Source organism: Dioscorea cayenensis, chromosome 3 (assembly GCF_009730915.1).
Source record: "Dioscorea cayenensis subsp. rotundata cultivar TDr96_F1 chromosome 3, TDr96_F1_v2_PseudoChromosome.rev07_lg8_w22 25.fasta, whole genome shotgun sequence".
Classification (NCBI taxonomy): domain Eukaryota; kingdom Viridiplantae; phylum Streptophyta; class Magnoliopsida; order Dioscoreales; family Dioscoreaceae; genus Dioscorea; species Dioscorea cayenensis.
The window spans coordinates 5,125,647-5,261,572 of record NC_052473.1 but is presented as its reverse complement, the minus strand read 5'-3'; the positions used below and the strand labels follow the sequence as shown (position 1 = coordinate 5,261,572).

Below are 135,926 nucleotides of genomic sequence, written 5' to 3'. Positions count from 1 at the left end.
CAACTTCCACAGCCTGTGTTACAGGCCAACCTCCGCTGGCTATCACTTGGAAGCAACTCTTGGCGTGATAACAAGTCCCATTTACAGTAACTCTATCAGCACAATACTGACTCACTTTCAATTTAGAAGACCATGTGTTAATAAAATTTTCAAATTAATAGTGTGTTTTACCCTTTCAATTGCTGATAAACTGTCTCTGCACATCCCAAGCACTTCTCTCCTTGTACCAGAAAACGAACTTGATGCTTTATGCAGCTATATTCTATATATATAGGCAGAAATGAAAATCAAATTGATGTTCATGTTGAATCAAATATGACTAACTATATATAATTCATTTCAAATCTTAAAAGTACCTCATTTTCAATATGCCTCTAAGGTTTAACTACTTTCACTGTGCCTGAAACAGTACACACATCAATGTAAATTATCTTTTATATTTCATGTATTAAAGATATTTGAATGTGGATTAAGGAAATGAATTATAAAATTTACCTTCAAAACTCCTGTAGCCAGACTACCAGGTTTTCTTGAATAGCCAGTCGACCGCGAGCCCTGTAGTAACCCCTTCAAAGAGTTGTAGTTTCCAAGCTGCATCAAAAATCAAACATAGAATTATTGACAGATCTATATCAATCAGAAACTCACATCACATAATACTACAGATACATAGATAAGAAAGCCAATAAATAAATAACACTCACAGGCACATACATATATGCAAAGTGAAATTAAAAGAGAACTGGGCAGTACTTCATTCCCCTTATCACCCTGCAAGCCATCATCTCGATCTATTGAGCACCTATGACAGCAACCTGTGTTGAAGGGAAGTCAGGCCTGATATTATCATCAATTTTTCCCTTTAGTAAGTGAGTTCCAATTTTGAAAGCCACCCTCTCTCAAGAATGAGATCAAGGCGGAAATTCTTGGTTGTTGTTCCCAACCCAGAGTATGTGAATATGTTGCACACGCCAAAGATACAACTCAAAGAAGGGGCCTTTGACGGTCACCAGATAATTGGTACCAGCCTTTTGAGCAGTGGATTCATTCATCCTTTTCGGGATCGTGCTCGACTGACCCACATATTCCACTCTGCATTGTTGTTGCACGTCTGTTTGTGAAAGGTGTAGCACCGGTTCAGTGGTCTGCTGATGACTGATCCCATGTAAATTCTGAGAGTTAGATGGGTACCAATGGATTAGGTTAAGATATATGTCACACATTACAATGCAATACAAAATTAATGATCTGTGGAATGGTAGATGAAAAGCTTACATGAGTTATAATGGAGAGCTGGATCTACAACTAAATTTCGAAAGAGAATTTGCAATCCAGCTGAGAAATTTGAAAATTAACTTAAGGCATATACAGTTAGGCGAGATGCGCATACGGCTCCAAATAGTTTCTTTGAGATCTGCACAGGAAATAGTACTTTGTTACCAAAAACTGTGGTGGATTGGACAAAATATCATTTTGCAAGTTATATGAACTTTGAAAGGCAAAGCCATTCACTTGAATTGGAGATTTGATCTAACATACAAACAAAAGCACAAAACATTAGGACCCACTGCTTTAATACTACAAGGTAGAATAAAAATTTAACTACATGAGGAAATGATTTCACAGGGCCACGTGATTTTGATCTAGAGCCACTTTCCTAAAACCCAGCACTTGGTTAGCGGCATAAAGAAACAGATTCTATTTGGGGAAACCTTCTAAAATTTTCATCCATAAGTTGACAGCAGACAAAGGAAAGGGCTACTAGGCACACAAAGAAATATACACAGATGACTTCTTGAAATCTATAGATTCTCATCCAATTTCACAAGCTCATCAGCAGTATTAAGAAGCCATGTGTTTCAAACAAGAAAATCGTTTAGACATGTAAAAGACTCAAACATACATTCAAAATCTTTGTATTTAAAGCCAGGAAGCTTGAAAAGTGAAGAGATTTACACAATTTCTATTTGACTGAATTGTTTTGGGGCATACTACTCTGCACAGCTCACAACATCCATATTTGTCTAACAGATACCTGCCAACAAGCATGTCAGTTTAGAAGTTAAAAAGAAAGCAGGGCTAATAGTATCTGTTACAATTGAAGGGCGGAAGAATGCACACATAGTTTTGGAACGACTGGACCAGATAATCTTGGCCTTCTTCATCTACTTTCTTCAAGAGAGCGACAAAGTATTATTGTGCACTATCTGTCTACACGGCATCAGATTGGACCCAAGTTAATCCTATTATTTTTGGATGAAACTCTGCAGAAAAGCACTAGATAAAATGACCTACCATGCAGTGTCGAAAGGGAGTAGAAAACATATTTCAGAAACTAACCTTTGAGGAGTAAGCTCGGAGATGTTCAGGAGTATCAGCGTTGAGGATGCTAGGGCTGATAAAACTGGTGTGATCTCCTCAGGATTGTGACGCAGTCTCTACTTTCAGATGCACAATACTAGGAAAAAGCAAGCACCATCAGAAGACATTCAAAAATGAGGGATGTCATAAATATTTCCCAACATGCTGGAAAGTTCCAAAGAAATCAACCATCTATTCGGGATTCCAAGTCATGACTTGAATTTTCATATTAATAAAGTTATGCCGTGCAACTTAGTGGCACCAAAGATTAGTATTATACAAAAGCTAACCGAGTATATGTGCAGGTGTTTGCGTCAGTAGCCAAGGATCGCTGAGTTTGCGTTGGCTTTTGCTCAAACATCACAAGCAGTAGTGGTGATTGTTTTCTCTTGAAATCATCAAGATAAATCCTCACTTTCCAACACATCATTAGTTTGCATGATTATGCATAATGGCTATACAGTTCAACAGAAGATATGATCCTCAAAATGAGTTTCAAGACAATCCACGCCACAAACACTGCTATGCTGTTTTGCAATAGGGAAATGCGTTGGCAAAATCATTGCAAGGAGATATTTCACCACGATGCTCGATGACATTGGCCATCTTCCTGACCTCCTCTGGCCCAACATCTGGGCGGGAAGTGTAAACAAAATAGATGAGGGTCCAATTTCCCTAAGATCAGACTCAAGCTTAGCACGATTATCCGTATCAAAAGCTTAAATGGACCACCAATAACCGCTCTATTCAAACTACTATTTTGAGAGAGAAAGTGCTTTTGATCCTTGTGATATAACTTTACGCATCAATAAAAGGTCAAAAGGTAGGGAGGAGAAGAAATAAAAAGAACACTAGTAAAGATTGGTCTACGTAACTTCTCTCTAATTTCTCTGACTGCCATGCCTCTCATTACCAAAAGAGGCATATATGGTTTGTGAGCCATTATAATCCATAAGGATTATCCACGAAAACTTAATGGAGAGGAAATCGATATAACTGTATAAAAATATATAACCATTTCGACCAACAATATCCAAGCAGAAATGAATCAATACTGCTAAAACTTGAAATCTAGATTAATAAATTTGTTTGTGAAATATACAGAATATCCAACTTCACCATGAGTTGGCTTCACCATGAGTTGTATAACTACAAGTTAGGCTAACCATGAAAATTGAGCAAAAAATTAAATTGAAGAAGTAGAAGAACACAGAAATGCTCACCTTGGAAAAGGGAAATTTTTCATAGCCTTCTGCCCATATTTTCTCCATCTATAACCATCTTCTAGATGATCTATATCACTCTTAGACACTTTTATAAGGATAGAAATTACCATTCATTAAGATGTGTTAACAAAAGGATTGATCCAACCTGTATTCCCGCCAAGTGTTGGAGAAGATGAAGTCAAAACCTGTATCAAAAAGGGTACTTACCCGGTTCTGCAGGTTGATAGGTAAGCCTAGATAGAGAGGAAGACAAGCAGAGACAAAGAACAAGAGATTTCTCTGATTAACGCTGACCAACCAGCGGCCACTACCATCCATTCATATATATATTAAAACAAAAGTAACACCACTAACTTGAGCAACCTTGCTCTCATCGCCATGACAATAACTCACACACGAAGCAAACTACTGGCACACACACACACACCCATAGATATGGTCTCCACTCACATTAAAAATACTATTGTAAAATATCACTGGAAGGATATTTGAAAAGTCAAAAGGTGCTAACTCTTCCATGGAACCCGAATCAAAGCAACCATGCTTCACCTCCACTTCTATCCTTCTCGAATGCAGCTAACGACGGCCCCGCCTCACCCTCATCATCAATCAACATCAACACATGATTGAGAAGATCTCATCCCAAGCAATCTCTCTCGAACATAACAAACTTCTCAGAGCAATTAGCGGTTTGGTGAAGATGTCGCGATCCGATGATTAGTGCCGAATGATGTAGAGAAATTCTCCTTCTGATACTAATCCTCGAATGAAGTGAAACCTCACGTCTATGTGCAGTCGCCGTCCATGGTGTGCGTGATTCTTAGCCACAAGCAATGGCGGAGAGATTATCAACCCATAGTTTAGTAGATTCCGAGCATGGTTTCCCATCATCCCGTCAACACTCTTCTCAACCAAACAACTTGACAAAATGTCGCTGCTGTGGATGCAATGTACTTTTGCTTGCTTGGGCTCGGGAGAAACGCTGACAACATCCCTTCGCCGGATCCCAGGAGATGACACACTGAACCCAACTTGAAGAACATACCGGCTTGTGCTCTCCGACTCGACTTTAGATCCTCCCAGCCACCGCATGAGAATGCCTCTAGTTCACCATCATCTCACGTGGATACCACAGACCCAAATTCCTGGTTCCGCGCAAGATACCCTCAGCAACTCTCTTTGCGACGATGGGCAACCGAATTTTTGCTTCAGTTGATTCATAAATCTTGACAGGAAGTCGAGTCGAAAGACAATGCTCGGGTCCGGTAGAGTAACATAGAGTAACTTCCCCAATCAAACTTAAACACCGGTGCGAGAACTTATCACACTCGCCACCCCTCTTCTAGCTTCTCATTCTATCGATAATGGTGTACTCACGCAGGTTTGCACGGCATTTTCATGTTCATGTGAACTAACAAGTCATCAACATACACTGAGAAAACTGAAGACACCTTCGAGTGTTCCTCGCTTCACTTCTAAACCCGTAAAAATAGCTCATTAAGCCCAAGTCGGTACATATCTTGAATGTATTCATCATGTTTCATGCTTGAATTGAGCTAGCGGGAGAGCGATGAAGAACTTGTATAAATAATATCATCTACATAAAGACTAATCGGTAATAAATCACCATTCATTCCCTTCATTCCACATATAAGGTGTGTTCATTCTCACTCTTACAAAAGCCCAGCTCCTTGAAAATGCCTATCAATTCCGAATACCGGGCTCTTGGTACCATATAGAGCCTTCTTCAATCTATAAACCTAGATGTTCTTCACCTTCTCTCTCATAAACCTCGGAGTTGAGAAACATACACTTCCTCCTGTTTCTCATTCAAGAAGGCCCGATTTCACATCAAAAGTGAAACACTTCCCACCGCTTTGCATGTCAAGTGCAAGGATTAGTCTAACTGCTTCAATCCCGAGCCACTCTGGTGGAGAATACCTCATCATAATCAATCCCTTGAGTTTTGCAGTACCCCTTGGCCCACAATTCTGCTTTTATGCTTACCGACCTCTCCCTTTTCATTAAACTTAGTCTTAAAAATCCACTTACAGACCAACTGGACTCTTCTCGTGAGGCTACTCACACAACTCCCATGTGTTGTTGCTTGTTATTGAATCCATCTCTGAACTCATAGCTTCTTGCCATTCTTACTCTTCATTGCTTCCCACAGATTCGAGTTGGATCGCGACATGCATAGCAAATGTGCAAGTATTGCTTATACATCATGAGCAATTTAGTCTTTCCGGGAGGAGTTCCATCGAGCTCGTGCTACACGAGGACCTGTGGAGCATCAGTAAATCTCACACCATGCTTGGACGCATGCAGTCTCCACTCCCTCCACTTGATGTCCACAGACAGGGATTGAGAGGTTCGAGTATGATTTGTAAACCTCCGCTCATGCATCTTCGGACTCTAATGCCGCATATTAGACTTGGGAACACTCCAACTCCATCGAGACTCTTCATGAAACACAACATCTCTATCGATGATGATCTTGCTCGTCAAGGGATTGTACATCCTATATGCCCTTGGATTCGGGAGGCATACCAATGAAAATACACTCTTCTGATCTCTCTCATCAAGCTTATGCAACTTATGAGAGGGAATTAAAAACAAAAGGCAATGCAAACTCGAATATTTTTAAAATGACTCACCATAGGTTTTTAACTCCATGCATAGCCTCGAACGGTGTCTTTGTTTGCAAAGCTGTGTAAGTGATCTATTTATCAAATGACACTGCTGTTGGAGCGACTTCACCTCAGAACCTTGTTGGAAGATTCCCAGTCTTAAGCAAGGCACGAGCCATTTCTACCACAGTCCGATTCTTGCGCTCCACTACACCATTCTGTTGAGGCGTGTAAGGAGCCGTGTATCTCCTTAATGCCAATGACTACTCGCAGTAGTTCTGGAATTCAGTTGAGGAGAATTCACCACCACGATCACTCCTCACCACCCTGAGTTTTCTTCCCAATTGCCTCTCCACCAAGGCATGAAAATTCTGGAACACCTTGAAAGCTTCTGACTTGTTCTTCAGGAAATACACCCAGCGACCACCGCTATAATCATCTACAAGCAAATAAAAATATTTGTTAGCACCCAAGGAGTCTACACTCATAGGACCGCACAAGTCCATGTGCACCGCTGCAACACTAAATTTGATCTTCGAGACTCCGCATGGAAAGCTTGCTCTCACTTGCTTTGTATAAGCGACTACTTCTCACATTGTCGGGATTGCTAGCAATCCAGGTAGCCCTGATCACCATTTTCTTGTGTGCCATGAACTCGTAGACCTTTAAAGTTGGGATGCCCAAGCCTCAAATGCCATAATTCACTTTCGAGGTTTTGCCCAGAGACCATTACATTCACCCTTCCAATGCTTCGCTATATCCAGAGGATACATATTGTTCCTTGTTTTCCTCGCGACGATTATCATAATTTTTGATTCCGTTCATCTCTTATGATGCCACATGTCCTCCTTGAATGCAACTGAGTAACCTCTTGATGTTAAGCGACCAACACTCAGAGAGATTGTGCAAGATCGGTATATATTGAACCTTCACGCAATACCTTTCGCCCCTCCATCTTGAGTGTGAAAACCCACGGTCTGCCCATACCATGAACTATCATTTCTTTATCATCTCCGACTTCACACTCTCCTCGTTGATTCATCCAAAGACAGAGAAAATTCTCTTATTCCCCGACTATATGATTAGAAGCACTGTCCATCGATTAGCCGTGGGCGCTCCCATCATCTTCTACGGAGAACTGCTAGCCATAAACAAACAACATGAGTGTCTTGCTCCTCAAGAACCACATTCGTCACTCTTCTCTTAGCGCTCCTCTTAACCAGCGAGTTAGCCTTCACATGTCCGAACTTTTCATGGTGATAGCATCGTACATGCTCCCTGCTTTCATAACCTCTTCCTCTCGCCTCCTCTCTCACTTCTTCCTCTACCACGAAGCGGTACCCACCTCGACCTCTCTTCCTTCACCCAAAGAGTTACCTGAGCTAGAGCTTGCTCCTCTGTGATGCTTGTGAGCTAGTGCCTTCTCCCTTCACATGTAAAGCCTTCTCTCCCTGCTTTACAAGACCCCGATTCACCCGAATCTCATGTGCCTGAAGAGATCCACACAACTCATCCAAAGGGAGAGTTGTAATATCCTCGATTCCTCGATAGCAACTGGCTACAAAATCGAACTCGGATGCAAAACTCCTCGAAAGCACCTTAGCCACAACATCTTCTTCCATCGAGCTTATCCCCAAGCCCCGAACTTGGTTCACAATGGACAAAACTCTCGAGCGATGAGTCTTGTATGGTTTCATTCTCATCCATCCCGAAGAACCTCAAAGCTTTGTTCGAGATTGCTTCCTCACTCAAGCCACCTTTGTGATTCCCTCGGTAATGCTTCGGATCATAACCCAGGCTGCAGTGTCTGTCTCCGCCTGCGATTCGATCCAGAATCGGTTCATCCATGACTTGTTGGATGATACTCAACGCCCTTAGCATCCCGTTTTCTATTTTTCCTTCTCATGGCTTCGTCCCTGGTCTCGACTAACCCGCTTCTCAGCGAGTTCCCACAAATCACATGAGAGCGAACACCGTCTTCATGCAGTAGACTCCATCTACCGTAGTCTCGGCCTCAAGATCAACACTCGAGGGTTGTGAGAGCACCAGCGAATCCCGTCGCCATGGCCTCGACTTCAGGCTCGATACGGATTGTTGGAGAAGATGAAGTAAACTCAGTATCAAAAGGGTACTTACCCCGGGTTCTCGGGTTGATAGTAAGCCTCAGATAGAGAGGGAAGATGCGAGAGACAAAAAGAACAAGAGATTTCTTTTTGATTAACGCTGACCAACCAGACTTCCACTACCATCCATTCATATATATATTAAAAACAAAAAGTAACACCACTAACTTGAGCAACCTTGCTCTCATTGGCCAACGAATAACTCACACACAAGCAAACCTCTTGGCCAACACACACACCCATAGATATGGTCTCCACTCACATTAAAAATACTATTGTAAAAATCTTTGGGAAGAGATACGAAAAAGTCAAAAGGTTACTGACTTCTTCATGGAACCCGAATCCAGAGCAACCATGCTTCACCTCCACTCTTCTATCCTTCTCGAATCACGACTAGCACACGGCCCGCTCTCACCCCATCATCAATCAACATCAACAAGAAGTTGGGGCCTCATCTAACCCAAGAACCACAAGAAGAAAGGATTGCAAATGTAATTCTTACCAATATTTAAGCTAAATACCAATTTCACATCTCATAAGAATATAAAAGAAAAGAAGAGTGAATAAAAAAAGTTTCAAATGCAAACGAAAACTTTGGTTTTTGCCAAAATACATTGTCTGACCTTAAGTTATCAGAACAAAATTCATAAAAGTACCATCGGACTTCTCATGTTAAGGCTTTAATCATGAGCAAACTTAATCATAACAACAAGAACCTAACCAAGTTTTTTGATATGCGATAATATTGTCTCCTGAGGGTAGCCTGCAAAATCCAATGATAGTTATAGTTAACTAAATCAAATAGATAAGCATTTAAATTAAGCCTCCAAACGGAGAACACAAGATTTGAGAATTGCTAGTCATTACAAGAACAAACAGTAAATGAATAAATAATATTTAAAAATAAAAGAAGTACCAAAATCAGATAATCCCTACACCAACATACAATAACAACAATCAAAACTTAAAAATATAGCAAACCCTCAAAAAAATAACAAGGATCGATCAAGAGCTCACCGAATTGAAAGTAGGAGCAAATCCCTCTTTTGTGGATCCAAAACTGAATTCATATGATGGATTATTTAAAAAAAGAACTAAATTCCCTCTTCTGTGGATCCAAAACTGAATTCATATGATGGATTATTAACAAAATGAACTAAATTCACACAAAATAGAGTATAATTTTATTCTAAGTAAAAACAGTGAACTAGTATAATTTTATACTTCAAATAGAAAAATAGAGGATCAAGGACTTACTTAACTTACTACCACATCTATCCTATATTATTTCATCTGAATTTTGGTCTGCAATGAGCCATGTGACTATCCTTGTGATGAACGTCTTCCATTAATTGGTGACCCTAGATTTTCCTATTGCAAAGAATTTTCAATATCAAATATGAAGAAAAAAATGTAACCATTAACACTAACCTAATCAACACAATTTTACCAAACAATAACTCTAAAAATAGAAATTTAAACAAAACCTGATTAAGTGCTATGTTTTGATTTTGGCTTGCCAATTGTTGGGTAAGAATTACTATTTATTGTTGAAATCGTTGCTTGCGTTTTCCTTGCACTTGTTGCCTTAAGAGTTGCGCACAGTTTCCTTGAGCTCATTGAATTCAGCTTGTGTGCCCCCACTAGCTTTCATTTTTCCTACTCGAACTAGAAGATGATCCATACACTTGAGTTAGGAGAACTCCAAGTCCTATACCTCGGACATACCTTGGGTGTTCTTTCCCAAAAACACTAGTAAATGCTTCATTTTCAGATGAGCCTTGACTATGAATAATTAGATCTTCCTGTAAATTAAAGTAATAGAGTTTTTCATATAAACACATGTCATACAAGCATGAAACACAACATATGTATCAATATTAACTTACATGATTATGCCTCGCTTCTTCATTTACAAAAGACCCATCGATGTTATATGACTAAGTTGAAATAATTCAACTCTGGTAATAGATCAACCAAGTTGCTTTTCCTACCAAGAATTAAAGTTGTTTAATATATAAGTCATATTGTGACATGATTAATAAACATAAGTAAAACTACTCAAAAGATGAAAGTAATAACCATCTCATTTTCCAGTCGGGCAATGGACTTTGATCCTAATGTGCGAGGCATTGTTTGTTGGGTGCGATTTATAGTATTTTGTTATGCTTTTGCCAACAAAATGCAATTTAAACATTAAAAGGAAAACAATAATACAACTATCAATTTGTTTTTTTTATGGATATCACCTTCGTGTCAGATCGAGCTCTATAATCCACAAAACCAACCCGTTGCTACAAAGGAATCTCTAGCGGTCTCCTTGCTATGTTGGCTTCACAAGGACCATCGGGATCACATTTCATCAAGTTATATAAGTTATATCGATTGTCCCACCATTTTTTCTCTAAGATTTGCAAAATATATCTCTTATGTCCATCATCATTGACCTCCAATTTTGTCTTCAAATAAATAAGTACATTAGTACATACCTGAAAATGTACCAAAAAATATAACCCATAACATGCCAATTATAAATACAACTAGATACCTTTATAATATTGTTACCACATGATCTTTATAGCACTCTGAAACTTTTGCCACTTATCATATCCGATAGGAAAATTCTGACAATTGCTTGCAATGTGGCCTAGAAATTGAGCAAGCATACCCTCCGATAATTCAATTGGCTGATTTCAGGAATTCCATTCCACAACAACTTTCTCTCCCGGTGGAAGAGAGTATACATCAATTGCTCATGTTTGTTTTTACACTTCAGTTCCCCATTTCCATCTACCATTACATAGAATGATACCACATCTTATATGTTATTATTGTTCATAGCATGAAACCACCTATAACTTTGATACCATTCAGTTAAGTAAATATCAAATAAACTATATATATACATGTATATAGATTAATTACCTCTAATTTAGCACACCCCATGTTCTTGTATTCCTTTTACAACCCCTAACAAGTGGAGGTTCATCGCTTTCAACTACTAACTAACGCACAGGACCCTAATCTTCAACTTGTGCGTTAATATGTGGTGTTGGCATAGATGTACCTGGGTTTACCGAATGATCTGGATCCTCTATTGAATTTACAGAATGACTTGTCATGATGTGTCTTTTTGTCCTCGGCATACTGCAAACAACTCACATAAGCAATTAATTAGTTTGAGAACATGTAAGAGGAAAATAAAATTTAAGAATAAGTACAAATAGAAGCTAATAATTACCAATTAGTATCAAATAATTATTTAACTATTGTTTTCAGCTTCAAAATGTTCACCAATATTTGAGGATTGCAAATTATGAGGATCATCTACATCATCTCGACTCAAAGATAAATGTATATCTTCATCTAGAAATAAACTATCCAGATTTTGTGGTGGATAAGGTTCAATATTGGCCGTGGTATATAAATCATCCTTGCCCATATCGTACACGTCCCTAGGTTTCAGATGTATTGGTATGCACCACCCGTCTTCCTTTTGATCATCAACATAAAATACCATAAGTGTCTCTAGAAGCTTTAATGTATGCCTCATCATCTTCAATAAGCCCAGTATGTATAGATCTTGCAAAATTGATTGAGGTAAAACCCTAATTTATCAGTTTTTAAACCCCTACAGTGAGTTGTGTTGGTCCCACTAACATTTGAACAAAGTCACTGTAAACAATCCATTGTAATTAATCTCAATGATGTCAACTAACTTTCCATAAAACGACACACCTCTATACTGTATGTTAACATCGCTACTGCTAGAATAACTCCTTGTTCCAAATGTGTCAAAAACTCCACTATTCTATGTGTTTAATCCTCTATCACATTCCAAAGTATGAAACTTGTACCCATTGACATTGAATGTCGTGTACCTTTTTACTTGGTTAATTGGTCCTTGTGCAAGAGCTATAAGCAAACTCTTATCGGAATTTGGGAGCACCTCACAATCTCGGTTGATCTAAAGACAGACGAAAATAATTTAGACTTATATGTCAATTAAAATTCAATGTATATGTAGAGATAATACTTACTCGATTTGTGAACCAATGATTAAACTCTCTATGAACCATCTTATCTACCTCAATAGAATTTCTACTTTGGCTCTGTAATTATCTTGTTGTGACAGTCCTGAATTGTCTATCATGTTCAAAGTAGTATTTTAAGAACAATGTCCACTTCAATAGTGCATAAATACACAAGTAATAATACTTACTGAACATAAGAATCAATTGTCAGGCAATTTATTAGCACATGCCGATGAGCTTATAGTTGGTTAATGGATGATAACATAAACCACATAAAGCCACCGACTGGTTTCCCAACATATGGAAATAATTCTGCAATTCGAGCATTTGGGTGCTGGGGCATGACAAATTCATCATGAACTCACATGGGTCTATTCCAATTGTCTTAATATTATTTGGATATCACGAGCAAAATGTAATAACTTCTTGTGCAATATAACACTCTGCAATAGATCCCTCTAAACTTGCTTTGTTGTGCACATATGATTTTAGTAGTCCCAAGTACCTAAAACATCATATGAATCATAGTTATATAACATAGATTTGTTGTTAGTATTAATTAGAAATAAAGTTATTAACACTTAGATACCTTTCTATCGGATATATCCAACTATAATAGACTAGACCTCCAAGTTTTGCTTCATCAACCAAATGAACAATCAGGTGTATCATCAATGTGAAAAATGAGGAGGGGAGGAGAGGGGAAGCATTTCCATGTGGCATAATGTTAGTACAATTTGGTTTTTTAGATTATCCAACTCCATAACATTCAATATTTTGCCACATATTTGTCAAAAAAGTGAACATAACTCAAGTGATATCACGGATACTTTATCATCAACCCCTGCACACATGACGAGTGGAAGGAACTGTTGTAATAGTATTTACTATCATGACATTTTAATGTCCCACCTATTTTAAGATTATTAGCATCGATACACCAAGAAATATTGTTTGCATAACCATCTGGCACATAGATATTCTTTAGAGTATTTAAAAATAGCTTCTTCTCTTGCTTACTGATTGTGTAGACTGTTGGAGCAAGCTTTCCATTATCATATGGCCACAAGTTAGGTTTACAACTAATATCTTTTAGATCCTTACGAGCATTGAGATGATCTTTTGAGCGAGAACTATCATTTCAACAATGTGAAAAGAACATTATCGCACACATTCTTCTCTATATGCATCATATCTAAATTGTGACGCAATAAATTTTGTTTCCAATATGGGAGCTCAAAGAAAATGCTTCTCTTCTCCATTGTTGTCACTCATCAGTAGAAGTACTTGCACCACGTCTTCTTTTCCCCTTGACTAGACTATCCATGGGCTGTGATATCAATGTCCTTAACTTGCTCAAAAATTTCTTCACCTGATAATAATTTAGGAGGAGTTCGTAACTCTTGCTCTCCATTGAATATGATCTTGTTCAATCTAAACTTATGACGACCATCAAGAAAGCATTGATGGCCCATGAAACACCATTTCCTACTATGAGGCAAGCGACAAAGATTAGGGCATATTTGCAATGTATACAAGCACGTCCAGTATAGACATTCCACCCAGATAAATTTTCAAACCAGGGTAGTCACTAATTGTCCACATCAAAACAACATGCATCTTGAAAATTTCATGTGCATAGAATCATATGTATCAGCGCCATCATACCACAACTCTTTCAACTCCCTTATTAGAGGTTGTAAGTAGACATCTATATCATTCCTAGCATACGTCTACCAAGAGTTATTGATGAAATGATAAAAGATGTATTGTATGGGATGAGAACAATCGACCAAATGCTATAACTTTGACTCATATTTCCATGGGGATTAAATCCATCCGTAGCTACTGCAAGACACACATTCCAAGGGTCAACTATGAAACCAACTATTTGTTGAATCAAATCTTTTCCATGCTTCAAAGTTTCTTGGATGTGTTAATAGGCCATCGTTCTTTCCATCCAAGTGGTGCCATCTCATATTCTTTGATGTTTTTATAGACAAGAACAACCATTGTAAATGTGATCTCAATGGAAAATATCTGACCACTTTTGCAAGAGTCTTTCTTCTAACTCTATTATCTGAGCCACCTTTCCTTTCCTTCCACCTAGAAATATTACAAATTTTGCAATTTTGTCTCTCTTCATCTTTCTTTATTACCCCAATAAAGCATGCGATTATTTAGGCATGCATGTATTTTATCATAGTTCAATCCAAGCTTTGTGATGGTTTTCTTTCGCATCATAAAAAGAGCTTGGAATTTTTATATGTGGAAATGCATCACGTAGCAACTCCAATATCATTGTCATTGCCTTATCGCTCATTCCACATAGACACTTGATGTGGTACAATTTCAATATGAATAATAGTTTTGAATAATTTGCACACCCTTCATAAAGAGGTTGTTGACCATCATTTGATAACTCATAAAAATCATCTGTTGCATTCCTAGTTTGGTTCACATTTGGTATGTCTTCATCTATTTGTCTGACCCTTTCATTTAATGTTTGAAAGCCTTCATCTGAAATAGGTTCATGTACTCCAAAAGCATCATTTACAATATCCCTAATTGGGTCTCCATCAACAACATTTCTTTGTGAATCAACTGTGATGTTGCTTGGAACATTAGTTGTTTCTTGTGGATTGGGACTCTCCGTGAAAGTACCAAATTGTATACCCTTTTGGAAATTGCTTGAAAATTAGATGATCATATACTTGGCACGTTTTTGATGCTTTCTAAATCCACACATAGGACATGGACATAGTATCGATATCATTAACTGAACCATGTTGGAAAGCAAATTGAATAAACTTCTTAACACCTTGGTCATACACGAGTGAGTTTTGAGGCATTGTAATCCATGATTTGTCCATACCTAGGAAAACCAAGATTTATTCAATTCTAGTTGGTTTCTAATCCTTGTATTATAAATTTTTTTATTTTTTCATAATGCCATATATCTTTTCTTATTTTTTTCATCAAGAGTAGATCATTTCAAAAGAGGAAAATACAAAATTTTGGGCATCAAGATAAATAAAGTTAGAAGTGATTGTGAAAACGGTTACTCTAGCTTGGAGGAAATGCTTAAGTATTAGATGTAGCAACAAAAATATACTGAAAAAATTAACAAAAAATTCTATGCAAAATCAAATCATAAGAAGAAAAGTTTAGCATATAGTAAATATTTCATTAATGCTCTTACGAAAAAAGCATCAAAAACCACTAATTAACTAATTCCTTGTTCATAATTTGTTTCCATGTTAATCTCAATTAATTAATTCCAATAATTAATAATTAACAATTAGGGGAAGTAAATTAGTAAATACCTGTCTATGCATTATTTAGGAAACAAGAAGTAAAATATATGAAATGTAATTGTTTTCTTCTATTTGGCAATTAAATCAAGCAAGTGAATACATACACATATACATATATACATATATACATATATATATATATATATATATATATATATATATGTATATATTATAAAGTGCTCTTCTTGAAAATCCAAGTAATTATGCTATAATTTTCGAAAACATTAAGAGGATGGCGAGAAGAAATATTCTTGAATGAGAAAAGAAATTAATTTTAATTGTGATGCACATTAAGAACTCAATAACTAAGAACACTTTAGTAATTTAATGGAAATAACTTGCCCAATGGAAAAGAGAACTCATTTAACAAATATTACTTTTAGAGGGATGAACTCTAAGAAGATGTCCAAAGAGTAGTATACCTGCATTCAAAGCGGACGGATAACCTTCCTGGATTGTTCTTCTTCGAGCTCTGACGAACCACAAGTTGTGAGCTATAGCGGCCAAATGCTTTAACTTTCTCGGATTGAAGACCACTCAGATTCAAACAGGATCCACCTAAAAATATCCAGGAAAACAAACACTATCAAAATTAGAACTATGTTTATCAGCAGTAGTATAAGGCTCAAGCTTGCCCATTTTTAGCTAAGACACTACATAGCATTTTTTTTTACTTTAATATTTTTATATTTAACAGCACTATGAAGTTTAAAAAAAAAATGAATAGCTAATATCATAACAAAAGCACATGAACACTAAGATATCCATAAAACTAAGATACAGAACAAGTCAATAGAAATGACCTTTGGGGTTTGTATTTAGCCATGAAATGAATAAACAATTGAAATGCACATAGAAATCATCACAGTTTTACTTTCACTCACTAGAATGAAAAAGAAAAACAATACACACAGCCGACTTGCCATTGTAGAAAATGGTATGCATATAAACCCCAAAAAACTTGGTTAGATAGATTACTAAGAACAAAGATCTCGCTGGTAAATAAGGAAAAGGAACATCTCTAACAATACCAACAAACCAAATACAAAGCAACTTTTCAAAATATACCATTTCTTTTGTGAGAATAGAGTAAATGGCAATATAATCACTAAACTGCTGGATTCATAACTTCATATTAGATACTTTATATATGCATTACTAAGATTTGGGGACTATAAACTCAAGTTAACGAGAGAAAAAACAACAAGAATCTTAGTGCAAACAATACACTTTCCAGCCTTTGGAAACAACATCCTTCAATCCAAATATATATCTTTCTCAAGTATATCATCATCAGTATTATGTAACAACTATGAAATACAATAAAAAAAATACCTTCGATAACTCGCTTTCAATTCACCCTCCCAATCCAATGAACCCTCGAATTCCAATGATTACAAATACCCTACAAGCACATTAAATTAACAGATTATCAAGAGGGAAAACATTCAAAAATTTTCTCAAAACTACCAACTAGAGGTACAAAATCTAATTTTACAGTAATGTTGTTTTCCAACGTTACAATGCCAGATGGCATTTTCTCACAATAAACAACAATCTAATAAGTGCTTGTATATAAGTAATATGAAGTATTCTTTACTTACATTGAGCATCACTTTTATTATATTTTATCGCTTATTCGTGTGTATTTGTGTTCTTTTGTGCATGTAGAGTTGTGGAGACAAAGTTGAATGAAAGAAAGCAAAAGTAGATCGTGGATGTAATTGTTGATAAAGTTCTTAGGTTGAAAAAAAGTGAAGACACAAGTTGTGCTCAAAGACATGTGGGTGTGTGCCAACCTCTATTGTGCTCAAGAGAATACACAAAGTGGAGGGGCACAAAGGCAATCACACTCATATGTTCCGACTTGTGCAAACATTAGCAAGAGCTTCATCATTGTGGTTTTCATTGAAGATACGATGCCATCTACTGCATGGATATATGCCCATTCATGTGGCCTCGATGAAAAGAGTGGATTCCGGAGCATTTTAGCAAAGCACTGTAGCAGTTTAATGTAGTAAAATTATAGTAGTAGTTACTGTTTTCAGCGCGCAAGAATTGAAGACTTAGAAATTTCACACTTGCGTGTGGAATTTCCACATGCCCGTGTAGATGCCCGATTCCAACCCTTATAAATACGACGTTTTGAGAGTTATTGAAGGATCTTTTCCCCATCTTTTGTCCATCTTTGGAGGCGCTCGTGGCTAGGGTTTGGAGAGGCTTTGCCAAGGTTTTTGGAGCGGTTCTATGGCCTTCGACATTGCGTTCCTTTGGAGGAGAGTTATTCGAGGAGCTTTTATCGGCACCGATTCGGTGAGGTATGCCCTAGGCTTTGATAAGGGAACCTTTGAAGAAGACGAAGCGGCTCCACAAGACCATCGATACAGACTACAAGGAGGTTTTATCTATGGATTACATGTTTTTCACTATTGAATTTCATTGTTGATTGTGTATTGCTCCATGGAGATCTAAATCCCTAGTGGGTGCTTGGACTTGTAAACCCTATGATGATTTTGTTTCATTGACCTTTATTATACTTCTTTAATTGATGTTTTAATTGAGTTCCATCCTTGAATGTTTGTTGTATTGATTTTCCTTTAGAGTGACACTAGGGTTGAGAATCCATCTTGGTAATCCTTGTGGATGAGTGACACTCTATTAGGATTAGACAAAGCAAGGTTGGAGAAGGTCGAGAATGTTAGTTGAGAGGTAGCTGAACGTCCCCTTTCCCTTCCGATGTGGTTTATCCTACCTCCATGTTCCAAGAGTTCTTTGCGGTCATGATAGAGTGAAGTGCTAAGAGACAAACTCCACTGGGGCTTAGTTGTGCAAGCAACAGAGCGAAGTGTTGAAGTAATCCCTAGTGATGGGGACTTAATCGTAACTAGGGATCTTTCTCCTGGACCAAAAGATTAGATATATTTTAGGGAATAGGGTTTACCACTTGGAGTTCCTAAAGTTTCTTGTAACCCCACACAGTGTGAGGCGTCGAGAGTATCTCTTTCCGCCTGGGCATAGTGTAGGGTTAGTCACGGTTGACCTTAGGTTTGGGACCGTGTGTCTTTGGATATCCACGACTCATTAAGCATCAGTTAGGAGGCATATTGATTTGTTTTGCACTTGAAATAATAGTCTTAGGGTGAACAATGTCCAGGTGCCCCCATCTCTTTATCGATTACCTCTCCTTATCCTTATTGCGCTTCTTTTCTTTTCTTTTCTTTTATTTGCATTGATATTGTTCAAACAAATCCTCAATTGTTTTCACTATAGTTAAATAACAATTCTTGTGTTTTCGAGTACTATTCCTTGTGGATACGACTACCCACTCACCGAGGTACTTTATTAGTTTGACAACCCATGCACTTTATGGTACACACACGCAAGGGGTGTGTCACAAAGTTTTTAAAAAAATTTGTGGAAGAATATATTGCTTAATCTAAATATAATTATTAAAATTATTAGAAAAACTCACAAGGCTTATGCGACCTCAATAAATTAATAACATGTATGCATAACAGACATATAAACATCCACCATGATAGTATAGCTTTCAGTCCAAATTTGTTAACATAGTAAGCATGCATCGGTCAAAGGTAACTCATGACAACAACTCTGTTTTGTGGAAACAAAAGTTCCATGGTTTGAAAACAAGGAAGCATGACCAAGTGTATGGATTTTCAAATAGTATATCATGGTTTCTGTTATAAAGCAAGTGAGATGGGCTCCTAGACCATGTGGATTCAAACCAACATCATGTGCTAGACGAGATGGAGGCTTAGTCAAAAAGCAAGGTCAACACTCAATCAACAAATGAGAGTGAAGGAAAAAAGATGACAGGGTGACGAGGGAAAAGAAAGAAATGGTTTAGCTTGCGTCTCAAGGGGTTTGTTACACATGAGAAAATGAGTTCAAATCTACAACCTCGAATCAAATCACTACTGAGATGAACCCTCGCCTCTAAAATAAGAAAGATTCAAAACCCTTAATCTCAATTCCAGAAAATTTAGAAAAATTAGTAAGCCATTCATGGAAATCGAGAAGATATAGAAGCAACCAATATAATTAGGGGATAAGAATTTAGGAAATCTCACCGTAGAGAAGAGGAAGAAGGGTAGGTTCTCCGGCAAGGCACCATGATCAAGCCTCGTAACGCCATTGCCCAGATGGCTTGCTCTCAGCTTGGGAGTGATCAAAGAGACAATCTGGCCGGGATGGAATGGAGAGGGATTGGGATTGCTAGGGTTTTCATTGAGAGATTCGAGCAGGGTGGTCAAGATTCGAGCAAGGTGGTCAAGAAGAAGCCTCAGGGGAATTAGTTGCTAGGACTCTCTCTCTCTCTGTCTCTCTCTCTCTCGATCTATATGAAGGGCTGGGTCTTGTATTTCCTGGGTGTTAATCACATCAACCACCGCAAAATTCAATTACCATTTAAACCGACAAGGAAACAGCCGTGGATTCATTGCCCTTGGCAGCGGTTCCTCCTGTCAACCACCGCAAAATTCACTTACCATTGGAAACCGCCACAAAAACGGCCCTGGATTCATTGCAGTTGGCGGCGATTTATCCCTTAAACCGCTGCCAAGGTCAATTACCATTCAAACCACCATGGAAACGGCCGTGGGTCCATTGGATATGGCGGCGGTTTATAGATAAACCACCGCCAAATTCAATGAATTGCCGGCTACCATTGAAAGCGCAACAAAAACCATTTGGAAGTGGAGTATGGATGGAGGTTTAGGTTAAACTGCCATGAAATGAGTGCCGCAAATTGCATGATTTCTTGTAGTGGTTTTAGCCTTGTGTTAGAGGAGAGAATTGAAATATTGCAATAATTGACAAAATATTGAACTAAAAAACCAAAACTTGCATTTTCCATTTAGAACAAATTAAATGAAAAATTACTACAAAATTAATTTCTAATCAAATAAAAAATAATTATGAATCCCTCTCCACACATTGCTTCCTTCTCTACGCATACCTTTCAATCTTCTTCTCCTTTGTATCTAAAAGAAAAAAATAGAAAACCAAGAAACTCATATCTTGAATTAAAATTCAAGCAAAGATATTTAAATGAAAATAAAAAATAAAATTGGTATTTAAACTTTTGTTCTCTCCAATCTAATGCATACTAACAAAAGTAAAACAAACAAAATCAATTGTTGAATCAAAATTTAACGGGAAAAATAAAACAAATAAACCAAAAAAAAAATGAAAGAAAATGGTACCTTTTTGTACCTCTTATGAAATAAATTTTACATTGTGAGTAAACAAAAACACACACACACACACACACACACACACAAATTGGTTCTTTGCAGATGAACTAGGCTGTGATACTTTGCCCTGGAGAACCTCGACATGTTGGAGCTTCAATTGAGAAGTTGATTCTAGCTCCAATGTGTTGATCGAGGAATAACGAAACCTCCTAAAGTCCATTGAACCTAGACATGTTCAAAGCTCTAACCAAAAGCAAACAAGGGTTTCCGATAGATGCCTCTTAGGGAGTAGTGCTTGATGTGGACTTTGTACATCTATGCTTGCTTGAGGTGGGAGAGATGCTTGGATGGTTATCATATAATATAACAGTATAATGTATGATTACACATATGCCTATATAATAAGGCAATGATCTTTAAAAGGATGTGGAGCCCGTAACAAAGGAAGTTAAAGCAAAACCCAATTGAAAAGTTGTTTGTGCCTCCCTTCATAATATTTAATAAAAATTATCATATCAATAGTGACAGTGACAATAACAAAGGCCTATATATTTTTCTAGTGAGAGTGACAAATTAGGGAGAAAGTAATTGCTTGCTAGGTTGTGAGGCCACTATATTAAGAATTTTCACGTGTCAACGATAGATATATAGGGATAGAGAGTAAGTAATTTGAATGATCATACAGAACACCCTTTGTTAAGAATGCACCACATGTCAATTATTGAGACCATCAAGGGATGAAACTAACATTATGTGTAGATATTAAAGCCACATGTGGTTCACAGTGATCTAGTTTATTAGTATTTTCAATGTTGGAACAAAGTCATTGCCATTAATGCATTACCCTTTGCTTAAATTAGATTGTTCAATTATAACATTTTGAACTCTCCTAATATCTATACCTTTCAATGTATCTAATCATAATTAGTCATAATGAGTTAGGTTGGAGCGAAACCTCCACATTTCACATGGGAGTTAATCATACTGCCATTCACCTATTACCGTGTGGTTTAGATTTTTATTAAGTTGTTAACGATGATTATTAACAACCATATGATCTAGAAATATTACATCCTTCTCCATAATCTTTCTGTGATTAATCTCAATTTTTATTATTAATAAAATATTACAATAATTTTAGTCTTCTATGCATTTGAAGCATAATGTTCTTCTTAAAAAATGTTCTTTTGAATATATTTGCAATGAATAATTTTATTCTAATTCAGATTAACTATGTTTGAAAAGATCATGATTAGTTTCAAGGATTAAAAAGTGACCTACAAATGATGATAGAAAATCTAAATGTAAAGCATTAAAGAAAGGAAGAAAGTGACAACATATTCAATAAAACAATAAATAAATATATAAATTTTAAAAAAATAAATGCCAAACAACAAATCTAACACTAAAAGAGTTAAGAAATTTAGTGACAACTTTTTTGTGTCACTCTATTATTTTGCCACAATTTTAGGTTTTATGTGTCAAAAAAGGTAACAGATACTATTGTTTAAATTAATTATGATAAATTATGTTTTTGTCGCTATTATAGTGATAATTGTGACAATTTAGTATATGTCACAATTAAATTATCACTATCAAAATATTAATAGTGGCAAAATTTTCTTTTGTGTCTAGTATTCGTTACTAAAAGTATATAAGATTTGGTGTCAAAAATTTCTTAATGAGAATGATGTGTAATTATGATAAGAAATATTGTTGTCACTATAACCTTTCATTTATTATGACTAAAGTGTTGTCCGTCACTCAACATATATTTTTTGTTACAACAATTTTGTTACAAAAAATTCAACCATTTAGTACCTACTAATTATTGCCACAAAAATTAAATTTCTTAACCATGTTATTGGGGTTTTTATGCTAAATAAGTTAATTGACACAATAGTTTTCGATTTGTTGTGACATCGAATTATTTTGTTACTATTATAATTTCAATCGTGACAATTTAGTATACATCACAGTTATACATCTTATCTTTTGTGTCGATAATTTTGGATACAAAAACATTCAAACACGTAGTATCTAGTGAATATCGTCATAAAAATATAAATTAACATATATAATCTTTTATAAATTAGTATATATAGTTGTAAAATTATATTCTTAATAAAATATTAAAAAATCTATTTTTTCTACTCAATCTCAAGGGTTATGTATAGATTTTTTTAAAAACATTATTAGATGTTTTAAGTAATTATAGATAAAATAAAATTTTAAAAGAATTTAAAATTAAAATTTAACATAATTTTATCGATCAAAATTATTATTTATAAATACTACAAAATAACCTATTAGATACAAAATTTTTTTGTTCTATTAAAGCCAAAAATATTAACCTATTAAAACATCTAAAAGCAACTATGCCCAAATACTAAATCACCATCATTGCATTGGTGTATCTACAACAGCAAGAAGAATATTCCATATATATATATATATATGTATATTTATCAATCATTTACCAAATAAACAACTATTTTCATAGGAAAAATATCAAAAAAATAACTAAAAATAAATATTTAAAAAAGTATAAATATAGTCCTGGCTTTCTCTAATATAGTTTTAGTAAACCAAATAGATTATGCTTGTACAACAAGAGTTACGATATTACGATTTTTTCTGTAATTATCAATCATTTTAACTATCAATTATTTGATCACAAATATGATTTTTTTGTTATAAAAAAATTAATTAACAATAAGTTAATTATGATGATTTTTTTGTCACTAAAACTATTATAATTGTGACGATTTAGGATCTCTAACAATTACGTTGTCACTATTAATATACTAATAGTGTCGTAATACTTTTTGTCATTGTCAGACAAAAGTGTTCTTCACCACTGTTTATTTTATTTTTTTTGTGATCATAGTTTTTGTTACAAAAAATTCAACTATTTAATGTCTACTAAATGTTGTCACAAAAAAACCCTCTAAAAACCAATAAGCAAAGTATGTTAAACATATTTTAGTGTTCAAATTCGATATGTGTGTGTATATATATAAACATTTTTTTAAAAGAAAAAACTATTCAAATTTTAAAAATATTTGTAAATATATGAGATAAAAATCGATCTAAAAAATATTCTCCAAATTCATTGTTTTGCAAGTTTCCATTGTTTACCCAATCATCAAAATTTATATTTTACGGTCTAGAAAACAAGCTTTTAATTTAGATCATACCTAGGATTTATAGTATTAGAGAACAATTTCAAAAAATTAAAATTAAAATTAAATAGATATTTACCAAATCTCACAAAACAAAATCTAGATAATATAATTTTTTTAAAAAAATATAATTTAAAAATATATATATCTTCAGTGAACCTAACATACGAAAAGAATAAATGAAGATGGTGAATCCTTAAGTAATTATGTGCCTATGGAGATTAATGGCAACTGCTGGTTAATTTTTTTTATAAATCACTCAAGTTTGGTCAAATTTCATTTTGCTCACCGATGTTTGATTTGTTTCTAAATTCTCACTCAAGTTTTTAATCCTTTCACTGGCGGGTCAACCGACTGATTAATGTTTTAATCAGCTGACGTGGAGGCTTGATTAACATTTTAATCTCTCAAGTGGCTGAACAAGTGGCATTATGTTGCCACATCATCAAGTCCCTGTCTAGCAACCAAAGTGAACAAGAACTAATAATAAAGCTACTTTATTCCTCTAATTAAGAACACCACATCATCCTCTACACCATCATCACATTCACCCTCACCTTTGTCTTCCTCTCCGACCATGGCTGGTGCTGATGATAGCGTCAACCCCACCCTCTTCCTCCCATTGGCCCCCTTCCCCTCCCAATCATAGGCCACCTTTTAATGAACTTCTTACTTAGCCAAGAAGTTAATCACCTTTTATGTGACCTCTATCATCATGGTTCTGAAGAGATCTACTTGAGAGAAAGCCTGAATAGTATGACTTTGAATGTGATGGCGATGATGTTAATAGGGAAGAGGTATGGAGGGGATGATGAAGAAAGGGTGAGGCTCAGGAGGGTGACTGAGGAGGTGTTCTTGTTTGGCTGGCTCATCAACCATGGAGGACTTCTTGCCCTTTCCAAGATTGGTAGGGGTTGTGAGTGGGTTGAAGAGAAGGATGATGAGGTTGGAGAAGGAGATGGATGCGTTGTTTCAGAGTTTAGTGGATGAACGGAGCCGGCGATGGAGTAATTGTGGGAGTGAGGAGGAGAAGAAGAAGCCGGTGATTGATGTGTTGTTGGAGAAGAAGAGGGCAATGATGTGGCAACATAATGTGACGTGTGCGCTGAGTAGGATCTCATGGCCTCCACGTCAGCTGATTAAAACATTAATCAGTCGGGTGACCCTCTAGTGAATGGATTAAAAAATTGAATGAGCATTTAGAAACAAATCAAACATCAGTGAGCAAAATGAAATTTGGCCAAACTTGACTGATTTATAAAGAAAATTAACTGGCAACTGCTCTTGATGTAGAGATACATGTTATTGATGGTCACAATATTTAGTTATTTTCCTTTTCTTAAATTCATTTGTTTATTTTAAGCAATGGATCAGAGATAATTGCTATTTTTATTTATCTTTTTTAAACTTCAAAGTTAGTTTATTGATTTTTTTACAATAATGGTTATATGTTAGTGTTTTCTTTTTCGATATTTTTAATCTTAGGTTCATAGTGGGAATATGTTGTTTGGATTTTAATTATATGATTTTCGTTTTTTTTTAATGATTTTTTATCTATTAAAAACAACAAAGAACCAAATGCAACATGGAACTTATCTCAATTGAGAAGAAACAATGGTATGAAAGTTGTAATTAAATAAGAATTTATTAATTTTTAAAATTATTTCATTAGGTTCTTATTTTTTTTATTTATTAATATGCAGAATAAGCATCGAGAAGATGGAATAACATTTAAGTCCCAACAAAGGAGTCAAATTCTAGCGAGTTGAGGGCTAAAAAGCCAGATTTAAATGCACAACAAAGTACTTTCATCTCCAAATTTAGTATAATTTTATAATTTTTTTTTCAAAAGGCAATTTTATAATTGTATTTCAAATATTAAAATTTCTAATTTTATATATTCGAAATTTGAATTGTGTGTTATTTGGTGATATTTATTTATTTTCATATAATATTAAATACTTTTATATGCTTGTGTGACAATATTTTTGTTAATAAAAGTTTATTCTTTGTGACAAAGTATCTAAAATATAACTTTATATTTATCATAAATAATTTATTGTATTAGTATTAAACTTAGCGTAACATATAATTTTTTTTTAGTGACAACATTTTTGTTAAATTAATAAATTTATTTGTGATAATAATAAACACATGATAATATCTCAAAATAACATTAGTGGCAAAGTAGTGATCGCCAATAACAATATTACTATTGACAAAAACGTTTTCATCACTATTTTTAATCATTTTAGTGTTAACAATGTTATGATGAAAAAATGGACTATTATAACACTTATTCGTCACTATTGTGTATTTTTTTTTATGTCAACAATATTGTCATACTAAAATGGATTATTGTGATAGCTTGTTTGTCACTATTTAACATTTTTCTTATGTCAACAACATTGACACAATTGAACAAATTATTGTGAGCACTTTATTCGTCACAATTAAGAAATTTTTGTGTCAATAAAATTGACATAAATAAAGAAGGTTTATTGTAGCCACATCGCCTTGTCACAAATAGTAAATTTGTTAGTGTGGTTTTTGTGACGGGAGATGACGATTTTTAAAATTTGTTACTATTACTAATTATGACTAAAATTATTGCTTTTAGTAATAACTTTTACTATCACTAAAAATACAATTTGTTGTAGTCTAAATAGATCAATTTGATTTATGCAATTGAATAAAGTATTTTTTATCATACAAAGATCAGTTTTTTTTTCTTGTATAATCTTATGATTAAATATTTATCTTTTATCAATGCATATTTATAGAAATATTTGGTTTTTGTATAAATTAGAGCATGAGCTCAACAAATAGTCAACCCATAGTATTTTATTGTTGAAAAATTTCCTTCTGAAAATCCTCTTATTTATTATTTTTGGATAAAAATTAACTTTCCTATTTTTATCCACATTTCTTTTTTAGAATTGATGCATTCTCCGCAAGTGTACGAGATCGTAATAAGTAATAATGTAGTACCCCGCAAGGGGTAGAGTTGTTGAACCACAGGGACTGGACTCATAGTACAAGTTGATCTTCTAATCTCTAGTCAAACTAGATCAAAGACTAACTAAACAAAGAAAGAAGAAAGAGAGATGAAGAAAACAAGTAGACTACGGGTTAAAAATTTTAGCAACAAGGAGAGCAATGCCCAGGATAATCCCCATGTGCTTTAGTGTATTGACTTGTTTCTAATATCTATCAATTACATTCTAAGGTTCTTGCAGGTGCTCAACAGCAATGTTGCATCTACAACTCTCAAATACGTCAAGTTTTGCAAATGAAACTTCGGGTTTTATACACGTCAAGTTTTGTAATTACACAAGGCAATCATAACTACAATAATTAACACACATCAAGTTTTACAGATACAACTATGGAAATCAAGCACGTCAAGTTATACGACACGTGAATTAACAAAGCAAGTAAATCAAAGTATACTAAGCAACATGGTTCAACATCTTGGGGTCATTGTGAAACGGTTAGCCCCTCATGAATTCATACAATTAAGAGAAAGTAACTAGTACAATATGGAGAGAAATCATGACTCCCCCTTTTCACAAGATTGTCTCAATATTGTCTTGAAAGCTTCATGAATGAGCCAACTCCACTTCTCAAGTGCATCCAACTCAACCTTGATCTCCTTAGAAGGTGTGGTAAAGACTGCTCATGGCCTCCGTCATTTATCAGAAAAGTAGAGATGAAAACCATGGCCAAGCTCCCTTTTTTAAAAACCTAGATCTGGGAGATAAAAAGAACTTTTTGGGCTCAACACAGTCTAAGCAGCGCGTGCTTAAGCCGTGCTTTTCTTGGGACTTTGAGGAGAATCGGCTAAGTGTCACCCAGAGAAGTTCACGAGGAGAGCACGGTCGTGCTCTGCTAAAACATGCCCATGAAAGGAGCACGCAGACAATGCTTCTCTTGAAGGAAATCGAGGCTTCAATTCGGTGATAATCACGGGGAGGGAACACGCCCGTGCTTTGCCCGTGTTCTCCTTAGAGCACACCCATGCTGGTCTTGCCACTCAGGCTTCTTGGCGATAGCAATAATGACGGCCAAAGCAACACAACCGTGCTCGGCCGTGCTTGGCTTGAACACTTAGAAATTTGTATTCTTTGGTCAATTTTTCCTCTGATTTCACTCCTACTTGCTCTAAACCCTAAAATTCTGCACAATGAACATGATATACCCAGAATAGCATCATATATATAAATAATATTAAAAGACTAGCAAAAGTATAAATTGGAGGTATATAAAACATGATATGAAATGCACTCATCAAGAATATGAATTCATTTTACTTCTACTTTTCCATATATAAGGGTTTCCACCTCATCTTATACCCTGGTCATAGAATCAAGGTGTAATTTCCTAAATAGTCCCTCTACTTTTTCAAATTTACCCTTTTAGTCTCTTTACTTTGAACTAAAACCTTTCGGTCCGGCTACAATTTTAAATTGACCATGTCAGCCCCCCTAAATCTTAAACCATCAAAATGGAGACTGACATGGTTCATTTAAACATAGTAGAGAAACTAAAATGTTATAATTTAAAATGAGGGACTAAACAGGGTAAGTTTGAAAAGTAAAGGGACTATTTAGATAATTATACTTAGAATCAATGTGCGATAATTTAGAATATTTATCATCAACATATTTATTTAAATTTTTTTTATCACTTCTCTATATTTTAATTAAATAAATCAATTATTATTCATATTTATTAAAAAACTGCTAGAAAAATTAAGATGCAAACAATAAATTTAAAAAACACATACACTTGAATATTTTATTTCCTTCTTATAAAATAATGTATAAATAATGTATGGTACACAATTGTTCACAATTATTATTAATACAAATGGAAATACACAATATATAAATATATTTGGTCTTTGATTAACTAGTTCTCTTGGAGGCAAGAGTTCCAAACCAGTGTGAGCAAGGTATTGAAATCCCTATCAAGGGCTAAATATCTCTCAACGGATGTTTTTATTAAGACAAATTATTGAAAATCAAAACCACCTAAATAACCAAGTCTCTACAACTTGGACCAATCTACATTGGTAACACACAATATTTTATTCATCTTAATTACGCCAATAGCATTCTTGCAAAAAGGTAAATATAAATATGAAAGCAATTAAGGGTAGACCTCAATCACACAGTGAACACCTAAATCACAGATTATCTGATAACTTGGGAAGCCTGCTTGAAGAAATATTGATTTCCATTCATTTTCATCTCTCTCTTTTCCTGTGGTAAATGTCATCATATGTATGTCAAGAAGATATTGAGTCTTTGTCGTCTCATCTGAATCAACATCATGTTCTACAACTGCTTCAATGATAATCACCTTTCCTCCATTTGGGATTGCCTCTTTGCATTTCTTTAATATTTTTACACATTCTTCATCACTCCAATCATGCAATATCCACTGAAAGTTTAAAAAAAATTATTTAACAAAAACCTATGCAAATTATCAAAGGGAAAAAAAAAGTATCGTAGATTATTTTTTAACCAATAAAATGGTTTTCATATTAAATAAAGTAGTTCGCAAAAATAATTTGGAAATTTTGACAAATAATTCATGATTATTATTATAAAACAAAAAAAAAACTAAAAAACAAATAAATCCCTCAACTAAGGAAGGACAACCAAATTTGTAAATGAGAGAAACAAATAAAATAATTTAAAATTTTAACCATAATTTCAAGCCAGTTTGGCAAAAATGGAAAAAACAATAATTTCAAGCAAGTTTAATATTTGTAAAGATGTTTTAAACAAATAAAATGACATCATGATATGGATTATTAAACAATAAATTCAATCATTCAATAATTTTCACAAAACTTATATATGTGATCAATGGATTTTACATATAAATATTAATTATTCAATAATTTCTGTTTGAACTAATTTAGGCCCAAAAAAGTTTTAATTTATATGGATCTATGACGATGGAACACATCTAATTAGTGTACTTTTTATAAGACAAAATTTTATGGATCTATGACAATGAAATACATCTAATTAGTATATTTTTTATATGACAAAATTTAGTGCAACCGAAGCAAACAAGCAAATAAATTTAGATGAAAGAGAAGAGTAATAATTGTAGAAGTTTAAATTTCTTTAGAATATAAATAACTATTTTACGAGAAAAGCAAACTTGAATTTCGAGCCTTTAATGAAATAGAAGAGTAATAATAGTAAAAAGTTTTTTTTTCAAATATAAATAAACTATTTTAAGATAAAGCAAACTCAAATTGTTAATCTTTGATGAAAGAAAAAAGTAATAATGGTCAAAGAGTGTGTTTTTTTAAATATAAACAAACTTTTCTCAAAACTCTTTGGTGAAAGTGAGTAATACTCTTAAAATATAAATAAACTGTATATTTTGAGAGACAAGAAACTCTAGTTCTCTGCCTTTAATTGAAGAGAACAATAATAATGGTAAAAAAAAATTTTTTTTTTAACATATAAATAAATCTTCCTCATGAAAGCATATAAATAAACTATTTTAAGAGAAAACAACTCAAATTCTTGATCTTAAAAAAATAATAATAAAGGGCAATAATGGTAAAAAAGATTCCTTTAAAAGATAAATAAACTATTTTGACAAATAGCAAACTCAGAATTCTTGATCTTTTACCCAAAGTAAAAGTAATAATGGCAAAAGGATAATAAACTTCAACCTTGTTCGATGAATGAAGTATAAAACTCAAAATTGACCGAAAACAGTAATTAAAAAAAAAAATCCATACCTTCAGTAGGACAGCATCTGCAGCAGGAACATGCACAAACATATCACCCTTCACAAACTCTACCAATCCATTCTCCGGCTGCATATCCACCACATGAGCCAGATCAAGAACCGAACACTTCACCGACTGGAAAGCCTCAGCGATCATTAAGGCAGCACCGCCGGTGCCACCACCGACGTCCACCAGTGACCGGAGCTTTCCAAAGAGGACATCACCCCACTCCTTCACCACTTCACCCATAAACAATTTGCTATCAGAAGCCATGGCCTCATTGAACAAAGCATTGAACTCAGACCTCTCACTTGCAAACTCAAACACACTCTTCCCATAAGCCACATGAAATGGTGTCTTATTCTCATCATCACCACCATCACTAGCACGCTTAATCCATGGGCTCATGGCTTGGCCAGCCATCTCAGCTTCCAAGCCTGAGATGAAAACAACGAGAGGTGCTAAAGAGTTGGTGCTTCCCTTGATGAGCAGTTCAGAGGAGGTGGTCAAGCCATACACCTCTTCTTCATTACTACCATCCAATTCTTTTCTTGTAAGTGAAAAGAAGAAGCCAGAGTTAACAAGAGTGCGTATGATGCGTTGGAGAAATGGAGCTCGTGATGTGGGGATGTGTAAGGCTTGGACAAGCTCGGAGAGTGTCATGGGGTTGCCGTGGTTGTGGATGGCATCAGGCACGCCAACCTCAACAGCGCATTTGAGAGATAAAGAGTCCAAGTAACGAAGGATGTGGTTCCATATGTGTGTTCTTGCTTCAATGAAGTTGGTTGAACTTCTCTTCCTCTTCTCCTCCTCCATATTCTTTAGTTTGTTGTTGTTTTCAGTGGTGGTGGTGGTGTGTTTCATATGTGCTTCTTTATATGGATGGGAAGGCTTGAACTATTAAATTTTTTTTTTCTACTGATCTATCTATTTATCTATGATTTATAATCTATTGAATATTTCAGTTCCCAGTGCTTGTAATTGAATTTTAAGTGCGAGTTGATATATTAGAATTATATATGTTTTGGAATACTTGGTGTTAAAGTATTGTTCCTTACTTCTCTCTAGTCATAAAAAAAAAATCCGGCATTATAGAGGCCATCAAGAACTCTTCCTCACTTCTATCTACGTCATAAAACATCCGGCATTAAAGAGGCCATCAAGAACTCTTCCTCACTTCTCTCTATCATAAAAAAACCGGCATTAAGAGCTCTTTCTCACTTCTCTCTGTGTCAAAAAATCAGGCATTAAAAACGCCATCAAGAACTCCTCTCTCTCTCTCTGAATTAATTTGATTCTACTAATTTTGATTCATGACCATCCATTGGTTGATGGATGAGTCTTTAATTAATGTTTGTTTTGAGGTCAACAGTGTTTATTTGTTATTTGTGTCAACTTTGTTGATTAATCAATCCTTGAATATATGTTTATTTGATGATCTAAACAATTGATTAAGTATTCTTCCTCATTTCTCCCAACGTCATAAAAAAAACCTGGCGCTAAACAGGCCATCAAGAACTTCTCTCTCTCTCTCTCTCTCTCTCTCTCTCTCTCTCTCTCTCTCTCTCGGAATAATTTGATTCTACTCACTTTGATTCATGATCATCCATTGGTTGATGGATGAATCTTCGATATTTTTTGTTTTTTTTTCTGTTTTTTTATTATTATAAATGTGGATAAGTCCATGTCATAGATGGCCATGTGAGAAATACAATCCCAAGCTCTACACTCTCTGAATCAATTTGATTATATTCACTTTGATTTATGATCAGCCATATATTGGTTGTTGGATGATTTTTTATTTTTTATTTTTTTGGTGATAAATGTCAATAAGTCAATGTCATAATGGCCACATGTGAGAAGTACTACAATCGCAAGCTCTACAACATCTGTATTTTTATTTTGTACCAGTTAAGATTCAAACACATCTTTTTAAAAAAATACCAACATCTTACCTAGAAGACCCACCACCAATTAACCAAAAAAAGTCATCATAATCTTTGATTTTTCTCTCATTTCTTTTTTTAATATTTATTTTGAGGTCACTAATGTTTATCTGTTGATTGTTTCAACTTGGTTGATAAATCAACCCTTGAGTTTATACTTATTTGATGATCTCAACAATTGACTTAAAGTTAACGAAATTTAATTCAACAAATTGGTTTTTTTTTTTTTTAACTAATACGTTAGAATCTTAGACTATACCAATGGAATGCAAAACCATGGCAAAAGTGAGTGTTTATGGAATAGTTATGAAAATTGCATCTAAGTTGGCTAAAACTTCATTTGATTAATACCAATTAAATTAAATATTAAAAATTAATAATTATTTTCATTAATATATATATATAATTTAGTTTTCTAGTGCGAATTTCAAAACAGTCTAACCAAGACGATGCTTAAGTGATCGATTTTTTTCACCTTAATAAAAAACTATGAGCAGTTGATATGAACAATTTTTAAAAGATTTAAGTTTTTTATTGTTTAGCACAAAGTTTTTTTACAATAACCTTATGTGCTATTTTCAACTGATGTAATATATATACTTTTTCATTTTATATTTAAAAAAAATTGATACACTCGTCCAAAAGCGATGTCATTGAAATAAGATAATGTATTTTTAATAACTCATATAGACAAAAAAGAAAGTTATTTATTGGGTTTGTTGAAATCAATTATATATAATAGCAGTAATGAATTCGGCGGAAGAAGGGGAGGAATTATTAGTCTTATATATTAAAAAATGATATAAACAACAAAAGGGTATTTATCAGGTTTGGTTAAATGAATTAACAAAATAACGCTTATGAATCTGGTCCTGAAAGGAACTTTGGGGTATATGGCCTCTATAATGCCGGATTTTTTTTTATGACTAGAGAGAAGTAAGGAACAATACTTTAACACCAAGTATTCCAAAACATATATAATTCTAATATATCAACTCGCACTTAAAATTCAATTACAAGCACTGGGAACTGAAGTATTCAATAGATTATAAATCATAGATAAATAGATAGATCAGTAGAAGAAAAAAATTTAAAAGTTTAAGCCTTCCAATCCATATACAGAAGCACATATGAAACACACCACCACCACTACCACTAAAAACAACAACAAACTAAAGAATATGGAGGAGGAGGAGAAGAGAAAGAGAAGTTCAACCAACTTCATTGAAGCAAGAACACACATATGGAACCACATCCTTCGTTACTTGGACTCTTTATCTCTCAAATGCGCTGTTGAGGTTGGCGTGCCTGACGCCATCCACAACCATGGCAATCCCATGACACTCTCCAAGCTTGTCTAAGCCTTACACATCCCCACATCATGAGCTCCATTTCTCCAACGCATCATACGCACTCTTGTTAACTCTGGCTTCTTCTTTTCACTTAAAAGAAAAGAATTGGATGGTTGTAATGAAGAAGAGGTGTATGGCTTGACCACCTCCTCTGAACTGCTCATCAAGAGAAGCACCAACTCTTTAGCACCTCTCGTTGTTTTCAGCTCAGGCTTGGAAGCTGAGATGGCTGGCCAAGCCATGAGCCCATGGATTAAGTGTGCTAGTGATGGTGGTGATGATGAGAATAAGACACCATTTCATGTGGCTTATGGGAAGAGTGTGTTTGAGTTTGCAAGCGAGAGGCCTGAGTTCTGTTGAGGATCGCGATGCTGGCAAGCCTCCGTCTGTGTCCCCTGCTGGAGAGAAAGATGCAGATAAAGAGATGAGTATATCGCCTGCGAAGAAGACGAGAAGAACATGCAAAATATGGTTCCCAGTCAACTCAAGTCAAGAGAATGAATAAAGCTGAAAGTTTGCTCATACAACCAATGAGCTATCAGACTCTATACTATTAGTAGTCAAAAGTAATCCCAAACATTATAACACTACTAGCAACCTGATTGGCTAACTTAAGCCTTTAAGTTACATTTGATTGGCTAACATAATTCATTAAGTTAAACTTGATTGGCCAGCATCCTTAACACAGATACTATATAATATTAGTCAAAAGTTTTCAGAAGAAAAGTCTTCACGCTTCTCTTGAGCAACCATGCTCAGCTATCCCTTCACCCCATGCTGGGCATCCTCCATCCATGCTGCTATCATGCTCCGCTCCACAGATTCACCATGCTTCCCATGACTTGGATGACGAACACACTGCACCAGGCTTCAATCATGGCACCACCGTAGCACCAACACCCTCCCTTGATTGAAGCTCTCTGATTCCCAGTTGAGCTCGTATCCTTCTGTGCTTCTCCGAGGGTAGCGGTTTAGTTAGAATATCAGCCAACTGATCCCCTGTATTGCAATGCCGAAGTGTAATTGACCCATCAGAAACAAGACTGCGAATGAAGTGGAACCTAACGTCTATATGTTTGGTTCGCCCATGATACACTGGATTTCTCGCAACAGCTATAGTTGACTAGTTATTACACCACAGCATAGAGGACCCTTCAATCATTCTCCGACAATCTCCTAGTATCCTTCTCAGCCAAACCAATTGACATGTTGTTGAGGTAGCAGCTATGTACTCGGCCTCAGTTGAAGAAAGAGCCACAACGTCCTGCTTCTTTGATGACCAGGTAATTGAACATGTTCCAATCCTGCACAATACTCTTGAGGTGCTCTTCCTGTCACAAAGAGAACCTCCCCAATCGCTATCTGTGAACCCCTCAAGAGTTCCGTTGCTTTCACTGGAGTAGAGTAAACCAAGTGTCATAGTCCCTGCAAGGTACTTCAAGACTCTCTTCACAGCATTGAGATGTTCTACACTTGGCCTGCTCATGAACCTCGATAAGAAGTTAACAACATAACATATATCTAGTCTAGAATAAACAATGTAGAGTAATTTGCCAATGAGACTTCTGTACAGTGTTCCATCTGCTAATTCCTCCTAGTCTCCTTCTGAGAATTTTTCATTTACTCCAATCGGGGTCTCAACATGCTTGCAATGTTTCATATTCATTTGTGATAGGTGTTCTTCAATGTATCTCTTCTATAAGATAAGAATTCCTTCCCTTGATTGAAATATCTCCAATCCTTGGAAGAGTTTATCCTCACCTAGATCAGACATGTCAAATGTACCCATCATCTCCCTTTTGAATTGCTTGATCAGATCTTGTGATGCACTAGTATACACCATATCATCCACGTAGAGATTGATCAAAATATAATTTCCTTCTCCATCCCCCTTCTTATAGAGTGTATGCTCAGTATCATTCTTCATGTAACCATGCTGCTTAAAATGAGTGTTGATTTTATTATACCATGCTCTCGGCACTTGCTTAAGCCCGTAGAGAGCCTTCCTCAGATGATACACTTTGTGCTCATCACCACTAATTTCATATCCTTCAGGTTGAGACACATAGACTTCCGCTGAGATCTCCCCATTGAGAAAAGCTAATCATACATCAAAGTGATACACCGGTTAGTAAGTCTAAGCAGCAATAGCTAACATAATCCTTACAGTTTAAATCCGAGCCACAGGTGCGAAGACCTCATCGTAGTCCAGGCCATGCTGTTGGACATAACCCTTTGCTACCAGCCTCGCCTTGTGCTTCTGGATCTCTCTACCCGCACCAAGTTTGGTCTTGTATACCCATTTAAGTCCCACGGCCTTCTTCCCTGATGGTAACTTAGTCAATTCCCAAGTATCATTGCTTTGAATTGCAGCTACCTCGGCAATCATAGCCTCTTTCCACTCCTTATGTTTTATGGCATCTTGATACACCTATGGATCATTCACAAGAAGAGCAAAGGAGCAAGTATTATATACTTCTGCTAATGACCTTGTTCTTCTTAGTGGTGACTCATCACTTGATTCCTCTGATTAGTTCGAGCCACTCCCAGCATTGCTACTATTTGAAGAGTCTCCATTCCTGTTAATTATCTCATCTGTTGCATTGTTCTTGTTCATTTCTTCATCTACACCAAGTTCACTCATTGTGACTACTGATTTGCCTCTGTCTTCATTCCACTTCCATCTTGAATTTTCATGAAAGATCACATCCCTACTCACAATCACCTTGGAGTTCAATGAATCATACAACCTATAGGCCTTAGAATCTAAGCAGTACCCCATCAACACACACTTCAGTGATTTCTCATCTAGCTTCCTAAGCTTCTGTGAGGGAATTAATGTATACACAATGCTTCCAAATACCCTGAGGTGACTCACATCAGGCTTAACTCCATGCCACATTTCGAATGGAGTCCTTCCCTCTAAAGCTTGTGTAGGAGACCTGTTGATCAAGTAGACTGAGGTTACTGTTGCCTCGGCCCAGAATTCAGTTGGTAATTCACCATCTTTGAGCAAACATCGAGCCATCTCTACAATGGTCATGTTCTTACATTCCACAACACCATTTTGTTGTGGTGTATAGGGTGCTGAGAGTTCCCTCCTGATTCCAGCTTCTTCACAATATATAGTGAATGCATAAGAAGTAAACTCTCCCCCACGATCACTCCTGAGTGTTTTTAATTTCTTCTCGGTCTCCCTCTCAACTATAACATGAAATTTCTTAAAACAATCAAAGGCCTCACATTTGTTTCTTAAGAAATAAACCCAACACTTCCTACTGTAGTCATCAATAAGAAGAAAGAAGTAATTCATACCTCCCAGCGATGGCACGCTCATTGGATCACAGATGTCCATATGCACTAATTCTAGACAGCATCGGGCTCTTCTGGGCTTTGCTGTTGGAAAGGAGCTCCTTGCATGCTTGCACATCGCACACTCCTCACACTGAGTCACATTGTATAGTTTTGGTAGCCTAATAACACTTGCAACACGTACAAGTGTCGCAAGACTCCTGTAATTCAGATGATCGAGCTTTCGATGCCATAACTCCGAAGCTGCATGCTTGCTCACGGCCAAATTCAGCCTCTCCACTCCTGTGAGATCAATAGGGAACATATTATTACTCATTCTCGGTACCTCAACCACCATTTCTCCTGTGTTATCATCGCTAATAACGCACTTATTCTTTTGAAAGATCACTGAGTATCGCCTGGTGAGAAGCTGTCCAACGCTGAGCAAATTATGGGCTAGACCGGAGACCAATTGCACTCCCTGGAGTTGTTTAACTTCTCTACCCTTCATGCTAATTGCAACCGTGCCCATTCCAAGCACCTTCATCTCCTTATCATCACCAAGATGCACCGTGATCTTTTGAGATTCATCCAAGCTTGTGAACATGCTTCTCTTGCCCGTCATGTGATTCGAACACCCCGAATCCACTAACCACACCGAGTTTGAGAATGGGACTTCATCAGTACTGGCTTTGAACACATTCATGACCTCCTTCTCCTCAGCGACCAAAGATTCTCCCTTTTCCGTGGATTTGATTCTCTCCCGACACTCAGCCTTCACATGTCCATACTTTTTATAGTGAAAACATTGGATATGAGCCTTGGAATTGGAAGTACTCCCTTGTCCTCTATACCCTCTGCCTCTTCCTCGACCTCGAGCTGAGCTCCATCCACTCAAAGTGCTTGAGCTTCCCTTCTCCTTGGACTGAGGTAATGAGCTATCACTCTTCACATATAATACCTTCTCACTGACTTTTCCTAATGATCTATTAATCCTGAACTCATGAGCTTGGAGTGACCCACAGAGCTCGTCAAGGGTGAGTGTCGACAGATCTCTATACTCCTCCATCGCGATGGCCACAAAGTCAAACTTCGGCGCCAGACTTCGCAAGACCTTGGACACTACCTCTACCTCCGAGAGCTTGTGCCCGAGACCTCTCACTTGGTTCACTATCGCGATGACTGGTGCCCAATAGCTCTGAACACTTTCACAGTCCTCCATCTACAAGGTCTCGAAGCTTTGCCGAAGAGCTTGCTTCCTCACAGACACCATCATTGAGGAACCTTGGGATTGCTTCTTAATTAACTCCCACGCATTGTGAGCCATCTCTGCCTCTGCTATCCTGTCAAGGACCAGCCCTACTACCGCCTGTTGAATGAGACACCTTGCTTTTGCATCCCTCTTCTTACTCTCCTTCTGCTTCACTTCATCCTCTCCTTCTGCTATTCTATTCTCAACCAAATCCCAAAGTTCCTGAGACTGAAAAAAAGTTTTCATTCTCAAGCTCTATCTCCCATATTCCTCACCCTTGAAGACTGGGACGTAGTGCTGCGTGAGACTCACGGGGGCTTCGCTCGTCATGACCACCCTGAAGCTCTCATACCACCTTATTGAGGGTCGCGATGGCAGCAAGCCTCCGTATGTGTCCCTTGCTGGAGAGAAAGATGCAGATAAAGAGATGAGTATATTGCCTGCAAAGAAGACGAGAAGAACAAGCAAAATATACAATGAATAAAACTGAAAGTTTGCTCATACAACCAATGAGTTATCAGACTCTATACTATTTGTAGTCGAAAGTAATCCCAAACATTATAACACTACTAACAACCTGATTGGCTAACTTAAGCCTTTAAGTTACATCTGATTGGCTAACATAATTCATTAAGTTAAACTTGATTGGCCAGCATCCTTAACACATATACTATATAATATTAGTCAAAAGTTTTTCAGACGAAAAGTCTTCACTCTTCTCCTGAGCAACCATGCTCAGCTATCCCTTCACCCCATGCTGCGCATCCTCCATCCATGCTGCTATCATGCTCCGCTCCACAGATTCACCATGCTTCCCATGACTTGGATGACGAACGCACTGCACTAGGCTTCAATCACGACACCACCGTAGCACCAATAAGTTCAATGCTTTGTTCAATGAGGCCATGGCTTCTGATAGCAAATTGTTTATGGGAGAAGTGGTGAAGGAGTGGGGTGATGTCCTCCTTGGAAAGCTCCGATCACTGGTGGACGTCGATGGTGGTACCGGTGGTGCTGCCTTAATGATCACTGAGGCTTTCCAATCGGTGAAGTGTTCGATTCTTGATCTGGCTCATGTGGTGGATATGCAGCCGGAGAATGGATTGGTAGAGTTTGTGAAGGGTGATATGTTTGTGCATGTTCCTCGCTGCAGATCGTTTGTCCCTCATCGAAGGTATGGATTTTTAATTACTGTTTTCGGTCAATTTTGAGTTTTATACTTCATTCATCGAACAAGGTTGAAGTTTATTATCCTTTTGCCATTATTACTTTTACTTTAGGTAAAAGATCAAGAATTCTGAGTTTGCTATTTGTCAAAATAGTTTATTTATCTTTTAAAGGAATTTTTTTACCATTATTGCCCTTTATTATTTTCTTTTAAGATCAAGAATTTGAGTTGTTTTCTCTTAAAATAGTTTATTTATATGCTTTCATGAGGAAGATTTATTTATATGTTTTAAAAAAAAACTTTTTTACCATTATTATTGTTCTCTTCAATTAAAGGCAGAGAACTAGAGTTTGCTGTCTCTCAAAATATATAGTTTATTTATATTTTAAGAGTATTACTCACTTTCACCAAAGAGTTTTGAGAAAAGTTTGTTTATATTTAAAAAAACACACTCTTTGACCATTATTACTTTTCTCTTTCATCAAAGATTAACAATTTGAGTTTGCTTTATCTTAAAATAGTTTATTTATATTTGAAAAAAAAAACTTTTTACTATTATTACTCTTCTATTTCATTAAAGGCTCGAAATTCAAGTTTGCTTTTATCGTAAAATAGTTTATATTCTAAAGAATTTTAAACTTCTACTATTATTACTCTTCTCTTTCATCTAAATTTATTTGCTTGTTTGCTTCGGTTGCACTAAATTTTGTCATATAAAAAATATACTAATTAGATGTATTTCATTGTCATAGATCCATTAAATTTTGTCTTATAAAAAGTACACTAATTAGATGCATTCCATAGTCATAGATCCATATAAATTAAAACTTTTTTGGGCCTAAATTAGTTCAAACTGAAATTATTGAATAATTAATATTTATATGTAAAATCCATCGATCCCATATATAATTTATGTGAAAATTATTGAATGATTGAATTTATTGTTTAATAATCCATATCATGATGTAATTTTATTTGTTTAAAAAATCTTTACAAATATTAAACTTGCTTGAAATTATTGTTTTTTTCATTTTTGCCAAACTGGCTTGAAATTATGGTTAAAATTTTAAATTATTTTATTTGTTTCTCTCATTTACAAATTTGGTTGTCCTTCATTAGTTAAGGGATTTATTTGTTTTTTAGATTTATTTTTGTTTTATAATAATAATTATGAATTATTTGTCAAAATTTCCAAATTATTTTTTGCGAACAACTTTATTTAATATGAAAACCATTTTATTGGTTAAAAAAATCTACAATACTTTTTTTTCTTTGATAATTTGTATAGGTTTTTGTTAAATAATTTTTTTTTAACTTTCAGTGGATATTACATGATTGGAGTGATGATGAATGCATAAAAATATTAAAGAAATGCAAAGAGGCAATCCCAAATAGAGGAAAGGTGATTATCATTGAAGCAGTCGTAGAACATGATGTTGATTCAAATGAGACGACAAAGACTCAATATCTTCTTGACATACATATGATGACATTTACCACAGGAAAAGAGAGAAATGAAAATGAATGGAAATCAATATTTCTTCAAGCAGGCTTCCCAAGTTATCAGATAATCTGTGATTTAGGTGTTCATTGTGTGATTGAGGTCTACCCTTAATTGCTTTCATATTTATATTTACCTTTTTGCAAGAATGTTATTAGCGTAAGATGAATAAAATATTGTGTGTTACCAATGTAGATTGGTCCAAGTTGTAGAGACTTGGTTATTTAAGTGGTTTTGATTTTCAATAATTTGTCTTAATAAAAACATCCATTGAGAGATATTTAGCTCTTGATAGGGATTTCAATACCTTGCTCACACTGGTTTGGAACTCTTGCCTCCAAGAGAACTAGTTAATCAAAGACCAAATATATTTATATATTGTGTATTTACATTTGTAAGAATAATAATTGTGAACAATTGTGTACCATACATTATTTATACATTATCTTATAAGAAGGAAAGAAAATATTCAAGTGTATGTGTTTTTTAAACCTATTGTTTGCATCTTAATTTCTCTAGCAGTTTTTTTAATAAATATGAATAATAATTGATTTATTTAATTAAAATATAGAGAAGTGATAAAAAAAAACTTAAATAAATATGTTGGTGATAAATATTCTAAATTATCGCATATTGATTCTAAGTATAATTCTCTAAATAATCCCATTATTTTTCAAACTTACCCTTTTAGTCCCTCATTTTAGTCTCTCTATTATGTTTAAATGAACCATGCCAGTCCCATTTTTGATGGTTTAAGATTTAGGCGGGCTGACATGGTCATGTTAAAATTGTAGTGGGACCGAAAGGTTTTAGTTCAAAGTAAAGAGACTGAAAGGGTATGTTTGAAAAAGTAGAGGGACTATTTAGGAAATTAAACCTTGATTCTATGACCAGGGTATAAGATGAGGTGGAAACCCTTATATATGGAAAAGTAGAAGTAAAATGAATTCATATTCTTGATGAGTGCATTTCATATCATGGTTTATATACCTCCAATTTATACTTTTGCTACTCTTTCAATACTATTTATATATATATATATATATATATATATATATATATATGATGCTATTCTGGGTATATTGTGTTCATTGTGCAAAATTTTAGGGTTTAGAGCAAGTAGGAGTGAAATCGGAGGAAAAATTGACCAAAGAATACAAATTTCTAAGTGTTCAAGCCAAGCACGTCCCAAGCACGGTTTTAGCATGCTCCTTTCATGGGCATGTTTTAGCATAGCACGACCGTGCTCTCCTCGTGTACTTCTCTGGGTGACACTTAGCAGATTCTCCGAAAAGTCCCAAGAAAAGCACGGCTTAAGTACGTGCGTGCTTAGACTGTGTTGATCCCGAAAAGTTCTTTTTATCTCCCAAATCTAGGTTTTAAAAAGGGAGCTTGGCCATGGTTTTCATCTCTACTTTTCTGGTAAATGACGGAGGCCATGAGCAGTCTTTACCACACCTTCTAAGGAGATCAAGGTTGAGTTGGATGCACTTGAGAAGTGGAGTTGGCTCATTCATGAAGCTTTCAAGACAATATTGAGACAATCTTGTGAAGAGGGGGAGTCATGATTTCTCTCCATATTGTACTAGTTACTTTCTCTTAATTGTATGAATTCATGAGGGGCTAACTGTTTCACGGTGCCCCAGGATGTTGAACCATGTTGCTTAGTATACTTTGATTTACTTGCTTTGTTAATTCATGTGTCGTATAACTTGGCATGCTTGATTTCCGTAATTGTATCTGTAAAACTTGATGTGTGTTAATTATCATAGTTGTGATTGCCTTGTGTAATTACAAAACTTGACGTGTATAAAAACCGAAGTTTCATTTGCAAAACTTGACGTATTTGAGAGCTGCAGATGTGACAATGCTGTTGAGCACCCGCAAGAACCTTAGAATGTAATTGATAGATATTAGAAACAAGTCAATACACTAAAGCACATGGGGATTATCCTGGGCGATGCTCTCTCTGTTGCTAAAATTTTAACCCTAGTCTACATGTTTTCTTCATCTCTCTTTCTTCTTTTTTTGTTTAGTTAGTCTTTGATCTACCCCTTCTTTGTTTGACTAGAGATTAGAAGATCAACTTGTACTATGAGTCCAGTCCCTGTGGTTCGACAACTCTACCCCTTGCGGGGTACCACATTATTACTTATTACGATCCGTACACTTATGGAGAGTGCATCAATTCTAAAAAAAATGTGGATAAAAATAGGAAAATTAATTTTTATCCAAAAATAATAAATAAGAGGATTTTCAGAAGGAAATTTTTCAACAATAAAATACTATGTGTTGACTATTTGTGGAGCTCATGCTATAATTTATACAAAAGCCAAATATTTTTGTAAATATGCATTGATAAAAAATAAATATTTAAACATAAGATTATACAAGAAAAAAAATACTAATCTTTGTATGATAAAAAATATTTTATTCAATTGCATAAATCAAATTGATCTATTCATACTACAACAAATTGTACTTTTAGTGATAGTAAAAGTTATTACTAAAGCAATAATTTTAGTCATAATTAGTAATAGTAACAAATTTTAGAAATCATCATCTCCCGTCACAAAAACCACACTAACAAATTTACTATTTGTGACAAGGTGATGTGGCTACAATAACCTTCTTTTTTTATGTCAATTTTATTGACACAAAAATTTCTTATTTGTGACGAATAAAGTGCTCACAATAATTTGTTCAATTGTGTCAATGTTGTTAACACAAGAAAAATGTTAAATAGTGACGAACAAGCTATCATAATAATCCATTTTATTATGACAATATTGTTGACATAAAAAAAATACACAATAGTGATGAATAAGTGTTATAATAGTCCATTTTTTCATCATAACATTGTTAATACTAAAATGATTAAAAATAGTGACGAAAACGTTTTTATCAATAGTAATATTGTTATTGGTGATCACTACTTTGCAACTGATGTTATTTTGAGATATTATCATGTGTTTATTATTATCACAAATAAATTTATTAATTTAACAAAAATGTTGTCACTAAAATAATAATTATATGTTACGCTAATTTTATTACTAATATAATAAATTATTTATGATAAATATAAAGTTATATTTTAGATACTTTCGTCACAAAGAATAAACTTTTAGTAACAAAAATATTGTCATACAAGCATATAAAAGTATTTAATATTATATGAAAATAAATAAATATCACCAAATAACACACAATTCAAATTTTGAATATATAAAATTGGAAATTTTAATATCTGAAATACAATTATAAAATTGTCTTTTGAAAAAAGAAAAAAATTATTAAATTATCCTAAATTTGCAGATGAAGTACTTTGTTGTGCATTTAAATCTTTTTTTTTTGGCTTGTTAGCCTCAACTTTTGCTAGAACTTGACTCCTTTGTTGGGACTTAAATGTTATTCAATCTTCTTGATGCTTATTCAGCATATTTAGAATAAAAAAATAAGAACCTAATGAAATAATTTTAAATTTTGAAAAATTTTTATTTAATTACAACTTTCATACCATTATTTCTTCTCAATTGAGATAAGTTCCATGTTGCATTTGGGTCTTTGTTGTTTTTAATAGATAAAAAATCATCAAAAAAAAAAATCATATAATTAAAATCTAAATGACATATTCCCACTATGAACCTAAGATTAAAAATATCAAAAAAGAAAACACTAACAAACAACCATTATTGTAAAAAAATTCAATAAACTAACTTTGAAGTTTAAAAAAGATAATTCAAAATAACAATTATCTCTTATCCATTGCTTAAATTAAGCAAAAGAATTTAAGAAAAGGAAAATAACCAAATATTGTGACCATCAATAACATGTATCTCTACATTAAGAGCTAGTTGAGTCACTTTAATCCTCCGAATCAAATAAAGCCGAGCAGTTGTCATTGATCTCCATAGGCACATAATTACTTGAGGATTTACCATCTTCATTTATTCTTTTCATATGTTAGGTTCACTGAAGATATATATCTTTTTAAATTATTATTTTTTTTAAAAAATTATATTATCTAGATTTTGTTTTGTGAGATTTGGTAAATCTCTATTTAATTTTCATTTTAATTTTTTGAAATTGTTCTCTAATACTATAAATCCTAGGTATGATCTAAATTAAAAGCTTGTTTTCTAGACCGTAAAATATAAATTTTGATGATTGGGTAAACAATGGAAACTTGCAAAACAATGAATTTGGAGAATATTTTTTAGATCGATTTTTATCTCATATATTTACAAATATTTTTAAAATTTGAATAGTTTTTCCTTCTAAAAAAATGTGACATTAAATATGTTAAACATACTTTGCTTATTAGTTTTTAGAGGGTTTTTTTGTGACAACATTTAGTAGACATTAAATAGTTGAATTTTTTGTAACAAAAACTATGATCACAAAAAAAATAAAATAAAAAGTGGTGAAGAACACTTTTGTCTGACAATTACAAAAAGTATTAAGATACTATTAGTATATTAATAGCGACAACGTAATTGTTAGAGATCCTAAATCGTCACAATTACAATAGTTTTAGTGACAAAAAAATAATCATAATTAACTTATTGTTAGTTAATTTTTTTTATAACAAAAAAAATCATATTTGTGACAAAATATCTGATAATTAAAATGATTGATAATTACCGAAAAAATCGTAATATCGTAACTCTTGTTGTACAAGCATAATCTATTTGGTTTACTAAAACTATATTGGAGAAAGCCAGGCCTATATTTGTACTTTTTTTAATATTTATTTTTAGTTATTTTGATATTTTTTCTATGAAAATAGTTGTTTATTTGGTAAATGATTGATGAATATACATATATATATGGAATATTCTTCTTGCTGTTGTAGATACACCAATGCGATGATGGTGATTTAGTATTTGGGCATAGTTGCTTTAAGATGTTTTAATAGGTTAATATTTTGGCTTAATAGAACATAGTTTTTTTGTATCTAATAGGTTATTTTGAAGTATTTATAAATAATAATTTTGTTTGATAAAATTATGTTAAATTTTAATTTTAAATTCTTTTAAAATTTTATTTTACCTATAATTACTTAAAACATCTAATAATTTTTTAAAAAAATTTATACATAACCCTTGAGATTGAGTAGGAAAAATAGACTTTTTAATATTTTATTAAGAATATAATTTTACAACTATATATACTAATTTATAAAAGACTATATATGTTAATTTATATTTTTATGACAACATTCACTAGATACTACGTGTTTGAATGTTTTTGTATCCAAAATTATCGACACAAAAGATAAGATGTATAACTGTGATGTATACTAAATTATCACAATTGAAATTATAATAGTGACAAAATAATTCGATGTCACAACAAATCAAAACTATTGTGTAAATTAACTTATTTAGCATAAAAACCCCAATAACATGGTTAAGTGATAAGTGCTTGTGCGGTATGAATGCGAAGCGTTCATTCCTTATGTTGAGCATTACTTTTCTCGGGTTTTTACACTAATATGTGTTTTTGTTACTTTTTATGCGCTTAGGGTTGTGAGGGCTAGTATGAAGGAAAAGAAGCCAATGTGGATCACAATGCACCGATTTTGGAGGAAATCTTGCTAAGGTTCAAAGCGAAAAACATAGGTCGGATGTGAGATGCTAGAGTGTGCCAACCTCCTCGTATTCGAGTTTGGCACATCCATTTGGAGGGGCACAAAAGGCGGTCACACTCGAGCATTTCGATTTATGCACATAGAACAAGAGCTCCACCAACTTGCCTATCATTGAAGAAGCAAGTGATCCACGATGTGAACGTGTGCCCGCTTATGCGTTACTCAATGAAAGTATGGATTCGGGAAGCTATTCGGTGGATACCCTGAGCGTAGCATCTGTAGCAACACGGTAACAAGTACTATAGCAGACCTGCTCACCGGTCGAGAAAAGCAGGGAGTTCGAGAGAATCCACGCAGGGCGTGTGGAAATTATCCACGCCCGTGTGGAAATTCCGATCGGGCGTGAAGCATCCACACCCGTGTAGTCGCCCGATTCCGACCTCTATTTAAAGCCGAATTAGCCCCGATTTTAGTATTCTTTTCTCCATCTTTTCCCCAACTTGAGAGAGGGCTTCGGCGAGGGTTTTGAGGGGTATTGCCCAAGGTTTTGGAGAGGTTCTATGGCTCTGACATCGTCATTCCTTAGGAAGAAGGTTGGTAGGGGAGCTTCCGTCGAGGCGTATCCTATACCAGACGAGGGAATCCTTGGATGACGAGTAGAGGACTTTCCACAAGATCATCGACATGACTATCGAGGGGGTTTCTTTATGGATTTATTGCTTTTACATTCTATTTCTTTGATTGTACTTAGCTCCATGGAGAGCTAAACCTCTAGTGGGTACTTGGGTATTTGTGAACCCTAGGATGTATTCGTTTAATTGAATCTCTTTATTATGCTTTCAATTAATTGATGTTTATTGTGAGTTCCAACCTTGAATGCTTGATTGTATGAACATTTCCCCTAGAGTGACACTAGGGTTGAGAGCTCTCGTTGGTAACCTTGTGAGTGAGTGACACACCACGAGCGTTAGACAAAGCTAGGTTGGAGAGGGTTGAGAGGGTGAGTTGAGAGGTACAGGAGCGTCCCCTTTCCCCTCCGACGTGATAGATTTTACCTCCATTCCTCGAGTTCTTTGCGGCCATAATAGAGTGAATGGTCTAAGGGATGAACTTCCGCTGGGGCTTAGTTGCGCGTGCAACGGAGTGAAGCGTTGAGGTGATCTTAGTATATAGGGCTTAATCGTGGTTAGGGACCTTCCACCTGGACCAAAGGGTTAGGTCTATAATTAGGAAGAGATTTATCACTTGGAATCCCTAGAGCTCATTGCAACTCTATGCGAGTGCGAGGTTAAGAGGTTATCTAATCTCTCCTCCGGGACATGTATAGAGTTAGGCATAGTTGACCTTAGATTTGGGACTATGTAATTAAGGATTTCCACGACTCAACATTGCATTGATTAGGAAGCATAATAGAGGGTTCTTGCACTTGAAACAATTATCCTAGGCGGAGCATTATCCGGGTACCCCATCTTTATCGATTGCCTTACCCCTTATTTACTTTTGCTCTCTTACTTGTTGTTTTTATTGTTGAGAATTGAATCATTGTCACACTTATCATCATTGATCTTTCACATAGCTAAGAATCGAATTAAGTATTTTTATTCCCTATTCCCTGTGGATTCGATACCCGCTCATCTGGGATTATTACTTCGACAAACCCGTGCACTTGCGGGATATACGCAAGGGGATCTTGTCATTAAGAAATTTAATTTTTGTGGCAATAATTAGTAGGTACTAAATGGTTGAATTTTTTGTGACAAAATTGTTGTAACAAAAAATATATGTTGAGTGACAGAGAACACTTTAGTCATAATAAATGAAAGGTTATAGTGATAACAATATTTTTTATCATAATTACACATCATTCTCATTAAGAAATTTTTGACACCAAATCTTATATACTTTTAGTAACGAATATTGGACACAAAAGAAAATTTTGCCACTATTAATATTTTGATAGTGATAATTTAATTGTGGCATACACTAAACTGTCACAATTATCACTATAATAGCGACAAAAACATAATTTATCATAATTAATTTAAACAATAGTGTCTGTTACCTTTTTTGACACATAAAACCTAATATTTGTGGCAAAATAATAGAGTGACACAAAAAAATTGTCACTAAAAATCTTAACTCTTTTAGTGTTAAATTTGTTGTTTGGCATTTATTTTTTTAAAATTTATATATTTATTTATTGTTTTATTGAATATGTTGTCACTTTCTTCCTTTCTTTAATGCTTTACATTTAGATTTTCTATCATCATTTGTAGGTCACTTTTTAATCCTTGAAACTAATCATGATCTTTTCAAACATAGTTAATCTGAATTAGAATAAAATTATTCATTGCAAATATATTCAAAAGAACATTTTTTAAGAAGAACATTATGCTTCAAATGCATAGAAGACTAAAATTATTGTAATATTTTATTAATACTAAAAATTGAGATTAATCACAGAAAGATTATGGAGAAGTATGTAATATTTCTAGATCATATGGTTGTGAATAATCATCGTTAACAACTTAATAAAAATCTAAACCACACGGTAATAGGTGAATGGCAGTATGATTAACTCCCATGTGAAATGTGGAGGTTTCGCTCCAACCTAACTCATTATGACTAATTATGATTAGATACATTGAAAGGTATAGATATTGGGAGAGTTCAAAATTTTATAATTGAACAATCTAATTTAAGCAAAGGGTAATGCATTAAAGGCAATGACTTTGTTCCAACATTGAAAATACTAATAAACTAGATCACTGTGAACCACATGTGGCTTTAGTATCTACACATAATGTTAGTTTCATCCCTTGATGGTCTCAATAATTGACATGTGGTACATTCTTAACAAAGGGTGTTCCGTATGATCATTCTAATTACTTACTCTCTATCACTATATATCTATCATTGACACGTGAAAATTCTTAATATAGTGGTCTCACAACCTAGCAAACAATTACTTTCTCCCTAATTTGTCACTCTCACTAGAAAAATATATAGGCCTTTGTTACTGTCACTGTCACTATTGTTATGATAATTTTTATTAAATATTATGAAGGGAGGCACAAACAACTTTTCAATTGGGGTATGCTTTGACTTCCTTTGTTACGGGCTCCACATCCTTTTAAAGATCATTGCCTTATTATATAGGCATATGTGTAATCATACATTATACTGTTATATTATATGATAACCATCCAAGCATCTCTCCCACCTCAAGCAAGGATAGATGTACAAAGTCAACATCAAGCACTACTCCCTAAGAGGCATCTATCGAAAACCCCTGTTTGCTTCTGGTTAGAGCTTTGAACATGTCTAGGTTCAATGGACTTTAGGAGGTTTCGTTATTCCTCGATCAACACATTGGAGCTAGAATCAACTTCTCAATTGAAGCGCCAACATGTCGAAGGTTTTCCATGGCAAAGTATCACAGCGTAGTTCATCTGCAAAGAACCAATTTGTGTGTGTGTGTGTGTGTGTTTTTTTTTTTTTTTATTTTTTTGTTTACTCACAATGGCAAATTTATTTCATAAGAGGTATAGAAAGGTACCATTTTCTTTTTTTTTTTTTGGTTTATTTTTTTTATTTTTCCCATTAAATTTTGATTAAACAATTGATTTTGTTTGTTTTACTTTTGTTAGTATGGATTAGATTGGAGAGAATAAAAGTTTAAATACCAATTTTCTTTTTTTATTTTCATTTAAATATCTTTGCTTGAATTTTAATTCAAGATATGAGTTTCTTGGTTTTCTATTTTTTCTTTTAGATACAGAGGAAAAGAAGATTGAAAGGTATGCGTAGAGAAGGAAGCAATGTGTGGAGAGGGATTCATAATTATTTTTTATTTGATTAGAAATTAATTTTGTAGTAATTTTTCATTTAATTTGTTCTAAATGGAAAATGCAAGTTTTGGTTTTTTAGTTCAATATTTTGTCAATTATTGCAATATTTCAATTCTCTCCTCTAATGCAAGGCTAAAACCACTACAAGAAATCATGCAATTTCCCAACGGTTTTCGTTGCGCTTTCAATGGTAGCCGGCAATTCATTGAATTTGGCGGCAGTTTATCTATAAACTGGCATGAAATCCAATGGATCCACGGCCGTTCCCATGGTGGTTTGAATGGTAATTGAACTTGGCGGCGGTTTAAGGGATAAATTACCGCCAAATGCAATGAATCCAGGCCGTTTTTGTGGCGGTTTCCAATGGTAAGTGAATTTGGTGGTGGTTTATAGGAGGAACCGCCACCAAAAGCAATGAATCCACGGCCGTTTCCTTGTCGGTTTACATGGTAATAGAATTTTGCTGGGGTTTGATGTGATTAACACCCAGGAAATACAAGACCCAGCCCTTTCTTAGAGATCGAGAGAGAGAACCCTAGCAACTAATTCCCCTTAGGCTTCTTCTTGACCACCTTGCTCGAATCTTGACCACCCTGCTCAAATCTCCCGATGAAAACCCTAGCAATCCCAATCCCTCTCCATTTCATCCCAGCCAAATTATCTCTTTGATCACTCCCAAGCTGAGAGCAAACCATCGGGCAATGGCGTTAGGAGGCTTGATCATGGTGCCTTGCCGGAGAACCTACCCTTCTTCCTCTTCTCTATGGTGAGATTTCCTAAATTTGAGATCTAGATATATGGGAAAAATAAAGTTTCAAGTTTTAAAGCCAATCTTTTATCTGTGTTTATCTGATTAACTTGACTTTTCAAAGAAAAGAAAATCAAATAGGGAAAATTGTGTTCAGTGATTATGATTTTCTTATCTTAATTTTGCCCCAAGATCCATACAAATTCATAACTTGTCCATAGATCTATACAGTATTATGACCTGCTTTTTCAGATTGTGTTTTGGCCCAAGCCCCGGCAACTCCATGTTCAACCAATTCATTCAAAACACTAACTTATCTCATTTGAAAGCTGCTCTATTGTTATTTATTTATTTATTTATTTGTTATTATTTCTTATGTTCCTGTCTAATCACTTCTCTTGGGTTGTGGTTGTCACAGGCAAAGAAGCTGAATTGTAATTAGCCTTTCCCTGTCACAAAATAATTTTACTTCTTTCAGAGTGTTGATGAATGGAATTTCATTCTGATATCATTTGATCAATATAATGTCTACATACCCTGATCCAATGGAACCTATAGACTCCAACCACAGTCTTCTAAGTGACAGATGTTCTGGTATATGATATTTCTTCAGTTCAGCTTTGCTTATCATTTTATGAATGTAGCCTTGCATTGAGTAGTTGCTTGACATCAATTTCTATCAGTCATGGGAATGTTCATGTGAATATTATTGTTATTATCACTTTGACTTTTCTTTTACATCGTATAATTGCTGGCTAGTTGAAATTCTACGTGATTTCTTTATCCACCTAAAATTAGTTATGCTGCAATATAACTGCTATTGTCTGAGCTTCTTGAAATTGAACATCGACTTTAATAAAGCAAATACCATTGTCGTAATTGTTAGCCTCCAATGCAGAATTAGGGAGTCGTTATGTGGTTGAATTTGGGGTCTATATACCTCATTGATTTATAGACCTCCAACAATCTGACTGTTAAGTTTCATTGATTTAATTTTAACTATGCATCCGCAATTGAAAGGAGTAACAACATGTATTCACTAAACACAAGAACAGGCAACATGGTGACATGTAGATATGGAACCACTCTTCCAAATGATTCAAGCTGTGCTTCACCTTGCACTTGGGCCACTGTTGATCCTTCGTCATTTTTGATCCATGGTCCAACTTATTTGCAAAACAATCAGAAGGTTTTGTCAATACATATACATATCAATTTAGTAATTCCATTCATATTGTCTTCACTAATTTAACTTGTGCAACAGGTGAAAGCGACGAGTACATTGATGAAACTTGTAGGTGCTGATTGGTTATCATCTAATAAGCGGGAAGATGATCTTGGTGGTCAACCGGGGAGCATAGTTCAGGTACATGTATATTTCCTTTTAAGAAAATAAACTCCTTCAACTACATCATTGCCAAAAGAAATTCACTCAATTTGTGTGTTTTAGGAGTATGCTGCACCAGGTGGTAGAGATTTTTTTTTCATTGTTAACATACAGGTTATTTCCTCTCATCTTCTTAATATCAAATCATTTTAAACAATAGAATCAAATGAAGTCATTGAACTTCTTGATTGAATATTAGGTCCCCGTTTTGACGACATACAATCTTGCCTTTTATTATACGATGGATACCCCATTGGAAATCATTCCTTTACTTAAAAGATTTGTCCAAGGCGACGATGCATATAGGAATTCAAGGTTCAAGCTCATCCCATATATATTGAAAGTAAGCACATTATCATATTCTTATTACTGTTAGCTAGTAGAAATCCTTTGACATTATGTATCAATGATTCGGTGTGCTTGCAGGCCATGTGTTTTCTTGGGAAACACATGGTGTTTCCTTTTGATGAAATTTTTAAAGAATTCTATCTACTTTTTGAGAATGTATGCAAGCCATGTGTTTTCTTGGGAAATTCTTCATTTGCTATACATAGAGTTTTTCAGTATGTTTAGCTTCAAACAATTTAATTGTGTTTTTAGCCATTCAAAAGTTCATAAATCACATGATGGATATGTTTGTATAAAGAAACACATGATTACTTTTTATTAGCGTTTCACTTGAGAATATGCTATAATTAATTTCTGTCAGTCATGTGTAACTACTTTTGGGTGCAGTTCTTGCAGCTCTGACTTGCCTTGTGGCAAGGATATTGTCTCACTTGAAAGTAAAAGCCATGCATACAGGATTGGTCAGTCATATTTTAACATTTCTTGCATTCGTTCTTCCACTTGAATCAGATCTACTATTATGCTGCAAAATAACTTAAGATAGTTTCGTTGTATCCTAGTGTGTAAACTTGTTCTCCATGCTTCAATTTTATTTAATTGGAGGCTGCTTTTTTCGGATATCATGCTCAAAGTGTTGTTTATCATTCAACAACTTTTGCAAGAAAACAATCATGCATCCAAGAGAGACATTTACTACATTAATGTTTCTAGCCATTAAGCTCATTATGAACAATATTATATTTGTATTCTCTACATTGCCTAGTATTTTCAGACAATCCATCAGCCATAGTGTTTTTATTGTTAGTCAGAAGATGTTGAAGAAGTTGATTAAAGGAATGTGTATGTATTGTTAATTCAATAAAATATTTTTTGTTTAGCAATTCAAAAAAAAAAAATTTTGATTGGTGTAATTCAAGAAAATTTAAATAAAATTAATTTCATATAAATTATTTTTTTATAGAATAAACAATAGCGTGCCAAAAGCCGTGACAAAAGTTTTTTGCTAAAAACTTTGGCAAATATTGTGAAAAAATATAATATATAAAATCGTGCCAAAAAACCGCACCAAATGCTGAACCAATAAAACTGCGCCAAAACCATGCCAAATATTGAACCAAAGTCTGTGCCATATATTAGTGGTAATATTTGGCACAATAGTACAAAAATGGTGCTAAAAACAGTGACAAAATTTGGCACGGTATAAAAAGACGGTGCCAAAATTTATTTGTCACCATTCTATAGGCATAGTTAATTTTTGGTGCCAAATACGGTGCCAAAATCAATTTGGCACGGTTTTTAAACTCATTTCCGTGCTAATACTACCGTGCCGATTTGGGATTTTTCTTGTAGTGGTAATTCAATAGTAATTACCTGTAGTTGTGATTGAGAGGTCTTGAGTTCGAGTCTCTCATATTACAATTCACATGTTTGGTCCTTTGTAGAAGTTCTGTGTGAGAAATATCTCTCAAATTTTCCTTCAGGATTACATAAGAGGGTTATCCCTAAAAAGTCAATCAAGCCACTGTAACTGCTAAATTTTTGTACTCATTTATTTTTCACCTAGTAGCTTGTAGATTACATCAGGGAAAAAAAATCTGTCTGGAAAGGAAGAGGAGGGGGTGGTGGGTGGGGTGTTGAATATATAAGAATAATTAGTCTTATATATTAAAAATTCCGGCCCGGAAAAAGTGGGGAACGAAGGGGGAAGGAATCATTAGGTTTATATATTAATTTATTTATAAGGTTGGTTAAATGAATTGAATAAAATAGCGGTAATGAATATGGGCCGGAAAAGGAATAGAGGGGTGGGTTTGAATATTTATATATATAAGAATTATTAGTCATATATATATATATATATATATATTAAAAATTCCAGGCCTGAAAACGGTGTGTTTGGGGGTACATAGACGTGGCCATTTTGAACTGACACTGTGAAACCGAACCGGAACCGAACTGTAAAAAATTGAACCGTAAAAAACCCAACCGGAGCGAGTAAAACTGTAACTGTCCAAAAACCGAAAAGTTCGGTTTTGGTTTCAAAATTTGAAAACCATGGAAACGACAATGCAACCGGAGGTGCAACTGAAGGTTCTAGTTAAATCAAAATATCATATATATATATATATATATTATATAAATAATGTCATGAATGATTAGGTTTTTATTTTGTTAATATCATTAATTAGTAATTAATTAAGTAATTACATGTTTAAATATATTTTAAATAAATAATTAAAGTTATTAACCAAATTGATTATTGATTAGGCCTGATTCTGAACACTTGATTAGCCGATTAGGTCTTACTCGTGACATTATTGAGCTATGCCAAACTTTGTTACACATGCAAGAAGATAAGGTATAATTAATTGATTATGCCACAAATTATTAGTAACAAATTAAATATGGATTTATTAAAACAATTTAATTAATGAGGAGTACTTAACAGAGCTTTAATAGAGATCAATAACAACTTTTAATACTAATTGAATTGCTTGTTTACATTATCTTTGAAATTTCAATTCTTTGAGCGAAAAAAATATTCAATTCTTTAGTAGATTTCCATATTATTTTTCTAATTTAATATATATGAGTGAGCAAATTTAATTGTATACTATATATTTATTTTTTTATAAAATGAATAGATCATAAATTTATTAGAAAGTAAAAAACAGAGACTAAACTTTATATATCTCCCATTTTGAAACTTTAATAATTAACTTAGTTCATATTGAATTATATTTATTTTATATAAATGAAAATATAATAAGTAAAATAATCTCATGTAAAAAACATTTGAATCATTAAAAAAAATATATAAATAAATAAAATAAAATAAACATAAATATATATATATATATATATATATCAATTTGCCTAAATTTGTTGATCATTTAAAGATACATTTATATATATATATTCCAATATATAGATAAAACTTCCAAGATTTTCAATTTGTATAGTGTAAACTGTGCAACTTACATTGGTATACTAGAAACCAAAAAGAAAAAAAAACAAAAATAAAAACAATTCTTATTAATACTATTGTATGTTTATTGTAAAATATTGTTTTGAATTATTAATACTTTTTTTTAATTAAATATTGTATTATATTAATTTTTGTATTTTTGTGTTCATTTAATTTGAATTATTGAATTATTTAGTTTAGCAAAAAAAAAAACCCGAATCATATTAATTGTCAGACCAGAACCGTTGAACCGAATTTCTAGAACCGGAACTGAACCCCCAAGAACCTTGCCTAGGCAGTTCAATTCCAGTTCAAAGTTTCCTTAAACTGGAACCGGTGGTTCAGGAACTAAAACCGGCGATTCCTGAACCATGGCCATGTCTAGGGGTACATATAAGAATTATTAATCTTGTATATATATTAAAAATTCCGGTTTGCTCATGTTGAAGGAGTCTTTGAATAGTTTACAATATATATATATATATATATATATATATAAGGGTAAAAGGAAGCTCATTAATTTAATTCTAAAATAAATTGGTTTATATAGTATTATTTCAACCCTCTGGTTATACATTTCTTAAAATATTTAATGCATTTTTGAAAAAAACTTCTTATTTTGAATAAAAAAGTGTTAGTATCTACTTTCAACTTATAATATCCTAAGAAAAATTAATTTATATCAGTTTTTTAATGAAATAAGAAAAAAAAATTATGCATGATCTATTAATATATAGCTTTTAATTTTGGTACTAGTTTATATTAGTAATCAATTTTATGTTTTGTAATAAATGAAAAAAATTAAGTATAATACCCGAATTAGTCCCTCTACTTTTCTCTCTCTTCCCTTTTGGTCCCTCTACTTAGAAATGAGCCCAAGTAGTCCCTCTACTCTTGAAAATTGTTCAATTTAGTATCTTATACTCTAAAATAAGGTAACTATTGGCTGTATTTTCAAGAGTAGAGGGACTAGATGGGGAGAGATTAAGGGTAAAGAGACAAATTTGATCATTTTCAAGAGTAGAGGGATTAGTGGGGCGCATTTCTGAGTAGAGGGACCAAAAAGAAAGAAAGAGAAAAGTAGAGGGATCAATTCGGGTATTATACTAAAAAAATTATTCAAAAATGTTTTTAGATATTTTTAAGTTATAATCTAATTCTATGACTTTTCAATCATTATCTAATTTTTATTTATTTAGTTTTTTTTACTAACCCATGTCGGAATAAAATTTTATATATATAAATATATATTGCTTTACTTTTATATTCATCAGCTTTTTGAAAATAAAAATTCAGTTGTTTGGTACTCTCTGATAGCAGTTGTGCGCAAATGGAGGAACTTGTTTGCTACAAGATCTACCAAATTATAAGAGCTTCCATGTGTTTTTTTTTTGGGAATAATTAAGAGCCTCCATGTTGGTGAGGCCACCAGTGCATTAAAAATAAAAATACAAATAAATAGAATAAAAAGATTTTTTTTAAAAAAAGCACTAATACAGAAAAAATGTGTGTCCCATTAAAACAAATAGCTGTGCATCTTCTGCACATTTAAACCTTGCATAGATGTTGTAAATATTTTTGATGGTTCCGGTGGGTTAGTGTGGTAAGATAAGTTACTTAAGAACTCACTTGAATATTAGACAGGCACACACACACAATCATGCAAGAGAAAGAAGACAAGCAAATTGGTAACCCAGTTCGGCACAACCTTGCCTACATCTGGGGGGGCCAGGCCTCGGAGAAACAATCCACTTAAAGAGGTTTAAGAACAAAGAGTACACCACTCTCTCACTCTCTCAAGACAAAGAATATCCTCTCTAGATTGCCCGATGCCCACTCTCCTCAATCCTCACTCAGAGGGTCTTCTCACTTCGTGGCTCATCCTAAATCTTCAAGCAAGATATCTTATATAGAGGCATCAACGTCCAAATAAACCTTCCTCTTTTAGAATTCTCCGCGGCTTCCTAACTTGGACACATTCCAAAGTTAGATGTTGCAACACCCATTTGCAACATGGTCCACCTTATTGAACATGACTGAGTTCTAGCTAGTTGCACCCGAATTTGTGACCTTCAACATTCCCGATTCCTTCAATCCGCCTCGTATGGTTGACTCGACCCGAGTTCCTCCTGCCTACAGCTGCTTCCTTCCTCACATCATTTCAGTAGGTCCCCTCTCCCGAGAGACACGTCTACCAAGGCACACGCAACCATCTGACCAAACACGGCCACCGAAGATCTCCCGATCTTTTTTCCAAACTTGGTCCAAGTTTGGTCTTCCCAAATGATCTTCGTTTGACTCAAGGAAATATTGGTACTAAACTTGATCTTATCTTTATCCAAGTTTAGCCTTAAATATCTTCAAGCATGATCTCCAATCATCCATGCTTGGATCTTCAAGTCTTCAATCATATCTCATGTAATCTTCAATCAATCTCCACATATGATTAGTCTCCTTGAATAGCCCCACTCATAATTAGCTCTTGGATCTTCCTTCAAATTGTGTTGCTAAATATGGTCTTGATAATCTCATTGGCTTGTCCTTGCCTAACTTAGTTTGTGTCTTCAAATAGCTCTACACCAAACTAAGCTTTGTGTCTTCTAATAGCTTCTCACCAAACTAAGTTCCACACAATCTTTATGATCTTAAAATCTTGCCAATGATAGAATATTCCTCTCCCTTTAATATAGATCTTTTCTAAAAGGAGTTCTATCAAAGATATAGTTTATCATCCTGGATCTTACCAAGGATAAATCAAACCATATCTTAAATAAAACTTACCCTTCTTGAAGAAATCTTTTAGAGTTGATGCATTTTCTAAAAAATAGTTAATCATCACATGACTCCATTGAGAGGAATATCTTCTAAACATAATCTTCATCTAGATCTTCTAACCTATGTAGCTTCACATGTCATGACATCAACATTTTGCCACATCATCATCCTAGTCATTACTTCTTTAGCTGAGTCATCATTGCCACATCACTTTCCTCTTGTTATGTCACTACTTGGCTTATCAAATAATGCCAATCCATATCGTCAGAACTAACAATTTTATTTATTAATGATTAAATCTACTGAGAACCTCACGTGTTTCAAAACAACTATGTTAAAACAACTCAACTACTAAAATCTGTACATTCTGCATCTAGTTTCAAACATCAAATTGAAATTAATGGCAATCAAATTGAAATGCAAATTATCAATTTCCAAATTTGTATTAATATAATTTTTGTAATACTTATAATTTGTTTAGATTAACGTCACCACCCCTTAATTTTACTTCTGGTTCGGCCAATATGGTGTCCAGTTTATCAATATGACATTAGTATCTCATATTAAAATCATGTGATTCACAGTGATCTAGTTAATTAGTATTTTGAACATTGGAGCAGGTCATTCCCTTCAATGCATTACCCCTTGCTTAAATTAAATGGTTTAATTGTAAGTCTTAACTCTCCCAATACCTATACCTTTCAATGTATCTAATCACTTGTCATATTGAATTAGTTTGGATGCTACAGTGATAATGAGTTTTACAATATGAAAGTTTGGATTTTTTTTTTCTAATGTTGCTAATGATGATTATTCTTGAGCAATCTAGCTTTTTTTTTCTTTTTAAATTAATGGTGACCAATTTATTGACAAATGATTACATAAGGCTTAGTTGATGCTTCCCATTTTTGTGAGCTTTATTTTCCAAATATATGATGTAGACTTTGTATGCTCTTAGGTAAAATATCCTATGATATATATCCTATATGTTTAAATGGATCTACTTATTTATTAAATACAAAAATCAGATGATGCACTTGAACATGTATAAAGCATATAAGAGTCAACTATTTGATAGCCCAATAATATGATATAAGAATACAAGGGGGAGAACAAAATTTGAATCCTCCCCTCAACAGTATTATTCTTGTATTGTTAATGAACTATACACTTAGCCCCAGTATTGTTCTAGTAATGGTCACGGGCTTGGGTGTGGGTTCCTTGTGGGAGAAATAGTGGTTTCATCCCTTCAGGGTTGCAGAGTAGGGGGATTTTTTTAGGATGCTTGTAAGCCAACGTTTGCAACATTTGTCGCCAAAATTTTGCAAAAAAAAAATTTGTGACACTTGATAATGATAAATTTTTTGTGACGGGGTTTGACTCAGTTTACAATATTTATTTATTTATCATAAAATATTCTAATTTGTGTCACAAATTTGGGACATTTTTGTATATCGCAAATTTATGTGGCATAAATAGTATTTTTTTTAATTAATGAATAGTAACTAATGAAATGGATTTCTTGGTTTGTATAGCTATGGAGGGTCATGTCAGAGATGTTCTTAATGAAACAGAAGCATGAAACATCAAGCATAATCTGGTGGGCACATTTCATTGTAAATCTTGTCTTACTGCTTTTAGCATGGATGAATGCAACAATTTTTTGATGGACCATCAATTCACTAATAAGTCTAATAATTATGCTTTTGAAATGAATGTTCATCTAGCTCAACCCTTACAGTCAAGGTATTCTCTCATTTGCGATGGCTTGCATGGTTTACACATAGTTTACATGTTTCAACACCCCTTGGCCCATGAAATATATATATATATATATATAATTAAAATAATAATAATAATAATAAGTGGAATGTATTTAATAATTCCTGAAAAATTTGAACTTTCCCAATAAATTTATGCAAGTTTTCTATTTCCTTCAAGGTCCTTCATTTATTGAGTTTTCATTTTTCAGTCCAAATTCCATAAACAGTGTTAAATGGGGGAGTTAGTTAGTGGTGGAAATTACCAGAGTGCCCCCTGAGTGGAGAAACTTCTCTAGGACGTGAAATGATGAGAATGCCTTCCATCTTCTTGATAACTGCCCACAGTTGGACGGTTGGATTTGTGAACCATTGGGATACACGAAACCCTTTCTCCAGGCGCAACTGTTCATCTTCTACATATCATGGTGAAGCCGGTGGAGAAACTTTTCCCCTCAGTCGTATTACTTGTGAGCATCATACTTCATCTTCTCCGAATCCATTGTTCTCTCGTTGAAGGCCACCAGCTGAAGAAGTTTCTCTAAGGAAAATCTCGACCCAAAGGTGAGAATACATGGCTAGATAGTTCAAGTAGGATGACGATAATGCTATGTGTGGTGTTTGGATGACGATAATGCTATGTATTGTATCGTTCAAGCACGAGAGGGTCCAATGCGAGTTTGAGTAGACATTTCTTAGTAAAATGTATAATTGTCAACATAACATAATTAAGTACTCCTCTCAATATTGTCCGAGGTTTAAGAAGATCAAGGGGTTGAGCAATTCAACTGATTCTTGGACTTGCTCAAGCAATGTCATATCAATGTACCATTTGTAAAGGCATTGGTATAAATGTCCAAGTATGCTAGGTTCCCCAAAGATTTGTTTACAAACAAGCGGAAATTTGAAGAAGTGTCCATGGTCACATTGAGTAAAGGATGCTCGATAATCCTTCAAAACAAGCTTCCAGCAAAGAACAAAGATCTAGGAAGTTTCACTACCCCTTGCATGATTGGTAGTTTGGTTATTGAAAAGGCTTTGTCTAATCTATGTGCTAGTTTTAATTTCATACCATACACCATCTTTAGAAAGCTAGGGCTTAGAGACTTGCAACCAGCTATGATGACCTTGCAATTAGGCGACCGATCCATTAGGCATCATAAGGGAATCATTAAGTATGTATTGGTTAAGGTTGACAAGTTTATCTTTCTCATGGATTTTGGCTTTACCTAAATGTTATTGATTCGATCTCTCATGATTGTATATAGAAACTGGTGGGCAACAAGCGTTAAGAGGAGTTATTGCATGATCATATTGAAGATGATACCCCCTCTATTAACAACAACATTGAAGTTTCGACTCAACCACATGAGAAGCAATGGAGTGCGGTCATTTAAAACACAAAAGATAAGACAAAACTTTTGCTCAAGGAGATAATCAATGAACTTGGTGCTATGATTGGTAAGCTCCTTATATTTTTTTTGACTTAGGACTTGAACTACATAATAGGGAGGTTAACACCAAATTGGGGGAGTTCTTATTGCTGGAAGCCCATTAAATGCGCCAACATAGGTATGTCAAGCTAGTGATGTAAAATAAGCGCTTCTTAGGAGGTGACCCAAGCGTTTTTTTGTATTTTTCTTGTACCTTTTAGTTTAGATTTATTTGTTTTGTTTTGTGTGTTATAAATAACATCCTTGATTGTGTTGTGTTAATTTTTCCATGTTGGTCATATTTTAATGATTCTGAATGCTGTGACAATGCTATACAGCTCATATTTGTATGAGGACATTCATGTTTAGGCAGGGTATATACTCTTTCTTTTTCTTAATTTGAGGTTTGTTCACGGACCACTTACACTCATAAGCTAAACCATAACCACCAACCTATCAGTATTACTAGTGTCATTATGCTTGTAAACTACCCAGCAAGGGCCAAACAGAGAGCATTACAAACAGAGTTATTTCCCATAAACCTAGAGAGTAAGAATCTTGGCGTCTCTTACAAGACACTTACACCCATAAGAGGTGCTGTAAGGGTCATCCTGTAAGCATTATGGGTAAAATATCTGACCCTTACGGGCCATAACCTCAGGAAGTAAGTGTACCGGGTGGCTTTCGAGGTCTTGCGCCCATAAGTCGACCGTGAGGACTATTTAGTGAACATTACAGACCACCTTACTACATACCTTATGGCTCGTAACCCAAAGTTACCTTGAACACCTTACGGGTACTTACACCCATAAGAACAACCGTAAGGGGTGGATTGTGAACCTTACAAAACATTACATAGACCCCTTGTGGTCGTAACTCAATTTGTAAAAATGATAGAACCCTTATAGCTACCTTATGGTCATAAGTCAACCATTCTAGCACCATAGCGAGCCTTGCAAATACAGCTTACACCTGTAAACCATCCTTAAGGATCTAGGGTTAAGGGCATCACCAGGGACTCTTCGAGTTCATTTTCACTATTCCTCCCTCACATTCACCTTGTAAAGTCATTTATAAGGGGTTTGGACTCTTTTTTAAGTCTTTAACTGTGAGTTTTCATTATACATCTCTTTAACTAAGGTATAACTTTATTTTTTTTCTTGATTCTCTCAAATAGTTCAAGTGTTTTCTTGTGTGGGATGCTTTAGATGTTTTACATAATGTTTTAGAGCATGATTGAATGAATTTTTGCACAAAAGAGGGTCCTTACAATTAAGCCCCATGGCTTACAGCAGTAAGGACTATCGTAAAGGCAAGGTTTCCCAACTCCCTGTAAGCGGGCCCATAAGCAGTATGGAAGCAAGAAAAATTTTGTATTCTCGAACTAATTTCTCATATTTTCCATTGTAGGATGCCATAGAATAAGATATTAGTGGCTAGCCTATTTAAGGGAGAATGAAGGGAGGACATCTCCTCTATGGGTCCCTTCACCCCTACAGTCCCCATCATACCCTTATTCATGGCACCTCACTTTTGAGAGTGGTATGATCGCTTAGTAACAAAGTGGTTTACCCAAAGCCGCACCATCGACTGGCAGGTGCTTGAATACATGGGTATTGCCACAGAGATGTGGCCGATGGTAGATTTTTGGGAGTGGAACCAACTTTTATCAATTGAGGAACCCTTCTACCATGACGTCACTTTGGAGATGCTTAGCACCTTTGATTTAGTTTCATTTATTCCTCGAGCCTCAAAGCCTAAGCCACTTAGTTTGCGCTGATGATGATCCTTTACGACATCTACTTCACAACTACCCATCAATATAATACCTTACTGATCGACCTCTTGCTTGGTGTTAACCCTACCTCTGTTTGGCACTGCATTAGCTAGTGGCGGAACTATAAGCTGGGGTTGACGAAGACATTGTTCCTCGTTTAGCCAACCCACAGGTACATGCACAAAGGTTATAAGGATTAGGAAGAGGCTCCAATCCTTCTTTATATGGGATTATGGTCAATAGCTTCGAGAGAAGGATTAACTACTTAAAACCTGGTTAATATCTAGATAGAGGTCATCAAGTGTATTGCCGTCATATGATAGTCTGTATCGGTTCTGTATAGGGCCAGTTAATAGTTTCCTTAAGGAAATAGGTAATATGTTTTAGTAACTCCCTTGGTATAATCAATTTGCAATTAATTAATGCATTCCTGCTCAGTACTTCTTTATAAACCCCTAGAGCATTCTATGCCCAAACACCTCCATGTCATGCTTGATTGTCTTCTTGGCTAGTATCACCGATTAGTTTTCTTAATTTAAGTGTTCTTTCTTCAGTCCAACTCAACACTTGCATTGTAGGCTAAGTAACAAGGTGAATGGTTAATACTAGTACTTCCTAGTTGTCTATGTGATCGGCAATCTTATAATTAAGCGCATTTTACAACTTGTATGGCACGCGCACCTGCGTAGAGTAATATTAGTCCTATATCACTAATAGGATGGAGGCATTGACGGCAAGGATGTAGGCCATGGTTAGGAAAGTGGCAGTGCCAGTACGGAGTTTGGTGGTGAAGGAATTGTTTCCTTTGGTGAGTTTGAAATTGTGGCTGATCAAGTAGGTGGATATGTAGGTCTTTAGATGGGTGATGGGAGAGAACGCTAAGCTCTCCATTATTTCTTTAATATATATTTTTCTTTTTAATCATTATTATTATTATTATTATTATTATTATTATTATATTTTGATTAAAAAAAATATCACGTCAATTGAAACAAAACGGCAAATGTAACTTTCATTACATAGTTGGACTTAATATACCCGATTGAAAAAGTAGAGGAATGAAATTGGATCAAATTAAAGTGGAGGGACTAAAATGGAAATAGGGAAAATTACTGTTTACCCCTCGATAATTTCAAAACTTCCCAAACAGCCCCTGTGAGTTTTGCATACCTCAGACAGCCCTTCCTTTATTGTTTCACTTCCTTTTTACCCCCTGCATTATGAAATTCCATCATTGCCCTTAAACCTTTTTGCATACATTTTTTTCATTCTTTTTTGCATTCCTTTTTGCATATACTCATTTCTTAACAGAGAGCTCATTTTTTAAACAGAGAACTCATTTCTTAAACAGAGAGTTCATTTCTTAAACAGAGAGCTCATTTCTTTAAACATAAACCTCATTTCTTACACAAAAAACTCATTTCTTAAACAAAAAACTCATTTCTTAAACAGAAACCTCATTTTTTTAAACATAAAATTCATTTTTTAAACAAAAACATTAATATTTAAATGTAAAAAAATAAATATTTACGTGATAAATTAATCATGGATATAAAAAAACCAATTAATCTTGGCCACTCGTACATATTTAAATAGAAACAACGATATTTAATCACTTTTTTTTAAACGTAAACGCTAATATATTAAACGAAACATCGATAGTTAAACAAAGACAAACAAGCATATAAACAGAGAACTCATTTTTTAAACAGAGAGCTTATTTTTTAAACAGAGACCTCATTTTTAAACGAAAACCCTCATTGAGTATGGACATTGAGTATCTCATCGTCGCCGATCTCGCCGAACGCTTGAGTGCCGAGCTCCGGATCCGGGCGAGCGATCTCGAAGGTGGCCTCGCTCGGTGGGGTCTTAAAGGAGAAATCTTTGTCGGCGTTGGCGATCAGGGTTAGCGACGCTCCTCGGCGGTCGGAGTGGTGAGGTCTTCGGTGGCGACTTCGGATAAGACAGGTTGAACTTGAACGAAACCATTCTCGACTGCGGAGACCGCAACATGGATCATTCCGGGGTTTGGATCCATGGTGCCTAAGTCGGTGACGGGAACGGAGGGAGGAAGCGGCGCCGATGAGAGTTCGATCTTGCCGTCTTCGTCTTCGTCTTCGTCTTCATCGTCTTCCCTGTCGTCGACCTCATCTCTTTCATCTTCTTCGTCGTCGACCTCGGGGAAGACCGCACGCTCCTCGTCGTCGAGCGAAGGCATCGAAAGGTTGCACCTTTTTCTCTGCAAGATCGAGATCTAGATCGAGGTGGAGATCAAAATTCTAGGGTTCGAAATCCCATTTTTCATGCAACGTGACTGTGATTGTGAGCCGCATGCTTTGTCTCACTGGCCCAGCCCAACTGCAATAAAGAGATTTTGGGGGTGATAAATACACCCCAAAAAACTCATTTCTTAAACAGAGACTTCATTTTTTTAACCAAAAACCTCATTTGTTAAACAGAAAACTCATTTCTTAAATAGAGACCTTATTTTTTTAAACAAAAACCTCATTTCTTAAATAGAAAACTCATTTTTTTTAACAAAAAACTCATTTCTTAAACAGAAAACTCATTTTTTTTAAACAAAAAAACTCATTTTTTTAAATAGAAAACTCATTTTTTAAACATGAAACTCATTTTTTAAACAGAACCTCATACCTCATATTTTAAATAGAAGCCTCATTTTTAAATAGAAACTCATTGCACCTAAGGGCATTATAGTCAAACCCTGTCACACTTGCCATAACTTCCCACGCGAGGGACAATTTCGTCCAAAAAATTCCAAATTAACTCTATCAATCACTGTTAGATGTTTGGGGGGTTTAAAAAATCATTGTATTCAAAAGGAAGGGGTTTTTATGGATAGCCAAATTTAAGGGGAGAATCTGTGCATATTGCAAATTTTGAGGGTGTTTTTAGCAATTTCCAGTTTATTTTATTACATCAATGATAAAAATATGAATAAAGAAATGGCAAAAAGACGGGCTGAATGAAGAGAATGGGGGAATAAAAATTAGCTGAAGTGAGAAGTTTGAAGAAATCTTTTAAATGATGACTAATCATCAAATTCAAACCATGGACGCTAGCCACTTGATAGATAAGCAACTTGAGAATCATTACATGATGCGCAATTGCATAAAATTAAAATATAATATTTAGTATTTATCTTTTGTATTCTTTATATAAGATGGCATAGCCTATTGGTTTCCTACCTTGCTTGTGTTTGGGAGGTCTCGAGTTCGAAACCAATCAGACACAATGCAAAAAAATAAAAAGGTGCTTGTCGCCAATTTATCAAAATATATATATATATATATATATATATATGCCTTTATTGCAATGTAATTTTAATATTATGTAACTTACCGCTAATGTATTTATTTATTGTTGTAATTTAATTAATATATAATTTTAAAGTAACTTAATTTAATTTAGGGAAAAGTACAAAAAAAACCCATGTGGTTTTCGAGTTTTGCAAAATAAGGAATGAGGAATTTTTTTTTCGATTCTATGATATGTGGTTTCCTAGATTTGCAAAAAAGGGAAAAACCGTTATCAAGCAATTAACGGTGTTAACTCACAAGGGCAAAATCGTCATTTTATTTAAAAATCAACTTATATGACATAAAAAAATATATTTTTTAAATTTATTTCTCTTCCAAAATTTCACTAAACAAGAAAAAAAAACTTAAATTCCAAAAATCAAACAAAATCATGTTGAAAAATCTTGTTTTTTAAGCCACATAGTGATTTTTTACATAAATAGACAATTTTGCCCTCGCTAAAAGCGGAAAAAGTTAACGCTGTTAACGGTTTTTTTCCCTTTTGCAAACTCGGGAAATCACATATCATAGAATCGAAAAAAAAATTCCTCATTCCTTATTTTGCAAAACTCGGAAACCACATGGGTTTTTTTTTGTACTTTTCCCTTTAATTTATGAATGGTCAAACTACCAATTAAAAAACTAGTTGTTATAAAACTAGCCTTGGGAAATTAGCCATTATAAAACTAATCGTTATAAAATTAGGTTATATTATAATTTTATATGTAATAAGAATAATTTTCATACTTTTTTACAAATTATATATATCAGTGTAATTGAAAATAAAATCTATCCATTTGTACCAAATCAAACAATTTCTAATGATACATTGATGGATGATTTTAAAGAAAAAACTGTGTATATTATTAGAAAAATGAAAAAAAAAAAAACAGAAACAAATTGCCAATAACCGTAGAAGAAAGTTGAGGCATCTGACAAAGTGAGACATTCAACTAATTATTCATTAGTTTTGTGTATAGGGAAGTTGAGATTTGCTAGGAGTTTGTTAGGATCTTTGTTGCGAGAATCCTGGGATTTAAGTGAGAGGAGGACGAGGTAGAAGGGGAAGGGAAGAGAGGAAGAGAAGAGAGGAAGGGGAAAAGGGTTCTGGAACTCATCCCGGTTTCCATTCATCATAAGTTCCTTAAATACAACGGACGACTGAATACATAATTAAGATAGATGATAATGGACTCCAATTAAAGTAACCAACTTATCTAGTTATCTAACTAACTTCAAAACCCATATCCATGTGGATAGGCTATCATAACTACCCGGCCCATGCCGTAGCCCCCGAATTCCCATTAGGTGAAGTCCCGATACCTAGTGGAGCCCTGCTAAGACCCTCTTACGCGCAACATTTAGCCCGCCTGGGAAAAGCACCTTGTCCTCAAGGTGGAAGTCGGGGAAATCTCTTCGAAAATCCTGGAGAGGTTCCCAGGTGGCGTCAGAGGCTGGTTGTTGCTCCCACCTGACGAGTAGCTGATAGTGTGGGCGACCACGAATAAGGATAATTCGGGAGTCTAGGATGGCAGCTGGGGTCAGTAGAGGGCGATCCTTGATCAATTGAGACGGGAAAGGGGTAGGCTGCTGGGGGGGATCTCCGTGACACCGCTTCAACTTGGAGACGTGGAAGACATCGTGAATACGCGCCCCGGGTGGAAGGTAGAGTCTATAAGCGACGTGGCCAACTCGTTCCAGGATGCGGTAGGGCCCATAGAATCGTCGTGATAGCTTATCATTCCGGCGATGGGCCACAGAAGATTGTCGGTAAGGCTGCAGTCGGAGGAATACCCAGTCGTCGACCTGGAAGGTCACGTCTCGGCGGTGGCCATCGGCTTGTGCGCGCATCCGTCGTTGTGCCTGTTGAAGGTTGTTCGCGCAGACCGGATCATAGCGGTACGGTCAGTAAGCAGATCATCAATTTGCGCAACGGAGGACGCTCCCGTGAGGTAGTCGAGCAGCGAGGAAGGCGCGCGTCCATAGACTGCTTCGTAGGGAGTCATCTTGATAGCCGAATGCCATGAAGTGTTGTAGTGCCATTCGGCCCAAGGTAAGTAGGAGAGCCATTGGCGAGGCTGATTAGCTACGAAGTAGCGGAGGTAGTCTTCCAGGCAGGGATTTAGGACTTCTGTTTGGCCGTCGGTCTGGGGGTGGTAGGCACTACTCATGGCTAGGGACGTCCCCTGTAGGCGGAACAGCTCCTTCCAGAAGGCACTCATAAAGATGGGGTCTCGGTCAGATACGATGGAGGTCGGGAACCCATGGAGTCGTACGATGTCTCGGACGAAGATAGAAGCAACTTAGGGGTCTGAACTCGCGGGACCCGTAGGCCGAGAAATGGGCGTTCTTGGATAGTCGATCGACGACTACCGTGATAGTGGTTTTTTCCGGAGGATGGCGGTAGTTGGGTGATGAAGTCGAGGGACAGGGAGTCCCATATTTTGCCCAGAATGGGGAGCGGTTGAAGTAGGCCTTGAGGGGCGATGTTGAACGGCTTGGTGGTTTGGCAGACGGTGCAACGATTGACAAATTCCTTGACCGAGCGGCAGAGCTCTGGCCAATAAAACACACTCGCCAGTCGGGCGTAGGTCCGCTGGATGCCCGCATGCCCTCCGATGGCCGAATTATGGAACTCCGCGAGGAGCAGCTGCTGGAGTGCGGATTCGGCAGGAACCAATGCACGGTCTTTATAAAGGAGGACGCCGTCCTTGATAGAGTGATGAGGATGGTTGTCGGGATGGTCCTGCACAGAACGGAAGAGTTTGGTTAGTGCAGGGTGACTTGTGTAGCTTTGCCGAAGGGCATCCCATAACGCCGTGAGGGGGCGGGTGGACGCGCTGATAGCATGAATGGCTGGAGAATGCAAGCGGGAGAGGGCGTCTGCTGGACCATTCAAAGCTCCTGGCTTGTACAAGATGTCGAAGTCGTAGCCTAGCAACTTGGTGAGCCAATGTTGCTGCTCCGGTGTTTGTATGGTTTGGTGGACGAGAGCCCTCAAGCTCTGGTGATCTGTGAGTACAGTGAATCGCCGCCCAAGGAGATAGTGCCGCCATTTCTTGATAGATTCGGTGATGGCGAACATCTCGCGGCTATACGTGGAGGAAGCTCGGAGTTTGCTGCTCAAGGGCTTGCTGAAGAAGGCGATTGGCCGCCCCTTTTGGGCTAACACCGCTCCGATCCCACTACCGGACGCGTCGGTCTGAACCTCGAAGGGGTGAGAGAAATCCGGTAGCTGTAGGACCAGCGTCTCAGTCAAGGAGGCCTTCAAGTTCTGGAAGGCGGTGGAAGCTTCCGGGGACCAAACGAAGGCTTCTTTCCGAAGGAGGTTGGTAAGCGGCACGGCGAGGGAGGCATAGTGTCGAATGAAGTGCTGGTAGTACCCGGTAAGGCCCAAGAAGGCTCGTAGCTCTCGCACGGACCTGGGCGAGGGCCACTCTAGGATGGTCGCGATTTTGGAGGGATCAACGGCAACCCCTAGTCCCGAGACTCTGTGACCGAGATACCCGATCTCAATGCTGCCGAACTCGCACTTTTGCTGCTTAGCAAATAGTCGGTGAGAACAGAGGAGGGTGAAGACTGCTTGTAGGTGTTTGACGTGGCTGCCCCAATCCGGGCTATAGACGAGGATGTCGTCGAAGAAGACCAATACAAACCGGCGCAAAACATCCTTGAACACCAATTTCATGAGCGCCTGGAAGGTTGACGGGGCGTTGGTTAGACCGAAAGGCATCACTCGGAACTCGTAGTGGCCTTCATGGGTCCTAAACGCCGTCTTTTCGATGTCTGGTGGGTGGATGCGCACTTGGTGAAACCCCGCGCGAAGATCCAGCTTCGAGAAGATTTGTGCACCGGCAAGCTCATCGAAAAGCTCCTCCACGGTCGGAATGGGAAACCGGTCTTTAACGGTAACCGCGTTTAACGCATGGTAGTCGACGCAGAATCGCCAGCTGCCGTCGCCCTTCTTGACGAGAAGGACCGGGGCGGAATATAGACTCGAACTTGGTCTAATGACCCCCTCCGTGATCATCTCCCCGACGAGCTTCTCGATCTCCGCCTTCTGGAAATATGGGTAACGATACGGCTTGACATTGATGGGGGTCATGCCCGGAAGCAAAGGGATGCGATGGTCCAGTGGCCGCGGTGGGGGAAGCCCTGACGGCCTGGAGAAAATGTCTGAAAACTGCAATAGGATGTCTCGTAGGGACGAGACGAACTCGCGCGGTGCCTGGGGACCCACCTTGGGCTCAACGCTCGAGTCGGCGTGGTCGACTTCGAGGTGCCAGTACTGGGCCGTCTGGTGCACGTGGCCCGTCTTGGCGAGGGCTGATGGGGAGATGTAATTTAATGTCGGGTGAGATAATCCATGCAAACGGATACGGCTGCCTCGGTGATCGAACTCCATCCACAGATCATGGTAATCGAAGAGAACAGGACCCAGTCCTGACAGCCATTGCACACCTAGCACTAGGTCTGCGCCGTATATTGGTAGCAGCAACAAATCAACGGTAAAGTCGGTGGCCCCGAGTTTCAAGCTGACTTGGCGGCTCTGTCCCCCGCACCCTACGGACTCGCCGTTCCCCACAGTCACCCGGAGATGCGGCGAGGGTTGGACGGTGAGGCTCAGGTGTTCTGCGAGCCGGCCTTGGATGAAGTTGTTCGTGGAGCCTCCATCGATGAGAACCACGACGTCGCGACCGTTAACCGAACCGGCGATCTTCAGTGTGGACGGGATGACTTGCCCCGTCAGTGCATCGAAGGAGATCGAGGGAGATGACTCGCCCCCAGTCACTGGGGTTCCCTCATCGTCTTCTGGGTCTAACACAGCTTGGGGAACGGAATCATCCGGCGGCTCCTCCTCGGCGACGTCTACCATAAGGCATAGGAATTGGGGAGGGCTACATTTGTGCCCGGGGACGAATTTGGCGTCGCAGTTAAAGCACAACCCTTTTTCTCGGCGGGCTGCCATCTCAGTTGAGGTAAGGCGCTTGACTGGGAGGTTGGGTAGCCGGGCTCCTGCAGCCGTGGTGGGTGGTCTGTGGGGTTGGGGCCGATTGTACGGGATGGAGGGTCTCCCCGCGTTACATTTTTCCTCAACCAACTTGGCCAAGCCAACCGCCTCGTGGAGATCATTTGGTCGCAGGATGTATAACTCCCTCTGTATATCCTCTCGGAGGCCGGAAAGGAAGCAGTTCAACAAGCTTGCTGGGCACAGCTTCGTCGTTCGAGACGAGAGGCACTCAAATCCGCTCGACATCGCCTCCCCACGGTGGACCGCTGCCTCAGTTTGAACAGTTGGGGCTGGTGGTTGATGAAAGTGGACGGCCCAAACCGAAGCTCCAGTTGGCGAGCGAATTCCTCCCACGATGCCATCTGCCTTGTTAGGTGTATCCACTGGAACCATTGTAGGGCCGGTCCAGCCATATAGAATGCAGCAATGGTGACCCTCTGGTCAACTGGAATTTGATGGAATGTAAAGAAATGGTTGGCTTGGAAGAGCCAACCCGTCACGTCCTCTCCTGAGAATGGCGGGATCTCTAGCCGCGGCAACCTGGATGGTCCCGTTGGCTGTGGTCCCAACAGTGCAGTGTGCGAGCTTGCGGTTGTCACCGGACCCGGGGGTAGCGGCAAAAGAGGGGGTTGCGGAGGTGTAGGACAAGGTGGAGCCTTGTCACTCCTAGCTAACTTGACCATCATGTCAGCCATGACCGCCTGCTGTGAAGCTAGGGACTTCTGCAACATTTCAAAAGTCTCGGCGTGTTGCTGCACTGTAACGCTCAAGGCATCCATCTTGGCGTCCTGTTTAGTCACGAGCTCGGTAAGGTTCGAGAGCTGATCGTCTAAGGCCCGAGAGCGTGTCACCATGCCCTCAGTCATGTTCGTCTCTCAACGAAAGCACCAAATGTTGCGAGAATCCTGGGATTTAAGTGAGAGGAGGACGAGGTAGAAGGGGAAGGGAAGAGAGGAAGAGAAGAGAGGAAGGGGAAAAGGGTTCTGGAACTCATCCCCGTTTCCATTCATCATAAGTTCCTTAAATACAACGGACGACTGAATACATAATTAAGATAACAGATAACAGACTCCAATTAAAGTAACCAACTTATCTAGTTATCTAACTAACTTCAAAACCCATATCCATGTGGATAGGCTATCATAACTACCCGGCCCATGCCGTAGCCCTGAATTCCCATTAGGTGAAGTCCCGATACCTAGTGGAGCCCATTGAGACCCTCTTACGCGCAATAATCTTTCTATACACAAGTTGAGATTTGCATACCACTTAACATTTTGTCCTTTTTTTACTTATGGTTTTTTTTATTGTTTTTTTTTTTTTTAGTGCAATGAGATAGAACATGAATATTATTCTTTCATATGAATTTATATTCTTATGAATCCCAGCCTAGGCATGATGGAGACCTGACAACCACCTCCCTAGAAATGTCAACAATGATAACCAAGCAAATCATCTATGAGAGAGGAGTAACAATTTTATGAATGCGAATCGTCAGTACAAAGAGAAAACTTGAATAATCTAATATCGAATTGAATAGTACTTTTTATTTTAATATGTTATCTTCAATTGATTTGGTCCAATACATTGGTTGTAGTTTTCATATTATATATTCGGTGTTACAATGAGAGACACATTCTCCCTAAGCTACTATTTTATACATTCATATCAATACTCCTACGGTTATAGAAAGGGAAAAAAATATCAAAGGACATCATACTTAGAAAATTTAGTCCGGGTGATATTTCTACTTTTAATTATACTGCATTTTGACAAAAATTGTTCAATGTACATCTAACCTCTAAAATTTAGTCCAAATGATATCTTTTATTTTTATTTTTTTATCAGATTATATAAGTTAAATTAATATTTTTATTTTTATTTAGTATTGAATTATAGATTTAGCATTTTAACTTAAAAAGAATTAAAATGTTCTATAATAATTAGAGCCATTGTATAAAGAATTTTAAATAATTATTTATTAAATCGCCAACACTTTTTAGACCTATTAACATCGGATCTTTTGTGTATGATATTTGTTTCGGAAAGAAATCTAGATCAAACTCCAAAACCCATATAAGATAAAGGCATAGGTGTTTATTAAGCTTACGGTTGTGCTCCACATTTGTGTACGTTCTTAACTTTCTTTAAATGAGGCACTTATCCTTATCTGTAAAAAAAAAATAAAAAAACAAAAAATAAAAAAACAAACATAAAAAACAAAAACCAAAAATTATTACATCAATAAAATTAAATGGTTAATTCAACAAATCAAACAATGAACCATGGTACAATTTTAAGAACACGATCCCTTATTTGGATGGTCTTACATATTATAATGCCACTTGCTTGCGATGGATGATGATCTCTTATTTATATTCCACAATACTTTCATTACGTCCACCATCCAAATCTCCATCTTTGTTCAACAGTGATCATGTCATCATCCATGGAGGTAGAGAGATCAGCTCATGATTTCTACGAAGCAATAACACCACTATGGAACCAGATGCTTGCCTTTATTGACACTATTTGTCTCCGGTGTGCCGTCGAGCTCGGTGTGCCCGACGTCATGCACAACCACGGCGGTCCCATGACACTCTCCGAGCTCATCCAAGCACTATCCATTTCCACATCTCGAGCTCAATTTCTTCGGCGCATCATGCGCGTTCTTGTAAACTCTGGTTTCTTTTCCATTAAAGTAAATGAATTAGATACTAGCAATGAAGAGAATGTGCTGTATGACTTGACTGCAACCTCTAGATTGCTTATCACTGGAAGCACAAACTGTTTAGCACCTCTTGTTCTTTTAAGAACAGGCTTGCAATCAGTGATGGCTGGGCAAGCGATGACTTCATGGATCAAAGATAGTGATGAGAACATTGAGACACCATTTCATGTTGCTCATGGTGGGAAGGGTTTGTTTAAGTTTGCAAGTGAGAGGCCTCAGTTCAATGCTTTGTTCAATGAGGCCATGGCTTGTGATAGCAGAGTCTTTATGGGGCAAGTGGTGAAGGAGTGGGGTGATGTGCTCTTTGGTGGACTCCGGTCACTGGTGGATGTGGGTGGAGGCACTGGTGGTGCTTCGGTGGTCATAGCCAGAGCGTTCCCGGAGATGAAGTGCTCAGTTCTTGATCTGGCTCATGTGGTGGATGTGCAGCCGGAGAATGAATTGGTTGAGTTTGTCAAAGGAGATATGTTTGTGCATGTTCCTCCAGCTGATGCTGTCCTACTCAAGGTACTTTTTAAGAAAAATTAGAGACATGCATAAATATGAAGTAAAATTAGAGACATGCATAAATATGAAGTGCTTATGTAAAAAAAAATTGGGCACCAATAGATTAGAAGGCTATTGGTTTTTTCTATTGGTTTTAGGTTATGATATTTAATTGATAAAGTTTTAATAAAATCAAAATTATTTATTCAAATACTCTCGGAAAACATATAAATATTGTAGATAATCTATTTTTAAAATAACCTATTTTTTTTATGACACAAGAACAAGTTTTTCATCCGTTTATCTAGCATCTATCAATAAATATTCTTTTTATATATTCTGATCAAAGAAAACTGTTTTCTAGATATGAATGAATATGAATAGTCATCTAATAAAAGTTTTATGTATTCAATAATATAGCACTAAATTTAGTTATTTTATTAAAATATGCACCACTTATTATTTTATTTATGTTGTATAATCACTGTCATTAAATTTTATATTGCAGTGGGTATTACACGATTGGAGTGATGAAGATTGTGTCAAGATTTTAAAAAATTGCAAAATGTCAGTCTCTCGCGAAGTGAACAAGGGAAAAGTGATTATCATTGACACAATGCTACAATCTAACTTAAATAATTTCAATACCACGCGGACTCAACATCTCTGGGATGTGTATATAATGACAATGACCTTCGGGAAAGAGAGAAATAAAAAGGAATGGAAAGCAATATTTGATAAAGCGGGGTTTTCAGAATTCAAGATAATATGTGAGTTAGGCGTTCACTCTGTCATTGAAGTCTATCCTTAATTATCTTTTATGAAATTTTATTGCTGCATTATAAAAAACTCCAATGTTTATGATTAGCTAAAGTATTTTCTACTAAAGACAATAATTCAAGATTGATCCTTTATGAGAGTATGCAATTATTATGTGTTCAATTCTTGATATGGTTATGTGATGTTCTGCCTCCTCTTTCATCCTCTTCTTTGGCCTTAATATGGTGTAAAGTTTGCCTAGACATGTAGTAGGTTGAAAAAGGGGTTGTCTATAATATTTAGCAACCATTGGGTTTTTTGATTTTTTGAATAATTGTTATTTTAAGTCCCAACTAGAGGGGGGCACGGGCCAACTTTTGGTCCAGCCCAGAACCGGCCCGTTCAAACCCGCCGGTTCAGCTGAACTGGCAGGCCGGGCCCATAACCCGTAACCGGCCCACACTGTAGCGGGCCCCGTTACAGGTTAAAGAATTTCAAACCCGTGACCCGGCGGGCGGATCCAACTATTGTGTAAAAAATGATCAACACTGTAGCGGGCCCCGTTATGTGTATGCTCCTCTTGATCCAATTATTTTGTATTTAATATTGTTTTATTTACTTTAATTGTTATTAACATAGAGAAAATATACATCATTCAATATTAAAATCTATTGTTTTTAAATTTATTAATCATCTCCATTATTTAAACAAAATATAATTTATATCAAATTATTTATTAAAAAATATAATTATATAAAACGATATAATTTCATTGATGTGATGTACTATAAAATGATCCTAGAAAAAATTGAAATTTAGTTACATATCAAATAATATTGGTTTTAAAAATATTGCCAACAACATTTAATAATGAACATTTAAAAAAATAAATTAGCAACTTTAAAATTTTTTAAGAATGCAATTTTTTGGAAATTATCTTAAATATTTTTTTAATAATGATTGAATTTTATAAAAAAATTTAAAAAAAACCATGGTAGGCAAGGATTGAACTTGAGACACAAGCATTGTTTTGAATTTCAAAACCACTACTTTAGCCAAGCCCCATATAAATAATTTGTGAGAATGGTTTCTTTACAAAAATATATATATTTAATACATAAATCTTAGGTTATTCACATTTAGTTCCGCATCGACTATGTTATGAAAAGCAATCTAATAATTGCCTATAAAAGGAGTGATGATCATCCTATCCATTTTATTTGAGTTTTATTTATTTTAAATTATTTTTAAATTATATTTCATAATTTAATTTTTTAAAATAAAAAATTAAAACAAAACTCGACGTTCTGACCCGGAACTGACCAGTTTCGGCCCGGCCCGGCCCGCCGGTTTGGGGGAGTGGCCGGGTTGGGTCTGAGTCAAGTTCCGGGTGGCCTGGAACCGCCGAGTTCGCCGGGCCAACCCGGTCCGCCGGTCCGGCACTGTTGGCCGGGCCGGTTCCAGGTCCGGCACTGTTGGCCGGGCCCGTGCCCCCCTCTAGTCCCAACTTTCAATCTGAGACAGAGGTTGGCAGTTTTTGGCTTCCTCATTGAGCTAGGGATTGGGAGAGGAAGAAAGAGAAGAATTGAGTGCTTCAGATCCATGTTTTTGTGAGAAAGATTGGGGATTTGGAGCCTCCCCAGTGTTGTTGGCTCCCACCTTGTATTTCTTCACCTCTATAGTGGATTGATCGCCTCAACGGCGCCCATGATTTTTTCTCTCAAGGGTTTTCCACGTAAATCTTGGTGTTAACTATTGATTAGTGTTTTTCTTGTCATACTTCTTCTACATTCATCTATTTGTTTTCTAATGGTCCATCTCTTTTGCTCTTGTGGATGGTTATGGTGATGTCAATATGGCACACATGATGTTCTTTGATATGTTGGTTGTTTTCATGGGACATTGATTGTTCTGGTAAGCTATATCGATCAGCTATTTTGTTATTTGGAAGCTTGTACACTTAGGAGCATAACAAGGTATTACTACAAGGTATGCATGAAAAGTATTCAATGAAATGCCTGTGAGGACTTAGCTTGCCATTTTATCATTTATGATGTCTCGTTACACTCACAAGTGGTATTAGAGCCCAATTTTATATCAAAGGCACTTGTTTGTTTACTATTTTGTCAAAGATGTCAACTTTGGAAGTAAACAAGTTTGATGGCAATGGTGACTTTCGGCTATGGCAAGTCAAGATACACTCTATTCTAGTTGACAAGGGCTTGGATCGCGTGCTTGAAGGCGATAATCCAGACATTTTAGATGATGAGATGAAGAAGCTAGATAAAAGGGTATTGGCGGTGCTATGGTTGCCTCTTGCGTAAAATGTGCTATGGAAAGTATGTTCGGAGAAGATTTCATTGGCTCTTTGGAAGAAATTGGAGGCTCTCTATTTGGACAAGTCACTCTCTAATTGGTTCTACCTCATAATGTGCTTGTTTCGGATGCGCAAGAAGGGACTTCTATCAAGCAATATATTGATGAGTTCAATAAAGCGGTGCTTAAATATTAGAATCCTGGAAGCTCTATAGACAAGGAACATTTAGCTATCATGTTCTTATGCTCACTCCCCAATTCATATGATGCCACTATAGATTAAATCCTTTATGATAAGGAATCTATCTCCATGGATGATGCTACTTCTATTCTTTTGTCAAAGGATTTACTTAAGAAGACTCACATGGAAAGTCATGGTGAAAGTGAAGGTCTGGTTGTTGCATGTGGAAGGTCAGTAAAGCATGGTCATAGTTGTGATGATGTTGCTTATAGCAAGGGGAAGAAATTAAAGAGCCGTTCAAAGTCTCGTTCGAGCAAGAAAATCATTCATTGGAACTATTGCAAGGAATTGGGCCATATCAAATGGCATTGTCCGAAGTTGAAGAAAAAGAAGGACAACAAAGGAGTTAACAGCAAGAATGAGACATCTTCAGCTAGTGTAGCAGTTTCAGATGGCTGTTCTGGTGAGTTACTTATTGCTAGCGTAGACTTTTCTTTAGTTGGGCATTGTGCTTCTAGTGCATCAGCAGGCGTGACATGAGTTTTAGCATTGGTTGGATCTTGATTATGCATGCTCTTACCATATGTGTGAGCACCAAGAGTGGTTTTCCACCAATAAGCCATTGAATGGAGGCTCAGTTTCTATGGGCAATGACACAAAGTGTAAAGTTGTTGGCATTGGCACCATCAGATTCAAGATGCATGATGCTATGGTTTATAAACTCACAGATGTTCGTCATATGGTTGGACTAAGGAAGAATTTGATCTCATTCAAGGCACTTAATCGGAAAGGCTACAAGTTTGTAACTCAAAGCTTTTAGATTAAGGTGTTTAAAGGCTCCTTGTGTGTGATGAATGCTCTTATTACTCCAGATGCAGATGATCTGTAATTCTTGTAGGGAAGCTTTCTTACAAAGTCAGCTTCAGTGGCTTCCAGCTCTAAGATAGATGATAACACTATGACTACTATGTGGCACATGAGATTAGGGCACATGTTAGGCATGGCTTGGCAGAGCTGAGTCACCGTGGTTTGTTAGGTAGTCAGAGGACAAGTATTATATAGTTTTGTAAGCATTGCATCTTTGGGAAGTAAACTCATTTGAGATTTAGCAGGCCTGTTCACAAGATGAGGGCCATTCTTGACTATGTGTACACTGATTTGTGGGGTCTAGAGCCAGTTGCTTTTAGTGGAGATAGAAATTATTTAAGATCTAACAATGGCATAGAGTTCCACTAGAGAGTGTTTGAGAAATATTGTCAAGATACATGCATTATTCGACATTATACCACAATTGGTACTCCACAAAAAATGAAGTTGTGAAACGCATGAATAGAACATTATTAGAGAGAACCCAGACTTATGCCGAGTTACCTTAAAGTCTTTTGGCAGAAGCTATTACCACAGCTTGCTACTTAGTCAACCACTCGCCATTGACAACTATTGAGTGTATGACACCAAATGAGGTGTGGTCTAGCAAACCACCTCAATATGATCACTTGAGGGTATTCAGTTGTTCGGCATGTGTTCATGTTCAACAGAACTAGTTAGAACCTTGGGCTTTGAAGTGTGCTTTCCTTGGATATTGTGATCGAGTTAAGGGGTATTTTTTGTGGTGTAAGGATTCTAGACCTCCTAAGGTGATCGTTAACAGAGATGTGGCAGTTGATAGAGGCTCCTACTTCAGGTGGAGCCTCTATAAGTGGTGGTTTCGAGGTAGAGCAAGTAGCACAGAGGGTAACATTTGAAGAAGAGACTCTAATAACTGAGTCTACTACAGTTGACAGTCAACAGTAGCCATTGTCATCATAATCTACAGGTAGTATGCATGGAAGCATAGATGTGGCAGATTTCGAGTTAGATGTTGTTGATGATCAATTTAAGGATACAGATTCAAGTGGAACTTCATAGGCTTCAGAATCCCCTTAGCTCATCATCTATATGGGCAGAAGAGTCCACCACAACGCTATGGAGAATGGGTCACACTTTAGTGAGAGGTAGAAGTACAATTGATGAGGATATTGTGCATTATGAGCCTAGTATTTTTCATGAGGAAATTAGTAGTTCTCAAGTAGCTAGTTGGGTCAAGGTTATGACCGAGGAGATGGAGTCATTACAGAAGAACCACACTTGGGACTTGGTGTTGCCACCCAAAGGGCGCAAGATTGTTGGTTTCAAATGGGGTTTCAATCTTAAGGAGACTTCTCTAGGAGTTCACACTCCAAGGTACAAGGCTAGATTAGTGGTGAAGGGCTTCAATCAAAAGGAAGGGATAGATTACCATGAGGTATTCTCACCTATTGTGAAGGATACGCTGATTTGGGCCTTACTAGCTTTGGTTGCTCTATATGACTTGGAGATAAAGAAAATAGATGTGAAGATGGCCTTTTTTCACAGTGACCTAGAAAAGGAGATCTATATGGCCCAACTAGAAAGCTTCGTGGTTAAAGGAAAAGAAGACCATGTTTGCTTGCTTAAGCAGTCATTATATGGCTTGAAGTAGTCTTCCAGACAATGGTATATTTGGTTTGATGCTTATGTCAGCAGTTTTGGATTTGAGAGGATTTCATTTGATGCTTATGTTTTTCAGCAGATATTTGTAGATGGCTCTAGGGTGTATATGTTGCTTTATGTTGATGACATCCTTATTGTTGCAATGAGCCATTCTGTACTTGAGAAGATAAAGGCCATGCTTGGAAGTAAGTTTGAGATGAAGAATTTGGGTGCAGCTAAGAGGTTATTGGGTATGGATATTCATTATGACAGATTCTAGGGTATACTTTGGCTCTCACAGAGTTAGTATATTGAGAAGGCTCTAGTTAGGTTCCACATGTCCTAGGCAAAGCCAGTTTCCACCCCCTGCGCAATACATTTCAGTTTGTCATCATCATCAAGATCTTTGGATGCAAAGGAGGAAGTGTACATGTCTATAGTTCCTTATGCCTATGTAGTTGGCAGTTTGATGTATACACTGGTTTGCACGCATCCTGATATTGCATATGTTGTTAGGGTTGTAAGCCGTTTCATGTCAAGGCCAGGCAAAGAGCATGGAAAGGCAGTACAGTGGATCTTTTTATACCTTTGCGGCACAAGCAATTATGGCTTGATGTTTGATCAAAAGATAGCAAATACGGGGCAAGTTGTTGGTTACTCAGATATAGATTTTGCTGGGGATCTTGATGAGAGATGCTCTCTTATCTACCATGTGTTTCAGCTCTGTGGCTTCTATGTTAGTTCAAAGCCAACTTTACAGTCGGTTGTTGCATTATATACCATAGAGGCTGAGTTCATATCTTTGACAGAAGCGGTGAAGGAGTATTTGGTTGCATGGTTTTCTGGGTATTTGGGAGTTTAGCAAGTTGATCATATTGTGTTTTGTGATAATCAAAGAGCAATCTATCTTACTAAAGATGAGAAGTTTTATGAAAGAACCAAGCATATTGATGTACGCAACTTCTACATTTGGCTTCATTTGAAGAAGAAGACTTTATTTGTGGAGAGATTGATAGAAAACACAACCTATTTAATATGTTAATCAAGGTTGTCCCGAAGGTAAAGTTTGAGCATTGCTTGGCTTGGTTGTCATTCCTGCTTGTCCAAGCTAGCTCTATATGGAGCATTGGAGGAGGTGAGTTTCCTATTTGTTGATTTGTTCATTTAGAGATGAAGCTTTTGGAGATTGGACCTTTAGCATCAAGTTACTTTATGTGTTTGCTTTATGGTTCAATCCTCGCTAAGATGGAGAATTGTGATGTTTGGCTTCTCTTCTTTGGCCTTCATATGTTGTGAAGTTTTCTTAGACATATAGTAGGTTGGAAAAGGGGCTATCTATAATATTTAGCAATCTTGAGGGATTTTCTGAATAACTGTTATTTCAAGCCCCATCTTTCAATCCGAAACAGAGGTTGGCAGTTTTTGCCTTCCTCATAGAGGTAGGGATCGGGAGAAGAAGATGGAGAACAATTGAGTGCTTCAGATCCATCCTTTTGTGAGAGAGATTGGGGATTTGTATCCTCCCCATTGTTGCTGGCTTCCACCTTGTATTGCTTCATATCTATAGTGGTTTTTCTTGCAAGGGGTTTCCACGTAAATCTTGGTGTTAGCTATTGGTTGGTATTTATCTTGTCATACTTCTTCTGCATTCATCTATTTGATTTCTAATGGTTCATCCCTTTTGCTCTTGTGGATGGTTATGGTTGATGTCAATATGGCACACATGATGTTCTTTGATATGTTGGTTGTTTTCTTGGGCCATTTGATTGTTCCTGTAAGCTATATATCTATTAGGTATTTTGTTATTTGGAAGCTTGTACATTTAGGTGCATGACAAGGTGTTAGATGAAATGCATGTGAGGACTTAGCTTGCCATTTTATCATTTCTGCTGTCTCATTACACTCACAGGTTCACTTACATTATCTGTGATACTACATAATTCTACGTAGAGTACATAAAGTTGCTAATTTTAGGGTTGGTAAGTAAAATCTTTTGGTTGTAATAAGCTCTTGCCATTGGCTGTAACTACAAAGTAACACCTTAGCAAAAAGCCTTTCTATGCCCTAAACTATTGAGACCGACATGCTTAAATTTGAATGTCAAAGGGAGAAACATAGAGGATGAAATCTCCAAGATCATGATCATTGTCAAGAAGGCTCAAATATTAGTATTCTGGAAGGAGCTGAGAACAATAAAACATGAGAGTGATGAAATTGTTTTGAAAAGAGAACATGACCTATTGGGGTTCATAATACTAAAATATTTGTGTGTATAGATGAGCAAAACTTATTTTACTATACTTTTCCCTTCATGTGTCACTTAATGTATGAAAAGAAAAAAAATCCCTAGCTCAAGTGCAGTATTGGTCTCTATATTATGTCATATGGCAGACTTTGGTTCTTATATTTTTTAAAAAATGTATTACAACCCTTGTGCTATGCTATAGTCAATATCCTCTTTTTGACTAAATCCCTTAGTAAGCAACTTTGCTTTGTAGCATGAGATGGTACTCCAAAAGTGTTTTTTTATTTTATATTTTGTGCTTAGAAGAGAGCTATTAGCACTCGAACACCTTCAAATATATGACACATTTGTAGAACAAGTTACCAAGTACCATTATATAAAAAAAATATTTATCGCTACTTCCATAATAAAACATCCTCAACCATTGACCATACAAGATAATATAAAAAAGGGAATAAGAGAAAAAGAAGAAAAAGAAGAGAAGAATGAGGAAAGATAGACTACCTTGATTGATGACCAAGCCATCCACAATGTATCTATCTATAATGAATTTCTTAAAATTATAAATTTCAAATTCTTCCTCCATTGATATATCATATTTGGAATTGACTTTATTAAAAGATCTAATACGTAAATTTTTTTTTTATTTTTTGATATGTTGAAATTATTTTAATCATTACTTACGCATTAATATTATCCCGACACATGAAAGTTTCTTAATTTTGTAATATTAAATATGAATCTTTTGTTAAAATATCAAATATTCCCTTTCAGTAATATTTCTCAATAATCATTTTCATTCATTTAAGAACAAAAAATTTAAACTTCATATAACAAAACTTCATTATTAGTGTGCCATAAAATATTTAGGGTAATTGATTAGATCAATTGAAAAATACAAACATTCTAAGTCAAGTTCAGTTATTATAATTAAACCACATAATTTAGGCAAAGAGTGACCTATAGAAGGTGATTGAAGGGGAAAAGTCATTGCACCCGACCATCTTCATATGGCACATCAAGGGGATTGACCGAGAACCTTGTCCGATTATGCTTGCCCTACTCTTGATGGTTCTCAGTCCAGCATCGTTCGCCAATCACTGCGAACAATTTCGAGCTAAATCCCGCTTTCATGCAAATGGTCCAACAATCGGCACAGTTCCATGGATTACCAAAGGAGGATCCGAACAGTCACATTGGAGGGTTCCTCAAAGTTTGTGACATGCTGAAGATCAACAATGTCTCCGATGTCGCTATTAGACTCCGACTGTTCCCTTTTTCTTTGAAGGGTAAGGATAAGCAATGGCTCCAGGCCCTTTCTCGTGCATCTATCATGAAGTGGGAAGAGCTTGTTGAGGCAATTTTGGCCCGTTATTTCCCACCAGGAAGGATGAGCAAGTTATGCCAGGAGATTACTTCTTTTGCACTGTTGGAATCAGAATCGTTGTTTAAGGCATGGGAATAATTCGGGGAGTTGTTGAGGAAGTGTCCACACCATAATCTCCTAGAGTATATGGAAGTATAGGTATTTTATCAAGGTCTCAACCAGAGCACCTGGCAACTTATTGACTCAGCAGCAGGAGGATCACTTAGCAGTAAGTCCTTGGAGGCAACCAAGCAATTGATTGAAGAAATAGCCATGAAAGACTACAAGTGGAATTCCAGGGGAAAGTCAGTCAGAAAGACCGCCGAGATGATATAGATTAGCGAGGTTATAGCATTAGCCACCTAGGTGGAAGCTCTTAGCAGGAAAATTAACAACTTAGCCACCCTAAAACTAGCTGCAGTAACGGCTTGTGCTACATGTGGGGAAGGACATGCTTTGACCGATTGTTCCATTGTAGGAGTGGCGCATGGACCCACCAAGCAGGTAGACTTCGTTGATAGTACCTTTCCACCATAACGGAACACCCTACAATAACACATACAACCCAGGAAAACAGAATCACCCCAATTTCTATTGGGAAATCAAGGGTTGCAGCAGAAGTCCCTGCCAGGATTCTTTCCTCATCCGTAGTCTGATCGAAAGCCCTCACTTGAGGAGGTACTTACTCAGTTCATACAGACCACTGACACCAAGTTTCAACAGTTCCATACCAGATTTCAAAGCATAGAGTCTACGATGAGGAACCAGCAGGCTTCTTGTCAAAAATTGGAGAATCAAGTTGGGTAAATTGTGAAACTATTGTCCAAGAGACCATAAGGTAACTTACTGAGTAATACTGAGGCAAACCCCCATAAGCATCTCAAGTCTATTACTCTTAGGGGTGATAAAGAAGTGGGGATGGGCAAAGCAAGGGTGATGGAGGAGAATGAATCAGAAATTGAGGTTTCTGAGAGTCCATTGAAAGAGGAAGACGCCACTTCTATTGTTAAGAAGAAAACACCGCCGCCGGTAAAGGAGTATGTTCCATGGCTTCCATATCCCTCTCAACTGAAGAGTGACCACACAGATGAGAAATTCAAGTGGTTTTCGGATTAGCTTAAGAAATTGCACATCAACATACCGTTTGTTAAAGCCCTCTCACTAATGTCAAAGTACATAAAGTTTCTCAAGGACTTACTAACAAACAAGTGGAAATTTGAAGAGGTGTCAACGGTTACATTGAGCGAAGGAAGTTTGGTATTACTACAAAACTGGCTACCGAGGAATAAGAAAGATCCAGGGACTTTTACTATCCCTAACATTGGTGATTTGGTGAATGAGAAAGTCTTAGTAGATCTAGGAGCTGGTATAAATTTCATGCCTTACACCATGTTTAGGAAACTTGGACTTAGCGACCTTAAACCTACTAGGATGACCCTTTGATTAGCAAACTGCTCCATTAGGCATCCAAGGGGAATCATAGAAGATGTTTTGGTTAAGGTCAATAAATTCATCTTCCCGATTGATTTTGTGATTCTAGATGTCGATGAGGATATTGAGGTATCACTCATTTTAGGTCGGCCTTTCCTAGCCATCTCCCAAGCCCTAATTAGTGTGAGCAATGGTAGATTGACTCTTAGGGTTAGGGATGAGGAAGTCGGTTTTGCTTTATCTGATGCTATGAAATATCTTTCTACTTTTGATGATACTTGTTATTTCATTGATAAGACTGATTAGATTGTTGATGAATGTGTGCAGGAATTGTTGCACAAGGAGCCTTTCGAGGTACCATTAGATGCCCTTCATAATGAAAAGACACCCCTTTGGTTACTACAAACTTAGTTGACAAATGCATGCACAAAATGCATTGCAGAGAGGTTACTTCTCCAAAGAAAGGGAAGAGAAAACCTTTACCCAAGGAGGTAACATCCGAGTCAGTCAACTACATTGGTAAGTTCTCTATTTTCTCCGATCTCATACTTGGGCACTATTTTGGAGACACACACATTGAAAGTGGGGAGCATTTCTATGTGGAACCTCCTTGACATGCGTATCACAGGTACGTCAAGCTCATGATGTAAAACAAGTGCTTCTTGAGAAGCAACCCACATGCTTTTCATATTTTTTACTTAAGTTTGCATGTTAGTTTAAGTAGTGTATCTGTTTTAATTAGTAATAAAATTCTTGGCGTGTCTTGTCTTTTTCATGGTTTGGATGGTTGGTTGTTATCTTAGACACTTAGTTTGGTGATTTCAAGGTCATATTCGTATATGAGCTTAACTGTAGGAATAGGGGAAACTTTGCTCAAATTTTCAAAACTACTTATGGGAGACTCATGCAGGCAAGCCCGCCCGTAAGCCTCAACCAGAGAGCTTTATAGGCTTCTTTACACACTTAAGCCACCAGCAAGGGGTTTCTAGAGAGTCTTACAAGTGCACTTACAGCTCGTAAGTTCTGAAAAGCACAGTTCAGAGGTTCCTTACAGGAGGCTTATGCCCGTAAGTGAGGCCGTAAGGGTTGTCCATAGCACTTTATGAGGAAACCTAAAATCCTTATGGCATGTATCCTCCATGGGATATAGTCTGGGTTCCTTACAGGTATCTTACACCCATTTGTCTAACCGTCAGAGCAATTCAAAGAACTTTACAGTCTACAATATAAAGGCTCTTATGGCCATATTCTAGGTTGTAAATGAGATGTACCCTTATGGGGCAAGCTTTATGGCCATAAACACCTTGTAATTGTCCATTCAGAGATACTTATGGTAGCAACTTACCCCCTTAAGCAGCTAGGGTTTAAGGGCCTCTAGTGACTGACAAGATCCCCTTGCTTATATCCCGCAAGTGCACGGGTTTGTTGAAGTAATAATCCCAGGTGAGCGGGGTCGAATCCACAGGGAGTAGGGAATGAAAATACTTAATTTGGTTCTTAGCTATGTGGAAGATCAATAGTGATTAGTGTGAAATTGATTCAATTCTCAATAATAAAAGAAACAAGTGAGGGAGCAAGAATAAAGAAAAGGGTAAGGCAATCGATAAAGATGGGGTACTCGGATGACGCTTCACCTAGGAAAATCGTTTCAAGTGCAAGAACTCTCTATTATGCTTCCTAATCAATGCAATGGTGAGTCATGGAAATCCTTACATACATAATCCCAAATCTAATGTCAACTATGCCTAACTCTATTCATGTCCTGGAGGAGAGATTAAATAACCTCTCAACCTCGCACTCGAATAAAGTTGCAATGAGCTCTAGGGATTCCAAGTGATAAATCGCTTCCTAATTATAGACCTAATCCTTTGGTCCAGGCGGAAGGTCCCTAGCCACAATTAAGCCCTAGATACTAAGATCCCCTCAACACTTCACTCCATTGCACGCGCAACTAGGCCCCAGCGGAGGTTCATCCCTTAGACCATTCACTCTATTATGGCCGCAAAGAACTCAAGGAACGGAGGTAGAATCTATCACGTCGGAGGGGAAAGGGGACGCTCCTGTACCTCTCGACTCACCCTCTCAACCCTCTCCAACCTAGCTTTGTCTAACGCTCGTGGTGTGTCACTCACTCACAAGGTTACCAACAAGAACTCTCAACCCTAGTGTCACTCTAGGGGAAATGTTCACACAATCAAGCATTCAAGGTTGGAACTCACAATAAACATCAATTTATTGAAAGCATAATAAAGAAGTTCAATTAAACGAGTACATCCTAGGGTTCACAATCACCCAAGTACCCACTAGGGGTTTAGCTCTCCATGGAGCTAAGTACAATCAAAGAAATTGAATGTAAAAGCAATGAATCCATAAAGAAACCCCCTCGATGGTCGTGTCGATGGTCTTGTGGAAAGTCCACTACTCGTCGTCCAAGGATTCCTTCATCCGGTATAGGATACGCCTCGATCGAAGCTCCCCTACCAACCTTCTTCCTAATGGAATCACGATGTTAGAGCCGTAGAACCTCTCCAAAACCTTGGCCAATACCCCTCGAAACCCTAGCCAAAACCCTCTCACAAGTTGGGGAAAAGATGGAGAAAAGAATACTGAAATCGGGGCTGAAATCTGCTTTAAATAGGGCTGGAATCGGGCGACTACACGGGCGTGTATGATGTCACACGCCCCTGTGGAATTTCCACACGGGCGTGGATAATTTCCACACGCCCGTATGGATTCTCTGTTTCTCTGATTTCTCGGTCGGCTTTAAACAGTGCTGCTACAGTACTTGCTCGAGCGTGACTGCCTTTGTGCCCCTCCAAATAGATGTGCTCACTCGATTACGAGGAGGTTGGCACACACTCTAGTATCTCACACCTGACCTATGTCTTCGCGTTTGAACCTTAGCAAGATCTCCTCCAAAATAGGTGCATTATGATCCACATTGGCCTATTTCCTTCATACTCGGCCTCAGAACCCTACCTGCATAAAAGTAACATAAAAACACACATATTAATGTAAAAACCTGAGAAAAGTAATGCTCAACATAAGGAATGAACGCTTCGCATTCATATCGCACAAGCACTTATCAATGACCTTTGAGCTTCATTTCTAATTGTTCTTTCCCGTATCTCAGTCGCCAGTGACAATTTCTCCTCCCATTCACTTTCCCTCGTCCATCTCTTCTTTCTTTGAGTGTTTTTGAATAGGTTTGGATGGTGTTTTAAGCTTTCCATCGGCCAGTTTTCTCATTTCCTTATTTGTCTCAAAGGTAATACTCATTTTTGTGATTTTTGAGTTGAATGTTTAAAATTTCACATGAAAATGAATGCATGCATGTTTAGAAACGGTTGAATGTTATTTTTTATGCGAATTTTGTAAATTCTTGAGCTCTTAATCCTGTCCTTCTTGGTTGAGTATCACCCCATCCATCTTGGTTTTGTGCTGATAGACTTCATCTCTCATCAAGGCCAGCACATATACCTTGTTACGATCTTTGTAGGTCCATATTTCACACGACTCATCCGAGGTATGGGCCTGGTCATGTCCATAGACATGAGGTGATCGGTAGCACATCTCCCCTCGACATAGACACTTTATGGCTGATGTGAATGTTTATGCGTTATAGCGGCCGCTACATCCTCACCCCGACTATTACCGAGCAGCTACTAGAGGGGAGTGAGGATGCAAGAGAGGAGTCAGATGATGAGTTTGACAATGAGTCCCCCCTGCCATCAAACACCGAGCCCGTTGGTACATCAATTCGAGCAGCTCCTTGTCGTAGATCCGAGATTTAGGAGTTGCGAGCCGAGGTCAGGGAGATCCAGGAGGGCCAGTAGACCCTTCTTGTGACACAGGCACGGCTTAAGGCTGACCTCAGCCATACCATAGATATGATCTCTCGGCTAATTCCTCCTCCACTACTACCGAGGTCCACTCTTCCACCTACACCACATCCACCATCTGATTCGGCACCATCAGACGCTGCGAAGCATTAGTTTACTTTTATCTTAATTGTATTTTTATATTTATTTTCAGATTTTTTTATTTACCATTTCCGGCAAGGATTGACCCTGCCTATTTTGTACTTATTTTTGTGACTTTTAGTGGATTTCAGTTTTTATTTTTGTTATTTTGATTTTATTGAGTTTTAATGTCTTCCCGTGGTATTTGATGAGTGCATTTCATATAGATATGTTTATACCCTTTTTCATGTATTTATCTTGTTTTTAAGTGTTTATTTGTTATGATTCGATGCTACTATGGGTATTATTATGTAATTGTGTCAGAAACAGGTTCCTGTGCAAAAGAACGGGATTTGGCATAATTACTGTGTGAAAAGAGGTCAAAACATAGTGTTACAGGTGAAACACAGTCTGAGCACGGGCGTGCTTCCTCCTCGTGAAAATTTTTGGAATTCCACATCAGGCGAAGCAAGTTACAAGTTTGGAGAAACAACACGGTTTCAGTGCTCCTTTCATGGCCGTGCACTTTGATGAGCACAGGTGTGCTCTTTGAAAAGTAGGGGGTGCAATTGTTTAATTTCTGATTTAGTTGCCCAGACTTTCCCGAGGAGTTCACGGGGTAAAAGCACCGCCTTAGCACGATCGTGCTCACCCTGAAAACTACTTTTGAAACCCTGATTTAGGTCATATGAGGGGATTCTCCTTTCTTCTTCTTGGGGGTAGTTGCCAAGCTCTCCCCCTTTACATTTCTGGGGCTGGTGTGAAGCACCGTCAGAGTGGTTGAGAAGCAAAGAGGGGAGTCTTTCATGGCTTCTTATTCTTTTGTTTTCCATAGCATTGTATTGATCTGTAGAATTATGAGGGGCTAACCATTCTCCGGTACCCCGGATCTATGAACTTGGATGTTTATGTGTTATGTTGATGTACTTGTGTTTATTGTCTACGGACTTCTAATCTATTCTTGTGTTTTTAACGTGTTTTCATAACTTGACGTGCATGATTTACGTAGATGCTTGTGTAAAACTTGACGTGTATGAATTACCGTAGTTGTGATTGCCAATTGTAGTTGCAAAACTCGACGTGTTTGAAGCTCATAGTTACACTTGCAGCCTTTAACATATTTGAGAGCCATAGATGCAACATTGATTTTGAGCACCCAAAGGGATCTTAGGATGTAATTGGTAGACCTTAGAAACAAGTCCATACACATTTCTCCATTGAATTAGTCTAGGGCACTGCTCTATCTCTGTGTTTCTCACCTAGTTCATTTCCAGTCCTTACATGTTATCTTTCCTTCTTTAAGGTTATCTAGTTATCACACTTACCCTGAATTTGTGATCCTGTTAGACATTGCAAGATCAACTAGTACTAAGAGTCCAGTCCCTGTGGTTCGACAACCTTACCCCTCATGGAGTACCACTGTATTTCTTGTAACGATCCGTGCACTTGAGGAGAGTACATCATGGTCTTTGTAGAACATAATTACAACACCCACCATCCTCAATTATAAAGGGGATGCTTACTCAGTCTTTTTATGAGCTTGAGTGGCTCCAACTGCTAGGGCACATTAAAAGACAAACTAGACCAATTCCAATTATCAATGTACTCTTAAATTTGAACTAGGGAAGTACTCGTTTTCCACTTCCTTCCTATTTTTGTTTACATTGTCTTACATATTATTATTTTACTTATATTGAGGAAAATGTATGATTTAAATGTGGGGGAGGGATTTAAGATTCATTATTAATTCTTTTACATGTCAAGTTTGACTTATGACGGTACATTTGACATGTAGTAGGAGTTTCTTACTATTACGGTGGACACATGCGAGTTTGTTATTTTTTTTAGTTCTATTTTTTTTGGTTTGCGCTCTATTCTTGGCTATTCACCTAATTAGAGCACGCAAGTTTTCTATTGTAACAACATAGGCCTTGTTGACTTCATATAGTTAGTTCATTTTAATTCACGAGACTTAAATTGAGAAATTTTTTTCAAAAATTTGAAAGAATTTGTTAAAAAAAGAGAAAAAGATAAAGAAAAGAGAAAGTTTGGAAAACAGAAAGAGCTACCCCCAGTAGAAGTGTGAAGCTACTATCGACAAGTCAGATACTTTGTATGCCCTAACGAGAGAAAGAGCTACCTCTTTAGAATAGTGAAAACTACTCTATTCTAGTAAAAAGATGCGGAAAGGGCTACCTCTCTTAAGTGTGAAAGCCACTTGACAAGGCCTCATGAGAAAAGGCTACCTTAGGAGTTGTGTGAAGTTACCACCTTCCAAATAAAAAGATGTTTGTGAATTTTTTGCTAGTGAAGTCTTGTAGGTCAAAAGAATTGAAGTAGAGAGTTGTAACACACACACATTGATAACCTTGAATAGAGTGTTCACTATTGTTGGAGCTTGAGGTGTTTTTTAGCATTCTTGTACTGTTGAAACGGATTACTTTCAAAACTCCCCAATTCTTGAGCACATGAGGTCTTGCACTTTCTCCACTTAGTTTGTATTGTTTTATTTTGCTTGAGGACAAGCAAAAGCTTAAGTGTAGTGGAATTTGATGAGTGTAAAATATTCATTATTTCGTATCATTTTGTACACTTATTTGGCTTGTTTTAGAAATATATTTTGGAATTCGATGCTAAATCTAGTGTTTCTTGCATTCTTAGGCTTCGAGCAACACTTGAAGATGAAAGAGAACTGAAAGAAGCATTCTAGACCTTAAACGAAGATGTTGGAGCTCTCAGGATCGGTTGAATAAAGATAAGGCAAACTGAGTAGCTTACGGGCAGCTTATGGCTTAACTTGTGGCCATAAGAACTTTCAAGAGAACCTTGCAGGCATTCTTATGCACGTAAGGAGGAGTTTAGAGCCAAATTAGAGAACCTTAAGGGTAGAACTTATGCATGTATCAACCATCCAAAGAAGCTAACAACCAGAACTTATGCCCATAAGAGGGATCGTAAGGAGTAGTACAGTGAAGCTTATGGTCTAGTGGTTACAACTGTAAGCTATACCGTAACACAAACAGAAGACCTTACGAATGATACTTATTGCCGTAAATAATCCAGTAAGGTTTGCGACTATCTTCCCCAATTCCCTTACGGCCACATCCTTATACCTGTAAGTAGCACGTAAGCAGCTGAGTGTCAATAGATATAAAGAGATAAATCTTTCACTCTTTTGTTGGAAGTGCGGCAAGGGAAAGGAGGAGATAAATCTCCAGTGCTTAAAGGGTGATTTTAGAGGAGATTCGGATCCATATTCAAGGAGATAGGAGATCGTAGCCGTCAAGCTCACATTGCCGGCGTGCGTGGAAGCTTTCCTAGGGTTTCTTCGGTGATTCACCTATGCTACAATTGAGAAAGGGGTTTATATGCTTTTAATGTCTCTCATCGGGTCTTGAATGATTGCCCTCCACTAATGGAGGAAAAATTTGTAGATGTTTGGGCATAGTAAACTCTAAGGTTTACTCTTTGACATTGGTTGTTGAATTCATGTAATTTACTTGTTTTCTTTATTGGAATCCATTCTATTTGAGTCTAATTGTATGTTTGAGTGCTTGATTGCTATTGTGGAGAAAGCCCTAGTTGTCATACCTGATGTGCTTTATAACGAGAAGAAATTCTCACATAGCATAGACATGCCGTGATTAGAGAAAATTGTGAGCAAGCCTAGACATAGGGTACTTTAGAGACTCCGTCTCCTTCAATTCTCCTGAGTGAGTTAATGAGTCTCTTTGTGCTCTTTGCAATCATGTTGAGTAGATTTTAGAAGAAATCACATCTCTACTCTGTATTCAGATTAGGGGTAATCTTTCCTTACTAGAGGGATTATATACTTAAGATATTCTCATTAGCCCACAATGAAGATTTATAGAGTGTTAATGCGATTATGTGGATGAGTGTATCAGCTTTGCACCGATTCAGTTACTCTTCACCCTCTACCGAGGGGTTTAGTATAATTCTAAAACTTCTCGGCTCAAATAAGATTACATACATAGACAACGTCTATCCTGCATTTTATCAAACACTAGAGATATGCTATGCCCGGACATCATTCTTTCCCTAGATTTCTTTCCTGTTTTATTTCCATATTTCTTGTCTTATTCTCTTTTGTTCACACACACATCACTCAATTGATTAGACTAATTTTTGGAATTAGAGTTATTACTAGTGCTCTCATTCTTCCCTGTGGACCAACATCTTGCTTTACACACATTATTATGATGCAACAAGCACGTACACTTACGTCTCTGTCACAGGAACAATCCCAACCATTGTCAAGAAGAATAGAAATTGCCTCACCCATTGTAACCCTAACTTTGGGCTTAAAAGGACATTCCCGATGGAAGCATGGCCGTGATTTTGGCCGTGCTCTTGACCATGCTCTTTACGGGATGTCTTGGGATGTGTTTTTGGTATAACGAGTAGTGGACCTGTAATCTTAACGGATAGAAGCACGGGTGTGCTTCCTAACCATGCTTCTAGTGTATGACCGTGCTCTGGGCTCTGAAGTTGTGCTTCACTTTTCAGAAGAATTTCACTAAGTCTTGAGATTTTTCACTCGCAGAAGAATGGGTGTACTTCTTGACCATGCTTCCCATGCTACAGTGCAGTTGAGTTCATTTTGCACCGAATTCATTCCAAATCACATTCTCTTGTTCCTAAACCTACTTGCCTACACAATTAAGCATAAATACCCAAAGTAGCATTGAATTACATGTAATTAAATGCTAAAAGACAAGCTAATCATGCAAATAGGGTATGCAAAATGTCTATATAACATGCACTCATTAAATACCCCCACACTTGAACACTTGCATATCCTCAAGCAAACACATTCATCACCAAAGAAAGAAGATGATTTCATGACCTATGATCTCATGGAAAAATAGGAAATTCAAAGCAATAAGGAGAAACTAGTGGTCAGTGTAGTGTGTTCAGCTGATCAAAATAAATAAGTTTCACCAGAATTCCGCATTCCCCGTGTGTGTGTGAGTTACCCTAAATATGTACCCTATGCACTATTGGGATGACCTAGCTAACGCGACCTTATTCCTAAATATACTAAGTGGGTTGTAGCTTCATACACCCTAGAGGTAACCATTTCTCTTAGTTGGTTGTCAAGTGAACATTGGGGATGCCCAAAATCCAACTACTCAAGAGCGGCTTTCACACTTCTAAGGTGATAGCTCTTTCTACCATCTTTTTCACACAAATATATAAAAGTTTACAATAGGGCATTCTCACGAATCTAACTTTCGAAGAATGACACAAAAGCATTTTTATTAACATTTTTTTTTACACAAAAGGAATTATAACTAGTCTAAAAGCTAAAGTCATTCCTAAGTACAAGTGCCTCCACAGGTAGGGTAAGTTGGAAGATAGATAGGTTTCCAAAATACGAGTGAAACTAGCAATTAGGTTCAAACAAAAATAAACCCTGCATCTAGTGTCCCCCTTGACCTTATGAATTCTTATACAATAAATAATTGAACGTCCTAAGTAATGCCCCATCACAATATGCACAGAAATAACCTCCCCCACACTTGAATTGTACGTTGTTCTCAATGTATAAAATACATGCATGAAAGGCAACAAAGAAAACATGTGTAAATAAGATTTAGGAGAGTTATTGGGGTTTCCGTAAACACAAAGTGATAATGCTGCTGTTAACATGAACATTCCAAATTCCAGTATAGAATACACCCTGAGAAGTAACAAAGGTACACAAGTGAAGCTTAAGATTCTCAAAATAAAAATAAAGGCAAACACATATGAAAATAAAAACAAAAGTTTGAAAGTGCAACTGATAAAAAAACAATTTAGTAGGAGACTCCCATTGCTAACTGCACAAAATACAAGTCCAAATATAATGAGGAATAGATAAAATAAAAGATAAAATAGATAAAAGGTATCTAGTGAAGATTAATCGGATTGGGTCGCAGAAAAATCCTTGGACTCACCCTCAGCCTCAGAATCAGAAGCTCCCTCGCTCTCCAACTCACCTTTACTCTTGAACTCAGTGGTGTCTTCCTTAGATCCCAGGTTCACAGTGTCAACGCCCACATGGTGAGGTGGGGAGCCTAGAGAGAGTGGTGGGGTGATAGTTGTACGATGATGTGATCTGCGATCCTTATGACGCTCCGACTAAGCCAACGCCGAAAGAGCAGTGAACTCATCAGTGGTGTCTGTGGAGAGTGAGGGGCTGGGGGTGACATTGAAGAATCGGGCTCAGCAGCATCTATAATAGCAGCAGCAACAAAGTACTAGGTCCCTTGCACTGTTCACGTCACCTGCACCATCCTCATCGCTTGGAGGATGTCGATGGTAATGGGGGCACTACCACCCTCGATCCTCATACTACGGATCCCCTCTCAAAGGTCCATCACTCAGATGAGCCAGGTGATGTAGGCACTTGCAAATAATACTCCAACCCCGGGATTAATCCCCTGATGATAAATGACCCGGGCAACCTCATATCCCAAATAGAGGTGAAATCCGTCGACCATGCTCAACATATAGTCAAAATCTCTTTGGCTAACTACTTTGGTGATATCTCCATGCCCTACCAATGTGTGACTAAGGAGATTGTGATTATATCTGAGGACGGGAGATCTGAGGCTGGTGGCCTTGGAGCGGCGAGGATCATACCAGCTGGATGTGTTGAGACAACTCCAGTAGTCCTTCTAGGACTCACCGGAGGACGTCACTCGATCAATAGGGCATCATAAGCTGGAGTCCTGGTGAACTACTCGTCATAAAACTCCAACATAATGGAGAACTCCATCAGGCTTATCTGCTGGCAGGTCTCAAACACCTGGAACTGAATGGTGCTCGCCCAGTGAAAGCTCACCATGCCCCTATGGAACTCGAAGGTCGCCAGAACCTCTAATGTTAGCTCTTGGTATGTGGTGTCGGTGATGGCCAAGAGTTGATACCAGGCTCTAGCACTCAAGAGGTGTTGTACCTCCTTGGAGAGTCCTACCTCGTGCAGGACTTCTTATTCAATCTCCTGGTACTCATCTGTGCATCGGGTACTCAGGCGGTTGCACCACACTTGATGTGATGGCGTGCCAAATCAAGTAGTTAGAGTAACTTAGGAAATGCTCTCTTCTTTCACCCTCTTAGAAGAGGGTCCAGATGCTGAAGTCTTCTATCTCAGCATGATGTCTTCCATGAAAAAACATGAAAAAATGCATCATGACATGGTGATTACACGGGTGTGCTTTCAGCAACACGGGCATGCTTAGAAACTAAAGAATAAGGAAAGCACGCCTCAGCATGAAGAGTGCATGGATGGTTTTAATGAGAGCAAGGTCATGCTTCCAAGAAGCACACCCATTCTCGATCATGTTCCTATGCTGAGATATGCACATGAAAACATGATTTCTAGCCCAAAATCCATGGTAAAAGCATTAAATACAAGGCATGCATGGTCATTCATCAAGAGGAGAAAGCTAGAAATAACAAGCTAAATCCACTAGATCTATGGAAGAAAGCATATCTTTAGCTCGAGGAAGAAGAAGACTAGGGCGACAAGATTTAGAACCAAAATCGAGTAAATCACGTGCAAAACCTAGCAAACAACACTTCGTAAAAATGTCAAAACAAGGAAAGGAAGCTCGAAGGAGAAAAGAGGTTGAGAGTGACCCTCACCTATGGCCGTTGTATAAATAGGAAACTCAGGATCTGAATGGTCACGCCTGAGCACCCTTAGAAGCATGGGTGTGCTTCATGCTCGTGCTCCCCCGCCCCCAAGAAATAAGGCCAAGAGAAAATTGGGAGGGAAGCATTGTCATGCTTCTATTAATGAGGTTTGTAGGAAAACTCTCAATGTGCTAAAAAAAATACTACATGACCATACTAGGGGCATGTGGACCGTGCTTTTGGAAGCACAGTCAGAAATACGGGTATGCTTATTGCCCATGCTTAGCCCTCCCTAGTTTTTATCCAATTCCTATGAAATACACGGCCATAAGCATGGTCGTGCTTCACTCGAGATTACTCAAGGGAGTTTCTAAGCCTCAAATTTACCTGTTTTCACAATTCTAACCCTATGGTGAGTGGTCTTAACAACTTTTTATGAAAAATAAACAATAGAATGTCACCCAAAAATAGCGAGAGTTAACAAATAAACAATAAAAAACATCACCAACCAATCAAAATGAAACACATAATTACAGCTAACTTAACTAAGAGAATTCGGTAAAACAAAAGCATCAATGCTTGGGTTAGCCTCCCAAGGAGAGCTTGTTTAACATCACTAGCTTAACATACCTAATCATGCATCATTGAGAGTCATGTTGTTGACTTCGCTTAATGCTACCTATAGAGGAGAAACCGGAATAAGGAAGTAATGTCTTGATTAAGTGGATCTCACCCACACTTAATTCTATCGAAGATATGTGTGCCTGAGGTGCTATGGGGGAGTCCTTCTTCTTCTTCATCCTCTTCTACTTCTTGGGAGATAATTTCTTCCACCATTTCTTGTTATGAGAGACCTTGTGCTCAAGCAATTCAAGTCCCTTCCCTTGTTTAGCTGCGACAATTTGGTGGTGATCCCTTTCCATCATTCCGTCAATAGGTTTTTCCTCTTCTTTGAATAGTTATGATAATTCATCCTTAATCCACGTGTCCAATGTAAAGTTAGAAAAACATAATCATCAATAACAGACCCATGCTTTGTTAGATCTATACATGCGCTAAGAAGTTATGTATTGCTAGATCTATGGATTAGGGTCTTATTAGATTTTTGAATTAGGATTCGATTAGCCCTTCTAGTGGAGTTTTTGAACTTAAGGTGGACTTAGGACACTAAGGTGGAAGAGATTCCATTTTAAGTTCCTAGTGTTTGGACCTGATTGCCATGCTTGAATTCCCCCAGTCTAATACTAGATTGAATCATCACACATTAACGCTATTTCACAAGTAATCATTAAGAGAATCTTCAAACAATCTCCCAAACTCCTCCATTACACTTAATAATCCTCAATTATATTGTATTAATCTGTAGAAGTAGAACTAAGAAACACCATAGACGTTTAGGCTATTGATTAAGTGAAAAGGAAGTAACATGAGCCTCTTGCCATTCCCTGAGGAATACGACCTCCTTGCTCACCCATGAGGTATTACTTGATGACCCGTGCATTTGCGGTATTCACAGACTTAACCTTATCTATATACACACACATACGGTCTATCAAAACTCTATTTAAAAAATATATATATAATAAAATATAATTTTGTCTATGTACATATTATTCATATCATATCCTACTATTATTTAGTCTACTTCAAAGGTAAAATAAGATAATACAATGCTATTTGATGGCTTATCTGTTGTGCATCAAATACAAGATAAGATATAAGTTTATCATGCACATATTCTTTCCTATTCATATCCAATCCTCATATCCTATCCACCCTTATCATATCCTGTTTAGTAATGTCCTAATCCAACTATGAATATATTTTGGGTCTTAATATGGATAGACTATTTTTGTTGGGCTATCTAAATATATTGCCATTGAGAGATCTTTGTTCTTGGTTATCAATTCACACATCTATTCAGTTCTTTGGAGACTTTGTTTTTAGCAAGGTAGAAAGAAAGTAGTTAACTCTCTATTTAGAAGAACAAAGATTTCAACATAGATTCTTCATTACTGTTAGGTATGCTATTTCATATAAATTTATATTATTCTTATTTAAGATTATGATATAATATATATCATTTTTATGATTCTTGAAAGTATCATTTGTTAATTTCTTTCACTCTATAGTAGCATGGGATTGCTTTAGTGCTTAAAAAATCACAAAAAAATTCAGACTATGTTTGATAATTATCACCGTAGATCACCAAATATTGGGTGAACATTAGCAATTATGTCCTTTAATGGAGCAATTTTCTCTTACACTTTTAGTTGCAAAGCGATAGATGCAGAGATAGTAACAAGGCGGTGAGGGGACTGGGAGAGGCCTCCACTTCCCACCCCCATCAAGGACAGGGATGGGGAAGCCCTATCCCGGAATCCCCACGGGGGAAAAAAAAAATCCTCCCATCACTACAAAAAAACAGGGGCATCAGGGACGAAATATTTCCAACTGAATTTTTCCGTGGGTAAAAGTTAATATCACCAACGGATTTTGTAGCTGAATTGCAACGGAAAGGGTTTTGAACCTACGAAGACATTAGTGGCGGAATATTATATTATCACCAATGGAATATTCCGTCATTGATATATTCCATTGGAATTCTGTTGGTGAACATTATTAATTTTTTCCTAAGCTTTAAAATATTTTTTTAATATATTTGTAATAAAATTTTGAATTATCACCAACGAAATTTAGTATTATTACCAACAGAATTTGGTATTATCACCAACGGAATTTTGTATTATCGCCAACGGAATTTGGTACTATCACCAATGGAATGTTGTATTATCACCAACGGATGTTATCACTTTTACCAACGGAATTTTGTATTATCACCAACGAAATATTTAGACTATCACCAATGGAATTTCGTATCTTCACCAATGGAATTGAGCATTTTTACCAACGGAATTGTTTACTATCACCGATGGAATTCTTGGATTATCACCAACAGAATTTAGTATTATTACCAATGAAATTTTTGGGTTATTACCAACGGAATTTGGTATTATAACCAACGGAATTGAGCACTTTTACCAACGGAATTATTTACTATCACCAACAGAATTTAGTATCATCCCCAACAGAATTTTTAGATTATTACCAACGGAATTTGGTACTATCACCAACGAAATGTTGTATTATCACCAACGGAATTTATCACTTTTACTAACAGAATTTTGTATTATCACCAACAGAATATTTAGATTATCAACAATGGAATGTTGTATTATCACCAACAGAATTGTTTACTATTACTGACGGAATTCTTTTATTTTCACCAATGGAGTTTCTTATTATCACCCACGAAATTTAGTAGTATCATCAACGGATTTTTTGGATTATTACCAACAGAAATATATATATACATGCATATATGTATATGTGTGTACATGTTTGTATGAAGCAAGAGAGTCCTAATCCTAGTATTTGTATTGTTCTTCTTTGATCTTTCGACGTTTATGCAAATCAGATGCTTGTTCATTGCTTCAAGATTGAGTAATATATACAGTATGAGTTTAATCACTTATTTAATAAATGCCTTGTTCTTTTGAAAGACAAGAAAATAGTTCGTTTTCTCTCAAATTCAATGTCAAAATTTGGATTGTCCATATTTATTAAAAATAATAAATAAAAAAAATACATGAACATGTGTGGAAAGACATAAGAAAAATGCATATAGACTTTTCATTAATTTTTATTATAAATAAATAAAATAGTTTACTACTTAATAACCGATCCGGATCTAACAATTCCCAAATCGGATCCTAGCCATACCCGTTAACATAGTACTCCATTATCCAATATCCATAGAGAGAGACCAAGACTAGCATCATCATCTCCATCACTGTGAGGCTCGCAATGATTATAAGCATTTGTTTACCGTGCTCGATCCCCAACCCCCACCATCACTCCCTCCTCTTCAAATCCTCCCCTCATTCCATTCACTTCTTTTTTCTTTTTCTCCTTCTTCTTCTTCTTCTTCTTCTTCTTCTTCTTCTTCTTCTTCTTCTTCTTCTTCACCAATCTCTCATCGACCGATTGATTTGGGCTTTGCTCGAGAAGAGTACCAATTTCTCATCGATCTTGGCCTCGGCCATCGAAACCCTGGTGCCTTTGTTAATGGAGTGTGGTGCGGTGCCGGCCTTTCCGTCACCTCCACCAATCTTGCCAACAATTAGGCTTGCTTTCGATCCCTATTTTTTTTCTTCTTTTCAATATGATTTTATGGGTTCTATGTGGCTATGATTAATTTATTGTGGTGTTTTAGGCGATTTTGGATGTGATGGAGACGTCGATATAGGATTATGAGAATGGGATGAAGGCTTGTGAAGGAGCTTCCAAGTTATGGATGCAGGTGTTGATGATTTTGATTTGTTGTCGATCATGGTTATTAGGCTTCTTTTGAAACTGGAGGTTCTATTTTATTATATATTCATTTTGATTGCAAAGAATTCAATTGTTCACCTTATTCAATTGTTCACTTTAGTGCTTTAAAATGTATGGGGAGATAGTGTGAATTTTCAATTCTTTTACTGATAGCTTTTTGCTTGCTTCACATGAGGAAGGGGTTATCAAGAGTTGGAAACACGAAACAAACTGCATTCATATGGTTAGCAAGCTTAAGATTCATTGATCCTTAAATGAATTACATTTTTCTAATTAGAGACTCATTATTCATCTGTCATGGATGCCAATTGGTTAACATACTGAAGATTCAATACCCTGTTAATGCCATAATCTTAGTTATTCTTTTGTTTGTAGCTAGTGATATAGCACTTCCTATTCACGGCCATGCCATATAGAATAGATTATATTCAAGTATGCTGATATGTCTATGTAGAAGTTAGCAATATAAGAATCATTGAGTAACTTCTCAATTCTTGATTGTGATGTGTTTTATATGAAATGCTCAATTGAAGTATCATTGATAATGTAGGTTTTGTAAAAACAACCTACCTCATTATCTCTATGCTTTTAATAAATCATGTTGTTCCCTTTATTCTGGTCTTATGATGGCCAGGATGCTTTTTGAATTGGACCCCTGATACATGTACACACTGACAGATGGCATTATTGGAATGTGCTATGATGTAAGTTATATGAGTAGATTTACTCCAAAAGTTTGATTTCATTCTTATTTGTGCATATTTCCTATATAAAGAGTTTAATATTTGTGGCCACTATATCCTTGTGGCAACTTCTTTTTTCCTTTTATTTTATTATGCTTTCCAGGATGGTCTTCAGAACTGCAATCTATGTTTAAAGTTACATGTATATATATATGGATTAACTTCACCTTCTTATGATGTATTTGCTGGAGATAGCATTATCATAGGAAGTTGTAGTGCCATCAAAGACATGATCATTATTTGTGTAAGCCTCCATTGTCATTTTAGTTGGCATGGCATGATCATATACCATATACCTAAATATCAATCACTCCCAAAAGGAATTATAGTTTTTGTTTCTATTGTACATGAGTGGAAGCTACTAGAGGTCATATTCCTTTTAGTTCACCAAATATTATATATATTTTGCTTCTATTGTCTGTTTGCATTAAAAATTTAAATTTCATTAGCAAGTTGAAATGAGACTCTTCAGCACAAAGGGTCTGATTAGTTGGGGAAAGCTTGAAGATGCTTTGGGAAAAGTGAAAATAATCATGCACTACTTCCCTTGCTCATTAAAATTAGCCTCTAGATATCAAATGTTGTAAATTGACCTCTAAATATGAGAATACTTGAATGTTGAACATAGAAAATTATTAAGGTATATACAGATATATTGTTTGTCTTAGAGAAAATTGTACAACTTCGAGGTCATTCCTTGTTATCTATATCAAGCATTATCGTAAAAGAGATTTTGTATTCTGATTACTTTGTATTGTTTTTTTTAGGTTTGCACAATAGTCACTATAGAAATCCTGTAACGGTTGCTTGGAATGCTAATTTTCTCAACTTGGGGCGAGTGATAGAGGCCAAGAAGAAGATATCACTGATGATGAAGATTGAATGATGAGAGAGTGATTTATAGAACTTAGGTGCTTCATAACTAGTTTAATTGACATATTACTTTTCTTATTCATGTTTTGATTATGTATGAACATATTTTTAAATATGATGAAAGATTGAACTTATTTAGTTTGAATATTATTAAACTTGTTTTTTGTTATGAATAAATGATTTTGTTTACTATATAGAGTTTGTGAAATGATTTGATTACATGTAATATGGGAAATGAAACAAAATAATAATAATGATAATAATAATAATAATAATAATAATAATAATAATAATAATAATAATATTAATAATAACTATTAGAGACGGAATTCTTTTAGTAATAAACACTTTTAGTGATGAAATTCTGTTGGTAATGAAACTTTCAAGGACGGAATTCTATTGGTGATAAAGATTATTAAAGACAGAATTTTGTTGGTAATAAAAACTTTTAGGGAAGGAATTCCATTGGTAATAAAGATTATCAAAGACGGATTTTCATTGGTAATGAAACTTTCAAGTACGGAATTCTGTTGGTGATAAAGACTATCAAAGACGGAATCCTTTGGTAATAAAAACTTTTAGAGACGGAATTCCGTTGGTAATAAAAACTTTTAGTGACGGAATTCCGTTGGTAATAAAGACTATCAGAGATGGAATTCTGTTGATAAAAAATAGTTTTAGTGACGGAAAATTCTGCTGGTGATACTTCACCATTACCAACGGAATAGTTTTTCTAACGGAATAGCATTAGCCACTTGTTTTTTAGCGACGGAAATTTCCAACGGAATTTTCCGTTGCTGAAAGTTATCATCAACTGAATTTTACCTATCAGTGACGAAATTTTCCGTCTCTAATACTCTTGTTTTCTTGTAGTGCATCGTCATCCCCCGCGGGGTTCCCCATGCTAAAACACCTATGAATTCTAATTTTCTTTAAAATTATTTAATACTAATCAAAAACTTATCAAAAACAATAAAAATCATTCAACATAAAAATGCCCAAAATAACATATCAAAAACTTACACAAAACAAATAATCTCCAAATGCTTATCAATATAGAGCAAACCATAAATATCAAACTTATACAAGTACAACCATACAATCTAATACATAGAGAGCTCAATGAAACCACTCAACACTTTGAATGCCAAACATGAAAGGCCACACAACATCAACATGCTTTCGTATGGTAAGAATATGAAATTATGAAATTTGTTTTCATTGAGGGCTTTTGGGAAAATTTTCAAGGAATTTTTATTTAAAAAAATAATATTTTGAGAATAATAATGGTAAAAATATAATTAATTAAAATAAATTAATTGGAGACCAGAATCTTTGCTGGACTAGGAGAACACTCCTCGTCACCGCCCCATTTAAGAAAATGAGGACAAGTTGATCCCCATCCCTGCCCCGGTTATAACTAGCCTCATCCATGATGATGTCACCTATTTTGTTATTCACCTAAAATTAAAAATTATTTTAGAGGAAAAAAAATAATTAGCATGCTTGATTAAGGAAGTTAGGTACTGTGTGTTGTAAAGAGATCAGAATATGAATGATAACAAATGAGAGCAAGCATCACTTGTAAGAACAAACAAAGAGGAATTCCATTACAAGTCTGGTGGATGCACACTTTGTCCAGATGATATATGAATATCTACATCCTGATACAACCATTGTATCACAAAAATTTATGCTATTTGCTTTCCATTTTATTTTTATTATATAGAAGTCAATTAAGAGGAAGGATTGTACATTTGTATCTCATGAAACACTATAATGACCAAACGGCAATACACTTTCATTTGACCAATTTTTATCATCCTATATTATTATAAGTAAAAGGCCCCATTGAATACCAAAACCATAAACACTGACCTACAGATTCCAAGCAGGTTCTCCCCCATAATCAATCCTTTCATCGCAAGACACAATCAACACAGAGTCAAATACATACACAACCTCTATACATATCAACTCAAAACTATTCAAATAACAAACAAAACCCCCAAAATAATGAAAACATGATCAAATTCAGTGAAAAAGATGCAACTTTTGATCGTCTGAAGCAATGAAAATGATATACAATAAAAAAACTATTATGAGAATGGAAAAATCAAGGCAAAAACAATCTAGAACTCACAAAGAATGGCAACATCAATGAAGACTGAGACGACGATGAAAGAGAAAGAAAAGAAGAGATCAAAGATGGGATGGTGGTGGTGTAGTTCCTGGGAAGTCCTCGTTCATTTGGATGATTCTTATTTGTTATGAAGACTGAGTGGCTTTAAAATCCAAGAGAAGAGAAGTACAATTCGTCAAAAATTTAGAGTGGTTGAATCTTTAGAGCTTGTATTTCTTGTGCAGTCGTGCTTCAATGTCATCGGAGGAGCAAGGCGCCAATGTTTGATGGATGGATGAGTTGCAGACATTGCAGTGGAAGCTGGGGAAGAATCAGTCCTTTGACGAGGCCATCTCTTCAGTTGGATCCTTCCTCTGGGATAGATCAGAGGACGCTGGACAGTGAATGGTGGAGATCGGAGGAAGGTGAAGATGGGAGGCTTGGAGCGACAGAACAACAAAGGAATGAAGGATGGTGTTAGGGATTTCTCGAATCTCAATTCTCATCTAAGTTAAAGTTATATACAATGGAAAAATTGTAAATAATTAAAATTAAAATTTTATATATGTAATTTTCAACCGGGGACCGGGATCCCCGCCCCTGACTCATTTACTAAATGTGGACGGGTTGGCCCCCTTCCCTTCCCCACGGGGAGAAAGAACCGGGGAATCCCAGTCCCCGTCGGGTTGGGTCCCTGCAGGGATCGGAGATTCCCCGACCAATTACCAACCCTATGTTGGTATTTCTTTTTGTTCATGGATTACTCTAAAAGGCTCTGTCCTGAAATTTCTATAGTTGGTTTGATTTTTGGATATTAAGCTTATCTTGACAAAAATATGATAATTTCTAATTAACTATGCATTAACTCTGTCATTGGGGGTTAAACATTAACTGGAACATAAAGATAATTAAAAGTAAAGGAATATTGTTGTATGTAAGATAATTCAATTAAGGGGGCATTTGGTTGCAAGGAATAAAATGGAGATGAGTGGAAGAGTAATGATAATAAGGGGGATTAGATAAGGAATGAAAATAAAAACTATGTTTGGTTGGAAGGATTGGAGAGATAATTTATTGGGAATGGGAAAAGTGAAAAAAAAATGATAAAATGACTATTATACCCTTTATGCAAATGAATATTATATAAAGTGAAAAAAAAGTAAATTAATTGTTATAAATAAATATTTAACTATAATAGGTCACCAAATCTCAAAATTTTTGTTAATATATCATTAATTAGCTAGCAATTAATTAACTATAATAAATAATTAATTACATGTTAAAGTATTTTTAAATAAATAATTAAAGAAATTTTGTTCATATCATTAATAAGTAATTAATTAACTATAATAAATAACTAATTAATGAAGAAATAAAACTAATTAATTATTATAAATAAATATTTAACTTTAATTATTAGTTATTATTATTTTATTTTAATTATTAACTATCATTAAAATTAGGGAAAATTACTGTTCACCCCTCGTAATTTTCAAAACTTCCCAAAAACCCCCTCCTACTTTTACACACCACGGACAGCCCTTCCGTTAGTGTTTAACTTCCCTTTTACCCCCTACCGTTCACTTCAAATGGGTCCATGTTGTGAAATCCCATTTTTGGCCCTGAAAATGGTGGGAAAGGAAAGCGCCAAATCACATCATGTTCAACCTTTTGAAGGGCTTTCTGCTTGGTTTCTGATAGACAATGCCAAGGAGTTACATTACATCTTGTTATTCAACTCATTATCATACCCGAAATATATAAATCGGTTTCTCGAACAGAAAATGAAATTGATTTCCATCGGATTGGTCAAGTGCACTTCATCTTCAAATGAGTCAGTAGTCGATTTTTATTGTCGAGGCGAGCATGTGCCATTGTCGTCTTCTCGTTTATGGTTGTAAAGTTGTATTACGACGAGAAGAACGATGAATTACTGACGAGTTCATTTCGTTGTAAAGTTCTTCTCGCTTTTATGGTTATCTATTTGTATATTTTTAAATAATGTTTAACTATTTGCTATTATCCGTTTAAATATTTTACTAATATGTTTTAATAATTTGTCATATCCGTTTAATACTTCCCATCTCCGTTTAACATTATCTTTACATGTATAACTATTCATAAAGCGTGTAAATTCTCAAAGTCTCTGCGTAAAAGCGGTGATCTTTTTCGTTTGATCTGAATTGTTGGCATGTGGCACGTGGCGGTGGCAAGGGATTATGGTATCCCGTGCGTAAGAATTAATGACGGCATTAATTCTTATGCACGGTAACATAAATTTTCCGAACACACGTTCGTTCTCATCAGTCAATGTCGGCCATCTATGCGTTTAACTTTTTTTCTCGGATCGAAGAGTCGACCGCTTGTGGACTTCACACCATAAATAACCAGGAAGAACCCTCCCCATGGACAACCACTCCTCGTCGTCCTCATCATCCTCCTCCTCCTCCTCCTCCTCTTCCTCCTCTTCCCATGGACAACCACTCTATCTGAAAGGATGTTTCGTGAGCCTTCTTCCTTATCTTGAGAATCAATTAGCCGTAATCACCGAACTAGTTAAACTATCTTTTCCTGCCCAAGCCGAAGTCCTCTCATAATTGCCTGAATGCAGAGGATTCTCCAGCGGTGGATGACGGGAAAGCAATTAAGAGAGCATTTCGACTTGGGTATGAAAAGAAAGTTTTCACGTATTGCGTGATTGCGGAGGATTCTCTAGAGGAGGGAGATCATGAAACATCCTTTAAGACGGGGTTGACATTTACCACTTGAGACTTTCTGTTAACGTTTAAGAAAATGACGTCAGTGTACAACTGTTACGTTCTGTGTTTAACTATCAGGATCGTCGTTTAAGTCCTACCATGACACATTGATTAATAGTCGTTTTCATGAATGTGTGTTGTTTAACCTTTTTTTAATGTTGTACGTTTTGCAGGTTCAAGTTGATGCGCTTGTTATGCAACCGCTGTGAGCATTCGAATGTACAGACACTTGTTTCGTTATACGAGGGTCGAGTCGTGAGTGTCCAAAGTCCGAGCGGACGTTGTAAATGTTGTAAATGTTGTAAATCTTTGTAAATGTTGTAAATGTTGTAAATCTTTTATAAATAAAACGAAACAATCGTATTTGACTGTGAACTTCTGAAATTTAAACAGAGACCTAGTAAAAAAACAATGTGGGGAAACAAAAAGCGTCATTGTAAACAATAGAAAAAAAGTTTAAACAATACTCAAGTTACTCTTTAAACAATGACAACGGTGTTTAAGAAAAATACGTAAATATGTTTAAACAGATGACCGGGGAGGTACCCATCTAGCAACGCGATGTCGATGAAAAGCATTCAATTTAAACAATAACATATTATTTACATGATATAGACTTTTAGTTAAACAGTTAACCGTTATTTTTAAACACTATATGTATCTGTTTAAACATAAAAAAAGCTTGAGCGTTTACGAGAGACTCATGTTGAGTTGAGAACTTTCATTCGAACGATGACAACATGTCTTCCTCGCGACAATGACATATATTTCCCTTTTTGCCCTTGGGATGGAGGGAAAAAAATACCGCCCAATCACATCACGTCTAATCTAACCTCTATGCATACAATGCTGCACTTTTTTTGTTTTGCGATTCGATCTGCTGTTTGTTCTTTACATCTTCTACTTCTTCTTCATCGTCTTCGTTTTGTTCTTCATTTCATTTGGTTTTGTACGATTTGGTTTTCGACCCGATATATTATGGAGAGTTTTTGTGGTATTGCTAGATTCAACGGGGAGGGAAGAGTGCTAATGTTCACGGCTCGAGACTTCTTGGGGAATTGGTGTTAGGCGAGATATGTGAGCGATGGGGTCTCGAAGTTTCTCTTGTCGGGGTTAAGTTCATCACACCGGATGGATATAAAAGCGGTTTGCCCAATAGAAAACGATGTTGACTTCCATCGGATGTGTCACGTCCACTCCATCTTCAAATGTTCTGTAGTTGATCTTGTCGTCGAGAGCGAAAAATGTGCCATTGCCGAATCCTAATGAAAAACGAGGTTTACTCGTTGTAAGTTCCTTTTCTTTTAATTATTTCGGTTGTGCGGGGTCATTATTGTTTTAAATATGTCCGTCATCGGTTAACATATTAGTACTAGTCCTTTACGTTATTAGTTAATTGTTTAAGTATTTAATTTAACGTTTAACTATTGTCATTATCGCTTAAACATTATATTCTCCGCTTAACATATTGATCTTTTCATTTGATCGAAGTGTTGGCGGGGAATTGATTCTGCGAGTGCTCCCATTCATCCCCATGGTGACCACGAGCGGTGTGGGATGTCTTCCTTCCTCGTCAGATCATTCTGAAGTGTTGTCGTTGGATATTGGTCAACGTTTTGATGGTGTCGAACATTTCAGGGATGTACTTCGAAATCATGCAATCAAAAGGAATTTTGACTTCAATTTCATAAAGAACGAAAAACATCGGGTGACTGTGGAATGTGCTGCCGATGGTTGTCGTTGGCGCCTTCATGCATCAAAAGAGTATAACAAAAATACTTTCAGAATCAAGACAATCAACCCGTCACACACTTGCGGTGGTGGCATAGGTTCGGCGTCACATCCGAAAGCGTCCAAAAAATGGGTTAGCGCACGAGTGATTCAGAAGCTCAAGGACCGTCCCTTGTACAAGGCCATCGACATTCGAGAAGGGACATGTTGCGGGGAACATGGTGTCCACATACCATACAAGCGAGCTTGGTTGGGAAAAAGAGCATGCCGGGTGGTCCTCGTGCAGCGTGACATCTCCGAGCTATGATCTGTTTGCTTTGGTATGTGGATAAGGTGGGTCGAGACAAATCCAGCGGCGTTGCGATCGTGGTCCGCGAATGTTGATTTACACTTAACATTTAGTATTACCCTTTAAACATTCTCAATCTTTGTTTAATTACACTTTTTCCGACTTTTAAATATTAATCATTTCGTTTATTTAATTACAATAATGTTTAAACATGTTGATGAATTATTTAACCATCATCGTCTTTGTTTAACCTTATTTGCCGGGTTCAAGTTGATGCGCATGTTATGTAACCGGCGTGAGCAAGCGACCAAATGGGAGACCTACTTATGCCCGACATACATTCGAGTTAGAGATCATTGTTGAGGACGACCGAAATCTTCGTGTTGGTCGTTGTGTCGATGATCGCTACTGAGTGATTGACCAATGCGACAACTCCGTGGATCTCGCCATCGGAACTTGTTCATGTCGAAGGTGGCAAGTTTATGGTATCCCTTGCAAACATGCTTTAGCGCAGCAATAATGCGCATGCACACCAACGTACATCGATTTATGAGCGGGTACTTCACCGTCGACAATTACAAAGCGGCATACAAGGAAGCTATATTCCCCATACCCGACGATGACGAGGCCTTCGGACGGAAATCGTGAGCTTCGTTTGCGACCGCTGTGACTAGAAGGCGCACCGGGCGGCCTAGACGAAAAGAGGATCGAGTCGCATAGCGTTTGATGTCCGCGAGTTACATTGCGGCCACGCCAAGGATCCGGTCACAATCGACGATCTTGCAATGAAACTGTCGCCGACTAGGCATTGTTAATAAACCGACGATGACGTGGGAAACATTGTGTATTTATAACGAATTGAATGTATTTACACGGAGACATTGTTATTTTTAAACGGATACTACTCGTAATTTGAAATATTTCAACCGATGTTTAAACGATATATGGTATATTTAAACAATGAAACGGAAATGTACACAACTACAACGTAAATTAAACAATGAAATGAAACCGAATGAAATTTAACCCCGCCTTTACAATTGAAAAACAAAACAAAAATTTACATTGAGATATACAAGTCATGTTCTTCGAAAACAAAAACAATGAATTAAATTGTGTATTGATGGGCAACTTTCCATATTTAGTTAAACAATAAGTGCATTCATTTAAACAGAGAAAGTGTTATTTTAAACGGGTACACCGTAATTTGAAATATTTAAAACTGATGTTTAAACGATATATACTATATTTAAACAATGAAAGTGAACAGCATCAGCCGCCGATGGTGTTGCCATTGTTTCATCGTCAGCCGGCGGTGGAGACAGAGGCAGTATTGTTCTCCTCTTTTTCGCAAGTCTCTTCGAATGTGGCCGCCTTCGAATGACCTTCCCGATGATGTCGTCGTCGTCAAATTCCGACGCCTCGTTCGTCCCGGGTGCTTCGGTTCTTTCGAGGATGGCGCACGGTTTGTGAACGTCCCTTCCAGCGCCTCCACACGAGCGACAAGCCGAGGAAACTTCGGTCATCAATATCTGGCATGCCTGCATAAGAGTTGCGGTGACATCTTCGCCCAATGTTACCGGTGGGGCTGCCACGGTCGGGGGGACTGTCGTTGTCGTGGTAGGGGGGGTTGTTGCAATCTAGCGGGGTAGGGGAGGGCTTCTCCGGCATCGAGGAATGCGTGCGCGTGGTGGGCTGGAAGTAGGAGAACGGCATCCAGCACGCACGATAGAGTGCGCCTCTCATCCCGCCTTCGAGCAAGTGGTTCGGGAGCAATGGCATCCATCCGTTGGTTGGCGCCAACAAATATTTCTTCTTCAAAGATTCACGGAACCGATTTCAGAAACTAACATATGTAAACCAAACAATTTCAGTGAGATCATTCATTTTTAAACTATAAAAAAACTATATATTTAAACGTTATAGAATATAATTAAACGGAGAACAAAAATATTTAAACGGTTATGAATAATAGTTAAACGGTAAATACTAAAGTTAAACGCTAAATAAAAATGTTTAAACATTAAAGACTTATGTTAGACATTGTCCATGATTTATTACCTCTTTTTCCATCGAGCGATGACAAGCTCGTTTCTACCGTCGCTTGCTTCCGGTAAGTACTTTCACCGTAGCACGAGCATCCTTGGGATCTTGCCGAAAGCGGACTTTCTTCCCCGTTCCGGGTCACTCGTAGAAACCGGACGTTAATCGCGACCGAGCAACCCTTAATGTACCCTCGTGTTGGTCTTCTTCCCGGCGCATCTATCTTGCACTCGGGCGGCCGCTTGTGGAATATCCTCCATAAGCCACTTGTGCGTCGCCTGCGCCCATGCGTATCGCCCCATGGTTGGTAGATCATCGACGTAATCAACGATCCGAGTTCGGAACCGAGCATGATGTATTTGGGAAGAGGACTGTCCCCCATGAGGTACACCATCGGGAGTTTGACAAAATTATCTTCTTCTCCCTCCGTCGAACAAGTTGCACCGAGTGCTCTTGATGGAGTCTCCGTGTCTCTCGTAGGGTCTTTGATAGATACCAGCCTTGACGCCGACCGGTTTTCTTCTTCGAAGACCACTGCGTCGCCATCGCAACGCTGAGACCAAGAACGAGGGCCACATCTTGAGGTCTCGAAACTCGGTGAGGCTTTCCCCGATCCTCGAATTTATTGGTGCGACCATCGTACCTTTGCAAAAAGAGAATCAAGAAGGGCCCTCTCTTGGTATATGGCTTCCACTCGATGAGCAGCGCAAACGGTGTCCTTCGAATAATCTCCCGAGTGTCGAGGGGTCATGTTAACTTTCAATTCACTAAGGTCTCCACAACCGGGTGTCAAATAGCAACGCCCATTAACTAGGTTGACCGCCATAATCACAAGCCTGCAGTATTGACAAAAGTTTAAGCGGAAATATAAGGTTTAAACGGTAAACTCTCGGTTATTAAACGAGAGATATAAAATGTTAAACAGAGACCCATTTTGTTAAACGAGACGAGAATACTTAAACAGAGACAACAAATGTTAAACTCGTAACATCTCATTTCTTAAACGTCAACCTCATTTGTAAAAAGCGCAACCATATCAAAGCGAAGCGGAAATGTACATTATAAATATTACACAAATCATAACAATCGAAAAAAACTATTTCGATAGTGTATACATACTGAAAATGCAAAACAAAAACAAAACCCTAGCCAGAAATCTCCCTGCAGACTAACAAAAACCCCAGCAGAAATCCCCTCGAGACTTCAATATCTTCCAACAAAAAAAGCAGGAGCACAAAAACAAAACCGAAAAAAATCTTTCTTTGTATGTGAGCAGTTAACATAAAAACCATACTAAATACCTTAGATTGCAACCGATGAAATGCCAACTAGTTGCTGGGGACTTCTCCTTCGAGATACTCGGGTGGAAAGGGAAAAAGTCGATGAAATGCCAATTACGGAGGCTTGGCAGTAGAGACAACTTGGAGACAACTTGAAATGGAAAAGTCAAGAAGTGAGTTGAGAAAAAAGCAATTAAACGGCTCCAATAAATTCGTCTCTCGGGGTTACCCTACGGAAAACCCCCACTTCCTCTCAAATCGCCGAGATGGTCTGCAGCCCACGACTCCCCATGCAAGGGCATTTTCGTCCAAAAAAATTTGAAACTCACTCCGTTCACATCCGTTCTGAGGGTTTGGGGGTTTTGAAAAAAACATAGACTTTAAAAAGGAGGGGGTTTTTTGGGGGATTGCAAAACTAACGGGGTGTTTTTTTGGCAATTTTACAAACTTAAAGGGTTTTTTTGGCAATTTCCACTTAAAATTATCTACTTGATTTTTATAATAAATTAAATTATTATTTTAATTAATAATTATTTTTAAAATTATTTATTTATTTATTATTTAAATCAAATTATTATTATAATTATTAAATAAAATGGTAAAATGGTCATTTCTCCCTAAGGAATGAGGAGGAATGAGCAATCCTCTCTTTTTTGGGAGGATTGATCACTCCCCACTCACTCCCTACCCACTCCCCTCTCATCCCTATTCATGGCCATCCAAACAAAAGTCTGGGTTTACTCCATTCCCATTTCCATTCCAAGCATGTCAACCAAACACCTCCTAATAGTGTACTCTACTTATACAAGAGTCTAGCATCTATAATAGGAACTACATAATTGGGAATTATGTTTGATATTTTGTTAAAATGAACCTCTGACTCGAATCACTAAGTTTAAATAAATGATCTTTGATATTTTGTTTTGATAATAGTGAATTGAGAGATATATATTCTGGATTATTTGACAAAGATTGTATTTTACTTTTTTTTTATTCTATTTTGACAAGTATTGTACTATGTTATATTATTTGTACTTCAATTCTGAATTTTTGAAAATTACCATGATCCCAATAGTTTGAGTGGTTACTTACTGGGTTTTTGAGCTCATAAATGTGTTTTCATCATTTTTAAAATCAGGCGTAGGGTCGTTGGCGGATAGCTTAGCAAGGGTTGTTGAGAGAAGCGCCATTTAGTTTAGCAAGTTATTAATGTTCTATCCTTCTAGTAGACCTCAAAACTTACACTGAATAATTGTCGTTGTTAGTGTTGTTTTTTTTTGTTTTTTTTTTTAAATTTCTGGTATCGATATCTTGGCATTGTAGTCTTTTTGCTTTGAAATCTATACTTTTGTTGGATGTTATCTTTTATTATGAGACAAGTTTTGAGGCCTTGTGTGCACACTTGGTCTCACCCTCGTGGGTACATGGCCGTTTGTCTACACTAGGCTCCTTGACTAGGCTTGGGGTGTGACAACCACATTCGGTGGAACTATTTATGAAGACTTGGTTGGATCTATAGAAGAGTTGAACGTGGCTCTGCTCTTTTTATGGAGAGGTGATTTATTAAAGGAGCTCTTTTAGACTAAGAGTTATTTATGGACATAACTATTTGATTAAGAATTATATATACAAGGGAGTTATATTTAGAGATGGCAATGAGAGTTGCTTGAAAGCTATATTTGTTTTGATCTAAAAACCGTGAGTGCCAATTAAGTTGAAGATTTAAAATTGATTAAAGATTATATTAGGCTAACTGAAGATTTATTGAACATCATATGTGGTTGATTAACGATCATATTTAATTGATTGAAGATTGATTGAGTTTTTGTTTGGTATTACTTAAAAACACCTATATTGACCTTGTCATGGAAGACCAAGTTTGGGTTCATAATAAGTGTGGAGGTAAGCACAAATAATTGCTAATTTGACCAAGATCATTGGGTGATTTGGTTATGTTTGACTTGAACTCAACCAAAAAGATTAATAGTGTTCGAGGTCGGCGTATTGCAATTTAAAGTTGTGACTCAACCAATTTCAACAGGATTGTTGGGGCATGTCATAACTATGTCGCAACATGAGTTATGACATCAGATTAGAGTTAGCACAAAATCAAAATTGAAGAAGAAAATTCAAGAGGCAATTCATGTGAGCGTCTTTATATAAATGTCATCTTAAGAGTTTAGGATGCCAGGGAGAGAAGGCAGAGGTAGAAGGCAAGAGTATCGGTTAATCTTGTGCGAGAAAGAGCTTACTATCTAAGGGGGTTCATTTCACTGGTGGCCACATAAGTTTATAAGTATAATGCTATAGCCACAAATGTTTTTTTTGTAACGTTGTGGTCATAAAACTATTCTCCAATTGCACTGATGGCCACAATTTTTTTTTTGTAACGTTGTGGCCACAAATGTTTCATTATTATAACGATCTGGCAACAAAGGTTTCCTACGTAGATAATGTTTTTGTGGTCATGTCATCACATTTGTGGCCATCAGTGCAATCATAGAATAGTTTTGTGCCACAACGTTATAAAAAAAACATTTGTGGCCACTACGTTATAATAATGAAACATTTTTTGGCCACCAGTGAAACTACCCCCTATCTAAGGTGATTGTGATTAAATTTTGGGAAAAACATATCACGTCAATAGAAGTTTAAGACCAACAGGAGAGATTAGTTAAGAAAAAGCTTTTGGGATGAGATCTTTAATCATAGATTAGTTAAGAAAAAAACTTTTGGGATGAGATCTTTAATCATAGATATACTTAGAGGGAGTGTATATTTGTTCCATGGTGTGTAAGATAGTAGTATTCTCTTTTTGCATCTTCTAGTGCCTTCCTTCTCATAGGGTTAGGCCCACAAACATAGGGATGGTTTGGCAAACTGTACTAACAATTCTTAAGCAAACATAGGCATGGCTATACTGTCAATTCTTATGTTTTATATTTTTGTATTCGTTAGGTGCGACTGATAACTCAAAATTAAATAATCCACTACCCCTAACAGAACTATTAACTTAATTAAAACTTTTTAATGAAGCCATACTTTTTTTAACCCTTTTTTATGTTTTCTTTATCATTCTTTTTATTTGTAGAGTCACCATCATCTTAATTAAATTGTTTTTGTTGGAGGTAATTGATCGTACAATTATTTAATTAATACAACATATTGGATATTATAATATTGTTATTTCTAGAAATTTTAAGACCATTATAACCTCCTCTATGAATTAATCCATCAGTCTATTTCTTTTTGTAAAGCCCTAGCTAAATTATCATCAATAGTTACAAGCATCATGCATGACAACACAAATCAATTTTCCTTTTTCATTTTTTTGGCAATTAACATGACCATGCATTTCTTGTTGAGGCTGTGTTTCACACAAAACAGTTACAAACTTATAGCCCACATAAACAAGCTGTAAATATAATATTTGTACTATTGTGCACGTGGGACTTATTTTCACATCCACACAATTAGTTCGTTATACCTACTGGACATATATAAATGGGAAGCTAGTGGTTTGGTGGGGACTTAAAAAACCTCATCCATACATCTAGAGTTTAGTCTCTTACCAAATTTCTCTACATTAAGGTCACATTTGGATGACAACATTGATTTCCCTTTAGAGGGGAATTAGTGCTTATCCCCATGGTTGGGAATGCATTGGTGGTTATGATTACCTCAGCCCATTGGAGATATGTTATCATCCCATGGGGGTAATCATCATTCTGCCCAAAATTGGGTAGAATGAAGGGGAGGGAGGGGGTAATGGGCATGAAATGCTCATTTTACCCTCCCAATATATATATATATATATATATTAAAGCAATTAATTTATAATAATTAGATAATAATTATATATTAAATAAATATTTATTTCAAATACAAATCACCAAATTAAAATATTATATTATACTTTTTACATTGGTTAATTCATGAATTACAATGATTAATTTAAATAAATAATGATAATAATTAACTGTAATAATTAATTAAATGAAAATAAAATAATGATATTTAAATAAATAAAATGAATAATTTTAATTGAATAAAATAATTATTAAATTATTAAAGGTATAGAATAAATAATTAAATAAATTAACGGTAATAATTATATTTAAAATATATTATAAACAAAGAAATTCACATATTTATATTAAGGGCATAAAAGTAATTTGACTACATATTATTCCATTGGCAACCAAATATAGTTTTCATTCCCATTATCTTTTCCATTTCCATCCCATTCCCCCATTCTCATTCCCCGATCCAAACGCACCCTAAGCTATCTAACAAAAAATACAAGGGTTATTTCCTTAGTTGGCCTCATAAAATTTTTTAATTATCTAAATAGTCTTATTGTCATTTTATTTGTCAAAAATAGTTTTACGTGCATCCCATCATTATATAATGTGCAGATTAGGTATGTTTTTTTTTCTCATTGTCTTTTTTTTTATAATTAGCAAAGTAACTTATTTTTAGTTTTTAAACCATTTTTTAAATGTTGTTATTATTTTTAAAAATTTTTTTATTTTTTTAATAAAAACCCCATTTATTTTTTTAAAGAATATATTGTTATTAAAAATATCAAGTGCTAAATTTTTAAATTTTTAATTTATTTAAATTAGATTAAAAATATATTTATTTTAATTTTATTAAATACATTATGTGTGATAATTCTGAATTTTTGTTCCATTTATAATCATAATTTTGTTTCAACAAATACGATAAGTGTAATAGAATATGAGCACATCAGAGAATTGATTGTCTAGGACTCTAGGGATTAGGCTGTAAGCCTGCTCCCACAACGAGGACCCTTATGCCACACTATGCATTGGGAGACACTCCATCACCCATGCACAATGAACCCTTGCTCACCATGATATGGTCACCATAGTTCATTTTATTGTGACATCATTGTTGACACTAAAATGATTTAAAACGGTAACAAAATATTTTTATTTATCAAAAGTAACATTTTTATTGGTGACCAATACTTCGTCACTAATGTTGTTTAGAGATAGATTCATGTGTTTATTATTGTCACAAATAAATTTACTAAGTTAACAATAATGCTGTCACTAAATAAAAAATATTTAATATTATATAAAAATAGATAAATATCATTAAAAAGTGAAAATTTCTTATTTCAAATATATAAAGTTTGAAATTTAAACATCCAAAAATACAATTATAAAATTATCCTAAACTATTCTCGAATGTAAATTTGGAGATGAAGTACTCCACTATGGATTTAAATCTTCTCTTTTGCTTTTCAGCCTCAACTTCTGCTAGAATTTAACTCGTTTTTTGGAACTTTAATGTTATTCCCTTTGCTTGATGCTTTTTCTGCATATTTAGAAAAAATTAGAAAAATCTAATAAAATAATTTTAAAATTTAAAATAAAAATTATAATTTAATTACAACTTTCATACCATTATTTCATCTCAATTGAGAAGAGGCAAATTCCATGTTGCATTTGGCTTTTTGTTGTTTTAAATAGATTAAAAATCATTTAAAAAAGAAAAAGAAGGAAACCACACAATTAAAATCTAAACAACATATTCCTACTATGAACCTAAGATTCAAAGTGATGAAAATGGAAAAAGTGGTAAACAACCATCATTGAAAAAATCCAATAAAACCTAACTTTGAAGATGAAATAGATAAAGCAAAACAACAATATTATCTTTTATTCAATGCATAAACGAAGTAAAAGAATTTAAGAAAAAGAAAAGAAACAAATTTTGTGACCATCAATGATATGTATCTCTACATTTTGAGCTAGTTGAGTTACTTTGATTCTCCGAATCAAATAAAGCCAAATCATTGCTACCGATCACCTTAAGCACCATCTTTGTTTATTTCTTTTATATGTTAAGTTTATGGAGGATATATATCTTTTTAAAATTTAATCTTCTTTAAAAAAATTTATATCATCCCGATTTTGCTTTGTGAGATTTGGTAAATATCTATTTAATTTTGATTTTAATTTTTAAATTTTTTCTCTGTACTATATATCCTAGCGATGATCTAAATTAAAGGCTTGTTTTCTAAGCGTTGTAATATATATATTATGAGTATTTGATAAATTATAATTTTAAAAACCTTTTAAATTGTATCTATAATTACTTAAAACAACTAATAAATTTTTAAAAAATCTATACATAAATTTTGAGATTGGGTAGACAAAAAAAGACTTTTTACTATTTTATTAAAAGTATAATTTTTACAACACATATACTAATTTATAAATGATGTGGACACTACATGTTTAAATTTTTTGCATCTAAAGTTGTCGATAGAAAAGATAAGATACATAATTGTGATAGATACTAAATTGAATGTTTTTTTGTATCTAAACTTGTCAACACAAAAGATAAGATGTATAATTGTGATAGATACTAAATTGATTTTTTTTTTTTTATATCTAAAGTTGTTGACACAAAAGGCAAGATGCATAATTATGATAGATAGTAAATTGTCACTATTAAAATTGTAATAATGACAAAATAATTGGACATCACAACTAATCCAAACTACAGTGACAATTAACTTTTTTTTATCATAAGAAAACCAAATAACATGATTAAGAAATTTAATTTTTGTGAGAATATTTAGTAGACACCAAATGAAAAATTATAGTGATGATAACATGTTTTATCACAATTACACATCATTCTCATAAAAAAAAATTTTGACACAAAATCTTATATGCTTTTAGTGGCAAACATTAGACACAAAATAAATTTTGCCATTATTAATATATTAATAGTGATGGCTTAATTATGACATATACTACATTGTCATAATTATTATTGTAATAGTGACAAAATATAAGTTGTCACAATTAATCTAAGTAATAATGTCGTCACAAAAAAGTTGTCACTAAAAGTCAACTCTTTTGCATCTTCTAGTGTCTTGCTTCTCATAGGGTTGGCCCACAAACATAGGGATGGACCGGATGGTGTGCCAACCTGTAGTAACTATTCTTAAGCAAACATAGGCATGGGGCACCAAACTATTCTATCAAGTCTTATGTCTTATATATATATATATATATTTTGGTATTAGTTAGGTGCTATTGATAACTCAAAATTAAATACTCCACTACCCCTAACAGAACTATTAATTTAATTAAAACTTCTTAATGAAGCTATACTATTTTAACCTTTTTTATGCTTTCTTTATCGTTCTTTTTATTTGTAGAGTCACCGTCATCTTATTTAATTGGTTTTGTTGGAGGTAATTGATCCTGTAATTATTTAATTAATGCAACATATTGGATATTATAATATTGTTATTTCTAACAATTTTAAGACCATCATAAGTTTATAACCTCCTCTACCAATTAATCCACCAATTTGTTTCTTTTGTTAAGCACTAGCTAGATTTCATCAATAGTTACAAGCATCACGACAACACAAATCAATTTCTTTTTTCTTTTTTTTTCGCAATTTACATGGCCATGCATTTCTTGTCATGGTTTGTGTTTCACACAAAAACAGTTATAGACTTATAGCCCACATAAACAAAAGTCTGTAAATATAATATCCGTCTTGTTTTGCATGTGGGACTTATTTTCTCATCCACACAATTAGTCCGCTATACCTACTAGACATAAATGGGAAAGTCTGGTGGTTTGGTGGCGACTTAAAAAACCTCATCCATACATCCAGAGTTCGATCTCTTATCAAATTTTTCTACATTAAGGTGTAATAACATTAATTCTCCTTTGGAGAGGAATTAGTACTTGTCCTAATGCATGCCCATGTATGAAATGCCCATTTTACCCTCCCAATATATATTTATATATGGGGTTACATCTCCTAGGGACGTCCCCAGAATCCATATTTGGGGATGTCCCTAGGGACCGTTGGATCAAATGATCCAACGGTTCCCAGAAAAACCATTACACTTAAATCATTACACTTAAATCAAAACGAGACTGATCCATTTCCTCCACCAGCGCCCACCCATCAACGACGCCTCCATCGTCTCCACCACCGTCGGCCGTCTTCTCCACCGACACTGCCTCCCAGTCGTCTCCATCTCCTCCACTAGTGCCCACGAGACTGATCCATTTCCTCCACCAGCGCCCACCCATCAACGACGCCTCCATCGTCTCCACCACCGTCGGTCGTCTTCTCCACCGACACTGCCTCCCCGTCGTCTCCATCTCCTCCACCAGCGTACACCCATCAACGACGCCTCCACCAGCACCCACCCATCAATGACGACTCCCATCGTCTCCACCACCGTCTCTCGTCTTCTCTACCAACGTTGCCTCCCCGTCGTCTCCATCAACGCCAACGCCTTCTCCGGTGTCAACGACGCCTCCCATATTTGTCTTTTTAATAAAAACTGATTTATTTTTAAAGAATATATTGTTATTAAAATATCAAGTATTTTTTTGCAAAATTATAAAAATTAATTAATTAAAATTAGATTAAAATATATTTGGTTTAATTTTATGAAATACATCATATGTTATTTATCCGAATTTTGCTTCCCATTTATAATCATAATTTTGTTTCATGCGTTGAATATAAGCATAACAGAGAATTGATTGTCCGGTGATTAGGCTGCAAGCCAGCTCCCACATCAAGACCCCTTATGCCACACTATGCATTGGGAGGCACTCCATCGCCCATGCATAACGAATCTTTGATCACCATGAGTTGGGTGAGATTTGAGTGCCCAAAACCTCATATAGGAGCAAAAATGCCTTACCCGTTGAGCTAGCTCAACCTTAATTATAAATATTTATCAAATATTTAAAATAACAAATTTTAAAAATAATAACACCATTTAAAAAAACCAAAAATAAGTTACTTTGCTAATTATCAAGAAAAGAAGGGGTTAAAATGATATATATATATATATATATATCATATATATATATATATGAGGATCAATCCTCTATGGACGTCCATAGATAAGAAATCTATGGATGTCCATTATCAGCCATTGGATCTCGATCCAACGGCTAACATTGATGAACTGTAGATACTATAGTAATATAAACAATAATTACTGTTCGGAACAGTATAATGAACAGTGATACTGTTCATCAATGTCAGCTGTTGGATCATGATCCAACGGCTGATAATTGGACGTCCATAGATTTCTTATCTATGGACGTCCATAGGGGATGTAAATTCTATCATATATATATATATATATATATATATAACCAATAGCATACTATAAAATGATGTGATGGCTATTGGGTCATTTTAACAAATAAAATAACTCTAGAGCCATTTAGATTATTAAAAAGTTTAATGAGGGCCAACTATGGAAATAGCTTCCTGTAAAAAGATATATATGAACATGCATGATATATAGTAGGTGATGATTTCATATATGCTGATACCACAACTGGTGGTAGAGCTAACAATTTATTAAGTGGTGTATATATATATATATATATATATATAATATCATTACACATAATATAAAAAAATCATGTATCACAAGCATATATAAAATAGTTATTTTAAAACAATATAAACTTATAAATAATAAAAAAAAACATGAAAGTTTGTTTAAAAACTTATATTAAAATATTAATTCAAAAGACTAAAAATTGAAACTCATATAAGAACTTAATTAAACTATTTCATGTAGTTTGGAAGGTGAAAAAAACCTGTCATGATTAAGAGTTAAATTTTGAAATTAAAAAAATTAGGCAAAATGATACGAGAGCAGTTTGAAAATATTGATAATGATGAAGACAAAAAGATGGTTTAGTTTTGCATTTTCTAAAGTTGTTAAAAAAAATGTTCTTTTTAATTTAAACTTTTATATAATAACCAATAAGTTTTTCATAATTTTTTTTTGCACATTGACCCTAATTTTCTTAGAAATTTTGTTTAAAAACTTATATTAAAAATTAATTTCAAAGATTAAAACTTGAAACTCATACATATCAGAATTTAATCAAACTATTTAGTGTAGTTCGGATGGTGAAAAAAAAACCCTATCATAATTAAGAGTTAAATTTTGAAATTAAAAAAACTAGGCAAAATAATAGGAGAGCAATTGGAAATTATTGATGATGATGAAGACAAAAAGATGGTTTTAGTTTTATATTTTCTAAAGTTGTTAAAAAAATGTTCTTTTTAATTTTAATTTTTATATAATATCCCATTAGGTTTTCATAATTTTTTTTGCTAACCCCTAATTTTTTAATCTTATGGGTAAATTTACAAATTTTTCCAAAGTAATTGATATATATATATATATATATATAATATTTTAAATATTTGTAAAATTTTTGTGGGGTCATTTGACCCCACAAAATCGAATGGTATAATACCCAGTTTAGTCCCTGTATTATACCCAAAGTGGTCTCTTAGTCCCTCTAATATTTTTTGTCCTTGTAGGATCCCTGTATTTTTCATTTCTTGTCAAATGAGTCCCGCCCTAACCCTTGTCTGATTTTTCTTCTGCGAGTCTAACTTGGCATTTTTCATGAGTAAAAAAATTAAGGTATAATACCTAGTTTAGTCTCTCTATTATTTCAAAATGACCCTTTAATCCCCAATTAGAGGGACTTTCTAAGGGCGAAAAATAATAAGGCGGCCTAAAGGGTCAGTTTGCACTAATAGAGGGACTAAATTGGGTATTATAACAATTTTTTTTACTCATAAAAATTGCCACATCATCCTCACTGACGGAAAATCAGACGGGCGTTAGGGGAGAGACTCGTTTGACACGAAACAAAAAATATAGGGATCCTACAAGGACAAAAAATATTAAAGAGACTAAAAGGGCACTTTAGGTATAGTACAGGGACTAAACTAGATATTCTACCTAACCGAATGTAGCTCCGCCCTTGACCACAACAGCTTATGGCATCCTTGAAAGTAGTTTCATTCCTTGGTTTATAAATCGGCATCAAGAAACCCCATACTTTTACGCAGAGTAAAGCAAATCCAAAGTAACAAGAAATCAGTCAGTGAATATACTTATGATGAAGCTTGAAGAAGCTCTTCATATGGTTGGTGGTGGAGAAGAGACAAGTTATGCTTCAAACTCAAGGCTTCAGGTACTACTAACTAATTATAATACTAATATTTTTATCTTTCTAATAATTTCATGCATGCGGGCATATGCATGATTTGTTTATTTATTTAACAGGAGAAAGCCATAATAAGAACAAAGGACATAGTGGAGAAAGCTTTGAGGAGCATCAATGAAGAAGTTGTGGCACAGAGCTTGGTTGTGGCTGATTTGGGGTGTTCTTCAGGGCCGAATGCATCCTTGTGATATCTCAGATAATTAGTGCAGTAATGGAAGCCGGATGTCAAAAGGAGATAATGTTTTTGTTGAATGATTTACCAGGCAATGACTTCAATACAATATTCATATCACTGTCTTTTTATGAGAAGAAGGTTAAAGAAGAGAATGGGATGATAGAATTAATCTTGTTAGTGCATATATGACCCTCTGTTATTTATATTTTATATTTAGATATTATTGCATTTATGCATTTATGTTTGCAGTTATAACCCTTAGTATTTCAAAAATTGCATTTGCATTTAGAATTATGTTTAGATAAGCTTCTTAGTTTAAATTTGTTTAGTTTCTTGGTGGAGAAGAAATGTAGTTTGAATTCAGTTATTATTATCAATATAAAAGATAAAAAGATGGGGAGTTTTGGTTGACCGCGTCAAAATTATCTCATCGTGTTCTTTGTGTGGTTTTTTTTCTCTGATTTTCCTAACATTTGGTACCAGAGCAAGGTTCGGAGTAGACACCAAAGATCATGTTAGTTTCATCATTAAAGAGTGAAACAACTGTCGGTACGACATCATTGAAAGCTCCAACAAGAGACGGGACGGTGACCCTCCAGTATCCGTTGCTCATGAAGAGCAATTACTCGGCGTGGGCACTCAAGATGAAGGTGTACATGCGTGCGCAAGGCGTGTGGGATGCTATTGAGCCTATTGATCCGAAGGAAGAGATAGAGACGCGGAAGGATCAGATGGCCCTTGCTGCTATCTATCAGGGTATTAACGAGGAGACGCTCCTTGTATTGGCTGAGAAGGAGACGGCCAAGGAGGCATGGGAGATGTTGAAGACAATGCACATGGGCGCCGAGTGCGTCAAGGAGGCAAAGATCCAGACTCTGAGAAGCGAGTTTGAAGGTCTACGCATGCGTGAAGCGGAGACGGTTGATGACTTTGCCACAAAGTTGACCACAATAGTCAACAAAATTCGTGCATTGGGAGACAAGGTGGAGGAGGCTTACGTCGTCAAGAAGCTCCTTCGTGCTGTCCCTTCCAAGTTTATTCAGATTGCATCGACAATTGAGCAGTTCGGCAATCTCCAAACAATGACCGTGGAGGAGGTCATCGGGTTGCTCAAAGTTCATGAAGAGCGATTACGGGGTTACGAGGATGAGAAAGAAGAACACATCCTATTGACAAAGGCCGAATGGAAGGCAAGAGAAGAAGGTGAAGGTACGTCGAACTCGTTGAAAAGACGAGGAGGAAGCAACTGGCGTGGCCGTGGCTATGGCCGTAGTCGTGGACGTGGCCGTAATGATGGAGGCCACAGGACTGACAACGATCATCAAGAGAAGAAGTTCAACAAGTCAAAGGTGAAGTGTTACAATTGTAACTATTTTGGACACTTTGCCTATGAATGTCGTTCTAAGAAGAAGGATGAGAGGGCCCTTATTGCAGATGAGCAAGAAGATGATGAACCAGCATTGCTTATGGTCGAGGCATGTGAGCTTTTGCAAGTTGTTAAAGAGACAACTGAAGAGGTAAAGCTTAATGAACAGAAGATGAAGCTAACTTTGGGGAGTGATGAGAAGTATGAGAGTGATGTATGGTATTTGGACACTGGAGCGAGCAATCACATGACCGGGTGTATAGATAAATTCAACGAGCTTGATGGAACTGTGAAAGGCACAGTGAAGTTTGGAGATGGAACGATTGTTGACATATGTGGCCGTGGATCAGTTCTGTTCAAATGCCAAAACAGTGAGCACAGGGTATTGACTAATGTGTACTACATTCCAAGGCTTAAGAGTAACATTGTGAGCTTGGGATAACTGGATGAGCATGGCTGCAAAACAATCATGGAAAATGGATACATGTGTATTTATGACATGCAAAGAAAGTTACTGGCGAAAGTAAGGAGGTCAAGAAATAGGTTGTACATACTTAACCTCAACCTAGCCCAGCCGGTGTGCATGTTGGCAAGCTACAAAGAAGATGCATGGGTCTGGCATGCACGATATGGGCACCTAAACTTCCAAGCATTGAGAAGTCTGGCACACAAGAAGATGGTGGAAGGTCTGCCAGTTCTGGAACATGTAGACCAACTTTGTGATGGTTGCATGGTGGGTAAACAACGGCGTACTCCATTCCCTCATGACTCAAATTATCGTGCAGAGAAACCACTGCAACTTGTTCATGGTGATTTGTGTGGACCAATTACACCGACAACCCCTGGAGGTAATAAATTCTTTTATTGGTTGTTGATGATTTCAGCAGATACATGTGGATAGTGATGCTCAAGACTAAAGATGAAGCTTTGAGTGCTTTTAAGAAAATCAAAGTGAGTGCTGAGATGGAGATAGGTCACAAGATGAAGGCCTTGTGAACTGATAGAGGAGGAGAGTTTATGTCCAAGGAGTTCAGTCAATATTGCGAAGACTTTGGGGTAAAACGGTTTCTCACTGCAATTTAAAAAAAAAATTAACCATATAAAATAATACTAATCAAATTGTCATTTTTAATTGGCTGGACTAAATTAAAATAAAATCTTGACTTAGACAATCTCATTCAGAGTGGTTGCAATGGTTTTTTTACATGGCATGTGTCCTATTTTGTGGAGTTATAGAAATGGTAGATGATTTATTCTTGAACTGCTCTCTAGTATTTAGAATATAAAATTATTTTAATTAAACATTTGGACTTGCTATGTATATATATATCCCATATTAATCTTATGTCATATTTTAGCTGTCTATAGTTTGGTGCTTGAAGAGAGATAGACTAGAAGCTTCAATGTCTCTAAAATCAAACACGGTTTATATTGATTAGCCAACTCCAATTTGACTCATGCCACTTGTCATTTGGGTGGTTTTAGCGTTTCTTTCATATTTTTCTCATTAATTTAACATCTTAATTATTACTAATGGTTAAAATTAATTTATATATTTATACTTGTTTCTTATTTTATTTTGGTTATGGTGTATCCACTTCATTAAAAACAAATCCGCTCATAAATAAATACCTTAATATTGATAGTATATATCTTAAATTGATATATAATATGAATAAATATGATTAATTGAATAAAAGTTTGATCTTTTTAAAATATATTTTGTTATAAATTAAATGTTTCAAGAAGAACAATAGTTTATTTAATTGAGAAATTAAATTACAAAAATTGTAGAGGGTTCAATCATTAAATGCTTAAATTGTGAACACTGGTATTAAACTTCAAATATTAAATAATTTAAAGTTTAAATTGAAAGTTCATTGAAAAACCACTAATAATCCTGTGATAACATAGTGCAAAATGTAAAATGATGAGAACTCAAAACTTTATTCCATGTGGGTCTCCGATTTCATATAAAAAACTAATATTTTCTTTCTTTTATAGTTACATGGTACAAAAAAAATTATCTAAAAAGTAGTTAAATTACAGTAATTGTTATACACACGTTTTATTTATAAATAAGATAAAATAACTAAAATAAAATAATACTTCCGCAGAGCACTGAAAGTACCATTTTCCCCGGGTTTTTATTATATAATTTTTAATTATAATTATGATTAGAAAAAATTATTTATTAGTCCTTGCAATTTTTCAAATATTTTCGGCAGTTCCTTTGACATTTCAATATCCTCTGCAGTCCCTCCCTTTTTAGTTTACTCTTTTTTTAGTCCTTGCAGCTCACTCTGTCAAGTTTATTTTATCTATAAAATCCAATTTTGTCCTGCTTAGAAAAATATACTTCATGTTTATTAAGTATATTTTTCATTTAAAATTGCATGTTTACCTGTAACTATATAAGTACCTTTTCGTTTAATATTTGTTTTTGATGTTTAATATTTTAGTTTTACATTCAATATTATGTGTTATTGTTTAAAAAATCAAAGGAGCATTTTGATCATCGTCAGCTACTTATCTGTTAAGATAATGATGTTTATTTTAGTTTGGTTAGGATATCTTTGATTTAAATATTTAAGTTAATTGTGTGTTGATTAAAACTCAAATTAGTAGAGATTATCTTTTTAGAATTTTGCCTTTATAAAGGATTCAATGATTATGAATAATGTGTGCAGTTTTCTTCATCTCTTCTTTTAAGTTATCAGTGGTATCAAGAGCCCAACTTTTCAACAAAAAGGAGAGTTTTTTTTTTGTAGTGAAGAAATTCACAATGTCTGCAGACAACTTTGTGCAACCATCTATTCCACGTTTTGATAGTCACTACGATCATTGGAGCATGTTGATGGAAAATTTCTTAAAATCCAAGGAGTATTGGAATATTGTTGAATTCGGAGTGGCAAAACCGGATGATGGAGTAGTACCTACAGAAGCACAGCGGAAGGAACTTGAGGCATCAAAGTTGAAAGACTTGAAGGCGAAGAATTACTTATTTCAGACCATTGATCGATCTATTTTGGAGACGATTCTTTGCAAAGAAACCACCAAAGATATATGGGATTCGATGAAGAAAAAATATCAAGGCTCATCAAGGGTGAAGCGTGCACAACTTCAAGCCTTGAGAAGGGATTTTGAAAATCTACAGATGAAGGATGGAGAATCTATTAACAATTATTTTGCAAGAACCATGAGATTGGCCAATAATATGAGGTTTCATGGGGAGAAGATGGATGATGTCACTATTGTTGAAAAGATATTGCGATCTTTGACAACAAAATTTGACTACATAGTTTGCTCAATTGAAAAATCAAAGGACATAGATGCACTCTCAATTGATGAACTTCAAAGCTCTTTATTAGTTCATGAACAGAAGATCAACCGTAATTTTATTGCTGTGGAGCAAGCTTTGAAGGCCTCTACAACCAACAACTTCTCAATATTACGAGGTAGAGGTCGAGGTGGAAGTAGAGGAAGAGGAAGAGCAAATAGAGGCTACAGAAGTGGCAACAGAAATATTGATGATTCTTATCTACAAAGTAAAGGAAGAGGACGAGGTCAACAATTTGATAAATCTAAAATTGAGTGTTTTAGATGTCATCGATTTGGTCATTACCGTTCTGAATGTTATACCAAGCTACCTAATGACAAAGACAAAGAAGAAAAGTCAAATTTTGCAGAAAATAAAGAAGCGGAGACTTTGCTAATGGCAATTCAAAATAGTCAGGAATCTCACAAGTCAGATATTTGATTTGTGGACACTGGTTGTAGAAACCATATGTGTGGAAGTAAGTCCTTCTTTTCTTACTTAAATGAAGATTTTCACTATACTGTTAGTTTTGGAAATTTCTCTACGGTGAATGTGATGGGAAAGGGTGATATTAATATAAAAACCAAGAATGGTTTTGAAGAAAAAATTTCTAATGTTTTTATGTTCCTAACTGTCAGTTACAAGAAAAGGGATATATAATTACTATTCAAAAGAGTACTTGTGATTATGTCAATGAGTTCAAATAGGTTGTTTCCTATAAAGATTGAATGTGCTCAATTTTGTTTGATAGCTAAAACAAAAGACCCTTCATGGCTATGGCATTATCGGTATGGTCACTTGAGCTTTGGTGGATTGAAAACACTCCAAGAAAAGGATATGGTGATAGGGCTTCCTAAAATCACTATTCCCTCCCAAGTTTGTGAAGAGTGTGTTGTTGGCAAACAACATCGTACTCCTTTCTCTCAAGGAAAGTCTTGGAGAGCAAAAGATGTTTTAGAACTTGTTCACTCTGATATTTGTGGACCAATAAATCCTACTTCTAATGGAGGTAAAAGATTTTTTATTACTTTCACTGATGATTATTCTCGGAAAACTTGGTTTTATTTTTTATAGGAGAAATCATAAGCTTTTAGTGTATTTAAAAGCTTCAAGGTATATGTTCAAAGTGAAACCAGGAAGCCTATTAAAACAATTCGCACTGATCGTGAAGGAGAGTACTGCACAAAAGACATTGAAAGTTTTTGTAATTATCATGGCATCCGAAAAGAGCTCACAGCTTCCTATTCCACATAACAGAATGGTGTATCAAAAAGAAAAAATCGAACCATCCTCAATATGGTGCGAACCTTGTTAACAAAGGGCAGAATTCCGAAGAATTTTTGGCCAGAAGCAGTGAATTGGAGCATTCATATCTTGAATAGAAGTCCTACTTTTGTTGTTCAAAACAAAACACCAGAAGAAGCATGGAGTGGAAGAAGACTAGCAGTAGATCATTTCAGAATTTTTGGTTGTATTGCATATGCACATATTCCAGATGAGTAAAGAAAGAAGCTTGATGATAAGGGGCAAAAGTGTGTTTTTCTTGGGATTAGTGAAATATTCAAAGCTTTTAAATTGTATGATCCATTAACAAAGAAAATTGTGGTGAGTAGGGATGTTATTTTTGATGAGAAGAGCACTTGGAATTGGAGTGAACAGCAGCCTACTTCAATTATAATTAGTGATGAAGCTGAAGAAGAAGGAGAGCAGGTCCAATATCAAGAAATTTAAACTAATGAAGCCTCAATTACTACTAAACTTTCACAAACAGCAGCAGAGACATTAACTAAATCCCCTATTACTCGTGTCCAAAAAAGGCCGGCTTGGATGGCAAATTATGAAGTAACAGATTTCAACCAATCTGAAGACCTTGCTACTCACTTTGCTTTATTTTCATATTGTGATCCTTTATCTTTTGAAGAAGTTATCCAACATTCAAAGTGGAAAAAACTATGGATAATGAAATTGCATCCATTGAAAAAAATAAAACATGGGAATTGACTGAACTTCCCAAAGGGCAAAAAACAATTGGTTTAAAGTGGGTATACAAAACAAAATTAAACGAGAAAGGTGAGATTGACAAGTATAAGGCACGATTGGTTGCAAAAGGTTATAAGCAAGACTTTGGTATAGATTATAAAGAGGTCTTTGCTCCAGTCGCAAGGCTTGACACTATTAGGCTTGTGGTTGCATTGGCGGCTCAAAATTCATGGTCAATATTTCAGCTAGATGTAAAATCGGCTTTTCTACATGGAGAATTAGAAGAGCAGATATTTGTAAATCAACCTTTGGGTTATATTAAAGCAGGGGATGAGCATAAAGTGTATAAATTGAAAAAAGCTCTCTATGGATTAAAGCAAGCTCCACGGGCATGGTATAGTCGCATAGAAGCTTTTTTTTTAAAGAAAGGATTTCAGAAGTGCCACTATGAACATACAGTTTTTATGAAATTTGAAGCTAAAGGAAAGGTACTTATAGTATGCTTATATGTGGATGACTTAATCTACACCGCAACGACAAAGTGGTAATTGAGCAGTTTAAGACTTCCATATTGATTGAATTTGATATGTCTGACCTTGGTTTAATGCATTACTTTCTGGGTATAGAAGTTATCTAATCTTCTTCAGGTATTTTTATTTCTCAAAAAAGATATGTGCATAATATCCTGACCAGGTTTCAAATGCAAGATTGTAATCCAGTTTATACTCCTGTTGAGACGGGTTTGAAGCTTGTTAAAAATTCAGAAGGAAACATGGTTAACAACACTTTTTACAAGCAAATTGTTGGAAGTTTGATGTATTTAACTGCAACAAGGCTCGACATTATGTTTGGTGTAAGTCTCATTAGTAGATTCATGGAAAATCCAAAACAAGTGCATCTCATGGCCGCAAAACGAATTTTGCGATACTTACAAGGAACAACAGATTATGGAATATTGTACAAAAAAAGAGAGATATCAGAACTAATTGGATTTACATATACTAATTATGCAGGAGATTTAGATGATCAGAAAAGCGCATCTGGTTATGTATTTATGATGGGTTTTGGAGCTGTCTCATGGTCATCAAAGAAGCAACATATTGGTATTCCTTCAACTACTGAGGTTGAATTTGTAGCAGCAACAACATGTGCCTCTCAAGTAGGGTGGTTGAGAAATATTATTGAAGAACTTCAATTCAAAAATGAAAGCATTCATGCAAAAAACTGAAAAATAAACTATCATAAAAATGAAAGATTTTTTAAAAATACACAAATGCTTAAAGATTTTTTGATCAAGTAAATGAATTGGGGTATGAATTTCTCTTATCATACGACGTGTGCCTGACTGATTTTTATATAGATGTTTGCAGTTACAACCCTGATAATAATTAGTATTATAAAGTGTAACAACCTTTCCACAAAGATCACCTTGAAAACCCCACAAATTAGTTAACACTCAAACCTAAAATAGAAACCAACCTCTCGAAACACTCAAATCCCTTCTTTGCCGGAACCATGATCTCCTCATCGTTGTCGTCGTCGTCTCTCGAGATCTCAGCGACGAGCTCATCCCAACTCGGTGGGAACCCATCAGATCTGACGGCGGCGGGGGAGGAAACGATAGTGTCAAAGACTTCCTGAAGCGCGATGACGCGGCGGGTGGCGGCACGGCGGAGGTCTCGCACGGGAGGATAGAAGCCGGGTGTTACGGTTTGAAAGGAGAAATGCACAAAACTCCCCATCAATATACCGGGAGCTAGTACTAGAGAAGTAAAGGTCAGTTGAAGTAAACTCACAATCAGATTAGATAAGGGTTGTGGAGTGGTTACTAACTTACTATAGGGGATGAGAAAGCCTGATGTGGTGGGATGATCATTAGGATTTCGACAATAACATGTTGTGGGGTCCGTGTGTGGGCAACTAGAGAATTGTTTTGTGTTCAGATCATGCATCTGTTGTAAATTCTGTTCAGATCATAGAATTATATTTATATTTATATTTATATATAAATATATAGTTATATATATTTATATATATAATTATATATAAATATATATAAATATATTATAAATTATTAAAAAATCAATAAAAATATCAATAAAAATAATTGTTTTTATAATTTATAAATATTAACTTAATATCCAAAGTAAAAAATCATAACAATCATGTTATAATAGTGAATAATAATATAATTAATATAGTAAATAAAAAGATAATGCAAAACAAATTTTTAAGTCCTCTTTCTATAAACATACAGTAGGGTTGACTTGGTTAGACTGGTTCATTGGGTACTTAGTCAAGTCAATTCCCTACTTAGGTTTTTATAAAACCAAACCCAATAACCTAGCCGGGTCCAGTTGAACCGGGCAAGTTCTAAAACATTAGGAATTACCTCATGACACAGTACAAACAAGCAAAGCTTCTATTATATATTACTACAATAAGCTATTTATTTATAATGATAATTATGGCACTAATGGATGTGCTTGATTAAAGGTTGAGATCTTTTGTCTTCAAAGCCAAGATGAAGACAATGTGCTTGGTTTTCTCTTTGAGGAGATGCATGGCCACATTATGAGCATACCTTGCAAACACTTGATCAACAATGGCTTGTTTTCCAAAGTGGCCAACAAGTAATGGTTCTAACACTGCTCTTATACACTTGGCCACATTGTGTCCACTCTTCACATTATCAAAGGCTTGATCATCATCTGAGTCATCAAATGGGTCCCAGTTTGACTCAAGTATTTGCATTTGTTCAATGTAGAATGATCCTTCACTTTGTATCACTTGTTGCACTTCTTCTTTTGATGCTGCATAAAATGGCATGTTGAATGTGTTCACCTTCTCTTCTTCCAACACTCCCTAAGTTCAACTCATCCAAATTAAATTAAATTAAATTAAATTAAATTAAATCAAATCATCAATTGGAATGACAATTGACATATTTATATATATATATATATATACCTCTTGAACCATGGAGTTTAGTGCATCTGCTACCAAACCCCAAAGATGGCAAACTTCAGCTTTGGATGGATCTGAACTTTTCCTGCCCAAAAAGGACAAAACCATTTGTCCTCCATTGACAAGCTCTTGAGAACGAAGCTTGAGGAAGCTTGAGAAATCTCTCTTGAATTGCTCTAAATATAACCTTGATACAATTGGAGGACTTGTTCTTGAGATGTATATGTTCCCTTTGTTAATATTAACTCCACCATTCTGATGATCAATTCCTACAGGAACCTGCATGCACATTAATATATAATTAATTAATCTAATAATTTAACAAATATAATACTAGCTATATATATATACACACACACCTGAGAGAGCCACATGAGACTATAAGAAGAGTGAGCAAAATGAAGACTATTGCAAGGAAAGAGTCTTCCATAAAAGGAACCAGGAACACCAGCAACAAAATAAGGCAACACTTGATCCCCATTCTCTTCTTTAACCTTCTTCTCATACAAAGACAGTGATCTGAATATTGTATTGAAGTCATTGCCTGGCAAATCATTCAGCAAAAACACTATCTCCTTTGCCTTTTGATATCCGGCCTCCATTACTGCACTAATTATCTGAGATATCACAAGGAATGCATTCGGCCCTGAAGAACACCCCAAGTCAGCCACAACCAAGCTCTTTGACACAACTTCTCCATTGATGTTCTTCAAAGCTTTCTCCACTATGTCCTTTGTTTTTCTTATGGCTTTCTCCTGTTGAATAAACAAATAAAATTAATCATGCATGTGCATGAATAATGGCATGAAATTAATGAAATCAAAAACATTAATACTGT

At 36.0% G+C, this 135,926-nt stretch overlaps 6 protein-coding genes across 6 annotated transcripts in view; 3 read left to right on the top strand and 3 right to left on the bottom strand.

The window, feature by feature from the left end:
- Positions 1-29,101: 29,101 nt before the first annotated feature.
- On the bottom strand, positions 29,102-31,852 carry LOC120255946 (trans-resveratrol di-O-methyltransferase-like). The gene is made up of 2 exons (XM_039263713.1): positions 30,871-31,852; positions 29,102-29,540 (listed from the first exon to the last, which is right to left on the bottom strand). Exons 1-2 carry the CDS (start codon positions 31,723-31,725, stop codon positions 29,247-29,249), a joined length of 1,149 nt encoding a protein of 382 aa, XP_039119647.1. The 5' UTR covers positions 31,726-31,852; the 3' UTR covers positions 29,102-29,246.
- Positions 31,853-39,607: 7,755 nt separating this feature from the next.
- On the top strand, positions 39,608-41,485 carry LOC120249786 (5-pentadecatrienyl resorcinol O-methyltransferase-like). Its single transcript, XM_039258434.1, has 2 exons — positions 39,608-39,841; positions 41,192-41,485. Exons 1-2 carry the CDS (start codon positions 39,608-39,610, stop codon positions 41,483-41,485), a joined length of 528 nt encoding a protein of 175 aa, XP_039114368.1.
- Positions 41,486-52,626: 11,141 nt separating this feature from the next.
- LOC120249777 (protein ENHANCED DISEASE RESISTANCE 2-like) lies at positions 52,627-53,703 on the top strand. The gene is made up of 5 exons (XM_039258421.1): positions 52,627-52,755; positions 52,831-52,932; positions 53,017-53,067; positions 53,153-53,296; positions 53,689-53,703. Exons 1-5 carry the CDS (start codon positions 52,627-52,629, stop codon positions 53,701-53,703), a joined length of 441 nt encoding a protein of 146 aa, XP_039114355.1.
- Positions 53,704-69,552: 15,849 nt separating this feature from the next.
- LOC120249768 lies at positions 69,553-73,211 on the bottom strand. Its single transcript, XM_039258411.1, has 2 exons — positions 72,839-73,211; positions 69,553-72,782 (listed from the first exon to the last, which is right to left on the bottom strand). Exons 1-2 carry the CDS (start codon positions 73,209-73,211, stop codon positions 69,553-69,555), a joined length of 3,603 nt encoding a protein of 1,200 aa, XP_039114345.1.
- Positions 73,212-74,782: 1,571 nt separating this feature from the next.
- LOC120249761 (trans-resveratrol di-O-methyltransferase-like) lies at positions 74,783-76,387 on the top strand. The gene is made up of 2 exons (XM_039258398.1): positions 74,783-75,583; positions 76,071-76,387. Exons 1-2 carry the CDS (start codon positions 74,783-74,785, stop codon positions 76,371-76,373), a joined length of 1,104 nt encoding a protein of 367 aa, XP_039114332.1. The 3' UTR covers positions 76,374-76,387.
- Positions 76,388-134,332: 57,945 nt separating this feature from the next.
- LOC120283907 (S-adenosyl-L-methionine:benzoic acid/salicylic acid carboxyl methyltransferase 3-like) overlaps positions 134,333-135,926 on the bottom strand; it is a 1,731-nt gene continuing 137 nt past the window's right edge. Inside the window, exons 2-4 of the mRNA XM_039290711.1 lie at positions 135,448-135,843; positions 135,092-135,367; positions 134,333-134,986 (exon numbers count right to left, since the gene is read on the bottom strand). Of these exons, the coding sequence (XP_039146645.1) occupies positions 134,612-134,986; positions 135,092-135,367; positions 135,448-135,843 (1,047 nt within the window). The 3' untranslated portion in view covers positions 134,333-134,611. The remainder of the gene's footprint in view (positions 134,987-135,091; positions 135,368-135,447; positions 135,844-135,926) is intronic.

Coding starts and splice junctions, on each gene's coding strand:
- LOC120255946 (XM_039263713.1), bottom strand. CDS start 31,725: ATGAAACACACCACCACCACCACTGAAAACAACAACAAACTAAAGAAT. Junction 29,541..30,870: donor CAGATGCTGTCCTACTGAAG/GTATGGATTTTT, acceptor TTAAACTTTCAG/TGGATATTGCATGATTGGAG.
- LOC120249786 (XM_039258434.1), top strand. CDS start 39,608: ATGGCTTCTGATAGCAAATTGTTTATGGGAGAAGTGGTGAAGGAGTGG. Junction 39,842..41,191: donor AGGGTGATATGTTTGTGCAT/GTTCCTCGCTGC, acceptor TTTAACTTTCAG/TGGATATTACATGATTGGAG.
- LOC120249777 (XM_039258421.1), top strand. CDS start 52,627: ATGGTGACATGTAGATATGGAACCACTCTTCCAAATGATTCAAGCTGT. Junction 52,756..52,830: donor ATTTGCAAAACAATCAGAAG/GTTTTGTCAATA, acceptor CTTGTGCAACAG/GTGAAAGCGACGAGTACATT. Junction 53,068..53,152: donor TTTTCATTGTTAACATACAG/GTTATTTCCTCT, acceptor ATTGAATATTAG/GTCCCCGTTTTGACGACATA.
- LOC120249768 (XM_039258411.1), bottom strand. CDS start 73,211: ATGACTGAGGGCATGGTGACACGCTCTCGGGCCTTAGACGATCAGCTC. Junction 72,783..72,838: donor CTCAGGAGAGGACGTGACGG/GTTGGCTCTTCC, acceptor CCAGTTGACCAG/AGGGTCACCATTGCTGCATT.
- LOC120249761 (XM_039258398.1), top strand. CDS start 74,783: ATGTCATCATCCATGGAGGTAGAGAGATCAGCTCATGATTTCTACGAA. Junction 75,584..76,070: donor CTGATGCTGTCCTACTCAAG/GTACTTTTTAAG, acceptor TTTATATTGCAG/TGGGTATTACACGATTGGAG.